General features: G+C 44.1%; 2 protein-coding genes across 4 annotated transcripts in view; both read right to left on the bottom strand.

Moving 5' to 3' along the window:
* LOC142662969 (bone morphogenetic protein 2-like) overlaps nt 1–6,168 on the bottom strand; it is a 9,224-nt gene extending 3,056 nt beyond the window's left edge. Inside the window, exons 1-3 of the mRNA XM_075841262.1 lie at nt 5,868–6,168; nt 1,200–1,336; nt 456–572 (exon numbers count right to left, since the gene is read on the bottom strand). Coding sequence (XP_075697377.1) covers nt 456–572; nt 1,200–1,336; nt 5,868–6,168 — 555 coding nt within the window. The remainder of the gene's footprint in view (nt 1–455; nt 573–1,199; nt 1,337–5,867) is intronic.
* A 28,533-nt stretch (nt 6,169–34,701) lies between these two features.
* ERCC6 (ERCC excision repair 6, chromatin remodeling factor) lies at nt 34,702–81,187 on the bottom strand. 3 transcript variants are annotated; one of them, XM_075841836.1, is made up of 21 exons: nt 81,083–81,187; nt 75,576–75,929; nt 73,694–73,814; nt 71,024–71,135; nt 70,213–70,912; nt 65,693–65,818; nt 58,331–58,489; nt 56,341–56,476; nt 55,352–55,522; nt 52,378–52,554; nt 50,808–50,924; nt 50,452–50,547; nt 49,837–50,055; nt 48,589–48,699; nt 48,337–48,456; nt 47,405–47,499; nt 45,155–45,300; nt 44,433–44,894; nt 42,719–42,908; nt 41,541–41,619; nt 34,702–36,731 (listed from the first exon to the last, which is right to left on the bottom strand). In XM_075841836.1, exons 1-21 carry the CDS (start codon nt 81,103–81,105, stop codon nt 36,315–36,317), a joined length of 4,131 nt encoding a protein of 1,376 aa, XP_075697951.1. In that variant the 5' UTR covers nt 81,106–81,187; the 3' UTR covers nt 34,702–36,314. The 3 variants fall into 3 exon arrangements, with proteins under 3 accessions (XP_075697951.1, XP_075697952.1, XP_075697953.1); XM_075841837.1 differs by having other exon boundaries at nt 42,719–42,857; XM_075841838.1 differs by lacking the exons at nt 73,694–73,814; nt 75,576–75,929; nt 81,083–81,187 and having other exon boundaries at nt 70,213–70,932; nt 71,024–71,106.
* Between the last annotated feature and the right edge of the window lie 62,992 nt (nt 81,188–144,179).

The raw sequence follows: 144,179 nt of genomic DNA, 5'->3' as shown, positions 1-144,179 counted from the left end.
CAAGCAAACGCTCCAATTGTTTATGCAGCACAAAATATTATTGCTGTCGGCAGCACATCTGTGTAAACCGGGAGTTTTGCTGACGACATGATGGAAATGCATGGGGACGAGCGATCGTAGTAATGACCGCTTGTCCCCATACATTACTGTTTATAGCTCCTTGTGAAAGGAGCAAACAAGCGCCGATCAATGAGCTGCCCTGTTGATCGGCGCTCGTTTTTACGGCCGGAGTAAACGGACCCTAAGTTATTAGATTTGTAAAAGACTGAGTCATGGCTTTAAATCACATTTGGGAGCTCCATAAAACACAACAATAATTATGAGGTATGCTGGCAGATTGATCAGCAGAACCCAGTGACCACAACAAAAAGAATTGACAATTGATATAATAGTTTTCATACAAAATGATCATGAATTACAGAAGATTTATGAGAAAGTTCTGTCATGATACTCACTGTTTGAGTGACATTAAACATCTCCCAGCCTTGCGAATACAATGGAAGAAGCCGAGAAGTAATTAAGTTTCCTCTCCATGGTCTTGATGCACTGTCTAAAAGCTCATACACGTCCACCTGCCAAAAGAGGGGCGAAGTAAACTATGAAACATAAAGAAACATTACAAAACTAAGACGTTATTAAAAAACTGAAACGTAAAAAGTTGATTCAAGACTGTGGAATAACACACAAAGGCCGGGTTCACACGTAGCATAAAATGTTTTTTCCGCAGCGGACATCCTGGCCGAAAAACTGTTAGTTTTTCGTCCGGAATTCCCTGCGGCCGCCAGTGGGGACACGCTGTGTACCCTTACACAGCGTATCCGCCCAGTGTGAACTTACCCAAAAAGTGTCTTTTTGCAGAAATATGATTCAGTTTGTCTAAATATTGTTGAATTTGATAATACCTAAAAATGTAATTCAGCATAGGCAAAATTTGAGAAGTACTAGCCCTTTTACTCAGGGTTGCCAACCATCTGTAAATTCATGGGCAGTGCGTAAAAATAAGGTTTTGGCCATTGCCGCTACTTTCTCTGCATTTTCCAGGTTGCACCAACTAGGATGATGCTGAGGAAAATGAATCATTAACATATTTTATCAATTGTAACCTGATGATGGTTCTGATGGGGTTGGATCTTAATGAGCACAATGCCCCAAAATTTATCATTAGTGCCAATTTAACATTTTTGCACCTGTAAACTTACCCTACAAAAATGATATCTGGCTGGCATACCAAGAGGCTTCCACTTGAACACTCGCAGCTCAGCTTTCAACATTCGCTCCTTACGTCCCACTGATGAAATATTGAAGAAGAAAAATGAACTTCCTGCTTCTGAGAACACTGTAAAAAACCAAGATCACAATTATTAAGGCGGTAGAACTGGGTAGTGAACAAACTGCTACAATGCAACTTCAGATGAAGTCATAACTTAAAGGGGTTGTCCATTCATAAGAAATAGATGGCCTATCCTTAGGATAGGCTATCTTCATCTAATCGGTGGGAGTCAGAATCCCGGAATCCCGCCGATCAGCTGTATTAAAGAGGCAAAGGCACTCGTACAAACACTACTTCCCCTTCATTCCTGTCACTGCTTATACTGTGAATTGCCAACACACTTGTAGTGGTGGTTCACAGTAGTGGCGTAACTACCAATGTAGCAGCCGTAACGGCTGCTATTAGGCCCGCGGCATGAGGGGGAACGTGCCGCCCGCTGACACGCCCCCCCATGCCCGGTGGCGCCGCTGGCAGCTGTTATGGCGCCACTACAGGGCCTCTAACATTTATGGGCTAGGGGGCATGAGCCCTCTCATGCCTGGTGGCGTCACTAGCATCGGATGGGGCCCGGTGCTAGTGATAGCCACCCCCTCTTGCAGTAATTGTACCTGCATCTACAGTATAGCACGCAGGTACAAATACATGCATTAGCGCTGAATTGTACCCGACCATTCAGCGCCTTACAATGACGCTGATTTGTGGGGCAAAACGACTTGCCCCGCCAATCAGCGCCTTTCAACTATGCTAGTGGCACGATGATGTCATTGCACCGCTTCCATTGTTGAAAGAAGCTAATTGACGGGGCAAGTCATTCTGTCCTGCCAATCAGCACCTTTCAGAGACGTTTTTTTAAAAACGTTTATTTTTGACGGCGTTATGACTATTTTTTATTTTATGCTAACTTGTTCTAAACTGGGGGTTCTTTTACTTTTGAGTAAGTGGGCATTGTAAAGAGAAGTGTATGACGCTGACCACACTTCTCTTCATTCATGTTCAACTGTACTCACAGCACAGCGTGATCTCTCTGTTGGGAGAAGCTGACAGCCAGGAGGCGATGTCTTTTCATTCTCCTGACACTCCAGTGAAGTTAATGTGGGCGTAAGTGACAGAACAACGTGATCTCGTGAGATCACGCTGTGCTGTGAGTACAGCTGAACATGAATGAGGAGAAGTGTGTGACGCTGATTGGTCAGCATCATACACTTTTCTTTACAACGGCCACTTGCTCAAAAGTTACAAAAAAATACCAGTTGAGCATTTAGAACAAATTAGCATAAAACGAAAAATAGTCATAACGCCATAAAAAATAAAAGTTTAAAAAAAATAAATAAGGCGTTATCTACATTACAGCGACTATCAGATTAGGTAGGAGATAGGGCACTTATAAACTGGTGACAGAGCCTTTTTAATGTAAATGTTTATTCTGCCTCTAATCAGTAATGTAGTCACTGTATGATCTGCAGCGAGTTGATAGGTGGTTTGATTTTGATATGATTTTTTTGCCACTATATACAAGTGGGGGAGCAGGTGGCACTATATACAAGGGGGGAGCAGGGTGGCACTATATACAAGGGGGAAGCGGGATGGCACTATATACGAGGGGGGCTGTGTGGCACTATACACAAGGGAGAGCTCTGTGGCACTATACAAAAGGGCAGTGTGGCACTATATACAAGGGGCTGTGTGGCACTACTAAGGGGACGCTGTGTGGCACTACTAAGGGGGCGCTGTGTGGCACTATCTACTAGGGGGGCTGTATGGCACTATTTACAAGGGGAGGGCTGTGGCGCTATCTATAGGGCGCTGTGTGGCACAATCTATAGGGTTCTGTGTGTGGCACTATCTACTTGGGGGGGGCTGTGTGGCACTATCTACTAAGGAGGGGCTTTGTGGCACTATATACAATGGAGGGGGCTGTGTGGTGCTATATACTAGGGGGGCTTTATGGCGATATCTACAGGGGGGGCTATATGGCACTATCTACAAGGGGGAGGTGGGGACGCTATCTACAAGTGGGGTGTGACACTGTCTACAGGGGGGCTGTATATCACTGTCTACAGCGGGGCCATATGGCAAAATCTACAGGGGGCACTATCTAGAAGGGGGGCTGCGTGTGGCACCTGGGGGGGCCCCAGTCAAAAGTTTGCTATGGGGCCCAGGCTTTCCTAGTTACGCCCCTGGTTCACAGTATTAGCGTGATTCTCGTCCGTGTGCTGTGCGTTGAAACAACGCACAGCATACAGTCCCATTGATTTCAATGGGCCATTCACACATGAGTGAATTTTCACACAGCGAGTGACCGTTGCGTGAAACTCACTGTATGTCCCATATTGGTGACTTTTCACGCACCTAGTCGCCCATTGTAGTCAATGGGTGCTTGAAAACCACGGACAGCACACGGACGCACATTTGTGTGCTATCCGTGTTTCATGCATCAATTACATTGAAAAAAAAAGAAGTGCTTGCAAGTGCGTGAAAAACCCATGCCTTAGGCTACATTTACACGAGCATGTAAATCTGTTAGTGTGTTTTGCGTATGGCATGTGCTATTCACGCACTTGCAAGCACTTCTTTTTTTTTTCAATGTAATTGATGCATGAAACACGGACAGCACACAAATGTGCGTCCGTGTGCTGTCCGTGGTTTTCAAGCACCCATTGTCGTCAATGGGCAACTAGGTGCATGAGAACGAACCAATATAGGACATGCAATGAGTTTCACATAACGGACACTCGCTGCGAGAAAAACAATGGGTTTGAAATCAATGGGTCTGTGTGATGTGCGTTGTTTCAACGCACAGCACACGGGCATGAATCGCGCTCATCTGAATGGGCTCTTACAGTCTTCTCCTATTCAAGTGAACAGGAGAAGGATCTAATACTGTGAACCGCTGCTACAAGAGTGTCTGCGCTTTACAGTACAAGCAGTGAAAGTAATGAAAGGGAAGTAGTGTTCGTACGAGTGCCGTGGCCTCTGTAAAACAGCTGATCGGCGGTGGTGCCAGGAGCTAGACCCCTACCGATCAGGTATTGATAGCCTGTCCTGAGGATAGGCCATCAATTTTTTATGACTGGACATTCCCTTGAAGTTATGACAGCAAGAATAGCACAGCATGAAAAGTGACGGAAACATCAATGGAACCCCAACGGACCCCATTACCAGTCCGTGAGGTCATTTGGGCACTGTTTGTATTAATTTCACAATGGATCTGGCACTGCCTCATGGCTTCCATTATGAATGAAACTTATGATGCAAATGTGAATATAGCATTACCGATACCTGTAATGTGAAGGTAAGATATGGAAGGGACTAACACACCTATTTTTTTCTAAATGACAATGAAAATCTTTTAATGTACTAGTGCAGCACATCATGGCTCATAGAGAATAGTCACCTTAAATGCAAATAAAACAAGTAAAATGTGATCTTTGAACGGAAATTTTGTTTTTAACTGTTTGACTAAAAGTTTGTTCAGTGCATTGTATTCTAACTACTTACATTGTGTCTAACTTAAGATCCTTGAGTGTGATTGAGGCCAAATCAGGAGAATCCTATCCAAATGCACATGCATACACTTGAGATACATATGGACAATGTAGGCAACTGGATGTGGTTGCTATGAATATTCAATTCGGACAGAAATGTGCAGCCGATATAATACTGAGATAATGGTAAGTATATTTGTGCCTAATAATATTATTAGTACCTAAATATTGTTGTATTAAAAGGGTTTTCTAGGCTTCTTATTTCATGGCCTATCCTTAGGTAGGATCGTTTAGCAGAACGGAGGAGCTTGGCGATAGCTAAGTCCAAACAAGTGTGGTTGTGCGTGGTAACCAGGAATGGACGAGCCCATCAGGAAACCAGAGGACCCTCCAGTGATCCCAGGCTCTGAGACAATAATGGGTTTTAAAGGTCCAGCAGAGGACACCCCATTTGGTGCCAATCACTTGCCACGAGGGCCTACTTCTTATGGATTGAGTCACAAATTACTTATTAGACCTTATAGATGATATATCCTATGTGTACAATGATAACAACAAGGACCATGATGAAATTAAAACATGTACATGTGCTATATAGATGGAGGGTGGGCCCTCAGAATCATTTCCTGGTGGTAAGGCAGATCCGGCTATTCAAATGAATTGGGCTCAGATGCAATAACAGGCACTGCCAAACTTGTATAGATGTCGCTGTGCAAAGGGATTGTGGTGCTCCAGCAAGTGCTATTGCCCCTTTCCTCTGCTGATCATTGGGGTCCCAATGGTCGAACCCCACCGATCATACCTTGATGGGCTAGCCAAAGCATAGGCTTTCAATTGATATCCTGGAAAATCCCTTTAATATTGAAGTTATTTTCTCAGGTGGATTTAGTACATTTAACTGTTGACCCAACCAATAGTCTATCACTTTAACTATCTCTAATAATGGTAAATTTGGTGTACTGTTATATACAGAATGCCATTTTATCGAAAGTAATACATTTTAAAAATAATAATAATTAAAAGTAATAATAATAATTAAAAAAATATATTAAAAAAATGTAAAAAAAATTATATATATATGTATAAAACATAAAACAAACTTCTACTCTTACCTTTGTTCTCAAAGCTTCGAACTACATTGCCTTCTAGTATTCCAGGTGCTCTGGTGCTTCCATCAGGTCCAGCAACTCGACTGTACAGTTCTAACATGAACTGAGGCGGCTTTTTGGCAGGGGGGATGTTGAGAGGAAGTTCTCCAAAGGCAAAAACTTCCTGTAATTTCTGGATGGCCTCAGATACCACCTCAGATGAAGAAGCACTCAGAGGAGGTTTTCTCTCCTTCAAACCCAAATGTAAAAGTGTGACAGGGTCAAAAAGGACTAGAATGAAGAATCTGACCAGAACAGCTTCCATCCTAAAACGTGTAGGAGGTCCTCTAAAGGTCTGAAATGGCTCTTTCAGTAGATGTAGTGTCTGGTAAACTGTCACTGTATTTATAAATTCCTGAAGCTGAAAATTAATTCCGAAGATGTCAAAAATTCTATTAAAAAAAAAAAGATTACAAAATCCAAATTTTCCAACTTTCCAATTAACCCTAATTGTATGTTATCCTAGATATGTGACCCTTAGCCCTGCCTGAAATTAGAGTCTTTGAGTAAAGGTTGCCCCCCTATATAAAGGTCTTAGATATCCGCCCCCAATCACATACACACAAACCCAACTATATGAATTGCAAATCTGCTTAATCCCTAGAGGGGGAGGGGATGACAAGAGGAAAAGCAGCAGTGAATCAATAAGTGTGAACAATCCTAGAGAGTGAATCTATTGTGATACACTAATGTGTAGGTTATGTTAATACAAGGGCAGAATGTCACCACAGATAAACACTTTTAACACCAGCTTAAGCCTACACAATAATATCCAAATGCATGACTTAGAATTAGAACTATTAAGTATTTCCCAATCTTTTTGGAATATTCAGTTTTTTTTAATAATGACCCGTTAAACATTAACAAGAGCTAATTTTTGATATTTTCTATCTGAAGACACTAAGAAAGTTTAATTCATTTATTTGATTTCAAGTCTGTTTGTAACTTTGTTAAGGTCCTCCTACATGGCCGGTCCTGGGCCACGTAAACGAGCGCCGATCAATGACACAGCTCGTTGAGCGGCGCTCGTTTGCTTCTTTCACAAGGAGCTATGGATGGGGACGAGCGATCGTTACTATGATCGCTCGTCCTCATACATTTGTATCACGTCGGCAGCGCGTCTCCCTGTTTACACAACGAGATGTGCCACCGCCAACGATAGTATTTTTTATTTTTAAAACAATACGATCAGCAGAGGATCGAGCGTTTGCTCGTTCATCTGCTGATCGCTGCCCTGTTTACACAGGGCAATTATCGGCAATGAGCGTTCTATGAACGAGCGTTTTCCCTATAATTGGGCCTTTACACTCACCATGAAGCAAACATTTCAATTATGAGGGTGTTCACACCCTAAATACGATTAGTAGCATGCTCATTGTTCTTAATGGGTTTCTGATATTATGTATCTGTCCGGACATGCCAATTTGGGGGAAGAGGGGTGGGCTGATGATATAATGTGTATGAGGCTACCCAAAGATCACTGGGTGAGTTAGATTTGAATGCCAGATCCCTTGTTCCCCTGGAAGATAAGTCACTATAGGGGTATGTTCACACAGTGCGGTTACGCTGCGTGATAGTGCACAGTGTATCTGCCCTGTTCCCCACAGAGAATTCCGGAAAAAAAATGGCAACACATTATGGTGCATTTTTTCGGCCAGATGTCCACTGTGGAAAATAGCAGGTAATAAGAAAAAATGGCGACGCATCCCCCTGACGTCCTGCGGCACACTTCTTGGGATGATGTTTCATCCCATGTGACCGCTACAGCCTGTGATTGGCTGCAGCCAGTGTCGGACACAGACAGCTGAGGGCCCCTGTGCAAGAACAGTATAGGGGCCCCTTGCTCTTCAATATCTCATCATAAATCACCCCCTTAGGTTTCTCTTACAATCTATGAGTAATTGTTAGCCATAAAATTCTTTAGTTCAGGCATTTACATGCAATCTAATAGACAGAAGAAGGCTGCTTTAAAGGTACCAGTGGCCCCCTTATCTAATGGGCCCCTGTACAGCTGCACAGGTTGCACCAATGGTATGTCCACCCCTGGCTGTAGCAGTCACATGGGATGAAACGTCATCCCTGGAGGCCAGACTGGACGCAGGAGCAGAGAGTTCTGGGTAAGTATAGACTTTTTTTTTCTCAGAGTTGTGACTTTTGCGGTGGAATCGAAGCTTTTCCCCTGCAAAAATCCCAGCATCTGCTATTTGTTGGGGGTTTTACCTCCCTATTGAATTCAATGGGGAAAATCCGCAACAGAAAACCTGCGATTCCGCAGCATAAATTCACATTTTGCGGATTAAAAAAACGCACCGCAGGTAAATTTATGAAATTTGAAATCCAATTAAATCCGTTGTGGAAAGTCCGCCGTGTTTACGCTATGTGTGGACTTGCTTAGTCCACTCTACCCATTAAAATAAACATGTGTACCCATCTGAGCCTAGATGTTAATAGAGGGGGGGGGGGGGGGTTCTTGAGAGACTGTTAACAGGCAGACATCTAACTAATATGTATGGCAGGCATTTGTACTGAAAATATCAGATGTATCTACCACTTTGAAAAAGTGTCCTTTTGTTCCCATAGGATTAATGCAATAATTCTGAGAATAACTAATGTAAAAAAAAGGTAAGATATAAATAAAAATAATTCTAGAAAAACACGAAGAGGCCATTTTTTTTACAGTTATCTTTATTAAGTATACAATGTTGAGATATACCAGAACGAAAGAACAAAAAAGTGAAAGTGATAGAAGTGACAGCTAGAATTACAAAACCTCAACCCAGGTGAAATGCTAAACAAATGGTAAAAATAGTTTCCTTTCTAACAATAAATCACATAAAATAAAAAAAACAATAACTATATTAGCCTAAATTATTCAAAAAGACAGTAAATCCAGTGTGATCTCAATAATTAATATAAAAAGCTGATCACAATAGATCCTGTAGAATAGCAGATAATGACAAAACTGATAAACTTTGGCATCGGTTGGAGTCTCATAGAAATGAACAGGATCCTTTGAAGATTCGATCATGATCATTCAATAAAAATATTGTGCAAAAAACATCTGTACTATTTTTCCAATTCAGAGGTCGGTGTAGCTACATGTGCCGCCTATGCAGAAAATATCAGTGCTGTCTCTTGTCTACTAGATGGCATAAGGAGGATTGTGCTAATGATGCCCTTGGCTCAAGTTGATTGAAAGAAATATGCTAGAACCATGAGAACCCCCCAGTAAAGTGTTAGAGAGCAAGGGGCCTACATATTAAGATCATATGCTATGGGGCCAGGCCTTCTGTTAAATGATGCCCTTTTCAGTACTTTCGGTTGGTGCTCCACCATATGCTATATAGTCATGCCGTGCCTAATTATAAGCAACATACATTATAGTGCCCAAATAATAGCGCCATACACTGACCAAAGAAGATTTTATATAGTGCTGCCACTACTACCATACACTGCCAAATATTATACTGTACAGTGTTTAAATAAATGCCACTCCTCTTGCTGTCTTAAAGGGAACCTGTCACCGGCATTTCACCTATTGAACTCTACTCATCGCTGCTGTCAAAATGTAATTGCCGTTATCCCCTCCCCTAAACTCCTCCTCTGTACATTTTGCGCCTTTTATGGTAATAATCCGTTAGTCTCGTTCGTTCCTCTTCTTATGCCCGGCCACCGCCAAAACTGGCCCGCCCTGAATGCCAAAATCTCGTCTGAGGTAGCGCGCCCGTCATGTATGGTCCGACACCCTTCCCTGCTTCGTCCGGGCCTCAAATCAAGTTACTGCGCATGCGCCGCTATTGTGTCCTGTTGTGCGCGCGCACCAGAACAGGACATCGATGCGCAAGAGTGGAATTTTGTATGTGCTGAGGGGAGGGAAGGAGCTGTCAATCAAAAGTAAGGAGGCGGGGTAAACTCGGAAAAAATGTCTGTCACACGTTCCTGATTCCTATGATAAATTCTGACTGCGATTAGTGATTAGAAAAGTGCAAATGTAAATGTTTCCGACATAGTAGAAAAGCTTCCGAATAGTCCATGAATGTCAAAGCTCTATTCGGCCCCTTAAAAATCGAAATAGCCGGCAGGGTATTTGGGTACTTTCAATGATAGCCACATGGGTTTGATTTTATTATTATCATGTTGCCGTGCGGATATGTATGTTAGTTTACATTTTATATGTAAACTAGGCATTGGGGAAGTAAAATGTAGCAAATACATAATATGTCATGCAAATAAAACGATCCATATGGAGGATAATTAGCAATTCAATATGTTGTGAATTTTCAACTAAACATAACTGGATTTTTTGCAATTCAGCTTTATAACGAATCTGAAAAGGAAACATTATTTGGGGTAGGTATAAAAGAACCGTCAGCTTCTTTATTGAAATGATTAACAAGATGTCTAGATAATTCAGATTATTGAGTTTTCACTCTGAAAACAAAATCACTTATTGGAATGTATGGTCAGCAAATATCCTGCTATCCATTAGCATGGAAAATATCATTATTAGAGAAAACGGTCGTTTTCCACTAAAACAACGTGCATGGGGCAAAGGTCTCCATTTCTGTCATGGAGGGAAATGGTTAAGTGCTTTCACTTACCAGAATTCTAGGTTTTATTTCTAAGTGCAACAGAGTTTCTCCATACATAGCATTGGCTTTTAATAGACCTATCAATTGTATATAAGGATTTCTGATGTGTAAGCTTTTTTGTCTGAAGTATGGAATTCAAATAAATGCCAAAGAGAAACGGCTTTCAAAGAATATGAAATACCAGAAAGCCGTGGTCAAGATAGACGGATACATCAATTTCTTAGAGACAAAGATAGAGGTGGAGAGCAAGAAATCTTCTCCACTTCATGCAGCCTGCTTAAAAAGCTACTACTTCTATAAACTTCGTATCATCTCAAATTTTCTCATCGGCTATTTTCGAAGACTGGGACTTACACACTCTGGTTTTTTTTTTAGGTAAAAAATTTAGTCTACAGCAATACTCTTGCCATCAAAAATACTGGAACCTTGAAGGACCTCATTAAAGTGAGTTTGTATCCATTGGAGAATATCCATTACAACGTCATGACACTACTGTGAACAGAGCCTTAACCCCTTAAGGACTGAGCCTGTTTTGGCCTTAAGGACACAGCCTATTTTTTCAAATCTGACATGTGTCACTTTATGTGGTAATAACTCCGGAATGCTTTTACCTATCCAAGCGATTCTGAGATTGTTTTCTCGTGACACATTGGACTTTATGTTACTGGCAAAATTTGCTCGATACATTGAGTATTTAATTGTGAAAAACACAAAAATTTAGCGAAAAATTGCAAAAATTTGCATTTTTCAAAATGTATATGTATCTGCTTGTAAGACAGGCAGTTATAACACACAAAATTGTTGCTAATTAACATCACCCATGTCTACTTTAGATTTGCATTGTTTTTTGAACATTCTTTTATTTTTCTAGGACGTTACACGGCTTAGAACTTTAGCAGCAATTTCTCACATTTTCAAGAAAATGTCAAAAGGCTATTTTTACTGGGGCCAGTTCAGTTGTGAAGTGGATTTTAGGGCCTTATATATTAGAAACCCTCGATAAGTCACCCCATTTTAAAAACTTCACCCCTCAAAGTATTCAAAACAGCATTTAGAAAGCTTATTAACCCTTTAGATGTTTCACAGGAATTAAGGCAAAGTAGATGTGAAATGTTCAAATTTCTTTTTTTTTTTTGCAGAAATTCATTTTTCATCTACTTTTTTTGTAACACAGAAAGTTTTACCAGAGAAATGCAACTCAATATCTATTGCCCAGATTCTGCAGGTTTTAGAAATACCCCACATGTGGCCCTAGTGCGATAATGGACTGAAGCACCGGCCTCAGAAACAAAGGAGCACCTAGAGGATTTTGGGGCCTCCTTTTTATTAGAAAATATTTTAGGCACCATGTCGGGTCTGAAAGGCTCTTGCTAAACAGTGGAAATCCCCCAAAAGTGACCCCATTTTGGAAACTATACCCCTTGAGGAAATTATCTAGGGGTATAGTTAGCATTTTGACCCCGCAGGTTTATTGCAGAAATTATTGGAAGTAGGCCGTGAAAATGAAAATCTACATTCTTTCAAAGAAAATGTAGGTTTAGCTAATTTTTTCTAATTTCCACAAGGACTAAAAGGAGAAAATGCACACTACTTTTGTAAAGCAATTTCTCCCGAGTAAAACAATACCCCGCATGTGGTCATAAACGGCTGTTTGGACACACGGCGGAGCTTAGAAGGGAAAGAGCGCCATTTGTCTTTTGGAGCTCAAATTTAGCAGGAATGGTTTGCGGAGACCACGTCACATTTGCAAAGCCCCTAAGGGACCAAAACAGTGAAAACACCAAAAAAGTGACTCCATTTAGGAAACTACACCCCTTAAAGAATCCATCTAGAGGTGTAGTGAGCATTTTGAACCCACAGGGGTTTCATAGATTTTATTAGAATTGGGCAGTGAAGATAAAAAAAATAATTTTTTTCCAATAAGACGTAGCTTTAGCTCAAAATTTTTCATTTTCTCAACAAATAAAGGAATAAAAGAACCCCAACATTTGTAAAGCAACTTCTCTGGAGTACGGCAATACCCAATTTGTGGTCATAAACGGCTGTTTGGGCATACGGCAAGGATCAGAAGAGAAGGAGCGCCATTTGGCTTTTGGAGCACAGATTTTGCTGGATTGGTTTCTTGACACCATGTCACTTTTGCAAAGCTCCTAAGGTGCCAGTACAGTGGAAACTCCCCAAAAGTGACTCGATTCACGAAACTACACCCCTTGAGGAATTCATCTAGGGGTGTAGTGAGCATTTTGACTCCACAGGTGTTTCATAGATTTTATTAGAATTGGGCAGTGAAAATAAAAAAAATCCTTTTTCTTCAATTAGACGTAGTTTTAGCTGAAAATGTTTCATATTCTCAACAAATAAATCTAAAAGTGCACCCCAACACTTGTAAAGCAACTTCTCCTGTGTACGGCAATACCACATATGTGGTCATAAACTGCTGTTTGGGCACAGAGTAGGGCTCAGAAGGGAAGGAGCGCCATTTGGCTTTTGGAGTACAGATTTTGCTGGATTGGTTTCTGGTCGCTATGTCGCATTTGCAAAGCCCCTGTGGGACCAAAACAGTGGAAACCCCCCAGAAGTGACCCCATTTTGGAAACTACACCCCTCAAGGTATTCACCTAGGGGTGTAGTGAGCATATTAACCCCACAGGTCATTGGCAGAAATTGGTGTGCACTCGATGTTGCAGAGTGAAAATGTTTTTTCAATAGATATGCCAATATGTGGCGCTCAGCTTGTGCCACTGGAGACACACACCCCAAAAATTGTTAAAAGGGTTTTCCCGGGTATGCCGATGCCATATATGTGGAAGTAAACTGCTGTTTGGGCACACTGTAGGGTTCAGAAGGGAGGTAGCGCCAGTTGGCTTTTGGAGCGTGGATTTTGCTTGTAGTAGTTTTGTTTTGAGTCTTACTGGTGTTTCCGTTTATAATGTGGGGGCACATGTAAGGCTGGCGGAGTATATAAGGGGCATAGTCAGGTGGTATAGTGGGGTAAAAAAAAACAATAAAATAATCCATAGATGTGTGTTATGCTGGGGAGCAATCCTTTCTGCACAGGTGTCGCACTAATAAATGGTCTTTACTTATGCCCCTTTTGGTCCACTCCGCACCTTTGCTGGGAAAGTGTTGTCCTGGTATAATACGGGCGCCCTCACTTCCAGCAGATATGTTTGGGCCCTCCCCTTCCTGGTTCCCTAATTTTAGGGGCCTTGATAATTCGCCACTTGAAACAGAAGAAACGTTCCCCTCGAGCCGGCACAACTGCATATTTTTATTTCCTGATTTATTGGTGCCTTGACTAATTTTATTTTTTCATAGACGTAGTGGTATGACGGCTGGTTTGTTGCGGGACGGGCGGTAGTTTTTATTGGTACCATTTTGGGGTACATGCGACTTTTTGATCACCTGTTATCCTTTTTTTTTTGGGAGGCAAGGTGACCAAAAAACAGCAATTCTCACATATTTTTTTATTTTTTTTTATACAGCGTTCACCACGCATTATAAATTACATGTTATCTTTATTCTGCGGGTCAGTCCGATTCCGGTGATACCAAATTTATAGCACTTTTTATGTTTTACAACTTTTTGCACAATAAAATAACTTTTGTAAAGAGAATGGATTTTTTCTGTCGCCAAGTTGTGAGAGCCATAATGGTTTTACATTTTTCGTCGACGGAGCTGTATGAGGGCTTGTTTTTAGCGAGACGAGTTATAGTTTTTATAGGCACCATTTTTAGGTACATGCGACTTTTTGATCACTTTTTATTAAAATTTTTGGAAGACAAAGTGACCAAAAAATAGCAATTATGTCAGTATTTTTTAGTTTTTTTTTTACCGCGTTCACTGTGTGGAATAAATAACATCATATTTTTATAGTTTAGGTCGTTACGGTCGCAGCGATACCAAATATGTATGGCTTTATTATTTTTTTCAATAATAAATGACTTGATAAGGGAAAAAAGGCGATCGTGTTTTGTGTTATTATTTGAAACTTTTATTGTATGTTTTACAAATTTTATTTTAACTTTTTTTACACTTTTTTTTACACTTTTCTTTAGTCCCACTAGGGGACTTGAAGGTCCAACTGTTTGTTTGATGTTCTAATACATTGCACTACCTATGTAGTGCAATGTATTAGAACTGTCAGTTGTTCACTGACAGCAAGCCGATCAGGCTCCGCCTCCGGGTGGGGCCTAATCGGCTAATGTAATGGCAGATAGGAAGCCATTGTTAGGCATCCTGTTGCCATAGTAGCAGTCGCCAGCCTTGCCATCGCATGGCAAGGCTGCCGATTGCATACAAACCACTTTGATGCAGCGATTGCATTGAATCGCTGCATTGAAGGGGTTAATGGCAGGAATCGGAGCTAGCTCCGGTTCCTGCCGATAGATCGGGGTGTCCGCTGTAACATACAGCGGACACCCACTGCTGATGACGCCGGCTCAGCTTCTGAGCCGGAAGCTGAGCCGGCGCCATCTTGCCGATGGTACCGGAAGCCTCCTGGGCCCCGCAGACGACGGGGCATAGGAGGATTCCGTTACAGGCTGATCGGGAGGTAAGCATTAGCCCTCCGATCGCCTTTGCAGCCACCGGCAACCCAGCGATCACGTTGCTGGGGCGCCGGTGGCTATAAACTCCTCACATGCTGCGATCTCTATTGAACGCAGCATGTGAGGGGTTAATCGGTCGGATCGGAGGCTTGCTCTGGTCCTGGCCGATACCTCAGGGTGCCAGCTGTAACATACAGCTGTCACCCGGCGGTGATGTCGCTGGCTCAGCTCCTGAGCCAGCTTCATCTCCTTCACGTACAGTTACGTGGAGATGCGCGAAAAGGCCATCTCCCATCACGTAACTGTACGTGAAATGGCACGAAGGGGTTAAAGGCCATGTACACTTTTTTTATATATATTTTTTTAAATAAAAATGTGTATTATTATTTTTTTAAAATTATTTTTACTTTTTGAGATACAGCTGCTTTGTATCTGTATACAGTATCTAACGCTGGAAGCTGTATCCGTGTCACGAAGGGTCTGTGGTCCCACTGGGCCGCACCGCCTTGGCGGTAAGGCAGCTGGCCAACAGGGAGCAGGTGAAAGTCTATAGTTCGTATAGGTACCTGTGGCAGCTGAGACAGCAGCAGGGCAGGCTCGGCGTGGACTAGGCAGCAGGTAGATGTCAGGCGAGGTGAAGCAGGTCAAACGTCTACCTGCTGCCTAGTCCAAGCCGAGCCTGCCCTGCTGCTGTCTGAGCTGCCACAGGTACCTATACAAACTATAGACTTTCACCTGCTCCCTGTTGGCCAGCTGCCTTACCACCAAGGCGGTACGGCCCAGTGGGTCCACAGACCCTTTGTGACAGTACGCTCAGACCTAGAACTAGGGGGCTGGAACCCTCTTATAGTCCAGGGTACTCACGGGTCAAAGTTCATCAACAAGGTCCGGTGCGCGCGCTGCCCCTTTAAGAGCGGGCACGAGCGTGTGCGTGTACCCTACGGGATCCGACTGAGGTGAGTGGACGCGAGCACTGGCGTCTCCTGAGGAGGAGGCTGGGGCCAGCGCTTGCCGACTTGTGGCTGCGGCTGTCAGGGAGGGAACGGAGCTGACAGCCCGCAGCCACGGACATTACAATCCGTCAGGTCAGCAGGACTGACGGGTTGAGCTATTACCGATCACATCTAAATTATGAACTTGAATGTGATCGATTACAGATGGATCCTACATGTCTGAGACACACAGGACCCGCAGTCACTGAACTCTTCAGTGCCGCTGACCTGCCGAATTTCTCAGCACTAGATACAGCTGCTCTGTATACAGTATACAAAGAAGCTGTGTCTCAAAAAGTTAAAATCATTTTTTATAAAAAACTAATTAGAAAGTTGTACCAAACACATTGATACACATTTTTCTTAAAAAAAATAAATAAAAAAAAAATCGCTTCCGAATGTGTACATAGCCTTTAATCTTCAATGTGAAGAATATTTAGTTTTCTGATTACTAACCATCAGTCTCTATGGTCTTTATCTCGCCAACAAGATAATTTTGTCACTGCAGGAATAATACGATATTTAAGAGACTACATCTAGAATAATCAAAAAAATCAATACTACAGCATGTATGGGAAATGTTTTTTTCAGAATAGCCATATGAAAATGTTTAGCATTATGCAACCCGGCTGCTGTTGGAACAATTTTTATCCCAGCCCTGGTATAACTTTATTTGGCCCTGCCGAATGCGTGGGTGTATTTTTTGACTGCACAATGTAAACATTTTCAGGGATGGGATGACGATTGAAATTTAGGATCTAGTGCCCGCATATTGGCGTATTTAGGGGGAGGGGGAAATCCATTAGAGGCGTTGGAGGCTCATACCTTTAGGCGGGTAGCAAGACATAGGCCGGCATTGCTACTGGTACATAAGGTGTGGCAACAGAGCAAGCAGTTGTTGGGGGTGGGGGAATGTACGAATTATACTCCTTTATGGAATAACCCAGTCCTTTGGGAAATATACAGTTTGGAGGGAATGGTAGGGTGGGAACTTCAAGGCATATCACGGCTTAGCCAATTATATGAGGACGAAAACGTAACCCCTTCCCGACATTTGACGTATTCATACATCATAGCCGGGTAGGGGAAGTATGGAACAGGCTCACGAAGTGAACCCACTCCATACGATGCGGGTGTCGGCTGTATGTTACAGCCGACACTTCACAGTAACGAGCGGGATCATGCTCGAGCGCGATCGCGCTAGTTTAACCTGTTAAACCTGAAGGGTGGCAATGGTTGCTATGGCAGCCTGGGGGCCTAATGAAGGCCCCCATGTCTGCTATCTTTGTGCTCCTATTAAGCCTTGCCTCTGGCCTGTCAGAAAGACGATATACTGCAATACATTAGTATTGCAGTATATCGTGTAAGCGATCCAACGATCGCTGGTTCAAGTACCCTAGGGGGACTAATAAAAAAAGTAAAAATGAGTAAAATAAAGTGTTTTTTTATGTCGAAAAAAAACTAAACATTTTAAAAGTTCATAAAAAATCCCTTTTCCCATTTTCTCCCTATATCATTGTAAAAAAAAACAAAAAAAAACATAATTGGTATCGCCGCATCCGTAAAAGTCTGAACTATTACAATATATCATTATCCACCTAATGTTTGAGGCACCCCGACGCGCGTTTCGCTTCCTCAGGAAGCTTCCACCCCCTGAGGAAGCGACACAAGCGAAACGCGCGTCGGGGTGCCTCAAACATTAGGTGGATCATTCTATTCCCATAAACTTCATGGGTAAGCTATTATCTACTCATTTCCCTGGTTCTTGCCAGGTGGACTATTTATACACCGGGTTTTTTCAGGTTATACCTTTCTCTTGTCTTCTACCCGGGACCAGGCAATAGGTGGGGTTAGACATAACTAATTGTGGCATTTATTTGTATGCTGCTAACTTGATACGCATTTGCTATTTCATTGGTGGAATGAGGAAGTGCTGTTTCAGGGTACCGGCACTGTCTGTATGGAACATCACTTTGTCTTTTTCCTCCATTAAAACCACAGTCAGTAGAACTCTCTGCCTGTAGTATTCATGGCATACCTGTGTAGAAGGTCTAGAATTTGATCTACCCATTTACCCTTCAATTTTAATACCTCGTTGTGTATTTGTGTTTTTATATTTGAATTTTTTGATGTAACAATAAAAGTATATTTATTTCTCTGTACACTTATGGTTTAAGACTCCTGTTTCTCATAGTTTTCAATGTTTACAATGGTCATTGAACTGGTCATTGAAGATGTCTGTCATTGTGAGCAGTCCATTCTCAGAATAAATGCCACCATGAAGAACGTCTGTATTCTGCTGATAGGGTCTAAAGGGCACCAGTGTGGGGTTTTAAATTCCCTGCAGCCCTGTAAGATTCTATTGGTATTGCTTCTGAATATTATGGAGTAATTACAATACAATTCCAGTAGGGAATGGTTTCTCCAAAGTTTGCTCAGCTGTTTCCGTAACTACCATAGTCTTGAATGGAGAGACCCGTGGACATGAGTGACCACCTCTCCATTAAATCTGCTCCTTACTTGGTCAGGTAACCTCCTTTGTTCCGATAGGTGGGAGTCCCAGTGGTGGAGACCCCCTCCTATCTGACACTGTTTGACTTCAATGTGCACTTTTCGAACTGCCCATAGGCATAATTGTTGGGTTATGGATTTTCCATGGGATTACAATGTCCACCATTAACGCTGGAACCCCCATCGTTCATAAGAATGGGCTTACCTTGTCATTCCTGGGAGCCCCATAGGAATGGAGTCGTAGTGTGCAGGCTCAGACACTGGTCCATTAATTTCTATTGGGCTACGGAAGATAGATCTGATAAGCTGATAATATTGACTGCCACACCACCGCTGATATTACCTGTAAAACCTCTTTCCAAAAGTTCCAAACTTTTAAAGGGTAACTAAACATTCAACAAACTTCTGACATGTCATAGTGACATGTCAGAAATTTTGATTGGTGGGGGTCCGAGCACTGGGACCCCCACCAATCGCTAAAACAAAGTGACAGAAGCGCTGAGCCGCTTCATTTCTGTTCTGCTTTTTCCGGTAAGCCAGTGTAGCGGTGTACAGGCTCATATGCTTTCTATCGAGTCCATACACCGCTACATCAATTTCCGGGAAAAGCTGAACAGAAACTAAGCGGCTCAGCGCTCACACGAACACTTCTGTTGCTTCGTTTTAGCGATTGGTGGGAGTCTCAGTGCTCAGATCCCCACCAATCAAAACTTCACACATGTCACTATAACAAATTTGTTGACCGTTTAGTTACCCTTTAAACAATGCCACGACACATGGCTTAATGAGCCTAGTTCGCCACACTGTTTCCAAAATACATTAGAGGGGCTTGGGTTCATATATGCTAATATATTAGGTAATGGATACCATCTTAATTTAGTCTTTTTTAACTGTTTAATATGACTGATACAATGAGTTGTACGTATCAACCATTGACAGACTTTCCTCCATTGCACTACCGAAATCTTCATCTGTAGGTCCCGTTTCCTTTTTATCATATAAGAAAGCTTCTCCATAGGCTCATGCCTATTCAATAAACAATAAATAATTGATAGACCTTTTTTTATGCTCTATTTTGCCTAAAAGAAACCACTGTATAGATGATGACTCTAAGGGTCCTATTACATGGGCCAAAATGGGTCCTATTACACGACCCAAAATGGACCCTATTACACGGCCCGATATGGGCCACGTAAACGAGCACCGATCAATGAGATAACTCATTGATTGGCGCTCATTGCTCCTTTTACAGGGAGCTCACCGATCCATGGCTGCGGCCGTCAGGAGGTAAGTAAACCTGGCGGCCCGCGGACATGGGCATTACATCTAGCTTTATTATTCTAGACATTTCAGTCTACAAATCTTTTTATTTAGGTTTATTAACATTATTCTCTACCAAAGAATGTGGGGGAAATGATAAAGTAATATCCAAATATGATAAATCACCCTCGGCCCGCACAAATTGGGATTGTCGTTTTAAATCTGCCTACATGCTGGACTGAATGAATGTAAAATTACTGTTTTTGTCAGAAGTTTATAATAAGATATTTTAGAGAAGCTAGATAGTATTTGCATAAGCTAGAATTCTTCATATTATGAGTAAGTAGTTATGTAATCCTATTGTTAACCCATTGATCTAAATGTTTACTAAATTTTAAGCTACTTTGGAATGATATTCAACAACTGATGGCTAATAAAAGAAGTAAGAGTCCTAACTGTTTAAAGGGTAACAAAACTTTCAAAAATCTTCTGATATGTCATAGTGACATGTCAGAAGTTTTGATAGGTGGGGGTCCGAGAACTAAGCCCCCCACCGATCGCTAGAACAAAGCGGCAAAAGCGCTCAGATGAGTGCTGAGCCGCTTGGTTTCTGATCGGCTTTTCTAGGAAAGCCGATGTAACCGTGTACGGACTCAGTAGAAAGTCTATGGGCCCGTACATAGTTACATCGGCTTTCCAAGAAAGAATCGGAAACTAAGTGGCTTAGTATTTACCGCTTCTGCCGCTTTATTCTAGCGATCGGTGGGGATCTCAGTGCACCGATCAAAACTTCTGACATGTCACTATGACATGTCAGAATTTTTGTGAAAGTTTAGTTACCCTTTAACATAACGGTCGTCAATTCAGCGGCCATGCCGTTTAATCAGTGTATACGTCCATAAAGATGAAGATTGCGTGCCAGTTATCTATACCATATTTGCTCTCAGCCTCTTTTATCCTTTCAAAGGAAGATGGAAGAAAACGTGTGCATTCAGAGATAATATATATGCAGAAAGAATATTTTTAATATTTTTAGGGTCACAGCCATTTGACAGATGATAAAAATGAATGTCATTACCAGTGCTAGGTCATATACAGTACATTGTAACTCAAAAATGTAAACACATATAGGTCCTGTTCACACTACTACCACAGACAGGGTTGCCAAGCAGACTTTTTTTTTTCCCCAGGGAAACTTATCCAATAATCACGAACAGTCAAAAATGTTTACAGACAAATTGGAAAGCCAAAATCAATCATTGAAGATTATAAGGAATATATATCTATAGGTCAGAATACTGATTTGACCACATCAGCAGCATGTACTGCGACCCCTAAAAATAACCTCGTTGCAATCACAATCTGTACAAACTCCTCCAACTCCAAAAAATCACAAAAACATCATTTTTTTATGGACACTCCTATTTTTACTTGCTACCAACACCAAGAAAAACATGTAAATCACGCTAAGGCCCTGCTCACATAACGTTATCTTTCTAAGTTTAGTGTGTATGCCGGGAAAGCTCCAAACGCATATACTAAGGCTACATTCACGGGTCCGAATTGCACCAGTGTGGACCTGTTATCACGGATCCCTCATAGACTTGAGTCTATTGAGGGATCCAATAAAACGGAAGAAAAGAGGACATGTCCTATTTTCCCACGGAACTTTTACATGTTCAGTTAAAACAACGGCCGTGTGAACGGCCCCATTGAAATACATGCGTCCGTGTCACGGTTGTTTTTGAGTAACTCAGGTCAATCCCCCCCCCCCCCCAATGAAGTCAATAGAGTAAAAAGATGCATGTGTTGGCTCATGCAGGCAGCAAGATCGCAATAGCAAATCCGAACATCCGTAGGACAGCATGCACGATCCCTGGCATATTTTTGGCATTTTATTCACAGCAAGTAACGGCTTTAACATGTATTAAGAATGCTTCAAAAGTGCTAAAAAAAAAAGCCAAGCCTTATTTCTTCCACATTACAAAGAACAATGAATATTATTATTTACATTTTTGAAAGAAAACAGCAACAAAGCAAGTGAAATCTTCTAGCAACGAACTTTGCAAGTGTAAAATTCCACAGCCGTCCAAATTCTCCCTTTTTACCTAACATCATTGTTCCTTATGGTCTAGATTTTCTGAGAGGTGTTACGTACACCTTGACACCAATTCTAATAGATAAGTGTTGAGGTGTGCCGACTCTTAGCACCTTTTACTGAATAAGGCTTAATGTGAAGCACAATGAGGCTATCACAATGGAAATCTGTGTGAATTACCCGGTGCGAATACTTTATAATTGCAAAAAAAAAAAAGGACAAGAAACTAAAAAGAGTACAAACCCTTCTAAAATATAAAATAACGCAATTATAGGATCACACACAAAACAAGTTGTGCAAATAATCGTAATCATTCTAAAGGCGGGTTCATAGAACGCTCGATGCAGATAATTGACCTGTGCAAACAGGGCAGCGATCAGCAGATGAACGATCAAACGCTCAATCATCTGCTGATCGTATTGTTTTAAAAAAGTAAAATATTATCGTTGTTGGCAGCACATCTTGGTGTGTAAACCGGGAGACGCGCTGCCGACATGATAATGATGTATGGGGACGAGCGATCGGAGTAACGACCATTCGTCCCCATCTATAGCTCCGTGTGACGGGAGCAAACGAGCGCCGATCAACGATGTCTCATTGATCGGAGCTTGCTGCACCGGCCGATTATCGGCCAGTGTAAAAGAGCCTTTAGGCTTCGTTTACATATGTGTCGGGGTTCCGTTCATTGGTTCCGTCAGACCTTTTGAAATCAGCGGTAATGCAAACGGTAAGCTATGGTTTCCATTTATGGGTTCCCCTGACTGAAAGGTCTGACGGAACCCATGAACGGAACCTAACACAGATGTGAACGAAGCCTTAATATAGAGGATATTTTAACTTTTACTTTTGGGCAATCTCTTGATTGAGGAGTTCCCAATCACTGCATGATTTCAGGGGCGGTCATGGTTATGGACCCCTTTCTCTCCAATAGCATAGAACACCCCCATTATATATCGGTTACAATCCACCATAAAATGTGAGCTATTAATTCATTAGCTGAGTCCCTTACATGCAATTCAATAGGCAGTAGGTGCTGCTAACTGCTTTTACGGTGGTAGTGGGCAAAATTATCTACCGAACCCCCATATGGTTTGTCCACCACCTCATGGTTTGAGGATATTGAGTATTCTTTCCCAACCAGGGTCCACGAAACCCTGCCCTGGGGTTCTGTGGGATTACAACAGGGGTTCTGCATCAATCAGGAAGTCTCTAGGACCCCGCAGAACTGGCCAATATCAGGACGTTGTATGTAGACTGAAAGTGAAGAGGACTCAAGAGCAGTAACGATATACACACACACACACACACACACACACACACACACACTAATATTATATATACACACATTTTTTTGACTTGGGGTTTGATTGAATTTAGGGTTCTGGTTTGTTGGGTGAATTAATTTTAGGGGTCTGGTCTGGGGTCTGAATTAGTTTAGGGGTTTGGTCGATTTGTTATTTTGGTTACAAATAAAACCATTTATTTAGTGGTACAGTGATTTATAAGTATTTGCCTGTTACTTGTTTTTTTACCCTTTTATTCCTCTTTTTAAAAATCATAAATTGATAGGAGTTACTTGAGATAAGAATTTTTTTCAGGGCTTCCCAATTAACAAACTAGGAATATTATTTTTAATCCAGACCCCTTTAAACTCTTTCAATCAATTCACCATGAAAACTTCCTCCGGCAGGACGTTCCATAATCTCACTTTTAGGGCATGTTCAGACGTGGCAGAACTTTTCCGCTGAAAATGTTGCTGCAAATTAACGGCAATTACGCAACGAATCTGCAGCAACACTTTCATATTTGACAAGTAACTCAGACGTTGCGGATATGACAGCGCACTTGCCACATATTTCAGTTTTTGCATTGCAAAGGCTGAAATCTGCAGTGAAAATCCGCTGCTTCTCCGAAACAGACTGAGCATGTTACGGTGTAAACATTCTGCACCGCAGATTAAATTCCGCACAGTTATTTTCCGCAACATCTGAACAAAGTTTCCTAAAAGGTATAGAAACCAATGGAAAAATGGCTGCTGCGGATTTCCACTGCGGACTTTCCGCAGCAGAATTCAACATCTATTCCGCCACGTCTGAACGTGGCCTTGCAGTAAAGAAATTCCTTATATTGGTGCAGAATACTTATTTTTCTTTAGACCAGGGGTGCACAACCCACAGGCCGCTAAACAGAACAGTGAGCTATAAACTGGGCCATCCTTAAAAATAAACTGAACACAATGACCCACATTTATAAGGCCGGGTTCCCACGGGTCGGATAAGCGGCGTAAAAAAACCACGCAGGATATCCGACCTGGAACCCGCAGTACATTCCGTCTGAAAAACCGCACAACACTGTGGTGCGGTTTATCGTGCGGAACTTCCGCTGCGGAAAGCAGCGCTGGAAAAAAACAAAAGTGGGCAAACTTACCCCCTCCCTCCCTTCTGCGCGTAGTCCGGCCTCCTAAGATGATGTTGCAGGCCATGTGACCGCTGCAGCCTGAGATATGGGTTGAAACGTCATCCCAGGAGGCCGGCCTGCAGCAAGAAGGAAAGAGTTCTGGGTAAGTATGTTTTTTTTCTTCTCCTGAGTTGCGATTTTTGCGGCGGAATCGCTGCAATTCCGCCTCAAAAGTTGCGACACTTGGCTTTCTGTTTTGCGGGTTTTGCATCCCCATTGAATTCAATGGGGAAAATCCGCAATGGAAAATTAACGAAAACTCAACGCAGCATAAATTGACATGCTGCGGATTTAAATTACGCACCGCAGGTCAAATTATTTACGTTTATGCCGTGTGGGCATGAGACTTTCTAAGTCTCATCCACTTTGCTACTAATGTAATTCCTGCGGAATTTCCGCAGAGAATTCCGTTGCGGAAATTGCGTTGTGTTTACCCTACGTGGGAACCAGGCCTAAGGCCGGATTCACACGAGCGTGTGCGTTTGGCGCACGCAAAAAACGCTGCGTTTTGCATGCGCAAAAGGCACTTAACAGCTCCGTGTGTCATCACCATATGATGCGCGGCTGCGTGATTTTCGCGCATCCGCCATCATTATGACACTCTGTTTGGATGTTTGTAAACAGAAAAGCACGTGGTGCTTTTCTGTTTACATTCATAGTTTTACTGCTGTTGTGAGAATCACGCGCGTCACACGGAAGTGCTTCTGTGATTTTCACGCACCCTTTGACTTCAATGGGTGCGTGATGAGCGAAATACGCACAAAGAACGGACATGTCGTGAGTTTTATGCAGCGGACTCACGCGTAAAAATCACGGATTGTCTGCATGGCCCATAGACTAATATAGGACCGTGCAAGGCGCGTGAAAATCACGCGCGTTACACGGACGTATATCACGTTCGTCTGAATAAGCCCTAAGGGTAATTTCACATAAGGCGGGTACGCTGCGTAAAAGGTACACAGCGTATCCGCCCTGTTGCCCGCAGGGAATTCTGACTGAAAAAAACGCACCAAATTGTTCATGCCGGGAATGTCCGCTGCGACACTTACCAACGCGTCCCTCCGGCGTCCTGACATTCTGCGGGCCTGGGATGACGTTTCATCCAATGTGACCGCTGCAGCCTGTGATTCACTGCAGATGTCACATGGGATGAAAGTCACCCCAGTTGGCCGGCCTGGATGAAGAAGCACAGAATTCTGGGTAAGTATAAGATTTGTTTTTCCTGAGTTGTGATTTTTGCGGCGGAATCACAGCATTTTGGCCTTAAATATGGAAACATCTGCTATTTGTTACAGGTTTTACCTCCCCATTGAATTCAATAGGGAAAACCCGCAATGAAAAAGCAGCAATTCCACAAATACAATTGACATGATGCGGATTAAAAAAAATTCTGAGCGTTTTTTTTTCCGCTTAACATTTACGCAGCGCATGGATGAGTTTTGTTCAAATCTCATTTACTTTGCTGTTACTGTAATATTCTGCGAATTTTCCAGAAAGAAATACATTTCTGAAAAACTGCAGTATTTACGCTATGTGTGAACTCGGCCTAAAAAGCGCCTTCCTCAGAGTGAAGGAAAGTGCACATTGATTAAAGGGGTTTTCCACCTTCTGACAACTGATGACCTATTCACCGGATAGGTCATCAGTATGTCATTGGTGCGCCTCCGACACCCGGACCTCGCACCGATAAGCCGCTCCAGTGGCCTGCGGGCACCGGATTTTGTGGCACATAATGCTATGTACAGAGCCCGGAAGCAGTTGGCTCCGTACATAGCATAGCGGCCGTGCTGCAGAACTGCACAAATTCACTTGAATAGGAGCAGAGCTGCAGTAATGCAGCTCGGCCGCTATTCCGTGGCCAGAGCCAACTGCTTCCGGCATTTACGGCCGGTATATGGAGGCACCAGACCAGCTGATCTGTGCGGGGCCCGGGTGTCAGACCCCCACAGATCATGTACTCCGATAGCATGCTCCGATTACGGCAGTTTAACCCATTATATGCCGCTGTCAATAGCGACAGCGTCATCTAATGTGTTTTACAGAGGGAGGGAGCTCCCTCTGTCACGCCATCAGTGCCCCGCAAAGAAATTGCAGGGCGCCATTGGGTTACCATGGCAGCTGGGGGCCTAACAAGGGCCCCCAGGTCTGCCTTCAGCAACTTCATGCCAGAGGCATGGCCTAACGCTTAATGCACACGACCGTGTGCGCCAGCCGAGTCCCGTGAGTGATCCGAGGAAAGAGAGAACATGTCCTATCTTTCCTCGGATCGGAGACTCGGATCATTTTTCACGGACCCGATTCACCCGCTAAAGTGAATAGGTCCATGAATACTATCAATGGCCACTCAGATGCCGTAAAAAACGGCCCGAGTGGCACAAAGGCCGTGTGCATGAGGCGTAATAGATTGCCTGTCAGTTTTACAATGACAGGCAATAATGCTTTGGTATAGTCAATATACCAAAGCATTATATAAGCGATCAGAAGATCGCAAAGTGAAGTCCCCTAACAGGACCAAATAAAAAAAAAACCAAGTAAAATAGTTAAATAAAGTTTATGAAATAAAAAAACTTTTTTTTCCCCAAAAAGTGGTTTTATTTAGTAAAAGTGTCAAAACAAATAACACATTCACATATATGGTATCCCCACGATCGTAACGACTCGAACAATAAAGTTAACACATTAATTAAACCGCTGGATGAACGGAGTCTAAAAAAAAATGCAAAAAACAACAGCAAAATAAAAAAATTTCTCCCATTCCCCCCATAAAAAATAAAAGTTAAACAATAAGTCCTATGTACCCCAAAATAGTACTAATGAAAATGACACCTTGCCCCGCAAAAATCAAAAAGTTCCAGCTGTTGGAATGCGGCGATGCAAAAACAAGTAATTTTTTTCTAAAAGGGTTTTTATTGTGCAAACGTAGGAAAACATATAAAACCTTTACATAATTGGTATCCCTATAATCGTGCCGACCCATAGAATAAAGTGAACATGTTATTTACGCTGCATAGAAAAATGGCGTAAATTTATAACGTGAAAATCAATGCTGGAATAGCTGCTTATTGTCAATTCTCTCCTAAAATAAAGTTAATCGATATATTATAAGCATCCAAAAGTGGTGCAATTACAAAATACAACTCGTCCCGCAATAAAAACAAGCCCTTATACGGCTATGTCGACGGAATAAAAAAAAAGTTACGACTCTTGGAATGCGACCGTGAAAAAACAAAACTAATCCTTGGTCATTAACGTACAAAATGGCCTGGTCATTAAGGGGTTAATCCTTTACCTTATAAACCACATTTTTTATGTCAACCCACAAGTTCTCTATGGATTGAGGTCGGGGGATTGTCTGGCCACTCCATTACCTCAATCCTGTTTTTCTGTAACCAAGATGTTGTTTGCTTACTGGTGTGTTTTGGGTCATTGTCGTGTTGAAACACCCATTTCAAGGGAATTTCTTCTTCGGCATAGGCCAACACGATCTCCTCAAGTATTTTGATATATTCAATCTGATCCATGATCCCTTGTATGCGATAAATAAGCCCAACACAGCAGTATGCGAAACATTCCCATATCATGATTTTTGCAGCACCTTGCTTTACTGTCCTCACAGTGTCCTGTGGCTTGAATTCAGTTCTCGGGGGTCGTCTGACATACTGTCTGCGGCCACTAGACCCAAAAAGAACAATTCTGCTTTCATCAGTCCACAAAATGTTGCGCCATTTCTCTTTGGGCCAGTCAATGTGTTCCTTGGCAAATTTTAACCTATTCAGGACCGTCTTTTTTTTCAACAACGGGATTTGCGGGGAGTTCTTGCTGGAAACTTGACTTCACTTAATCGTCTTCTGATTGTAGCAGAACTCACTGGTAAATTCAGAATTTCTTTGATCTTTCTGGAGGTGATCAGTAGCAGAGCCTTTGCCATTTTGGCTTTTTTTCGATCCATTCCAGCACTAGTTCCCGCTTCATTTCGCGTCTTTCAGGTTTTGGTTTCCACTTCAAGGCGTTTTAGATCATCTTAGCTTATAATTTGCTGCGCTTCTCTATGTTTTTCCAATCAACTTTTTAATCAAAGCACTTTTTTCATCAGAACGATGTCCATTTCCGCCAGTATTTCAGAAGGAAATGCCCTATAACCAACATGAGCCACATTGGCCACCCTCCTACCTTACATAAGGGCCAAAATTGACACCTGTTATTCCACAGAATGAATGACTTCACCAATTTAACTCCTTACTGCTATTATTTTGAACATTCCCCTTTCAATTAATGATTCAATTACTCAGAATGAGCGGCACGTCCTATTTGTTGGCTGTGTTGTTTTTTTCTAATACACTTACAAGTCAATTATGTAGAAATATCACTTCTACCAAAAACATTGATTCATCAGGTTAATGATGTTGGACTTTTTTCATGGCATTCTCTGGGCCACCCATCCATCTGGAAGGCTCTGAACCAATTTGTGTATGAATCCATCGTTGCAGATCACGACCCCCCCATACATGCTGATTGTCTTCCCTTGGGCAAATGGATTTTCCAACAAGGCAATGTGACAAGTCACACGACTAGAAATGTCCGACAGTTGGAAGAGCACAACCAAGACTTCCCTGGCCCCCTATTTCGCCAGACTTGGACCCAATTGAGCATCTCTGGGACTACCTCAATCGTCTTGTTCGCTCTATGGATCTTCCCTCACGCACCCTCCAGGAAATGTGGGATGCACTGCAGTCAGCATGGCTTCAGATACCTGAGACAACCTACCAGCACCTTATCCCTTGCATTTTTCATAACCGGCCCGATACAACACAGCAGCAGCAGGCTAGCATTACTACCGTGTTTGGCCTCTCCCAGCCTAATAATAGTAGCCTGCGGCCACCCCAGGACCGGACCATCACTACAGATTGTCAGGCACTGGATCGCACCCGGCTCTTCCCAGTACCCCTGGTGGCAGCAGGTACCAAGGTAATATAGGTTATTAGCCACTACACCTGCTAACACTAAGCCCCGCCTTAGTAATGGACGCTGTCAATAAGCAAACGCCCATTACTAAGGCAGTAGTAATAAAGATTCAAAAAAATACAAAGACATAAAAAATATTGTAATAAAAAACCCCCACACAACCCTCATTAACCATTTTATTGAAAATAAAAAAAAGCCGTCATCTAAGTAGTCCTCGAATCAGACGTAGTCCAACAACCAAACCTATAAAAAAAAGCATAAACACAAAAAAAACCCATGCGGTAGTCTTAGATACAGGGCCCATTAGACAGATCATACATGGGCCATGTATCTAAGCCTACCATAAGGTACAGAAAAAATGGGGAATATCCTCCAGCTCACCTTGTCACAAGTAGGGTATGGTAGTCAGCGCACGGATCCTCGTGTCGGCACACGCAAGGGAAACAGCAGAAAAAGAGGAGTTGAAACCAGCGCTGAGAGTGCAAAATCTGTTAAAAACGGGAATCTTCTTCCAAGTTTTAATGTAGCTTTGTTAAAAACAAAACAATGGAATACGAAAAAATAGTAGTGACGGGCAGGTAATGTCCAAGGTACAGAGAGTGATGAGGAGAGATACGCTCTAACTGGAGATGCCCCGTGCAGTTAGCACGTATATAGGCGTTTGCAGCGTGCATCGGGGTTTGAGTGCAGAAGCTGCTTCTGCGTGAGCAGCTCTGCACTAATCTGTGTGTCGGCTCTCTCTACAAGTGTCGACACCTCTATGACTTCATTTCTTGTGGTTTTTTTAATGAAACTAAACTTACAAGTGCAGTTCTGCTCACAATAAGGGTATGTTCACACGCTTAACAAAAAAGTACTGAAAATACGGAGCTGATTTCAGAGAAAACAGCCTCTGATTTTCAGGCGTTTTTGAAGCTGAAAATGAAATTTGGAGCTTCTTTTGAGGCTTCTTTTCAGGCGTTTTTTTAGGTGTTTTTGGAGCTGTTTTCAATGGAGTCAATGAAAAACGGCTCCAATTAAGTCCCAAGAAGTGTCCTGCACTTCTTTTGACGAGGCTGTATTTTTACGCGCCGTCTTTTGACAGCGACGCGTAAAATTACAGGTCGTCGGCACACTACATCGTAAAGCCCATTGAAAGTAATTGGCAGATGTTTGCCGACGTATTGGAGCCGTTATTTCAGACGTAATTCGAGGCGTAAAACGCCTCCATTACGTCTGAAAATAGGTAGTGTGAACCCAGCTCTCTGCCCATGTGCGTCGACACCTCCCCACTCTTTCTCCCTCTGTGGGCTCCTTATCTGGGCAGATAAGTTACTGATAGTTTGTTTTAACTATTTACGCCTCATGCACACGACCGAGTGTGCCGTCTGAGTCCCGTTAGTGATCCGAGTAGAGTTAGGACATGTTCCATCTTTCCTCGGATCGGAGACTCGGACCATTTGTCACGGACCTAATTCACCCACTAAAGTGAATGGGTCCGTGAAGACTATCGGGTGCCACTCGGATGCCGTCAAAAACGGCCCGAGTGGCACAACGGTCGTGTGCATGAGGCTTCTTCTCTCTCCTGGATCCCCTGTGAGGGGAGAGTGAGGAAGAGAGCGAGAGAGAGAGAGAGAGAGAGAGTGAGGAAGAGAGAGAGAGGAAGAGAGAGAGGAAGGCTGAGAGAGAGAGTGAGGAAGGCAGAGAGAGAGAGAGGAAGGCTGAGAGAGAGAGAGAGTGAGGAAGGCTGAGAGAGAGTGAGGAAGGCTGAGAGAGAGAGAGAGTGAGTGAGGAAGGCTGAGAGAGTGAGGAAGGCTGAGAGAGAGAGAGTGAGGAAGGCTGAGAGAGAGAGTGAGGAAGGCTGAGAGAGAGAGAGAGAGAGAGAGAGAGAGAGAGAGAGAGGGAGAGAGGAAGGCTGAGAGAGAGAGAGAGGAAGGCTGAGAGAGAGAGAGAGTGAGTGAGGAAGGCTGAGAGAGAGTGAGGAAGGCTGAGAGAGAGAGTGAGGAAGGCTGAGAGTGTGTGTGTGTGTGTGTGTGTGTGTGTGTGTGTGTGTGTGTGTGTGTGTGTGTGTGTGTGTGTGTGTGTGTGTGTTTAGCAAATGCCACAGCTTTTCTCCTAGCCGGTGGTGTCATTTGGCCCTGCACTAGTGGCACGTGCCCTGGGTTTTTTTTGTATATCCAATCACCCCTTTTAATGTTATGCGTATCTTCACACCACAGATACAACTGCATATCGGCTAACAGGGTAGCAACCACAACTGTTCAAGGTAACGGATGTAAAATCTTGTAAAAGCACGCCACCCCTGGACCCTGGAGAAATAGAAATGTGTTCTCTGGAGTGATGAATCCCATTTCACGATGTGGAAATCTGATAGACAAATCTAAGTTTGGCAGATGCCAGGATAACACTACATACTGGAATACATAGTGCCTATTGTAAAATTTGTTGGTGGAGGGGTAATGGTCTGGGGCTAGTTTTCAGGGTTTGGTCTAGGCCCCTTATTTCCAGTGTAGTGTTAATGCACACAAAGACCTTTCAGACAATGGAACAGTATAGGGAAGGCCCTTTCCTGTTCCAGCATGACTGTACCCCTGTGCACAAAGCAAGACATGGCTTGAGGGGTTAGCTGAGAAGAAACTCGAGTGGCCTGCACAGAGCCCTAACCTGAGCCCTATCCATCCAACACCTTTGAGATAAATTCGTAAACAAACCAGACCCTCTGGTACAATATCAGTGTCTGACCTCACAAATGCTCCTTTGGCTGAACGAGCATAAATTCACAGACACATTCCAAAATCTGATGAAAAGACTTCCCAGAAGAGTGGATTTTGTTAGTCAACTCCATATTAACGCCCATGGATTTGGAATGGGATGTGCAATAAGCGCATATAGGTTTCATGGTCAGGTGTCCATATATTTTTGACCCTCTAATGTATGACTAAAATTGAGAGGTATGCTATACTTATGATGGGGCAAATTATTTAGGGATGATGCTAAACTAAAAGACATGCCGTTGAGGAAAATATTCTTCACATCCCCCGGTGAGACAATAAATATCCCTTGGTCAATTAGTGCCTCAAGTAATTTCAGTCTAGCAACCCCCTGCTCCTAGTATTTCCTGCTTGATCAGTAACTGTAGAGTTTGCTGTGGTAGATTTTAAAGCCTTATCCTTACCCTCTTATCTATTGACAGCTCACAATTTATTGGTGTAATCACATATATCGGTCCTTGAAAACCATTGCCAAACAAAAATATCATGACAGACGAGACTATACGTGCCGACTGCTACATGGAAGGCCAGATTCACACGAATGAGTGCAAACGCGGATGTGAAAAGTTGCCGTTTTTCACGTCCGAGTTGCACCCACGCGGGTCCCGTTTTCACGGATCCCCATGGACGTGAGTCTATCGAGGGATCTGTGAAAGCGGAAGAAAATAGGACATGTTCTATTTTTCAACGGACCCTTCACACGGTCCATTGAAATGTCGTCCGTGTGAACGGCTCCATTGAAATACATGCGTCCGCGTGCCGGCCGTTGTATCAATGGCGGTCCCAGCATATACGTCAAACCTAGGCCAAAAAATGTGGTGTGAACAAAATGAATCCCAGTTCTCTCCCGTGTATAACCATACCAAATCTAACCTACATTATCACAGGTCCCCATGTTTTTCTAATGTGCCTCCTGCCTTTATAGTTGGTATGTGGGATCTGTAAACGGGCGCAAAGCACCTGTGTATAAATATTTTTATTGTAGGCATAAGAGCAGATGGAGGGGGGGGTGGGGGGGCTAAAGAGACAAAAACTAGTGACCGGTAATAATTAAACACAATCTGCGTTATGGTCCATGACATCCATGTAAAATGTACCCATGTCACAGAAAATGGTCCCTGGTGGTGCAGCTGGGGTCCTTTTATTTCAGTCTTCTTGTTTATTTTTTATCTTCCTGGGGTTGGAGGAAGCTTGGTGATCTGTGTCTTCCCAACATTTCTCTATAGGGAGATCACAGATAATAGTTATGTAATGTCCACTGGCCATTAGATAGCTATTATCAGTGATCTGCATACAGAGGAATGCTGGGAGGACACAGATCATGTTCTCCCAGCATGCCCCTCACCCCATGTGAAAAGATTTTTATATAATTCACATCCTATAGAAGAAATATAAATGCTCCTTCACACCGCGGTTTGCATTTTATAAAGTTTAATTAAATAAATTACTGAATCTGAAAAAGAAGAAATAAGATATGCAATGTGTCATTTCTTTTAGCAGCAACGAGGTAGATATAGATCACCAAAACCTTATAATAGTAGCATGAGATATCCCCCGTAACATTTTTACAAAATATAATATATGGCTTACACTATAAGGCTCTGTTCACATCTGCGTTGGTCATTTCTGTTGTTCCGCTTCGTCATAGGAGCGGAACAACAAACATTATGGCAGTGACGGATCCATCACGACAGACACCAATGGCGCACGACGCAACCCATTGACTTTAAGGCTGGGTTCACACGACCTATTTTCAGGCGTAAACGAGGCGTATTATGCCTCGTTTTATGCCTGAAAATAGGGCTCCAATACGTCGGCAAACATCTGCCCATTCATTTGAATGGGTTTGCCGACGTACTGTGCCGACGACCTGTAATTTACGCGTCGTCGTTTGACAGCTGTCAAACGACGACGCGTAAATTGACTGCCTCGGCAAAGAAGTGCAGGGCACTTCTTTGCAACGTAATTTGAGCCGTTCTTCATTGAAGTCAATGAAGTCGTATATTACGAGGAGCTGCTTTTACGGCTGAAACGAGGCAGCTGTTTTCTTCTGAAAACAGTCTGTCATTTCAGACGTAAATGACAGCTAGCATGTGAACATACCCTAATGGATTTCGTCGGGTGATTTGCCAGACAAAATGGCGCCGCATGCCGCGCTGTTTTATCTGGGATTGGTGGAGTCTACAACGGAGGTTCCTAGTGGAGCCTCTGACGCAAATGTGAATACAACCTAAGACAGTATTTTTTTTACCCATGAAAGGCTGAATTACTATAAACTTACAGGAATCATTAGCTCTACAGTGACTCTTTGTACAGCACCTTAGTCACAGAGCAAAGTCATAAGTAGATCACAGGTCATTGTTTCGGCACAATCTGCACTTACGTAGGTGTCACCTGCCCTAAACACGGCAGCTGACATCTTAGTTAGATTCCAGACGCCTCACAGATTCTGATGCTTTTTATTTTTTTCTTCTAGCCCCCACCGTTCCCGAGATATCGGGTCCGTTAGTTCTGGTGTCCGATATGCAAATGAGGCCTTTGACTGTCAAGTGGGCGGTTACCCCTTATCAAGTGACAGGTGTTACCCGCCCACTTGACAGTCAAAGGCCTCATTTGCATATCAGGCACCAGAACTAACAGCACCGATATCTCAGGAACGGTGGGGGCTAGAAGAAAAAAATAAAAAGCATCAGAATCTGTGAGGCGCCTCCAATCAGATGTCAGTTTTTTTTGGGCAGCTGATAGGTTCTCTTTAAGATCTGCATTATTTACATATTATCACAGAAAGATACATTCCATTCATAAAATTGTCTTTCCGACTAACACAAATAGCAAGAGATTATTACTCACGGTTGTTCATGTTATTGGTAACATATGTGAGTATACCATTAAAAAGGAGTTGTCTGGTTTAGAAAAACGATTTTCAAATACCCTATTAGGGCATTCTCCATTAATAGAGGGGGCTTCCTTAATTGGGACCATCAATTACTTGGTCCAGAGAGAGGCTACAAAGATCTGAAGGACCAGGCACGTTCATGGATTACATGGACAGTTAATTTCAATAGGCGACATGTAATGCCTAATCTTCCCTGTGGTGGTGCTGCTGATAGATTCACCGGCAGATAACAGCTGATCGTTGAGGACACCATATGATCAGATTTTATGAGGGGAACCCAACTAACAAAAAAAGGACTGTCAAAAGCAGACAATCGTTTTAACGGTCGCTAGCGTCAGTCCTGGATACTGACTGTTTGGGTTTCCTATTTTTGGTTTTACTGCACGGAAAACTATTTAAAGGAACACTAAATGCAGAAAATGCAAGAAAAAATGTACACAAATTCCAGCAATTAAAGTCCAAGCCAATTTTGGCTTTAAAGCCCGAGGGGATTTTTTTTCCTTTTTGCCTTCCTGCATTCTGTCAGCCATAACTGTTTTATTGTTAAGACTACGCAACTATTTGGCCTTTGCAGGGAAGAGTTATTGGTATTATTTTGGCATATATAAATTAACGTACAATTTTTATGAATTGCATATAAAAAAAACAAAAAACTGTTCCGACGTGTATTTTTTATGTAGTTTATAAAACCTAATAGATGTTATTCCTTGTTCTATGCCTTTTTATTCCCTTAGGGGGTTGCTATTTTTTTTTTCCTGTTAGGCAACTGGCTACAGAAGGAGCCTCCTACCACCGCAATAGAAGGCCAGGAACGTGAAGCCTTTCTCCTCCAGCCAATCTTCAATATTTCTACAAGAAGGTTTATTTCAGGAACATGTAGGAAATCTGTCAAGTTCTGTAAAGTTCTCTCCTGTTCACTTTTATCATTCATTTCTAGATTTAGTGTTCCCTTAAAGACGGTCGATGTACTACACTATTGGGCTATACGCATGGATGATACGGTTGGATGGCTAGCTTTTGTATCGGGCTGTTGTGTTGTACATAAAACTGCTCACATGACTGAATTGTATCGTTTGGAAATTTGTAGAACTAATTAATTTGGATAAAATACTGTTTAAAGGAATAATTTGACAAATTTAAAACAATACACAATGAACGGTTACATAAAAAAAAAAAAAAAAGTATGCTGCACAAACATCAAAGTTGTCCACCGTTTTAGGAGCGGAGAACATCTTCATTTTTGTGTATAATTATCAGCTCCCGGTTTGCGGTCAGTAGCGGACAAAGATAATTTCTTGACCTATTATACTTGATACTGCTGCTGTGTAAATGACAGGGAAGTATCAGCGGAAGTCAGGTCGTAGCCTCCAGACTCCGGCACCGTCGCTTTTTCTATGAAAGGTGCACAATTTGCGCAGCAGTTCTCGGAAGACACAGGACTGTGAGGGAGAAAGCTTATGCTCAAACTCCTGCAGCACTTCTCGAGTGTTTGCTTCTCCATCTTGCTGCGCTTGGAAAGCTATGAAGTTTCTCATATCTGCTAGTAACTCATCGTGCTCTGTAGGATCTGCCGTCGGAGTTCCTCCTCCGTCCTCGCCGTCTGCTCTGGGAGGAAGGATTAGGTGATTTCTTGCCTTCATACGAGCGAGCAAAGTAGATGAAGAGAGAGCAGAACTATTTGAGTCTGAGGCTTTGGTCTCTCCACTGAAGTGAGATGGGGTAACGGTCTTGCGTTCTTCTTGTTTTTTGATATTTAAATCCTGAAAGGAGAAATATAGAAATTGCAGAAAATCCTATATAAACAGCATAAGAGAATGTTCACCTTTCCACTACCCTGTAAGTCAATGTCTGACCCTGTATAGAGCCTTGAAATCCATCTGTGGGCAGCACTGTTTCGGAGTGGTTGCTCCTCATCAGCACAGAGTAGGGTTCTGGTTGGCTGAATGAGATTTCTTTGAAGCATCTCTTGGAAGGTCCTGATTCTCCTTGTGGCGATCCAGCTCGTAGGAAAGTCTTAAGAGCTATGCTTCTTGGTGAAAAAGTATACAATATAGCCGTCCACCAGAAGGAAGAAAATCGTCTTTCTAGCGCCACCTATAAGTGAACATTTTCTTCCTTCTGGAAAAAGAGTGATTTTGCATATTTTCCCAGGGAGCTTTGGTCTTAAGACTTCCTACCAGCTGGATCTCCATAAGGAAAATCAGTACCTTCCAAGAGTTGAGATATAAAGGAATGGCTAGGAGATTTCATCTCTAAAAGCTGCAGAACTATGAATGCAGCTCTGCACTGTTAACTGCAACTTCAAATCAGTACAAAATAAGTAACGTAAAAGCTCCACATGGCGACTAAAATAAAACCTAAACACATGGATTGGTTACTAAACTTTTAGTCCTAGGAGCCAAGGGCACCCAAATAATTATGTTTAACCTGGAGTCCTGAATGCAATGTATTTGAAAACGCGGAGTCATTTGAGATTTAAAGGTGAACATACACTTTAGTCTGAAAATTATCCAAATGTTTAATTAGTCTTTAAAAGTCCTTTAAGAAGACGACCAGGGAAATGCATTGGGTTGAGAAAAAAGAGCTCTCAACGTCAGAGACATTTACCTTTTAATAGGCTTGATTAGGGATTATTATATAACTCAGGATGCAAAAAGCTCTGTAATAAGGCTGCTCGTACCCGGTTGTGCTGCGGTGATTGCCGCGCGTCCGAGAACAGTGCGGCAAAAAACCCATGCAGGTTACCGCGGAAAGTACAGGGGAAACACATGGTTTCTATGTGCTTCACCTGTGTGCAGTTTTTTCCGTGCGGTTCTCAGCCAGCCGCACGGCACTTTCCACCGTACAACCGGTACGTGATCAAGCAGCCTTAACGTATTTAGCATAACAGACACTAAATGACCACTAAATATATTTCTCCTGGCAAGTCCCTTTTAAAATAACTTGAGTTAAATTGAACTAGCGCCACAAAGTATAAGGGCTGATTCAGACGAACGTGGCGTTTTTGCGCACGCAAAACACGGCGTTTTGCCTGCGCAAAAGCCACTTGACAGCTCTGTGTGGCAGCAGCATATGATGCGCGGCTGCGTGCTTTTCGCGCAGCCGCCATCATTATGACACACCATTTGGATGTTTGTAAACAGAAAAGCACGTGGTGCTTTTCTGTTTACATTCATCCTTTTGACAGCTGTTGCGCGAAACAGCCACTTCAATGGGTGCGTGATGCGCGAAAAACGCCGAGATATTGAACATGTCGCAGTTTTTACGCAGCGGACAAACGCTGCGCAAAAAGCATGGACTGTCTGTACTGCCCCATAGACTTCTATTGGTCCATGCGAGCTGCGTGAAAACCACGTGGCCTGCACGGACGCAATTCACGTTCGTGTGAATCCGCCCTAACTATAGAATGTCCTACAACAAGGGTTATCAAGAATTATAATAGAAGAGAATTTATGCCAGTATTATAGCATCAAAAAGTCACAAATTATATTAGACACCATATCAGTGCAATCATTTACGACTTTTTAGTGTTTTACGCCAACTTTTACACGTTGAAAAAGTGTGTGAGACTTAGTGTAAGGGGACGGGGCTACCCACGGCCTGCAAATTCATTATAATTAACGCCAGAAACGGCACCTCTTAATAAATCAGGCACATCTTACTCCAGTGCTCCTCAGATTAAGACCGGTGTATGAAACGCCAGTCTTAATAATTTCCCCCTTTAGCTGCTACAACCACTGCAAACAGATTTTCCTGTCTCAATAGTAACGTGTTTGTGCTCCTGTGATTGTAACGTGTTTGTGCTCCTGCGTTTGTAACGTGTCTGTGCTCCTGTGATTGTAACGTGTCTGTGCTCCTGTGATTGTAACGTGTCTGTGCTCCTGCGTTTGTAACGTGTCTGTGCTCCTGTGATTGTAACGTGTCTGTGCTCCTGCGATTGTAACGTGTCTGTGCTCCTGTGATTGTAACGTGTTTGTGCTCCTGCGTTTGTAACGCGTTTGTGCTCCTGTGTTTGTAACGTGTCTGTGCTCCTGTGATTGTAACGTGTCTGTGCTCCTGTGATTGTAACGTGTCTGTGCTCCTGTGATTGTAACGTGTCTGTGCTCCTGCGTTTGTAACGTGTCTGTGCTCCTGCGATTGTAACGGGTTTGTGCTCCTGCGTTTGTAACGTGTCTGTGCTCCTGTGATTGTAACGTGTCTGTGCTCCTGTGATTGTAACGTGTCTGTGCTCCTGTGTTTGTAACGTGTCTGTGCTCCTGCGTTTGTAACGTGTCTGTGCTCCTGTGATTGTAACGTGTCTGTGCTCCTGTGATTGTAACGTGTCTGTGCTCCTGTGTTTGTAACGTGTCTGTGCTCCTGCGTTTGTAACGTGTCTGTGCTCCTGTGATTGTAACGTGTTTGTGCTCCTGTGATTGTAACGTGTTTGTGCTCCTGTGTTTGTAACGTGTCTGTGCTCCTGCGTTTGTAACGTGTTTGTGCTCCTGCGATTGTAACGTGTTTGTGCTCCTGTGTTTGTAACGTGTTTGTGCTCCTGTGATTGTAACGTGTTTGTGCTCCTGCGTTTGTAACGTGTCTGTGCTCCTGCGTTTGTAACGTGTCTGTGCTCCTGCGTTTGTAACGTGTCTGTGCTCCTGTGATTGTAACGTGTTTGTGCTCCTGTGATTGTAAAGTGTTTGTGCTCCTGTGATTGTAACGTGTCTGTGCTCCTGTGATTGTAACGTGTCTGTGCTCCTGTGATTGTAACGTGTCTGTGCTCCTGTGATTGTAACGTGTCTGTGCTCCTGTGATTGTAACGTGTCTGTGCTCCTGTGATTGTAACGTGTCTGTGCTCCTGTGATTGTAACGTGTCTGTGCTCCTGTGATTGTAACGTGTCTGTGCTCCTGTGATTGTAACGTGTCTGTGCTCCTGTGATTGTAACGTGTCTGTGCTCCTGTGATTGTAACGTGTCTGTGCTCCTGTGATTGTAACGTGTCTGTGCTCCTGTGTCTGTGCTCCTGTGATTGTAACGTGTCTGTGCTCCTGTGATTGTAACGTGTCTGTGCTCCTGTGTTTGTGCTCCTGTGATTGTAACGTGTCTGTGCTCCTGTGATTGTAACGTGTCTGTGCTCCTGTGATTGTAACGTGTCTGTGCTCCTGTGATTGTAACGTGTCTGTGCTCCTGTGATTGTAACGTGTCTGTGCTCCTGTGATTGTAACGTGTCTGTGCTCCTGTGTTTGTGCTCCTGTGATTGTAACGTGTTTGTGCTCCTGTGATTGTAACGTGTTTGTGCTCCTGTGATTGTAACGTGTTTGTGCTCCTGTGATTGTAACGTGTTTGTGCTCCTGTGATTGTAACGTGTTTGTGCTCCTGTGTTGAACGCGGAATATGGATACAGAATTAGTTGGAATTTCCAGCCGACCGGCTTCAGACCTAGGGTATTTTAATGCATCTCGGAGATATTCTTTGCTTATATAACTCATGAGAAATTAATTTTCCATGTTCTATAAATTTTAGACAAAAAAATTAGCACTTTTCAAGTAAATTTACCAATCTGCGCCCTGTAAGGGTTGATCTATATTGGTAAGCTATTCCAATTACAGTACAGACATGCTGTCGGACAACTGATGAGATATACACCGGATAGGTCATCAGTACATGATTTGTGGGGGTCAGACACACCGGACCCCGAACAATTAAGCCGCTCTGGCTGCCTACAAGCACCGGACGTCCACGGCTACAGTCATGGAATAGCGGCCGAGCTGCAGTAGTGTATTCAAGTGAATAGGAGCAGAGCTGCAGTTCGGCCGCTATGCAACGTACGGAGGCAACTGCTTCCGGCTCCGTACATTGAATAATGGGCCATAACATCCGGTGCCCACAGGCAGCCGGAACAGCTGATCGTTGCGGGGTCTGGATGTCGGACCCGCACCGATGATATACTGATGACCTATCCGGTGGATATTGGACAACCCCTTTAATGTTCTCAAATACTGTATATGGTATAAAAATCAATGGCCACGTTTCTAGCAACAATCTATCCTGGTGTTTTTTGTTTCTCATAATAATTTCCAGTTACATGCTGGAGAATTCCAGGCAGCGTCCATTCATGTGAAAGGATGCAATCACTAGAGTACAATTATAAAACACACGTAGCGGCTTCATTGAGATCAATTAGATGCAAATCTGGGAAAAAAAATAAAAATAAAATAAAAAGATTCCTGGGAGATGGCAATTACTTCCCAGCACTGCGGTCTCTCTTGGGCCGGCTTCAAGCACAGAGATCACTGTCAGTTTGACTTTGAAGCAATTTGGGCTGTCACATTAGTGTTCTTGATCCTTGCCCAGCAGAGATCACAGCACCAGGAAGGAGTCCTCCTATAATGGTCTCTGAACACCTCCCCTCTAATCTCCTTATGTTTCAACAGTAAACACAACACGATCTCATCTATATTTCACGACGTGCAGCGAATAAACAAGAACTCCACATAATGCGCGGCCCATCAGCCCTGAAGAAGGTACAAAGGGTCAATTTCCAAGCCGCGAGATCCTGGTATGACATGAACCTTCCCATATCGAGGCCATTTTTACCTTGCACTTGTCCTGAGGGATCTTGCTTTCCGGCACATCTGCGCGATGTAACAGGGGATTCTTTTTCTGACCAAACCGTCTATAAGGAAAATAGATAAAACTGTATTTTCTTATATGCAAAAATTAAAAAAGTTAAAGTGAATACAAATAATACCAAATACATTTTCCTGAAAGAGTTACTTTGTATTCTCGGATAAAGACGTCTTTTTCTATTTTGTTGCACTTGGCAATTAAGTTACACACACAGCGCCATCTACAGGTCATAGCTGGAAATTGCACTGGGAAGAGCATGTTTGGTCTGTGCTGAACTACTGTGTGACAAATATGCAACAAATGGGACTACTTTATCATTGAATTCAGAACTATCAGCACTTTGTCTGATGCAATAAGTCACCTAGATAAAGCCAGGGGTCACCTCTTACCATTGTATATTTGATCGTATGGAGGAGATCCACAGCAGAGAAGGCGCCAAAAAGCACTGACCCTCAGGCCCCATGCACATGACCGTAGAATTCGTCCGTAATTACGGATCCATTCATTTCTGTTGCCCACGGACACCTTCACGTATATATTTACGGGAAGGTGTCCGGGCCGTAGAAAGCTTCCGCAAAAGATAGGACATGTCCTATTTTTTTATTTTGCGGACCGTGCTCCCATACTTTAGAATGGGAGCACGGCCCGCAAATGCGGGTGGCTGCCGGCTGTAATCACGGACCGTGATTACGGATTTACGTCCATGTGGAAATAACGGACAGCACGATGACTCCCGCAACTCAATGGGGCTATTCACACATCCGTGTTTTTTTTTCTGGAGAGTGTCCATTGCGAGAGACTCACTGCATGTCCTATTCTAGTCTGTCTATGCGGACTACGTCGTCTATTGAAGTCCATGAGTGAATGAAAATAATGGAGAGCACACGGACGACATCTGTGGACTGTCTGTTTTTTTACGGACTGTCGCTAAGCAAATATAAAAAAAATAATAATTAAACCGGAATGTGCACGAGAAACATGGACGACACATGGATGCCATACGTGCGTAAATCACGGACGCATGGAACGGACACGAACATGCACATAGAATTAAAATCCGTGATTTAGGGACGCAAATTGGACGCGCTCGTCTGAACGAGGTATAAGGCTGGAGGCCGCCTGGTTTTATATCCCTATGCACATACCTAGTTCCTGCACCGCTGTTTGCCCCAGTCCATGTTGGGATCCCAGAATAGGCAGCATGGCATCGTTGGCGAGAAACTTTCAAAACTCGCAAAGCCTCCTGGGCGACTCTGCTGGCTTCTTCTTCCACGAGCACATAATCTGGATTAGAGGAATCCATAATGACATCATGTTTCATCACACTGTGAACACCTAGGGAATGTACGTATTGGTTAGAACAGTGAAGATTATCCGTTACCATCTCTTTATAGTGTAAAACTTACTGACTGGGAACATCCACTAAATGTGCAAAACCTAAATCTATCGTCAGAAAATGAGAAATTAAAGTGGGCCTCCAAAGTTACTCTCCCGCCTGTTCTGACACCGGTCGTGGAGGGCCGTAACTGTACAATACCCATCCGTTAGTTTTCAGCACAGGTTTTATTTTAATGGGGGAAAACGACAGCCATTAAAAAAAATAAAAAAAATGCAAAAAGTGCAACCACGGTCTCTGCATGCAGCGGCACTGCAAACATCCTACTAAAGGGTAGCAAAATAAATGCTGTTAAAATCCGGTGTGCATTTCCACAAATTCTTTTTTCATTCGTTGTGGCAGCGGGTACAGCTGCCGAGGCGTGAATATACCTTTATAGTGTTTATATTTGTGTGCCGCACAACACACATTACTTTGGATACCAGACAACACTGTTTACATCTCCTGAAAGGTCCTTAGAAATTACAGGGGTTGTCCAGGCACAGGGCAGTTTTTCATACTGATGACCTATCCACAGGATGTTATCGGTATATTATCGTGGTGATCCGGTACCCGCACCGATCCGCTGTTTCGGCTGCCAACAGGCACCGGATGTTCGTGCCAGAAGCAGATGTCTCTGGTCACAAATTGGCGAACATGCTGTAGCTCTCCTCCTATACAAGTGAATAAGACTAGAGCTGCGGTACGGCCGCTATACCGTGTACGGAGACATCTGTTTCCGACACCGGCCACTGCATAACATCCGGTGCCCAAAGGCACTATAGTGTACGCATGCGCTGCTCCCACAGGAGCAAAAGGAAGGTCTTCGGCGGTGCGACATCCGGCGCCATTTTCATGTGGACCGGAAGCCGCAGCCGGACAGTAAGATGATTACTTCCGGTCGCGGCTTCCGTCCATATGTTCCGAAGCAAGGACTAGGAGTGGACGGAGCGGAGGCGGCAGGAGCGGGTAAAAGTCATGTTTGTGTATGTTCGTGTTATAACCACTGTATCTAATCCTCCTACACTGTACATTCGCTCAAAAAATGGCGGCACACAGTGTAGGAGGTTTGAACATTCAACACTCTCCTTTCTCCTAGCACTAGCCAGAATAAGGGAGGGGGGATTGTGTGAGGACACTAGAGCGAGTGTGTCTTCTCCAATTTTGCAGCATAAAGCAATGACGTTGCTTTACCACATGCCAATTCTGCAATTTTTGGAATTGCTCCCTCTAGTGCCCAGCACATGGAAATGTTATAAATTAGAATCTAATTTATAATATTTCCGGACTTGTGAAAAAATTAAAAAAATTAGAACAATGTGTAATTTATATACTAACAGTTTAACTGGAAAAAAATATATATATATGTTTTTCTAGCGACACAGTCCCTTTAAGAAGATGATTTTTAGGATTGAGGTATATTAAATCACTAGAACATGGGCAACAACTTTATAAAGAAATCTACACTTCAATGCATGACCTACCAGACTTTTTGAAGAGCTTCTCCAGGACGTACTCATCGCTCGTCTTCCTGCCCTCCTCCTGCTCTTCTTCCACCTCCTTCGTGAATGGCTTTAGCTTGACTAGGTGAGAGATCCGCTCCCCCTCATATCTCACACCTTTTTTTCTCCTTTTGCCCCTTTCCCTGTGCTTAGTTTTGGCTTTGTGTTTGTGATGAAGTTGTGCCGGAGCAGAAGACACTGACTCTTCGCTTTCTTTGATGGCTCCCAAGTTAGAATCAGGATTTCTACCTGCACTAGACATATCCGCCACTTCCACCAACTCTGCAGTCTTTGTGCCAGGAGACGGAGTAGCACCCCCTAATGGCCAGGATGTGCTAAGCTCACTTTTAATTGTATTCCATGAACCCTCTTTCGACATGCCATTGACTCCTGTTACCAGCTGTTTTTTAGGATGTTTTGACGGTCTAACGTCTGATCCAATTCCTATATAAGAAAAGAAAGGTGTAACAAGGATAAGACCATTCCAGAATTAAATGTATTCCATATCAGAGGTGAGACTGGTGATGTGTGTACAGAATACATGTAACATACTTTATATAATATAATTTTATAGCCGTATTACACAGAGCGATGCTCTGGAGCGTCTCCGATGTTACCAGCAATATCCGGTGTCATTTTCTCGGGGCGCAGCACATACATGTGACTATTGGGACGTACATAAGTCCTTGCTATTTAATTGGTACCTGCAAATATAGCACTTGTTTCTGTCCCTTGGTTTGCGTCTGGACTGCTCAGGGTGAATAGTTCATATAGATCATTCGATTTGAAGAAACGTCTCTGCTTTGGGTCTTTCAGAACTCGGTTGGTTAAGAATTGCTTAAAGATTTGCCTATGAACCCAGAAGAAAAGACGTCACATGCATGCTAGGTTATCATTGGAAAACTAAATATGTGCCTGTAAAAACAGAAGAAAGAAAATCCATACATTCAGAAAATAAAAATATAATAACTAAACATTAGTGAAATAGAAAAAAAATGGCCCTACTTGTTAAAATCCGCTGCAATCTCTCCCCCATGCAAAACCCACCCTGGACAAAGTGTTAGTGCCATTAGTTTAGAATTAGGGCGCCACATTTCTGGACCATAAAAAGAGTGGAACTTCTATTGTAAAACTACTAACATTTTGGAAACTTCCTAGTATGTTTGCAAAAATCTGGGTGGGTTATCTGTTTTTTTTTTTTTTAAATGGACGGCCTACCCTTGGGATAGGTTAGCAACGTAAGAAAGATCGGTGGAGATCTGACACTCTGCACCACCACCGATCAGCTGATTGAAGGAGCCGCGGCGCTTATACGAGCGCCGCAGCCTCTTCATTGTTTTCATGGTTCTTCTACTGGTTCGTACTTGAACGTGAAATGACATTTGTATTCTGGGACAGTGGTGCAATACCTTGCACAGCCACTACAAATGTAACGGCGCGTGCAATTATAAACAAGTGCTGCGGTCCCTTTAAACAGCTGATCGGTGGGGGTGCCAACAGTCGTACCCTCACTGATCTAATATTGATGGCAGCTACCATTATCAGTTCTAATGGGTCCAACATCTAGAGACATAATGAACGGGCCCCGCTCAAATACAATATTATCTTGAGGTGCAGCAAAAAATGTGAAAAACTACTTCATTTGTGCTAGCAAGAAAAGGAACACATCTAGAAGAATGCGCACACCCGATCTATAAAGAATAGTATATATGTTATTGTACAAATGCAGAATACCACAGACAAATACAAACATTTCAAAACCAACTTCATATCCGTAGCAAATCAAAATGGATCGCTGACGTACAAACCCATAATAGGGTACACAATAAATGAGGGTCAGGGGAAAACAAAAATACACTATATCTATAGCGTGTGATCTGCTACCAGTGACCAAATAATAATTTGTCCATCAAGGACATACCAGAAAAAAATCAGTGCGTTCACTTTATTAGCAGCCTGTTGATTTTTCTTGAAGTTAAAGGGGTTTTTCAGTCCCTACAAATTGATGACCTATCCTCAGGATAAGCCATCGATAGCTGATCAGCTGTCTTTTCTACTTGCTCGCTGTGAATAGTCGACACACAAATAGGGGTGATTCACATGTACTGCAGCTTTCTTCTCCCATTGATGAACACTACACCACCTTAAATACAGCTGATCAGTGGGGGTCCCCAGTCACACCATGACCGATCAGCTATTAAAGGGGTTTTCCACCTTCTGACAACTGATGACCTATCCACCGGATAGGTCATCAGTATGTCATCGGTGTGGGTGCGACACCCTGCGGGCAACGGATGTTATGGCACATAACGCTATGTACGGAGCCGTAAGCAGTTGGCTCCTTACATAGCATAGCGGCCGTGCTACAGCTCTGCTCCTATTCACTTGAATACAGTACTGCAGCTCGGCCTCTATTCCGTGGCCGGAGCCAACTGCTTCCGGCATGTACGTTGAGTACACGGAGGCACCGGACCAGATGATCGGTGCGGGGTCAGGGTGTCGGACCCCCACAGATCATGTACTGATGACCTATCCAGTGGATAGGTCATCAGTTGTCAGAAGGTGGAAAACCCCTTTAATGACCTATCCTGAGGATAGGCCATCAATTTTTAGGGACTGGAAAACCCCTTTAAGGATTACTGGTGATATCAGTGCGGGAGGAAGTAAAACTGTGAGTCTGCGTCAAAAAGGCATTCAAAATAAGTTACGAATTCGGGATTCTACACTTTAGTCCAAATTATTGTTCCATTCTAGTCCATTGAAGCCCAACAAGACACGTTTTTGGGTTTTCCTAAGTACAGCACAGGTAATTTAAGATTTTTTGTGAACGCAATTGCCACGGGTATGTGAGAGCTGGAAAATATGACCTTTCGGGGCAGAGAAACACTGATATCCAGCTACATAGCAATGATCATTGTACATTCTGCAGTGAATAGCTATGTTACAGTCAGTACCTGTGATAAATCTTTTCCTCTATAGTTCCTGCTGTGAGCAGCCTGTATACAGTAACTTGTTTTGTTTGACCAATTCTCCATGCCCTCTCTCGAGCCTGACAATGAAATAGTTTAATAGCTTTTTATTAACAATTTGAATGAAGACAGACCTGTATAATACAATAGGTGTGCGACACTTAAAGAGGATCTGTCATTAGTTTAGTAATGCCCTATCTCCTATCTAATCTAATAGGCGCTGTCACACTGATAATACTAGTGACAATTGTGTCCCAAAACATTTATTATTTGAAAAGTTATGAGCTTTATTCTAAATATGCAAATGAGGCTATATTAGACAAGTGGGAGGTAACACCAGCCATTCTCTGGAGGTGGAGCCTCCTCACAGCCTCTGACGCTGTCCAATCAGCATGAAGCTGCTTCACACAGTGTGAGAGACTGAGGCTGACGGGCAGGGGGATCACTTCAAATAGTCATATTTCGGGCTGTGGACCACCTAGAACAGTGGTATATGAAAGAGAAGATTCTAATCGTTCATATGCCACCAGAATCGCAGTTCTAGCTGTGAAACAACCGGAGATATCACCAGTTGAAACCACAGTCGGGAATGGAAGCTATATACTAGACGATCATGTTGTGTTGCTGGGCAGGGAAGGGGGAGAAGCTGTATGCTGATTGGACAGCATCATACAGAAAACATGACAACGCTCAGAGTGAAAAAAAAGAGTCACCTCCTATTTGGCTATTAGAGACACATTTTCATATTTCGAAAAATGCTACAAAGTTTGCAAATAATAAATGTTTTTGAAAAAACAAATCACACTGTAGTGATCAGCATCACAGCGCCTATTAGATTAGTTAGGAGATAGGGAATTAATAAACTAGTAACAGTGTCTCTTTAACACTATAAGAAATTCCCTAAAACTCCCTCTTACTTGTGTATCTGTGCTGGGATTCCAGTCGGGATCGTAGATGACAACTCTATTGGCTCCGGTGAGATTCACACCCAGTCCTCCAACTCTGGTGGTAAGAATGAACACAAAGATCGAGGAGTCCTGTAACACACACAATCAGGCTGACAACAACAAAGCAATAGCGAGCGGCGTGAATTGGTAATTACAATCTTCCAGTATCGGGGCGCACGCATTATTATACGTATACAAACACTCGAGTACAATTTTAACTACCTCGTTAAACTTTGTGATCAGAGGCTGTCGTGATGCGATAGTTGTAGAGCCGTCCATCTTCACGTACGTATAATCCTTTCTCAGTACGAATGCTTCCAAGATGTGTAACATCTAATAGGTAAACATTTATTTCCAATGAGACAAACGGTTAAAGCTGTTGAGGTTTATATAGAACGGGGAAAACGGCAAGCGCTGCATATGATGGAAACCCGCGACGCCTGATGGAACCCATTGACTTTAATGAGTTTCTGACGGCATGCAGCTACAATGACGGAATCTGCGACAGATACAGATGTGTACAGAGCCTTATATAACAAGAACTGGGACACAATATTTTTATACCAAGGCCCTGTTCACATCACGATTTGTGTTTATGTGTAGTGTGTTTGCTGGGAAAGCTCCCGAAGTACACTCTAAACGTGCCGCAGACGGAAGCCACCAAAATAGTGTCCTTCTGGCCTCTGCCTGGCTGGGAATAGTCAACATGGTGCAAATACAAATAAAAAAAAAAGTACGGAATGGTGATTTAGACTGCGTTACTCCACACCGTGGAGTCCAGTAAAAAAAAATGTAGGTATTCATAAATTTTTTTTAAAAAATATGGCAGCCTTTCCCGGCGTATACGTTACTTGGAGACAAAAAGTTATGTGATCATTTTCAAAAAGGATTAGACAATTATAGCTGACGGCATTGGGAGTCATAATTAATAAGATGACGGAGTTAAAGTGATGCGGTGAATTTAGCGGACAACCCTTGTGGGCTCAAGAAGGAATTATTGTTCCCCGTGTGACTATAATCACCCAGGGAGTGTGAATGAGTACAAAGTAATTGAAAAGATTATATCGACCATGTGGACAAAAAAATAAATAAATAGTGAATCCTGGAATTAGGATTGTCTTCTTCAGTTTTAACGATAGGCCAGGGACTCTATCAGAAAAGGGACCAAGTTTTTAGGTTTATATTTAAAATTTGTATTTTTTTTAAATATCTGTTTAATACCCTGCCACTCCAGCATGAACGGTCCCGTGGTCCCTGCCAGCCTCGCCGCAGCGATCAGGTGCCATATCGACATGTGACCACTGCAGCGGGTGCCATACATACTGGAGGTCAATAATTGTCTTTTAGAGGTCATGTGTTGTCATCGCTGCAGTGATATAAACAGAGGTCCATGGGGAGAGGCGAGAGGAGGGAAAAGGTGAATATGGGCATATTTGATATTTTAAGCCCCAAGCAGCTACATTTTCGAACCTGCCGTGACTGAGTAAAAAGGAGTACTCGGTGTCCTTGCCGATGCCAGATTTTCAGGAGCGACTCCACCACTAACATTTTTCCCGACCGCTTCCAGTAACCAAACTGTTCTCCTTCTTCTAGACCCTCGTCTTTGACTCCCTTAAGAATTTTATTCCCTCCTGTGAACAGATCCGGGTGATTGCAGATTTTTCTCAAAGCAATGAGACCAGGAAACACCTGTAAGAAAGGGGTGAACCGATTATGATCCAACATGATGGCCTATAGTTGAAAATACGATCCAACCAATGACAACCAGCAGAAATATACCGCCAAACTGGCCAATGCGTGAAGGTTAAAAATGTCCTGCTAAAATTTTAAAAGTTTCCAAAATGCATTATCAACTTTAAAGGGACCGCAAATTTAAAGGGGACCATTGAAAAGGTATTTATGGGCTTTTTCTTTACATAGAAATTCTAAATCATGTCATAGAAATAGACTTTACCAATGTAATTGCTTGACATGGAAACAATAAGTGACAAATTCTTAAACTATTTGAATTGTGCCCCAAAGGATCTTTGTTAATTAATTCAATTAATATAAAGGGGGTCGGTCCTATTTCTATGGAGGACTTACCTGCATGTCCCCATTTAGTATCCCATACACTTCCTTGGAGTCTATAAAGGTCTGGTAAACCTGTCTCTGCTCCTCTGTCAGCCGGCAAAAAAGAACCTAAAGGCACAAGGAGTAAAACTAATAAGACAAAGCTCTAGCCCGGGGCTAAATCTAGACTTCTTGTAGCGCTACGGATGGATTTAATTTTTTGAGTGACAGCTGCAGTCCACAAGATTGCATGCAGTTCATTGTACTCATGTGGACTGCAGCTGTAACTCAATAATTAAAATCGATCAGTAGCGCTACAAGAAGTCTAGGTGTGGCCCTGGCCTTCCTATTTGATGTACAAAGCGCAATACAGTGACAATGTCGGTCACCTGTTCGTTCTTATCGGGAAGCGACAGGCTCATCTTCACATCGGCCTTCAAACGTCTCAGGAGATAAGGGTTTATGGTGTCGCGCAGAACACAGGCACATTTGTATGCGGTTTTTACCTAAGATGTAAAAATAGAATTTTATTAATTTCTTTCAAAGTACTCAAAGTCGACGCTTTCTCAACGAGAGGTTATACTAAACTTGTATGGCTAAGAATAGAAAGCCTCAGGCGAACCTATTAACCAAAATGACTTGTGTAACCAACATCTAGAGGTGTATTCTGCGCATAGAATTAAAAACCCAAATCCTGCCGACAGCTGTCAGATTCAGTTTTTATTTCCATTACCGCTAAACGTATTCTTCTTTAACAAATAAATGTTTCATATGCCCTGCAGGTGAATTTGTTTATTAATGGTTTATGGATTAGACAGATTAGGATTGAGCACTCTGATGCTAATCCAGTTGCAACAGAGTGAAAGTGTGAGATGGTAAAGATCCTATCACACGGCTGTAAAAGCGAGCGCCGATCAACAAGACAGCTCAGCGATCGCTGGCCGTTTGCTACAATTTTCGGCCACATGTGTAACGATTCCAGTCGCAGCCCGGTGCCCCGTGCGTAGGACTTCCAATCGGTAATCACTTTAATGTGAGCCTTGCCCCAATGTGAACCGCCTGCTAACAGGGGACAATCTTTTATCAACTTTTCAATGCTCGCTTCCTGGCGTAGAAAAATCGCAAAACGACACAAAAGTCCAAATATGCCGAGAAATTGTGACTTTTGTTGTGCCGTTTCCGCTGGTTTTTTTTCTTCATGGGTGGGGCTTAGTGGGAGGAGGTGGGGCTTAGTGGGAGGAGACGGGGCCATCTGTAGCAGGACACATTTACTATAATTTATGCCAAAAACGGGTATAAATTATAGCGGAAATCTACGCTAGCTATATAAAGGTACATCTATATATAGCTGTATAAGGACTTGTTTTTTGCGAGATAAGTTGTATTTTTTAATGGTACCATTTAGGGGCTACATAGAATTTATGGATTAACTTTATTAACTTTTTTGGGGGTAATGGGAAAAAAGAGACTTGTCCTATTTACTTGAATGGGACAGTGGCGCAATACCTTGCACGGCCGCTTCAAATGTAATGGCGCGTGCAACTATGAACAGAAATAAGAACCCTGTAAATAATGAAGAGGTCGCGGCCCCTTCAAACAGCGGATCGGCGGGTGACCCCCACCTACCTAATATTGATGGCCTATCCACAAGATAGGCTATCAATTTCTATAAATTGATAAATTAGTTGTGTTTAATGTTGAATATATACGCATACAAACTTTGAGGTTGTAAGTGTATTATAGAAATCAGGACTGGTAACGGGTTAAATTAAAAAACAAGAAGAAAACGTACATCTTAGTCAGGTCTAGGTAGCAGCAACTACACATTGTAGGGTTAAGTTCCTACAACCTGTTTGAGAAGAGATTATTGCAGCAATAGGGGATACGTGCAAGAACTTATGTGTACAGAGCTCCCCAGTAGTCACAGCAGGATCTCACTCCCCAAGAAAAAGGCCGTACCTGAACAGGAGAAGCATTGGAGTAACCTCCCATGGTAATGGGTACAGAGAACTGCTCCATGAACACCGGGAGGGTCCCCAGTTTTCCGGGGAAGACAAAGTCGAATAGAGACCACAGCTCTCGTAAATTATTTTGCATTGGAGAACCAGACAGAATTAGACGATGAGGCGTGCGAAACTGGTAAGAAAAAGAATGTGAAACATCAGTACACAGAAAGATTATTTTTTATCATTCCGAACGCTCTAATAACCGCGGTATATGAGGCTGTTACTTATTTTGGTATATTCCAAATAAAATCCTGTGTTTTTTTCCTTTTTAAAAAGCACTCCCAGCAAAAATGTTTTGAGCCCCCGTTTGTAATCGACGTGCCATAACCGATACCGTGGTTAGAAAACTCACCTAGGGCTTCATCTTGAAGTTTCGGGCCCCCGCTCCGGGTTGCCGTTCAGTCACATGACCCCAGCTCTGACTAACTTTCTCACAGCGTCTGCTGTGTGGACTGAAGGTCAGTCTGTCTATTCGTTCCTAAGAGAGGCTGGACGCGAGTCGCATAGGAATGAATAGAAAGATTGACTTCCGGTCCACATAGCGGACTGAACATCAGTCCAACAGAAGCTGAAATTACAAGATAAAGCGATCAGTGAGATTTCTAAACCACAGCATCATTTATACCACCTCAATTACAAACGGGGGTACCCAAAACATTTTTGCTGGGAGTGCTTCTTTATGTTCGGTTCTGTTCATATTTGCATCATAGCTTCCTTATATAATAGAAGTCATGGCGCCGTAAGGGTCAGTTCACACGTTACGTAAATACTGTGGGTTTTCCGCAATGGAATTAGGTGCGGAAAAACCGCAGCAAATACAGTAGAGGCAAAGTAGATGAGATAAAACATATATCATCCCAAAAAAACGCTCAGAATTTGATTGCGCAGCAAGTCAATTATATTTGCGTAAACGCTGCTTACTTGTTGCGGGTTTCCCTATTGAAATCAACGGGAGGGGGGATAAAACTGGCAACAAATAAAAACGCAACTCAAAAAAAAATATATACATCTTATACTTAACCAGTAGTCCGTGTTACTTCCTCCAGGCCGGCCTCCTGGGATGATGCAGCGGCGGTCAAATGGGATAAAATGGCCTCCTGGGATGACAGTTCACCCCATGTGACCGCCGCTGCAGCCAATCCCAGGCTGCAGCGGTCTCCTGGGATGAAACGTCACAAGTCACAGTTTGGTGCGGTTTTTCACACGGAATTCCCTGCGGCGCACAGAGCGGATGTGGTGTGCGCTTTTACGCAGCGTATCCACCCCGTGTGAACTCAGCCTAATGGATCAGTTGTAAGACAGATCTGAACAAAGACGGCCCCCCACTGACTGTTACTTATAGTGGGGTCCGTCAAGGTTTCTGTAGTTTTGATGGCAAGAATAGTAATGCACGCTGCTCTCTTCTTGCGGTCAAAAGTGCCCTAGTGCAGGTGTGAACAGAGCTTCTTAGTTTTTGTGATCTAGTTTCATTGTGGTAGAATTGTTGCTTTATAAAAGAAAATAAAGCTTTTTTTTTTTCTTCTTCCGAGCTATTAGACCTAAAAATATTGTTTATTATTTCTAGGGTTCCAGCAGTGGGCCCACAGCAATCAGACATGCAGCGCAACGCTCTTATGATAGACCTAAAGGGGTATTATCAGAAATGATCATCTATTAACAGGATAGGGGATAATTCTCTGATCTCTGGGGTACCTACCGATCACAAGAAAGGGGGTCCCAAACCTCCTCACTGAACCTCCTGCAGCGAGTGGGAGCTTGAATGTAGTGGCTGTAGGGCATGTGCCTGCGGCTCTATTCAATGTCTATGAGAGTGACTGAAACAGGCGAGCACTGTACTCGGCTGTTTCCATCGTTCCCATAGACTTTGAATGGAGTCGCAGGTGAATGCTCGACCGCTGCTCCATTCAATGTCCTCCCCACTGCACCTGAGAAGTGAGTAGGAACAAGGGGTTCAAGACCCCCATTCTAACGATACGTAGGGGTCCCAGTAGTGGGGCCCCCAGCAGCGAATTATCACCTATCCTCTGGTACAACCACATTAAGCTTAAAGGAACAGTGTCATCACAAATTATTTTTTTATATGTTAAAGATGTTAGTGCTTTATTAAAAACGTTTATATTCATTTGTGTGTTTGTGTTTTACTTTTTCTTATTTTTACACTTTTTCTTCCCTATGGGGGCTGCCATTTTTTGTTCCATTTCTGTGTGTGTCGATTAACGACACATACAGACATGGAATACGGCAGCCACAGTCCCATAGGGACTGCGAACGGCTCCCGTCCCATTGACTGCAGTGTACGGCGTCTGTGTGGGAGCTGCGCATGCGCCGCTCCCACACAGTCCAATTCGAAATTGGCGCCGTCCGGCGCCATTTTCCTGTGGACCGGAAGTCGCGGCCGGACAGTAATATTACTACTTCCGGTCGCGGCTTCCGGATTTGTGCACTTGGACCAGCGGCAGCAAACGGAGCGGACGGGCCGGAGGGAGCCGCGGCGGCAGGAGCAGGTAAGAGATTTCAATGTATGTTCGTGTTTGTGTGTGTTTACTACTGTATGTAAACCTACTACACTGTGTGTTAGCTCCAAAAATGGCGACACACAGTGTAGGAGGTTACACCGTTCAAACCCCTCGTTTATCCCGGCACTAGCCAGGATAAAGGAGGGGGGGATGCTGAGAGCTCACTAGAGCGAGAGCTTTTTACCCAATTTTGCAAAGCTGCAATTTTGGGGACAGCTCCATCTAGTGACCAAAAATGGGTAGTATTATAAATTAGAATTAATTTATAATATTTCCTGACTCGTGAAAAAAATAAAAAAAATTTGAACAATGTTTAATCACCCACACACTAAATGTTTAATTTTTTAAAAAAAAACATGTTTTTCTGGCAACACATTCCCTTTAATAATAAGCCATGTTCTGTGCACTCACCTGTTTGCAGGCCAATGTTACACCTGCATTGGGATTACGGATCTTGTGTCCCTCATCCAAGATGATATAGTGCCAGTGATATTTTAGCAGTTCTTCTTGCATTAAGCGTACATTTGAGTAAGAGGTGACAAGAATACCACGAGCGGTGCCGATTTCCCCAATTAATTTAAGCTGAAAGACAGAGAAAGACATTTGCAGCCAGAACAAAAACTCTCTTTAATTTATAACTATTATTAGGGCTAAGGGCAATTATCACCTAAATCAAAATCACAATTAATTGAACATGTAACCTTCATTACGATTATTGAAAGATTATATAGACCACACCCCTTTTTGCATGCCACACCCCCTATTTGCATGTTACGCCATTGAATATTTATGCTGCATATTACTGTATATAATATACCCCCTGACACTGCCCCCACACAGTATAATGCCACTATAGTTGTCCCCACACAGCACAATGCCCCCATAGCTGCCCCCACACAGCATAATGCCCCCATAGCTGCCCCCCTAGAGTATAAAGTCCCACAAAGCTGGCACCATACAGTATAATCCCCCATAATTTCCCTCCACACAGTATAATCCCCCCCATAACTGCCCTCGACACAGGCGCGATGACGTCACTGCCTCATGTCCGGCTATACATAGTAAATGATAGAGGAGGGACTTTATGGTCCCCTGCTCTACCATTGGATTCCAGAGTATCTGTGTCCTCAAGATGCAGATACAGTTTAAACCGGGAGAAAATAATTAATAAAACCTAAATTTGCAAGATGACGTCAATTAATTGCACTAAATTTCGATTAATTGCCCAGCCCTAACTATTAGTATCAATTAACATGAGACAGACTGGGCGCACTGGAAAAGAAATGGCAAAATTTCTAATTTGTCCTGCCAAAATAACCGAATAGCAAAACAAATTGACAAAAGTCTCAATATAAGCTGCCCCCGTCTGAAATATCTCTGAAATAATGTGGACTGGTCACCTTTTTACCAACAAAGCTCCCGGTTTCGTGAAGTACAGCGACACGAGAATTAGGCCACCAAGTATGAAACTCCTTCACCCACTGGTGCATGACAGTGGCGGGACACACAATTATACTAGGACCCAGGCCTTCATATCTGAAAAAGACAAAATATAATAAGCCCTTAGAAAGCATATATTATTACACATCCGGGCCTCTTTTTTAACTCTTTTCATGAATTCTCCATAACAAGTTCCTCAGGCAAAGAGCTCCATAGTGTCACTGCTCTTACAGTAAAGAATCCCCTTCTATGTTGGTGTAGAAATCTTCTTTCCTCTAGACATAGAAGATGCCTTCTTGTTAAAGTCGCAGTCTTGAGTATAAATAATAATGAGATAGATCTCTGAATAGCTATGTAGAAATACATCAATCTTCAATACAGTCACCAATCAGCAGTCTTTTTTCTAAACTAAATACCTCTAATTTTTGGGTGCTGTAGTTCTTTGAACCCTGTCAAGCTCTACCATGTCTTTCTTGTTCACTGGTGCCCAAAATTGTAGGCACTACTCCATGTGGGGCCTGACTAGTGATTTATAAAGTGGTAGAACCATGTTCTCGTCTTATCCATCTTCGCCCCTTGTGATGCATCCCATGCATTGCGCTCGTTCTGGAGCGATCAAATGATTTTGAGTTTCTGCAAAGCTACAAGCCCTAAAGCAAGAGGTGATCATGCTGCAACGTCTTTCTATGGTATGCTGCTATACTACTGATGTGTTGGTGGAAAGTATGTCTAACTAACACAAGCTCTAGCAACACCAGCATTTTGGAGGGGGAAGACCCTGCTGGGAAGAATGATGGACACAATAACATGAAGAAGACTGAAAAAAAACACAAAAAAATAAATAAACCAAAACAAAACTAATCTTCCAATAAAAATTAAGTTCCCGGAGTTAAAGGGATTTCCCCATCATAAGGCTGTAAACTGATCTGTCAAAAACAAAAATGTTACTTTCCGTTGCATTCAATCTGGTATCAATCAGTCTGTCCGTTTTTTTTTTTTAAATTTCAACGGACCCACTAAAACGGATACCACAACGCAGATGTGATCGAAGCCTAAGTGGTGGTATATCACTAGGACACGCCTTCACTTACAGATCAGTGTAATCAATGTGAAGCAATGGGATCCCTAGTGATCGCTAGAACAGACCGGACACAGCCCTTCTTTTTGGATTAGTTTTTTTGCACAGCTATGCTCCTCATCCGGCCCCTCTGGAGGACGAACGGTTATTTTTTTTATTATCCATGATGGGACTTACAATTACTTTGTATTTTAGAGAAGCATTGCTATATAAACACAATGAAAAAACAACACACAATGTGACAAAGGAAATTGACAATAGTAAAAATATTACGGTATGCTTGTCGAGGGTATGCTGGATCTAACCACATTGTTACGACTAAGTCGCCACTTTTTTTTAAGGATAGAGTAGACCTAAAAAAAAACATCATCGATAGAGCGTCCCCTTTGTTAAAAAGTACATCAGTTTTCAAATGTTATTAAAAATTTTAACATGAAAAAAGACAGAACAAGGAAAAATAGGGGTTAAATTATTTTTTTTTCTCAGTGCACAAAAAAATACATATATTATTCATTGCATACTTTCTCCAATATATTAATATTCGCTTAGCTCCAGTGTATTCATGACATATCCACATCTCTGTTACCAAAGAAGGTACCAAGCAGTCAGTGGGAAGACAAATGCTGAATCGAAGACACAGATGCGCAAGCCAAGAATTCATTACTAGTGTGAGCTCTTTAATTTCCTGTGCCCTGCAATTCCCCTCCCTGTCATAAACTGACTTTAAAGCAACCCCCTCCTCAGTAAGCGAATTAAAGCAGCTATCTAATTGAAATGCGGTGAATAATTCAGCAGGTCCGCCCTCCCTGTAATAATGGTTATGAAATATTCATGGGCGCTTCAGACTGGCAGTCTACAGGGCAGCCACTTGCCTGTAATCAGAGCCTCGTGTCCTTATACGGCTGTAGCTCAAGCCTGCCAGGAAGACAATTATCTCGATGGTTTTGCCCAATCCCATTTCATCTCCCAAAATGCCTCCTGCCTGTTGGCAATGTAGTTCCCACAGCCACCGAACACCTGTCTGCTGGTACCTATAGGAAAGAATGGGATGAGTGAAAACATGGCACAGCAAAGAAAAAAAAAAAAATCACCATATATAAGGAAAAAACATAAAACTATACAAGTACCAGAACTTTGCATTTGTCCTAACAATGTGAACTCCCAATTTTGATGAAAAAGTGATTAAAAAGCGATTACTACGAAGCATGAATTCCAGTGTGTGAAAAACAATTTAGTATTCAAAGAGGATCTGTCACTAGTTTAGTATTGCCCTACCTCCTAACTTATCTAATAGGCGCTGTCACACTGATAATACTAGTGAAGATTGTGTCCCAAAAAGTTTATTATTTTAAAAGTTATGAGCTTATTTCTAAATATGTAAACGGGCCTTTATTAGACAAGTGGGCGTCAATACCAGCAATTCTCCTGAGGAGGAGCTACCGCACAGCCTCTGACGCTGTCCAATCAGCATGAAGCTGCTTCACACAGTGTGAGAGACTGAGGCTGGAGGGAAGGGTGATCACTTCAAATAACCATATCTCAGGCTGTGGACCACCTAGAACAGCGGTTCTGGTATCATATGAAAGAGGAGATTCTAATCTTTCATATGCCACCAGGATCTGTTCTGTGAAACAACCGGAGGTATCACCAGTTGAACACACTGTCAGGAATGGAGAATGCATACTATATGTATAACAGTTCCCATTCCCGACTGTGTCTTTGACTGGCGATACCTCCGGTTGTTTCACAGCTAGAACTGCGATCCTGCAGTCCACAGCCGGAGATATGGCTATTTGAAGTGATCCCCTTTCCCTCCAGCCTCAGTCTCTCACACTGTGTGAAGCAGCTTCATGCTGATAGGACAGTGTCAGAGGCTGGGAGGGGCTCCACCTCAGGAGAATCGCTGGGGTTGACACCCACTTGGCTAGTATAGCCTCATTTGCATATTTAGAAAGACGATCATAACTTTAAAATAATAAACATTTGGGGACACAATTTTCACTAGCATTATCAGTGTGACTTTCTGACAGCTAGCTGACCTTTCATAAGATGACCCATTCACTGCAGCAAAATGTGACTTGTTAATGCCCTCACTGAAGATCCGAGCATTTATGTAAACTTTTGTAGGGAATTTATTATTATTTTTTTAAATAAATCAATGTTTTATTTAATTTTTAACAACTTTTGAAATGGTTTTTATTAAAAATGTTTTAAAGAGGCTCTGTCACCAGATTCTGAAATCCCTATCTCCTATTGCATGTGATCGGCGCTGCAATGTAGGTAACAGTAACGTTTTGTTTTTTTAAAAACGTTCATTTTTGGCCAAGTTATGAGCTATTTTATATATATGCAAATGAGGTTTGAAATGGACAACTGGGCGTTATTTTTTCGTTATGTCCAACTGGGCGTGTATTGTGCTTTTAACTGGGCGTGTTTACGTGTATGACACTGACCAATCAGTGACCAGTCAGCATCATACACTCATCTCCATTGATTTACACAGCAGCGATGTGCAGCCACATAAACAGAGATTAACGTTACTGCAGTGTCCTGAATACACATGAAATCCAGCCTGGAAGTCGTGTATTCAGAATCCTGACACTTCTGAATCTTTTCTGTGAGATTTCTAGCAAGCCATGCGTAGTCTCGCGAGATTACGGAGGTAACGTTTCCCTTGCTGCAAATCTCACAGAAAAGAGTCAGAAGTGTCAGGATTCTGAATACACATGACGTCCAGGCTGGATGATCATGTGTATTCATTATCAGGACACTGTAGTAACGTTAATCTCTGTTTATGTGGCTGCAGATCGCTGCTGTGTAAATGAATGGAGATGAGTGTATGATGCTGACTGGTCACTGATTGGTCAGCGTCATACGTAAACACACCCAGTTAAAAACACAATACACGCCCAGTTGTCCATTTCAAACCTCATTTGCATATATATATATAAAATTGCTCATAACTTGGCCACAAATGAACGTTTTTAAAAAAAAACAAAAAAACGTTCCTGTTCTCTACATTGCAGCGCCGATCACATGCAATAGGAGATAGGGATTTCAGAATCTGGTGACAGAGCCTCTTTAAACTTTTTGAGATACAGCTTCTATGTAAGCTGTATACATAGAAGCTGTATCTTGCGGTGAAAGCCGAATCTTTTTAGGTAAGAGCAACTGACGGCTTCCGCGAACACTGGTCCTGCGCGTCTCTAACACACAAGATCCAGGTATTATCGATCACTTTGAAGTTCATTAGCTGGATTCTGCATGTCATGTATAACACAGGGATAAAATTCACAGAAAACAGACTTTAAAGTGGTTGTACCAGTATCGACAATATTTGTCCGATTACAGAGACCCCCACCGATCATGAGAACGGGAGTCCCTAATCGACGTCCTCCTCATTTAGGGGACGCTTTAACAGAGCGGTGGTCAATCATGCGCCCGCCACTCTATTCATTGTCTATGGGACTGATGGAAACAGTTGAGCTTTGTACTAAGCTGTGTCCGCCATTCTATTTGAAAGGAGCGGCAGCGCACATGCTTGACCACACCTCCATTCAAAGTCCTCGCAGTCGAGCAGTGAGGAGGAATGGGGGTTTGGGACAGCCGTTGTTGTGATCGGTGGGGGTCCCAGCTGTGGGTCCCTCAACGATCAGACAATTATCACCTTTCGTGTTGAAAAGTGATAATTGACAATTCTGCGACAACCATTTTAAGTAAGGAGAAGAACTGTCAAAACTGCTCATTTGTATGAAAGCAATCCAACAAGAGAGAAGGATCAGCCAAAAATTATTTAAACATGCCCAATCCTTTCCTTTGTTCCCCTGGGGGTGACTGTCAGCAGCATCTCCTGCGGACCCTTTTGAAATAATCACGTCCGACCAATCTATGCATGCATATTATAAGGGAGGGTGGGGGCAAAAAAGATGGGCTTACGTAACTGAAAGATGGTGACAAATGCTCTTTAACCTCTTCCCGCCCACACCCCGTAAATGAATGGGTTAAGGGATTGGTCCTTGTACCTGTTAATACACATGCTGAGTTTAATGGCACTGTTCGCTCCTGCACACTGACAGCCCAATCCTGTACTGTGACAGTGAACTGAAATAACAAGTTCCTGACGTAAAAAAATAAATAAAACAGTACTTATATTGGGCCCTGTGTTTGCTTCTGCATTCGGGAGGCTGCTAGGGTACCTCGTTAAGTTATTAGTGACATCACAGGGAAATTTTACTGAAGATTCCGCCGCAAAACTCAGTTTCCTATTCATTTCAATTAGAGTCGGACGCTTCTTATTCCCGCTCGCTGATTATTTCAGCTAGCGGGAAAAAGAAGCGTCCCTCTCGATCTTCAGGCGGATTCCTCCTGAACCTCCCATTGATATCAATGGGAGGAATAGTTCTGTGGTGGATTTTGTTGCGGGACTCGCCACGCAAAATCCGCCGAGTGAACTAGCCCTGATACAGTGAACAAAATTGAACCAATTTTCCACGTGACATGAATGCGTTTTTTATGGATGTCAAATGTTCAGGAATGAATACATTCTTGACAGGTAGAATGTACATTACGCCAATCACAAAATAACGATCCCCCATGTACCAATTTTAGTCTGTTCTACTGCAGCCCTATCTACTTTGGCGCCTTTACTAAAGAAATTCTGTGCTTAGGCAGCGCTATAGCGACATTTATATGTCACACAATGTACAGATATTTTCTCTAGAGCAGACTTACAAAATAAAATAATATCATGTCCTATTTTAAATAATAATATAGACCTATAAGTCCCGCAAAAAAAAAAAAAAAGATGCAAATATTTTTGGGAAAGACTGCGAAACATTAAAAAAAATTTTCACCTTTACAACGCAGCATTCCAAAATGCTCTTGTCATGAAGACCCAACGGTCATGAAAGAGTTAAGCAGCATTTTCTCCAGAGACTTCAAGTACATTTAGCCTGGTGAGACCATGACGCCAAAAAGGGACCTCTTTTGTAAGACATTTTAAAGGGAATCTGTCAGCGGGTGTATGCTGCCCTATCTGACGGCAGCGTAAAGTAGTGACAGAAACCCCGATTCCAGCACTGTGGCACGGACTTCGCAAAATTCACTTTATCTTCTGTGCCTGCCCAATGATTGACAGCTTTCAACCAATGCTCAGTATGGGGATATAGCGGTCAATCATCAGTGGGAGGGAAGCTGCAGGTCATCTATACACGCTGCAGGAGATAAAGTCCATTTTTTTTAACTACTAAAACACCGGAATCAGGGTCTCTATCTCTAATTTTTGCTGAGGGTCTCAATGACTATTTTATGCTACCCTTATATAGGGCAGCATCTACCTGGTGACAGACCCCCATTAATATACTGTACAGCGGCTTATAAGTCATCTTGGTCTCCTGCAACCATAGTAGACGTGACGACCACTAATGGCAGCCATCATAGTGCCCGCAACTTGCCTGAGACCCTAAAAACGTACCTAAATCTAGGGATGCACGATGCATCGAAACTGTTTCGATACTGTGCATCCCCAAACGGTTTGATACCGTTATTTCATGTATTTCGATACTAAGCATGAATGTATGATAGTATGAGAGTGTATTGCCGCGCTCCTGAGTCCTGACAAGTGCGCGCTGTCAGGATGATGCGATGCGGCCGGCACTGCACTAATGAGCGACAGTACTGAAGACAGAACATGGCGGGCGCACTACAAAACACCCCCAATTTCTGTCTTCAGGCCCTGAACCACGGCTTATTAGTGCAGCGCCGGCCACATCTCCTCATGCTGACCGCGCACGCACTTCCTGTCAGGAGCGGGGCAATGGCTGTATTACACAGTCGCAGCCCCGCTCTATAACGGCGGAGATCAGAGAAACCTCTCATCTCCACCGCTATTCCCCTGAATGCTGCCATCAAAGCAGACTGCAGCATTCAAGAGGAAGTGAGAAGGGGGATGCCCCTTGGATCGCGTCACAGGAATCCCTGTGACGCGATTGAGGGCCATACCATATATGGGCAGACAGCCCAGGGTCCATTGAAGGATGCCAGGGCTGTCCTACCATATTTCCTGTTGTTAGGGCATACTGAGGTATGTCCTAACAACTGCCTGTGTACTATCAGTATATAGATCTATGCCTGTGTACTATCAGTATATAGATATATGCCAGTACATTAAAGTTTAAAAATAAAGTAAAAACAAAGTAATATTCAATTTAAAAAAAATACACGTACGCCTTTTTTACAATAAACATTAAAATAAGTCTCAATACATAAAATATACACATATTCGGTATTGGCGCGGCCGTAATAACCTGACCAACAATTTTTTTGCATCATTTATGATGTGTGCGCTGTAAAAAAATAAAATAAATAAACACTGCTTTCTCTCACTTATTGTGAGGCACGAGGTGCGATGAATTTAACCTCCACGTGCCTCACATTAATAGTAATTAACCCCATCACGTACCTTACATATTAACCCATTATGACTGAGAAACATGATGGGGTTAATTACTATTAATGTGAGGCACATTCAAAATTCATCATCACACCTCGCGCGTCACATCAGAAAACGGAAGAACTTTATTTTTTTATTACTGTTGGCGAAGTATCGTTTTGGTATCGAAATCGCAATACTACACGAAGTATCGGTATCGAATTCCAAATTCTGGTATCGTGACATCCCTACCTAAATCTATGTGGAGTTTACACCTGCTGTTGTTTCATTTTCCCTACAGCTCTGTCTGGGTAAGTGCTAGAAATAATTTTGTTTCTGTCCTTCTTAAACCGGAACGATCTGGACAAAAAGCATCATCAGGTCCCCCAAGAGTTGTCACGACCGTGCTGTAGTGCATGAAGTTGTTAGAGGATGGATAAAGAAACAGGATGGTAAATGGTCAGATGAATAAAACATGTGATGACCATTAATAAACAATGCTGCATCCCGGGCTGCCATCTAGGAGGGCCTTCTGGAATAGCACTTTACCATTTATTGGGTTGGACTTGTTTATAGCTCATAAGCTATCCTCGTACTATTTATGGGCAGACGTGGACCACTGGCTCCGTATCACGTGTATTAAAAGTGTCTCGCAAGCGTGACAGTAGCTTCTCAACACAGCATATAATCATGGAGGGCAGTATGTAACTGCAGGAAGCCTTTATCATGTGATCCACATCAAAAGCTGTGATGGACTTGGTAGTCATATGGCGACTAGACTTAAAGGGGTTGTCCGAGATTTAATGACTTTGTGTTAATTGTAATTTATAAATGTAAATACATTGTAATAAACTTACATTTTCCAAAGTGGCGCCGTTTCCAGATCCTGCCGTGGGGAACTTGACGGGTGACGTCACTCTCTGCTGCTTTGTTGATCTTGAATTATTTTCCGGGTATACGACACGTCACTTGTGATGTGGTGTGTATCGGCTTGTTCTGCTTCACAGCCCGTAACGCGCATGCGCTGTCATTGCTGCTCTCGCGGTCCCTGCTGTTCTCGAGATAACAGCAGGGGCCGCGCATGTGCGTTACAACAGAACAAGCCGATACACACCACGTGACAAGTGATGTGTCGTATACCCGGAAAATAATTCAAGATCAACAAAGCGGCCAGAGCCAGTGCAGAGAGTGACGTCACCAATGAAGTTCCTGCCATGGGGCTCTGGAAACGGGGCCACTTTGGAAAACGTAAGTATATTACAAATGTATTTACATTTAGAATTTACAAGCATTAACACAAAGTCATAAAATCTCAGACCACGCCTTTAAGGATAAATATACCTGATCTGCTCTGTGTATTAATAAATTGGACAAAAAAGTAAATAAAAAAAAAAAAATCAGATAAAGTAAGGCCACGTTCACACATTGTGGATTCAGTCACAGTTTATGTCCGGAATCTGTGCCGAAATCCAGACAAAACCCACACTGTGATCGCCATGATTACGTTATGTGATTTTCATTTCTTGAACATGTTTTTCTTGTGAGTGGCTTATGTAAGAAGTATTTCTGCCGGCAATGCATGCGCATAGGGTATAATATGCCCAATTCAAACGCTTCTAAAAAAAAACTCGCTGAAAAGCCGCAGGTTAACTTCACTGAACCATGGAGTGAATTTGCTTGCGGATCCGCATGCTTTTCGGCAGCAGAAATCCAAGTTTCATCCGTGGATTATCTTCCAAAGTCCACAGTGGATTTTCCTAGTGTGCAAATGCCCTTAGACTTGAAAGGATAGAGTAGTACTCACTTGTACAGCTTTTTCCAGAGAGACCCTGGTATGCAGAAACCCTCATCAAATTCCACATCGCTCTCCTCAGACTCCTCTGCCGCAGCACGTTGCTCTGCCGCCTTAGCTTGCTGTTTCTGGTATTGCCTGAAAAAACAATACAGTTGAAACAGAGGATCTGTCACTAGTTTAGTAATGCCCTATCTAACGTAATAGGCTAATGTAATAGGCGCTGTCACACTGATAGAATACAAATAGAGATGACCTCCTTTTTTCAAAAAGAAAAAAAGAAACACAGACAAAGGTGAGGTTCATAACTAATTATCACTCTAGGTCGCCACAAATGAGGGAGATCTTCAAGAGATATTGGCCAATTTTACTTAGGCCTCATTCACACGGCAGGGTTTCCCGGCCGGGTGCCGGCCGTTCATAAATCGTCCGGCACCCGGCTGCATTAGAAATAATAGACCCCTAATGGGGCTATTCACACGACCGATTTTTTGACGGCCGGGAAAACCACCCGTCAAAAAATAGGACATGCTCTATTTTCGCCCGGGTACCCGGCCGCCCGGCTCCCATAGAAGTCTATGGGGCCGGGTAATACCCGGCCATCACCGGGATGTGTCCCGAGTGACGGCCGGGTTTCCCGGCGCTTGCGCTCTATCTCCTCCTCCTCACAGTGCAGAGTGCATGTGAGGAGGAGGAGTTGATGCCATTCTGACGAATGGCATCGCTGTACACGGTGTGGCAGGGCCGGGGTGTACAGCAGGTGGAGGGAGCGCTGCGCTGGCTCCCTTCTCCTGCTTGTTTTAAAAGAGCCCTGGCCCGGCGACACCTTCGATGGCGCCGCTAGCAGCTGCAGCAGCTGCTGCTACTACTGTAGCGACGCCACTATAGCAGAGCGGGGAGGTATCTCCCTGCTCTGCTATGTGCTAGCCGCACTTTAGCTCCTTGAAGGAGCGGAATCCCCGTGTGTTCGGGGATTCCGCTCCTGGACAGAGCGCTTGATGTCTCTGTCCATATCTGGGCAGTGACATCAGGGGAAACTCCTGAAGCGGAATCCCCGAACACATGGGGATTCCCCTTCAGGAGCTGCCGCTGATGTCACTGTCCGGATCTGCCCGGCCCGGCACGGATGCATAACTTTATGCAAACCGGCCGGGCAGAATGGCCAATTTTACCGGCCGGTACTTGGGCTCGGACGCGACCCGATCGTGTGAATCCCGCCTTACGGACCAAATTCTTGCAAACTATGTAACTAGGTATCCCAGTATCACTGCTAGACGTTCAAAAAATCTGAAAGATCATCTAGTGAGGAGCCACTATGACCCGATTACAAGAAAACATCCTTTCGGGACGAAGGGCGCGAAATGGGGGTGCTCCCCTTGCGGACGTTGTGTGGCATGTCCCAATATCGAGAGAACAACAACTTTCGCTAATGTGACAGGTACAAAAACATATACCATAACACATCCAATATCATGCACTACGAAGGCAGTAGTGTACTACGCAACTTGCCCATGCCCTAAAGTATATGTCGGTCTCACTTCAAGGGAACTAAAGGTGCGGGTAAGGGAGCATATGTCCGACATTAGACGAGCAGCCAACGAGGAAGCTGTGGAAACCTTAAAACCGATACCACGACATTTCAAGACACACCATTTCTGCGATCCAACCAAATTGAAGGTGAGAGGCATTGATCACATTGTTACCAATATGAGAGGGGGTGACATTAAACAAAGACTAGCACAATGTGAAGCACGCTGGATTTGGACCCTTGGGTCAATGCATCCACTGGGCCTGAATGAAGCCCTGAATTTCGCTCCATTTCTCTGAACCACTGACTCCTTGCGGGTCCAGGTTTTTTAACATGTTTTTAATTAAATTGTTATTTTATGTACATAATTGTTGTAATCTTGTTAACTACCCTCCATTTTGTCCTTTCAATTCTTTAAGGTACATAGACACGCAGCTATGTTTGGACTCATATACAGATGATATTAGAGGCCGTGGATACTGGAAAAGATCAAAATAGGATCCATGTTGTTCAATATGCATCTTTATGTATGCTCAATGGTCAGCTATCATGTATGACTTGTCCTTGTGTTTCACCTACACGGACATCCCCTGTTGGGAGATGAAAGTGGACTTCTATAGTTATTCATATTCACACACATATATTATTACTGTGATTTGCGTGCACACAATTTCTGTGTGAGCGTTCTCATGGACACATATTGCCATATAGAGCCTGGTTAGTGCATGTATATGTCCATATCTTTGATACATTGGTGGCGATTATCGTTACTATTAATGTATTTATAATCTCTGGTAATTATGCATGCAATATTCTTTATGCATCACTAACTTCCAATCTTATATTTAATTACCTTTTCGGATATGGACATATATCTTTGTACTATCCTTATTCGCTAATTGTCACAATTCATAATTATGGGTTTCTTTTCATTCACATGTTCTTTTAATGTGTGTTGTTCCTTTGTATATTTTTGTATGCCGTTTTTTTGTTACCATCGATCCCTTATGATACATATTGTATATTTATTTATTTATTTTTCTTGGATCGTCTGATTTATTTATTCATTCATTTACTTTATTTTTGTATGCACCGATTCACTTATAGTATTACCTATTGTCTCCATGAGACAGAGATTTTGTCCTGTAAACACTATTTTCTGCTGATATTGAGCATTGATATGATGCACCTTGCTAAATGTATGCATGTCCTTAGCGCCTCGATTTGTCCTATATGGATATACATACGTCTTTTCCTATGTTCTACACTTGCTGCCGTTTCTGTGTTCCCTTCATTGATCCAGGGGGAGGGGTGTGCGCTGGCTGTGGGTGGGGGAGTGGCTCACGCACCTTCGGCCGAGGCTCCAATCGCGGCGGGACGTGGGCGGCAGTGTCAGACACTGCCGGCTCACGTCCGCTGCGATGACTCGGATCCGGAAGTGGGGCAGTAGCCATCTTGCTACCCCCGGCCTGTCGCCATTAACCATCTCTCGCTGGCCTCACTGATTGGGATCACATTTGATTATACTAATATATAAGGGAGGGTCCCGCTGGGAAGACGCCACCCCAGGACGAAGGCATCTGCCGAAACGCGCGTCGGGTCTGGCGTCTCCTCCATGCGGTGATATGAATCCGGGTACGTACCATTACATTTGCTATCTGACTCTTTTGGCTGCTTATTGATTACATTTAGGCTATATCTTGGGCATATCAGCCCTCTGCATGTATTGCTATCTGACCTGTCTTTACTTGCTGTACTTTGACACACATGTATTGTGTCTTTCTCATAGGAAGCATATTGCCTCTGCACACCAGCACTAGCACCTTATATACACATTGTTCTCTATAAATCATGTGGATATTAGCCTACTACTTTTAACCTTAGCATCCATGTAATTGGGTCTCTCCATACATGTTCATATCCCACTAGTATTTTACATATCCTGCATGGGTTGACGCCTTTTTACATTGTATGACTCATTTTTTAATCGTTCATGTATTTGTTCATTAATAAAGATGTTTTTTCTATTACATATGATGTTTGAGTTGTACTTGACCATTTCCTCTATAGGTTGTTTAATACTAGTGAAGATTGCGTCCCAAAACTTTTATTAATTTAAGTTATGAGCTTTTTTTCCCCCTAAATATGCAAATTAGGCTATACTAGGTAAGTGGGTGTCGCCACCAGCGATTCTCCTGAGGTGGAGCTCCTCCCAGCCTCTGACTGTCCAATCAGTATGAAGCTGCTTCACACAGTGTGAGAGACTGAGGCTGGAGGAAAGGGGGATCACTTTAAGTCATATCTCGGGCTGTGGACCACCTAGGACAGTGGTTCTGGTGTCATATGAAAGTCGAGATTCTAATCTTTCATCAGGATTTCAGCTCTAGCGGTTAAACGACCGGAGGTATCACCGACTGAAAACACAGTCTGAAATGGAAGCTGTATACTATATTATCACTCTGTGTTGCTGGGGAGTGAAGGGGAGAAGCTGTATGCTGATTTTTCATACAGAAAACATTACACCGCCCAGAGTGAAAAGATTGAGTCACCTCCCATTTGGTAAGTACAGCCAAATTAGCATATTTAAAAAAAAAAATGCTCATAACCTTGCAAATAATAAACATTTTTTAAAACAAATCACACCGTAGTTACCAGCATCATAGCGCCTATTAGATTAGTTAGGAGATAGGGAATTAATAAAGTTGTGACAGATCATCTTTAAAGTGAATCTATCATTTTCAGTAGTACCGATTACAATTCAATCTACATGTTATAGCGCTAGCCATCTTTCCTACGCCATCTATTGGGCAATGGTGGTAGTAAAACTTTACAAATCAATCACTGAAAATACTGTGCCCGAGATCTATTTATCACATTAGGAAAAATGTGGTGAAGCGGATGCGTCTGAAAACATCCCAATATTGAGGCTAACCAGATATTATTTGTCAAGTTGTTATATGCATGTAATACAGCGCGTGCAGTACCGATCCATGAATCATCCTACCGTATGCGATGCCGGTACAGCCCGACGTCTCCATCATCTCTGCGCTGTCTACCCTTTGATGGACGAGGAGTCTCTTCATCTTCATCAGATTTTAGCAGGAACTCCGGATCTATGCCCTGACTGCGCGGCCTTTTTGTAACTCTTTTCCGCTGGAGAGGTTTTAGTTCATAGTCAGAGCAGGGGCTGTCATGCACGGCTTCATCCTCCTCCTCCTCCTCCATGCTCCGTTCTCTTTCATCGGGTGAATAAACCGACCCCTCACTATCATCTCCCTGACTGCCTTGTGCGGACAAGGGATCTGTTTTTTTCCGTGGGATTCCCGTCCTGCATCGAGTCTGCAAGGCTTTGTTCTGTAACTTTCTCATGTTTTTCTTCAACCTTTTCTCCGCAGATGGAATGGAGGTCATTTTTTTCACGGATTTCAAATCTCCGCCATCCTTCTTCGCTTCCGGCTTAATTCTCTCTTTTTTCAGCTTTTTAGGAGTAGAGGGACGTTTCCTCTGTGCTGCCATTTCTGCTTGATCGGCAAGATATTTCTCGAAATCCGAAGTGTCATTTAGCATCAGCTTTCTTGGTTTACGTTCCTCTTTTGGGGGTATCTTGGTGCCAAAGGGAGTCATCTGCCCTGTGCGGATGAGCTCTTCCCACTCATTATCTTGGGAGGGCATCAACATACTGCCCAAAGAAGTTGGCAAAGCATCTGATAAAACAAAGAAACATCTACGTGGATATGATTTACACTCTTCGCAGATTATACGGATACAGAGTTTGATAAACCAACGAGACACATGAACGGATGTTCAGGGCTCACCATCTTCAAGATCGTCTATCTGCTGCCGCTCAGGATCGCTGTCCTCCAGGTTGGCACCTAATGCTGCCCTAAGACGTCTCTGTTTAGCCTTGATTTTTTTCAGCTGCTGTTCCTGAGGGGGTAAAAAAACAGAGAAAGTCTTTTACAACGGCATGAGCAAATCTCTCATGATCAGATGCACAAGTTTACGCCACCATTTATGCCGACTCCACGTGCGTCAGACGGCCCTAGGGTCATTTCAAAGTATCGGGGGCAGCCTGTGCATATATAGGTTGCCTGGCAAACTCACCGCTAGTCATCCCTGTGATACTGACAGAGCCCCCCCCCCCTCACTTTACACCTAATGTATGCCACTGTGGACTATGGTGTACAAAAGGTCAAATGTTGGAGGTGAAAGGTTTCGCTGATATAGGTCGTTAGAGAAGAAGCTTCGGCTGCCGTTTTCTGTGTCTGGACGATCACTAAGACATAAACGTGCAGAGACGATCTCCTAGCCCAGACATATATGCCGCAGTTTAGGAAGATGGTTAAAAGACTTCTCCAGGATTGTGTCCATATTTAACGTAGATTAAAGGGGTTTTCCAAGCTTATGAAAAACAAAAGGACTATACGTGTCTGAATGCAATGCTCCCAACGTACAAGTATCACAAAGAGGGACAACGGTGCGTCCCGGCAAATTTTCTTATTTTGAGCCATGCCTCTAATCCCACCCGATCCCCGCCCATACACCCCCGCTTCAGCCCACGCAGTATCATGCTCAAATAGTGCCTCCTACACAGTATAATGCCCTAATAGCTGCCACCATTTAGTATACTGCCCCATAGATGCACCTATACAGTATAAAGCCAACAAATGCCCCCATACAGTATAATCCCCACATAGATGCCCCAATAGCTGCTCCATACAGTATATTGCCCCATAGCTTCCCCCATACAGCTTAATGCCCCCATACAGTAGAATGTCCCCCTAGCTGCCCTTATACAGTAGAATGTCCCCCTAGCTGCCCTTATACAGTAGAATGCCCCCCTAGTGCCAGTGCCCTTGTAGATAGTGCCTATGTAGACAGCAGTGCAGTTTTTCATGTCCGAGGTTGCTCACGCTCGTGTGAATGTAGCCTAACAGAGACATTTCAGCTACAGACAGTTCATTAGTGACTGATATTAGCTAGTATACAATTTTTAAAGACCGAAAAGCCATTTAACAATGACCTTCCGTTAGATGATGAACAGTCATTTAATAACGTCACTGTACTTCCAAGTGTGTTTGTATTTACTGTATCTCTTAGACACATTGATGAGACGTTATGGGCTGGACTGTGGTGACCGATGTTCGGGTGTCACTATTGTGCCACCATCTGCATAAAGGAGCTGCGGGAAGGAAGCAATGCCAAAGGGATGAGTATTTAGGCTCTCAGTATCTAACGTTAACAGCAGCCCTCTGAACAACGCTTACCATGGCCGAAACGTAGGCAGACACAATGCTAGCAAGTGGGCACATAGGGTATTATTACATATAGCGGCACGAATATTTTTAGTTCAGGGAGAACCTCATTAAAGGCTCCGTACACCATCAAAACCATTTTTCTAAATGAAGCAACATTGAAAATAATCTAGATTAAAAATGTCCTATCTTTATTTTGCCTACTAGGGCTGAGCAATTAATCGAAAAATAATTGAAATTCAGTGCAATTAAATCGACGAATTTCAGTTTCATCAATTATTTTCTCCTGTTTTAAACTGTATCTGGATCTTCAGGACACAGATACAGTTGAATCCAATGGTAGAAGAGGGAACCGTAATGACCCTGCTCTACTATTCACTACGTATCGCTGGACGCGGGGCAGTGACATCATCGCGTCTGTCTGCGCCGAGCTGCACAGACCAGAGGAGCAACAGGCATCTCCTCCACTCATCATTGGAACAGGGTTAGGTATGTATAATATATTTATTAGGCACTATTGGGGCTGTGTGTGGGCAGCCATGGGGGCATTATACTGTGTGGGGAGACCTATGGGGCAATATACGGTGTGGGGTGCAGCTATGGGGGCATTATACTGTGTGGGGCAGTGTCAGGGGGTATATTAGATACAGCAGGCTCAGGGGATAAATATTAATTCAATAGTGTAGCATGCAAAAGGGGTGTGGCCTAAAGAATTGTTCAATAATCGTAATCGATGTTATATGTTCAATTAATCGTGATTTTGATTTAGGTTATAATGGCCCAGCCCTAGCTCCTATACAGACTTATGCATCTCCCTGGTGACTGCAAACAAAACCTGTGAAAACGTATCCCGCTGCCAGGAAAAACAACCGATGCTGCTGCATGCTTCAGAGGCGGCCGCAGTGGATGTCAAAACTCCGCCCCCATCATTCACTGCTCTGGAGCTATTGGCTATAGCTCAAGGGATCCGACGTCCCCCTACTGACCGCCTTCAAGATACCGCGCCCCCGAAAGCGGGAGGAACTGAACTCCATCACATTATATAGAGCGGGTGGGCAGTGGTCATCTAGGTTTGCAGTCAGGTCTGATATGTATATTTGGCCACAGAGGGGTCATCTTTATAAAATATTTTTGAAGAAACTAGTTTTATATTAAGACAATGTTGTACTTTATGTTTACACAGAAGGATGATCACAATAAAATAAAAAATCCACACAAAACTTCACTAACTTTATTATGTTTCTGCCGCTTCACGGAGTCCAGTTTCCTGCTGATCTCTTTGCAGGTTGCAGCTTGCGGTAAAAGTTGATCAAGGATTTTGTTGATTTGCCTTAATGATGTGAGACAGGAGCTGTGAAGAAAAAAAATGAAAAAATAAAAACGCAATAGCAAATTTGGCCTGGTTGCGGCCTTCATTTTTAAAACTTCACCATAAACGATGATATTTGATGAATTTTAATCCATCTAAACTTAGCAGTACATATAGCGGCAAATCTTACACGTCTGAGGAAGCGCTTTTACAGATAACCGAAAAATGTCACGCTCGTACGTCTTTTTTTTATTATATATATTTTTTTATGACTCTGTGCTCACTACAATAGAACAATGCACAGGCTCCGTCTTACCGGTTGTATTCAGCGGCTTGTTATTTACATATAACAGATGGGTGACAACCAATCACAGGCCACCACTCGGCTTCCACAGATCTAATAAAAAAAAAAAAGTTCCCCGACTTCTGAAACCCACGTCTGCCTAGTAACGGCTCTTGCGCGTGTCCGTATCACAGTTCTGCGCACGAGCTGTATATTTCGTGCCAAGGACAGGATCGGATTCCCATCCTGGGAAATCAGGAAAGCCTTTCCCAAAGCCCCTTCTCTCAGGACGGGTTCATTTCAGTCATTGGCCCTAAATATATAGCGGTTGCACGGAGCTGTAATACGGACATGCGCACAAGCCGTTACAGTGATCGATCCCCTACTCTTATATCCGCTTAAAGAGGCTCTGTCAGCACATTATTAGTGGCCTGTCTCCTACATAAGGAGATGGGCGCTATAATGTAGGTGACAGCAGTGCTTTTTATTTAAAAAAACAATCTATTTTCACCACTTTATTACCGATTTTAGATTAATGCTAATGAGTTGCTTAATGCCCAAGTGGGCGTGTTTTACTTTAGACCAAGTGGGCGTTGTACAGGGGAGTGTATGACGCTGACCAATCAGTGACCAATCAGCATCATGCACTCCTCCCCATTTACTCAGCACATAGGGATCCCGCTAGATCCTTATGTGCTGTCTTATACGAACACATTAACAATACTGAAGTGTTTAGAGAGTGAATAGACCTTCCACGGGATGTCTATTCACAATCCCTGCACTTCGTTACGGTTTCTGTGGTAGTTACAGCAGAGGAAGCGTAATCTCGCGAGATTACGCTGTAGATGACAGGTTACAACGAGATCACGCTTCCTCTGCTGTAACTACCACAGAAACAGTAACGAAGTGCAGAGATTGTGAATAGACATCCCGTGGAATGTCTATTCACTGTTTAAACACTTCAGTATTGTTAATGTGTTAGTATAAGACAGCACATAAGGATCTAGCAGGATCCCTATGAGCCGAGTAAATGAATGGAGAGGAGTGCATGACGCTGATTGGTCACTGATTGGTCAGCGTCATACACTCCTCTGTACGACGCCCACTTGGTCTAAAGTAAAAACACGCCCACTTGGGCATTAAGCAACTCATTAGCATAAATCTAAAATTGCTAATAAAGTGGTGAAAATAGATCGTTTTATTAAATAAAAAGCATTACTGTCACCTACATTACAGCGCCGATCTCCTTATATAGGAGACAGGACACTTATAATGTGGTGACAGAGACTCTTTAACTAAGGAAATTTGCCAATAACGTTTTTTAGTTAAAATCTTTGTAGTCACTTGTCGAAATAAGACTATTCACATCTGCGTCATGATTCCCGTTCATAACAGATAGTAACAGCACCCGACCGATGCCATTCACATATGATGGGGTCCGGGAGGGTAATAACACCACTGCATGCGTCACTGTTCTTGCAATCAAATATGAAGGACCAAAAGTTCAAATCCCCACTTACCGTAACTCATCCTTAAGCTCTTGCTGTTCCTTCTCGGCTTCGGCGACTCGTGCAGCTCGACTGGCCTCGTTTATGGCATTGTCAACTTGCTGCAAGACTCCGCGCTCTAACACTTCTTGGTCGTACACCGCCAGGCCCAGACCCTGCAGTTCAAGGGCTTGCTCTTCTGTTTCCACAGCCTGGATCTGATGGCGATCAATCTGTAGGATGGACTGTAATGGTCTCGATGCCATTTCAGGAACATGTGGAAAATTAGAATGGCATGAACTGGTTGAGGGTCCATGGCCGACTTGTGGCTCTGCCAAGTCTGACGCCTCTGGTCGTTGCACCATGGGGGGAGTTTCCTCCGGCATTCTGTCCAGACAGAAAGAAAAGCAAATGCATGACTGTAGATTCCTGGTACAATGACAATGTATCAGCAATAACATCAGAAGCAGAGCGAGAATTCAGAGAGGCAGAAACAAAACCTTACACATTCCAATTTGCTGACTTTTTGTCCCTGGTTGTCTTGGGCTGGTGGTCAAGAGTAGTTAAGGGGTTAATAGTGGCAACCCCGGTGGTCTAGGGTAGTGTAGGGATCAACGCTAACACCCCTGATGGTCTAAAGCACTGAAGGGGTTAAGGACGTCAAACGTTTGATAAAAGGGGAATTTACTCTTTAACCCCTTTCCAACATTCGCCGTGTATATACGGCGGATGCCGGGCGGGAAAGAATGGAGCGGGCTGAGCCGGCTTCATAAGTTGCGAGCGTTGGCCGACAAATTACTGCAACAAGCGGGATGGTAGGTTACTATGATCCGAATTGTTTAACCCCTTACATGCCCAAGTCAATAAGTCGTTAGAAAGAAGGGGCAGCAGCCACCGACAGACCTTCGCCCCTCTTGTCGTAATCGTGGGGTGTCGATCCCCTAGGGGGACTAATTACAATGTATAATACAGTTAAAGAGGCTCTGTCACCAGATTTTGCAGCCCCTATCTGCTATTGCAGCAGATCGGCGCTGCAATGTAGATTACAGTAACGTTTTTATTTTTAAAAAACGAGCATTTTTGGCCAAGTTATGACCATTTTTGTAGTTATGCAAATGAGGCTTGCAAAAGTCCAAGTGGGCGTGTTTAAAAGTAAAAGTACAAGTGGGCGTGTATTATGTGCGTACATCGGGGCGTGTTTACTACTTTTACTAGTTGGGCGCTCTGACGAGAAGTATCATCCACTTCTCTTCAGAACGCCCAGCTTCTGGCAGTGCAGATCTGTGACGTCACTCACAGGTCCTGCATCGTGTCGGCCACATCGGCACCAGAGGCTACAGTTGATTCTGCAGCAGCATCAGCATTTGCAGGTAAGTAGCTACATCGATTTACCTGCAAACGCTGATGCTGCTGCAGAATCATCTGTAGCCTCTGGTGCCGATGTGTCCTCGCTCGTCTGACACGATGCAGGACCTGGGGAAGTGACGTCACAGCGTGATCTCTCGAGAACACGCTGTGTCTGCACTGCCAGAAGCTGGGCGTTCTGAAGAGAAGTGGATGATACTTCTCATCAGAAAGCCCAGCTACTAAAAGTATTAAAAACGCCCCGATGTACGCACATAATACACGCCCACTTTACTTTTAAACACGCCCAGTTGTACTTTTGCAAGCCTCATTTGCATAACTACAAAAATGGTCATAACTTGGCCAAAAATGCTAGTTTTTAAAAAATAAAAACGTTACTGTAATCTACATTGCAGCGCCTATCTGCTGCAATAGCAGATAGGGGTTGCAAAATCTGGTGACAGAGCCTCTTTAAATATAAATTTTATATATATACATATACAAAAAAAAATATTAAGAAGTAAAAAAAAAAAAAAAAAACCTTTCCCCATTTCTCACAAAAGCAATGTAAAAAAGTCAATACAAAAAACGCAACACAGAAAAAAAATAAAAATCTTATACTTACCCTGGAGTCTGTCTTTCATCCTCTTGGGATGTTTCATCCCATGTGACCGCTGCAGCCAATCACAGGCTGTAGCGGTGGTCACATAGGATGAAAAGTCATCCAAAGAGGCCGGACTGGATGACGTCAGAGGGCCGGCCTCCTCGGATGACTCCTCATCCCACATGACCGCCGCTGCAGCCAATCACAGGTCTCCCAGGATTAAAACGTCCAAAAATTCTTAAACAACGTTTAACATAAAAACTTGATTGAAATGGGTTATCCGGTATTGTGCAATGGATGGTCTGTTCTCAGGATAGGCCATCAATATCAGATTGGTGGACGTCCAACTCTCAGCAACCGACGCCGATGAGCTATTTAACCCCTTAGTGACCAGCCCATTTTAGGCCCTAATGACCAAGCTATTTTATTCGTTTTTCTATAGTCGCATTCAAAGAGCTATAACGTTTTTATTTTTTCGTCTACATAGCTGTATGAGGACTTGTTTTTTGCGGGATTAGTTGTACTTTTTAATAGCACCATTTTTGGGTACATATCATTTTTTTATTAACTTTTATTAACTTTTTTTGGGGGGGATTATAAAAAAAACCTGAAATTCCGCCATTGTTCTATGCGTTTTTAAACTGACGCCGTTCACCGTGTGACGTAAATAACGTTACCCTTATTCTATGGGTCGGTACGATTACGGCGATACCACATATGTAGAGGTTTTTTATGTTTTACGACTTTTGCACAATAAAAACACTTTTGAACTAAAATTATTTGTTTTTGCCTCGTCGCTTTCCAAGAGCCGTCATTTTTTTATTTTTCCATCAATGTAGTGATTTTTTGGACTTTTTTTCTGCGTGACAAGACGTAGTTTTGAATGGTACTGTTTTGGGGTGCATGGGACTTATTGATTCATTTTTATTATGACTTTTTTGGGGGGCAATAGAAAAAAATTGCAATTTCGCCATTGTTTTTTTTTACGGTTTTCACCTTGCGGTTTAAATTACATATTAACTTTATTAATGGAGTCATTACGGTCGCGGTAATACCATATATGTGTACTTTTATTTATTTTTTACACTTTTACTAAAAAAAAACATTTTATGGAAAAAAAAAATATTTATTTTTTTACTGTAATTTTTATTCATAATCTTTAATTCACATTTATTATTTATTTCATTAGTCCCACTAGGGGACTTTACTGTACGATCTTCAGATTGCTGCTATAATGCTTTGATATACTTCGTATACCAGAGCATTATTGCCTGTCAGTGTAAATCTGACAGGCAATCTGTTAGGACGTGCCTCCGGCGCGTCCTAACAGGCATATGTCCAGGGCAGACCTGGGGGCTTTTATCAAGCCCCCGGCTGCCATGACACCCCATCGGAGACCCGCGATTGCATTTGCGGGCCGCCGATGGGTGACAGAGGGAGCGCACTCCCTCTGTAAACAAGTTAAATTCCGCGGTCGCTATTGACGGCAGTATTTAATGGGTTAAACGGCCGTGATCGAAGTAAACTTCGATCGCGGGCGTTGGAGCAGGAGCTCAGCTGTCATCAGACAGCAGAGCCCCGGCTCCTGCCTGAACGGGAGACCCGTGCAGGACTTAGACTAGGCTCACGTGAAAAGGCATCAGGCTAGCCTAAGGCCCCTTAGTGACCAACGTAAAAAGGCGTATTGTTGGTCACTAAGGGGTTAAAGAAGTTGCGGCAGTCCGGCGAGTGACGCTTCCCCTTCATTGCTAACACTGTTCCGTCACATTCGTAGACTTTCAGCCCGTACTCCAGTTGCTCGACTTTCTGAGAAAATACAATCAGAAACCAAGCGGCTCAGCGCTCGCCCAAGCGCTTCTGCCGTTTCGTTTTAGCGATCGGTGGGGGTCCCAGTGCTCAGACCCGCAGCGATCAAAACTTCTGACATGTCACAAAGTTTTCGAAAGTTTCGTTACCCTTTAAAAAAAATTTACATTTATAGAAAAAAAAGTGTACAGTTGAAAAAAAAAGCGTTTAAAAGAAAAATACACGTGGTATCGCTGAAATTGTAACGACCCGTACAATAAAGGTAACATGGTATGTAAAACACACGGTAAACGATGAACCCAAATAACTCAAATCAATGCAAAAGCCAGGTGTGGTGTGAACAGAACATTTGTATGTTTGGATTGATGCCCAGCAGCAGAAAGCAGGTGACACCCACCAGGGCACTGCTGATGGTACAGCGACAAGTGGTCACCGTGACAAGATCATCGAGTCAAGTTCTAACCATAAACAGGAGATTTCTGTTGACGGATCCTATTGATTTCAGTAGAATTAACTAACAATCGCGTGTCTATTAAAATAGCCTGACATAGGGTGGAAAGTACACAGCGTATCCACCCTGCTCGCCGCAGGGAATTCCGGACGAAAAAAAAAACACCCCAAATCGCGGTGTAATTTTTCGGCCGGAAAGTCAGCTGCGGAAAATAGCAGGTTAAAAAAAAAAAGTTTCATACTTCCCCGTAACCATGGTGACGCATCCCTCTTGGAAAAACGCTTCATCCCACATGACTGCTGCGGTCTATGATCAGCCTTTGTTTTTTTTCTCAGTTTACGATTTTTGTGGCGGGGAAAGTCGCAACTTCTATTAGTTGCGGGTTTTACCTTCCCATTGAATTCAATGGGAAAAACCCGCAAGAGAAAAGCAGCGATCACTCAAATACAATTGACATGCTGCTTTTTTTTCCACGAGCGACGAAAAGCCGTCCGGGAAAAAAACAAACTTTTTTTTTACGCTGATTTTGACGCAATCTCCGTGTCAAAATCAGTGCCAAACGTTGTGTGAACTGAGCCCTTGGCTATGTTCACACAGGGCAGATACGCTGCGTAGAAGTACACAGCCTCTCCGTCCTGGCACTGGCAGGGATTTCCACCCAAAAAACAGCTCCAAATTCGGGTGCAGCTTTTCAGTCGGCACGTCCGCTGCGGAAATCCTATAGCACATGTGGCTGCTGCAGTAGTCACATGGGATGAAACGTCACCCCAGGAGGCAGGACTACGCTCCGAAAAGGGGGACCATGACGGTTTTTATTCATTCCAACTTTTAAAAAAAAAAAAATATTTAATTTGAGATTTTTGTGGCAGAATCGAAGCGTTTCTGCCACAGAAGTCGCAACACACGGCTCTTTGTTGCGGGTTTTATTTCCCCATTGAATTCAATGGGGCGGTAAAACCCGCAACAAATAGCAGAAGTTGCGGTTTTTTTTGCAGCGAGGGGGGTTTCGCAACGATTCCGCCGCAAAAAATGCAACTCTGCAAAAAAAAAAGTTGTACTGAGGCCCCATGCGCACGACCGTAAAGTCTCCGTAATTGCGGGTCGTGATACCAGTTGCGGAATATCCGCAGTATTTACGCAACGTGTGAACTGACCCTTCTTTTATTTAGATTTTTTTTTGTACCACCCACGTGACCCGAACAATGACGTTTAATTGACCGGCCTACATACAATGGCTGTGAGCTTATCCGGCTCTTTTGCTACACTACAACGTGCCAGCCACAACCCGCAGTACCGCTCCCACATGGAGAAAACATTCACTCGCTGCCCGGTCACCTAGTCGCTGCAGGGGCGGACATTTCTCCAGCGCACGGCCCGGCGCCGCTCTGCTTCCGTGTCTCTGTCCAGCAGCTTACGCAACTTCCGGCCGTGACGTCACGCGCATGCGCAGTTTCCTCGTGAGCGGCGGTTCTGAGTTGGGGGATGCCGCTCAGTGCTGGTGATTACGAGTGGCGCGTCTTGTCCGTGCACAGCGCAGAGTGAAACCGGCTACGTGTGTAATGTGAAGCTGAATATCAACAAAGGCATCGCTAGCAGGTCTAACGGGGAACACATATTTTCCAGTGCTAGGCTGGGTTCACACAATGCGCGAGTCGCGGCAAAAAAACAAAACGCATTTTGACCGCAACGTGAAAACTAGGCAATAAAAGTGTTGCAGCTGTGCCATATTTGCCCAGATGGTGTCCAAACGTTGCGGATCGGTGACTAGAGTGCCATAGGGCAGCTGCAGAGTACCTGGTACTGTGCCCACTCAGAAACAAACAGTGGCAACCAACAGTACTGTATAATAAAGGGGTTTCTCCTATAGGTATGGATTTTGCTAGTGCCCCACCCCAAATAATATGCCCCGTCATGAATAGGTATAGCATCCTGCTAAGTTGTATTCTTAGGGTAAGTTCACACAGTGCGTATACGTTGTGTAAGAATACACAGCGTATCTGCCGTGGACGCCGTAGGGAATTCTGGCCGATAAACCGCACCAAATTGTGGTGCAATTTTTCGGTCAGAACGTCCCCTGCGGAAAATAGCAGGTAAAAAAAAAAATCCAGGTAGTCGTTTTGAAAAGTGGACTGTAAAGCCCTATAGCAGGCGTCTGTAGCACGGCCCGAAGATCCACAATGACCGGCCATGTGACAATGAACTATAAAAGCTGTGGCAGCATGGTGATGACAACCTGTGACATCGCCATGGTAACCGGCGCAGGCAGATGACATCACCGTTCGGTGGCAGATTTAGGGAGACGTCATCCTCCAGACCATGCCTGAGCCTCCGGTTAGTTCGTTCATGTTCTATTCTGTGGATTTGACATCCTGAAGCCCCATGCACACGGCCGTGCCCATAATCACGGTCCGCGATTACGGGCACGGGTGGCCATGGACAGTACATACATACAAAGTATGGGAGCACGGTTCGTAATAAGCAAAAGATAGGACATGTCCTGTCTTTTGCGGAGGCTTTCTACGGCTTGGACACCTTCGTTCAAATATACGGGAAGGAGTCCGTGGTCAATAGAAGTGAATTGGTCCGTAATTGCGGACAGAATTTACGGTGGTGTGCATGGGGCCTAACCCTGGGGATGAACTTGCTCCACGATCACACGACGCTCCTGTCTTGCTCTTTCGGAGCTTTGCTTGCTGCCCGGCTGTGTATTGACGCCAGCTCCGTTTCCTGACTATGGCTCGCTCATCCGTAGTAGTTATGCCCAACTCGGACTTCCTCCCCGGTTCTATTTCTTGGCTATCCTGATCTCATCCACTCTACACTACTTTGGTTACGGATGTCCAATCAAATACTCCGGGGGCGACAAACTGCGGGATTAAACCTAGAAAGCTCTGATCTCCGTGAGGCAGTTGAAGGGTGAAGAACAGGAGGGTTCCTTAGACTATGTGCCCTGTTTTTGCCAAACTGGTTGCAGCATGGAGGTTCCACTGCCTCAGTGACCCACATAGGATTTATTTAGGGCCAACATATTCCACAGTACATTACAGAGTTGTTGGGGAAGTCATGGCTCAAAATATATTAGACTGAAATTTTAGACGAGTGTTCCAACAGACACTCCCTCCGGGAATTTATCCAGATCATATCGATATATATCGGAGAGAAGTAAGAGACACAGACACTGCTTGTAGGCTCAAAAATACTCCTCTGAGGTTTATTGCCAAAAACAATTACAATAATATCTTTCATAAAAGAGGAATAGGCTTGAGGTTAACCAATCATTTACATTGTAACAATAACTCTGATTCAGCCAATAGCATACAATGAGAATATTTCATATTGAGCCAATCACAGACATACAATACATTTCAAATGTAATATTATAATTTTTCATTAGATGCTTGCGTCAGACTTAACACCTGCAAATTCTCTACAATGAAGGATTGTAGGAGTTTATTTAAATAGAGACAAGTAATAAGGAATGAATATCTTCATGTCTGGGTGTTCAGCCAGACCGCTAACTGCTTACTTATCAAGGCTACAGAAAGAACATTGCGAGATTATATATTTGTGAAATGAGGGGGGGGGGGGGGGGGGGTCATTGCAGGTGGAATAGAAATTACATCTCTGCATGATCCGGCATCCCGCTCGATAATTCCTAATCCCATTTAACCCCTTAAGGACCGGGCCATTTTGCACGTTAATGACCAAGGATTATTTTTCACGGTCGCATTCCAAGAGTCATAATTTTTTTTTTATTCCGTCGACATAGCCGTATAAGGGCTTGTTTTTTGCGGGACGAGTTGTATTTTGTAATTGTACCATTTTTAGATGGTTATAATATATTGATTAACTTTTATTAACTTTATTTTAGGAGAGTATTGAAAATAAACAGCTATTCCAACATTGATTTTCACGTTATAAATTGACGCCGTTTACTATGCAGCGTAAATAACATGTTCACTTTATTCTATGGGTCGGCACGATTACGGGGATACCAAATATGTAAAGGTTTTATGTTTTCCTACGTTTGCACAATAAAAACCCTTTTAGAAAAAAATTACTTGTTTTTGCATCGCCGCATTCCAAGAGCCGTAACGTTTTTATTTTTCCGTCAATGTGGCCGTATGTGGGCTTGATTTTTGCGGGACAATGTGTAGTTTTCATTAGTACTATTTTGGGGTACATAGGACTTATAGATTAATTTTTATTTATTTTTTTATGGGGGGAATGGGAGAAAAGAACGAATTTTGGCGTTGTTTTTTGCGTTTTTTTTGGACGCCGTTCATCCGGCAGTTTAAATAATGTGTTCATTTTATTGGTCAAGTTGTTACGATCGCGGGGATACCATATATGTGTATGTGTTATTTGTTTTGACACTTTTACTAAATAAAACCACTTTTTGGGCAAAAAAAGTAGTTTTATTTGATTTTCACAGTAATTTATTTTTTTTTTTTTCCACAAACTTTATTTAACTGATTGACATATTTTTTTTTTAGTCCCACCAGGGGACTTCACTATGCGATGTGCTGATCGCATATATAATGCTTTGGTATACTTCGTATACCAAAGCATTATTGCCTGTCAGTGTAAAACTGACAGGCAATCTGTTAGGTCATGCCTCTGGCATCGCCTAACAGGCAGTTGCGGAAGACAGACCTGGGGGTCTTTGTTAGACCCCCGGCTGTCATGGAAACCCGACGGCGACCCGCGATTTGTTTGCAGGGGCGCCGATCGGGTGACAGAGGGAGCTCCCTCCCTCTGTCAAACACATTAGATGCCGCTGTCACTATTGACAGCGGCATTTAATGGGTTAAACTGCCGGAATCGGAGCGCGCTTCTATTCCGGCAGTTGCAGCAGGAGCCAGGCTGAGTATAACAGCCGTGCTCCTGCTGCTGATTGCGTGGGTACAGTGATAGTACCCGCGCCATCACAGGACGGATATATCCGTCCTCCTGCGCGAACTAGCAGCTGCAGAGGACGGATATATCCGTCCTTCGGCGTTAAGAGGTTAATACAGGGAATATAAGCAATTGGACCATCCATCGCAGAGTCTGATAATCCGGCCATATAGTGGATGTTTCTGACAATCAGAAGTCTAGAAGAGATTTACAATATGTCGTGGGACATCCGACCGTGTGTGGCCAGCTTTACAATCCAAGGATGCAATGACATAAAAAAGGACAATATAAAACAAAGGAGCATCTGCTAGCAATAAGGAGAGGACCCTGCTGGCTAGAATCACCAATCTGAAGAAAATATGGAGGGAGACAGCAGCTGGTCACCTGACTAGTATCTGTGCACATTGATAATGTAACGGCCGCGGACCCTCGTCCTGACTTACCCTCTGACGGCCATGGACGTGTGAGTTCTCGGAGGCATCTCCCTCCTGAGAGACTCCGGCACTCACTTTCTGGTCCGGACACTGTCTCCCGCAGGGCGCGCGCACGGCCTTAAAGGGCCAGCGCGCACACAGTTGCAGAAAATCTGCAATTAGCGCAGAATGCTGCTGGACTATAAAAGGGGCTCTGCCCTCTTGACCATTGCCTGAGCGTTGTTGTGTTAGCTAAAGTTTGTCATTGCAAATGGTCTCCTAGTGTTTTCCAGTTCCCAGTGTTACCCGTTCCTTCTGCCTGTACCCTGTATCCCGTGCTACCGTGTCTCTGTGCATTCAAGAGTGGAAGTCGCGTTGTGTCTTCTGCTGCATCTATTGTGTCACACCCCGCCAGGTGTCTGTCTACTTTCAGAGCCTCATCTTAGCCTGAATCCACCGCTACTGTCTACATTGCCTCAGGTACCCTTTCTGGACTACATACATTGTATTGTACCTGGCCAGCTGCTATCCCGCTACGCGTTACGGCCCAGTGGGTTCACGTCCCACGCAGTGACAGATAAGCTGATAACTTTGGGGCAAGTCAACTCACAGGATCGCCATCTTCTTGGTAAGATGGTTCGCATACAAAGGAAGTTCACTCCCACACAGAGTATTTAGTACAACTAGCGTCCGCCAGCTTTATTATCTTCTCAAGCAGAAAAAGACCCATAAAAGGCTCTAAGCCCAATGCCCCGCACCTCAAAACACACGTTTGTTTGTTACCAGAACTTCCTGACTCCCACAGGCTGGCAATATCTGTCTTCCCCCTGGCTGGGAACCCTGTGGGGAGAGCGTACAGCTTATTCATTGAGCTCTCCCAGCTGACACCTAATAAAGCATGGACCGCCTGGATACAGCGACAGCCCACCCATCTTTCACCCAATCCAGCAAACCAGGTTTTAGACTCGACCCGCATCTCAAGAAAATGCGTCCCTCTACCCTACCCATCCTCATTGCCGTAAATACGCCAATTTAGTGGCACAAATATGCCACCCCAGCAGCTGCACCGCCAAGGTATAGTTGGCAGTAACATCCCAGCTAGTGTCTAATTGTATGTTACAAGTTGCAAGCCTCATCCAAACTTCAGCTAAGGGCATCTTACTATTTTGGCAGGATAAGAGGTACATACTTCAATAGGACAGGCACAGCGAGCACTTACAATTCATAGGCCCGTTACGACATTATACATTGAACAGCCGGAGATTTGTAGACTTCATACTTGTGCATATTGGATGACACTTGAATGTTGCTTTGTAATATCTGTGTATTAAGTGTCGGTATTACACTTGGACATACGACATACAAGAATTAGTGCAGCTGCAAGTTGGATGTTGGCAGCCCACTAATGTATCCTGTACTAGGAATCGACATAAAAGCTCATGAAAGATGGTGCCCTAGCCACAAATCGGTAATTAAAAGCTAGGAGCCTCGGTCTTACTCTGAGATTTAGAGGGGATCAGAACAGGCACTGCCTGGGCTACGAAAAGCGGAAAATCCTTGCCAGTAAAAGAAGCGCCCCTTGGGTGCTGAAAAATCACAAGCAGATGTGGAGCATCCTAATTATAAAAAGATAACAATCGAGGATAGAGAAGAAGCTCAAGAGAACTAGAACTAGAATAAAAGCTACATGTAAAAAAGACTACTACGGGTAAGTGTAATCCAATTGTCCTGATGCCATATGCAGGGACTTCTGTTGTGGTCCAATGGGATCGGAAATCCTGGTCTAGAACACACGTGTAAAACGTATAGCCTCGGACCTGAGGACCTCACGGTGCCACTTTGTTTGGTCTGAGGCAGGAGTGGCAGTCGCAATGCACAGAATGCGATATTCACTTATTAACTTATTTAGCCATTAATCATAGGCATTACCATTAATAAACTCCTTGAATCGGCTGCTTTGGCCATGCCAAATGTGTATGTTTTACATTAGGTGACCTATACCTAATAAACTTTATTTGATTAAAGAAGTTATCCCATTAATAATTTCTATACCAAAAGTCCAGACGTGCTGTTAATACCTGTTTTTAAGTATTTTTTTTATTTTTTTTGCTTCCCTCTATCCCCCCTGGTGCTCCTGCTGATCTGTGCTATTGATAGAGGGGCTTTGAACAGAATCAGTCTCCCTCCCTTTTTAGCTGCTGACCATATAGTCCCTTCTTACTCTCCCTGCAGATATGTAACATGAGATCCACAATAGTAATGGTAGAAACCATCACTTAGAAACCAATGAAATAAATTATATACAACAATAAAGAGTAGGCATGTGCTGTATTCATATCTGCTGTCAGGATACAGAGCTTTATAATCCTAAAAAGCTGAGAAGTGTCTACAGCTATACTGCCATGATACTGCAAAGCTCCTTCCCTGACAAGCTGGTCAGAAAGCTATTTCTCCGTGAACAGAGAACTGGCTGTGGGGAGAGTGACCGAGCATGCGTGTCCACTAGCAGTCAGCTCATTAAAGAGGCTCTGTCACCAGATTTTGCAACCCCTATCTGCTATTGCAGCAGATAGGCGCTGCAATGTAGATTACAGTAACGTTTTTATTTTAAAAAAACGAGCATTTTTGGCCAAGTTATGACCATTTTTGTAGTTATGCAAATGAGGCTTGCAAAAGTCCAAGTGGGTGTGTTTAAAAGTAAAAGTCCAAGTGGGCGTGTATTATGTGCGTACATCGGGGCGTTTTTAATACTTTCACTAGCTGGGCGCTCTGATGAGAAGTAACATCCTCTTCTCTTCAGAACGCCCAGCTTGTGACAGTGCAGATCTGTGACGTCACTCACAGGTCCTGCATCGTGACGGCACCAGAGGCTACAGTTGATTCTGCAGCAGCATCAGCGTTTGCAGGTAAGTCGATCTTACCTGCAAACGCTGATGCTGCTGCAGAATCAACTGTAGCCTCTGCTGCCGATGTGGCCGTCACGATGCAGGACCTGTGAGTGACGTCACAGATCTGCACTGTCACAAGCTGGGCGTTCTGAAGAGAAGAGGATGTTACTTCTCTTCACAGCGCACAGCTAGTAAAAGTATTAAAAACGCCCCGATGTACGCACCTAATACACACCCACTTGGACTTTTACTTTTAAACACACCCACTTGGACTTTTGCAAGCCTCATTTGCATAATTACAAAAATGGTCATAACTTGGCCAAAAATGCTCGTTTTTTAAAAATAAAAACGTTACTCTTATCTACATTGCAGCGCCTATCTGCTGCAATAGCAGATAGGGGTTGCAAAATCTGGTGACAGAGCCTCTTTAAGTGTACGTACACATTGCTATATACTTTGAACACCAGGTGGCACCATACTATATAAGTATATATTATATAAATGTCATAACTCTTCACTGGATAGGTTTTTTTTTAACAGCATGTACACCATTTACATTATGTTTTTGTCCTACGTTCAATACATACGTTGGAAAAATCTTTTGGCATGTACGTTAAACGTAAGCTGTGGCAGATGCCTGATAGTGGCATATGTTTCCCATAGATTATAATAGCATCCGTTTAACATATACGCCATGAACGTTCATGACCTTTTCATGACGTTTACATTAACCCCTTCAGGACTGAGCCACTTTTGGACCAAATGACAGAGCCTCATTTTTTAAATCTGACGTGTGTTACTTTATGTGGTAATAACTCGGGAATGCTTTTACCTATCCAAGCGATTCTGAGATTGTTTTCTCGTGACATATTGTACTTTAAGTTAATGAAAAAATTTGGTCGATATATTCAATATTTTTGTGTGAAAAACACCAAAATTTTGAGAAAATGTGCAAAAAATTAGCATTTTCTAAATTCAAATGTATCTGCTTGTAAGACAGATCGTTATACCAAACAAAATAGTTACTAGCTAACATCCCCCATATGTCTACTTTATGTTTGCATCGTTTTTTGAACATCCTTTTATTTTTCTAGGACGTTACAAGGCTTAGAACTTTAGCAGCAATTTCTCACATTTTCAAGAAAATTTCAAAAGCCCATTTTTTTAGGGAACAGTTCAGTTGTTAAGTGGCTTTGAGGGCCTTATATATTAGAAACCCCCACAAATCACCCCATTTTAAAAATTTCACCCCTCAAAGTATTCAAAACAGCATTCAGAAAGTTTTTTAACCCTTTAGGCGTTTCACAGGAATTAAAGCAATGTAGCGGGGAAATCTACAAATTTCATTTTTTTGGCAGAAATTCCATTTTAATCCATTTTTCCTGTAATACTGAAGGTTTTTACCGGAGAAGCACAACTGAATATTTATTGCCCTGATTCTGAAGTTTTTAGAAATATCCCACATGTGGCCCTAGTGCGCTACTGGACTGAAATACCGGCCTCAGAAGCAAAGGAGCAACTAGAGCCTTTTAGGGCCTTCCTTTTCTTAGATTATATTTCAGGCACCATGTCAGGTTAGAAGAGGTCTTGTGGTGCCGAAACAAAGGAAACACCCCAAAAAATACCCCATTTTGGAAACTAAACTCCTTGAGGAATTCATCTTGGGGTGTAGTGAGCATTTTGACCTCACAGGTGTTTCATAGATTTCATTAGAATTGGGCAGTGAAAATGAAAAATGACATTATTTTCCAATGCCATGTATTTTTACCTCAAAATTTTTAATTTTTTCAACAAATAAATGAGGAAAAGCACATGCCATAAATTGTTAAGCGGGTTCTCAAGAATACCCCGTATGTGGTCATAAATTGCCGTTTGGGTACACTGCCAGGCTCAGTTGGACCACCATTTGGCTTTTGAAGCGCAGATTTTGCTTGGTGTATTAGTGGTATTTCAGCTTATAATGTGGGGGCATATGTGAGCTGGGCGGAGTACATCAGGGTATATGTAATATGTGTGGAGTACATCAGGGTATATGTAATATGTGAGGAGTACATCAGGGTATATGTAAGCTGGGCGGAGTACATCAGGGCATATGTAAGCTGGGCGGAGTGCATCAGGGTATATGTAAGCTGGGCAGAGTACATCAGGGTATATGTAATATGTGAGGAGTACATCAGGGTATATGTAAGCTGTGAGGAGTACATCAGGGTATATGTAATATGTGAGGAGTACATCAGGGTATATGTAATATGTGAGGAGTACATCAGGGTATATGTAATATGTGAGGAGTACATCAGGGTATATGTAATATGTGAGGAGTACATCAGGGTATATGTAATATGTGAGGAGTACATCAGGGTATATGTAAGCTGGGCGGAGCACATCAGGGTATATGTAATATGTCAGGAGTACATCAGGGTATATGTAAGCTGGGCGGAGTACATCAGGGTATATGTAAACTGGGCGGAGTACATCGGTATATGTAAGCTGGGCGGAGTACATCAGGATATATGTAATATGTGCGGAGTACATCAGGGTATATGTAATATGTGAGGAGTACATCAGGGTATATGTAATATGTCAGGAGTACATCAGGGTATATGTAAGCTGGGCGGAGTACATCAGGGTATATGTAAACTGGGCGGAGTACATCAGGGTATATGTTAGCTGGGCGGAGTGCATCAGGGTATATGTAAGCTGGGCAGAGTACATCAGGGTATATGTATACTGGGCGGAGTACATCAGGATATATGTAAACTGTGCGGAGTACATCAGGGTATATGTAAGCTGGGCGGAGTACATCAGGGTATATGTAAGCTGGGCAGAGTACATCAGGGTATATGTAAGCTGTGAGGAGTACATCAGGGTATATGTAAACTGTGCGGAGTACATCAGGGTATATGTAAGCTGTGAGGAGTACATCAGGGTATATGTAAGCTGGGCGGAGTACATCAGGGTATATGTAATATGTGAGGAGTACATCAGGGTATATGTAAGCTGGGCGGAGTACATCAGGGTATATGTAAACTGGGCGGAGTACATCAGGGTATATGTAAGCTGGGCGGAGTACATCAGGATATATGTAATATGTGCGGAGTACATCAGGGTATATGTAATATGTGAGGAGTACATCAGGGTATATGTAATATGTGAGGAGTACATCAGGGTATATGTAAGCTGGGCGGAGTACATCAGGGTATATGTAAACTGTGCGGAGTACATCAGGGTATATGTAAGCTGGGCGGAGTACATCAGGGTATATGTAAGCTGGGCAGAGTACATCAGGGTATATGTAAGCTGTGAGGAGTACATCAGGGTATATGTAAACTGTGCGGAGTACATCAGGGTATATGTAAGCTGTGAGGAGTACATCAGGGTATATGTAAGCTGGGCGGAGTACATCAGGGTATATGTAATATGTGAGGAGTACATCGGGGTATATGTAAGCTGGGCGGAGTACATCAGGGTATATGTAAACTGGGCGGAGTACATCAGGGTATATGTAAGCTGGGCGGAGTACATCAGGATATATGTAATATGTGCGGAGTACATCAGGGTATATGTAATATGTGAGGAGTACATCAGGGTATATGTAAACTGGGCGGAGTACATCAGGGTATATGTTAGCTGGGCGGAGTGCATCAGGGTATATGTAAGCTGGGCAGAGTACATCAGGGTATATGTATACTGGGCGGAGTACATCAGGATATATGTAAACTGTGCGGAGTACATCAGGGTATATGTAAGCTGGGCGGAGTACATCAGGGTATATGTAAGCTGGGCGGAGTACATCAGGGTATATGTAAGCTGGGCGGAGTACATCAGGGTATATGTAATATGTGAGGAGTACATCAGGGTATATGTAATATGTGAGGAGTACATCAGGGTATATGTAATATGTGAGGAGTACATCAGGGTATATGTAATATGTGAGGAGTACATCAGGGTATATGTAATATGTGAGGAGTACATCAGGGTATATGTAATCTGTGAGGAGTACATCAGGGTATATGTAATATGTGAGGAGTATATCAGGGTATATGTAATATGTGAGGAGTACATCAGGGTATATGTACACTGTGCGGAGTACATCAGGGTATATGTAAGCTGGGCGGAGTACATCAGGGCATATAATAGGATGATGTAATAATGGGGTGAATGAAGAATCCATGGATTGGTGTGGTCGCTTGGAACCAATCCTTTATACACAGGCCGGGTTTATTGGGTATTATACAAAATATCTGCGCTCCAGTATTGCCTTATATTTGACTTCTTCACTAGCCCTATAAGTCGCACAAGGCCCTAAAGTTTCCTCATCTCCGCTGCGTCTACGGGGTCCACCTGTGGGGTCCAGCAAATGACGATGTGGGGTATTTAGCGAAACTGTACTGGACCTAAAAATTAGTCTGGGCCGTCATTTAGCATCATTTTGCACCATTGCGTTTTGAGAGTTATAACGTGTTATTTTTCCGGTGACGGAGCTGTGTGAGGGCGCGTTTTTTGTGGAACGAGCTGTAATTTTTATTGGTTCCATTTTGGGGTACATGCAATTTTTTTATCACTATTTATTCCATTTTTTGGGAGATGAGGAAACCAAAAAACAGCCATTCCAGCACGTTTCTTTTTTGTTTTTTTTACAGTGTTCACCGTGCAGTATAAACAACATGTTCACTTTATTCTGCGGGGCGATACGATTACAGCGACACCAAATTTATATTGTTTTTTTACGTTTCACTGCGTTCCCAAAGTAAAAATACTCTTCTAAAAAAATCATGTTTTAGTGTCGCCATTTTCTGAGAGCCGTAACTTTTTTATTTTTTCGTTGATATCGCTGCGGGAGGGCTTGTTTTATGCGTGACGAACTGTAGTTTCTATTGGTACCATTTTGCGTTACTTGCAACTTTTTGATCACTTTTTATTACATTTTTTTTGAGACAAGATGACCCAAAAATAAAATGCGGTCATTGTTTTTTATTAAAAAAATTTACGGTGTTCACCGTGCGGTAAAAATAATGTGATATTTTTATAGATCAGGCCGTTCCGAACGCGGCGATACCTATTATGTATAGTTTTTTTTTCATATTTTCATGTTTTTTTAATAATAAAGGAGTTGATCAGGGAAACAGGGCAAGTGTTGTTTTTATTATTTATTTATTATTTATTCACTTTTATTTATTTATTTTTCTCTCACATTTTTTTTTACATTTTTTACTTTTTCTTTTACACTGACCTGGGGACTTGAAGATCTGGTCTTCTGATCTCCGCTACGATGCACTGCACTACTTATGTAGTGCAGTGCATCGTAACTGTCACTTTTCATTTGACAGTTAGCGTATTAGGTCCTGCCTCGGGCAGGACCTAATAGGCTACCGTACCTGGGCAACCAGGAAGCCTAGTAACGGCTTCCTGGTTGCCATAGCAACAATCGCCACCCGCGATCCACCGTGGAGGGGCCCGGGGGTTACAGAGGGAGCTCCCTCCCTCTGTAAACCACTTCAATGCGGCGGACGTCATTGACAGCCGCATTGAAGGGGTTAAATGGCTGCGATCGGCGGTAACAGCCATTGCAGCGGCATGTCAGCTGTGTATAACAGCTGACAGCCGCTGAAGATAAAGCGCGCACAGCTCCTGTGCTCGCTTTATCTGCAGGGCGTAACTGTACGCCCGTCTGCGGGAAATCACTTTGATTTCGGACGTACAGTTACGCCCAATCGCGGGAAGAGGTTAAACAGAATCCATCCGTCGCCCGTAGGCTATTATGGCATCCGTTTAACGTATAAGTAATAAAAACCTATTAACCCCTTAACGCCGAAGGACGGATATATCAGCTGCTAGTTCGCGCAGGAGGACGGATATATCAGCTACTAGTTCGCGCAGGAGGACGGATATTTCAGCTGCTAGTTCACGCAGGAGGACGGATATATCAGCTACTAGTTCGCGCAGGAGGACGATATATCAGCTACTAGTTCGCGCAGGAGGACGGATATATCAGCTGCTAGTTCGCGCAGGAGGACGGATATATCAGCTACTAGTTCGCGCAGGAGGACGATATATCAGCTGCTAGTTCGCGCAGGAGGACGGATATATCAGCTGCTAGTTCGCGCAGGAGGACGGATATATCAGCTGCTAGTTCGCGCAGGAGGACGGATATATCAGCTGCTAGTTCGTGCAGGAGGACGGATATATCCGTCCTGTGATGGCGCGGGTACTATCACTGTACCCACGCAATCAGCAGCAGGAGCACGGCTGTTATACTCAGCCTGGCTCCTGCTGCAACTGCCGGAATCGAAGTGCGCTCCGATTCCGGCAGTTTAACCCATTAAATGCTGCTGTCAATAGTGACAGCGACATCTAATGTGTTTGACAGAGGGAGGGAGCTCCCTCTGTCACCCCATCGGCGCCCTCGCAAAGAAATTGCGAGTCGCCGTCGGGTTTCCATGGCAGCCGGGGGTCTAACAAAGACCCCCAGGTCTGTCTTCCGCAACTGCCTGTTAGGCGATGCCGGAGGCATGACCTAACAGATTGCCTGTCAGTTTTACACTGACAGGCAATAATGCTTTGGTATACTAAGTATACCAAAGCATTATATATGCGATCGGCACATCGCATAGTGAGGTCCCCTGGTGGGACTTAAAAAAAAAAATATCAGTCAGTTAAATAAAGTTTGTAAAAAAAAAAAAAATATTACTGTGAAATTCAAATAAAACTGCTTTTTTTTGCCCAAAAAGTGGTTTTATTTAGTAAAAGTGTCAAAACAAATCACACATACACATATATGGTATCCCCGCGATCGTAACAACTTGACCAATAAAATGAACACATTAATTAAACCGCCGGATGAACGGTGTCCAAAAAAAACGCAAAAAACAACAGCAAAATTCTCTATTTTCTCCCATTCCCCCCATAAAAAATTAAAAATTAATCTATAAGTCCTATGTATCCCAAAATAGTACTAATGAAAACTACACATTGGCCCGCACAAATCAAGCCCACATACGGGCACATTGACGGAAAAATTAAAAAATGACGTCTGTTGTAACGCGGCGATGCAAAAACAAGTAATTTTTTTCTAAAAGGGTTTTTATTGTGCAAACGTAGGAAAACATAAAACCTTTACATATTTGGTATCCCCGTAATCGTGCCGACCCATAGAATAAAGTTAACATGTTATTTACGCTGCATAGTAAACGGCGTAAACTTATAACGTGAAAATCAATGCTGGAATAGCTCCTTATTTTCAATTCTCTCTTAAAATAAAGTTAATAAAAGTTAATCAATATATTATAACCATCTAAAAATTGTACAATTACAAAATACAACTCGTCCCGCAAAAAACAAGCCCTTATACGGCTATGTCCACGGAATAAAAAAAAAGTTATGACTCTTGGAATGCGACAGTGAAAAAACAAAAAATAATCCTTGGTCATTAACATGCAAAATGGCCTGGTCATTAAGGGGTTAAAAAGCTCATGACGTATATGTTTGATGAATGCCTGTGACGTATGCTATGTTATAAAACATACCATGCTGTATGCTTTTTGCATGATCCCATTGTATGGAATAGCATAGTTTACTATGCTATTCCATTCCTAAAAAAAAGTATACCAACGTATACAGCACAACAGAGGCCAAAAGGGCACTCTTTTGTCCTCTGTCGGGCTGATGGAGCCCTATAGGCACTGTGATGGATCGTCCACTTGCTTATATTCTCTGTATTAAAGAGGCTCTGTCACCAGATTTTGCAGCCCCTATCTGCTATTGCAGCAGATCGGCGCTGCAATGTAGATTACAGTAACGTTTTTATTTTTAAAAAACGAGCATTTTTGGCCAAGTTATGACCATTTTTGTATTTATGCAAATGAGGCTGGCAAAAGTCCAAGTGGGCGTGTTTAAAAGTAAAAGTCCAACTGGGCGTGTATTATGTGCGTACATCGGGGCGTTTTTACTACTTTTACTAGCTGGGCGTTCTGACGAGAAGTATCATCCACTTCTCTTCAGAATGCCCAGGTTCTGGCAGTTCAGACACACAGCGTGTTCTCGAGAGATCACGCTGTGACGTCACTCACTTCCTGCCCCAGGTCCTGCATCGTGTCGGCCACATCGGCACCAGAGGCTACAGTTGATTCTGCAGCAGCATCAGCGTTTGCAGGTAAGTAGCTACATCGACTTACCTGCAAACGCTGATGCTGCTGCAGAATCAACTGTAGCCTCTGGTGCCGATGTGTCCTCGCTCGTCCGACACGATGCAGAACCTGTGAGTGACGACACAGCGTGATCTCTCGAGAACACGCTGTGTGTCTGCACTGCCAGAAGCTGGGCGTTCTGAAGAGAAGTGGATGATACTTCTCGTCAGAACGCCCAGCTAGTAAAAGTAGTAAAAACGCCCCGATGTACGCACATAATACACGCCCAACGCATACAACGCATGCTGTATTGCGGAGATATTATCCCCTAGAAATATTGAATATGGTAGCACACACATAATTTGGCGCCATAGGGGTTCCGTTTACATGGTATCTTAGAAGCTTATGTCATAGAGAGGTGTACATAGGGGGAGATTTATCAAAGTGTACTAAAGAAGTGGCTCAGATTTCCTATACTGCTCTGGAAAAATGAAAGCTGCATTTTGATTGGTCGCTATGGGCAAAAAAGACAGTTTTTCTGTTTTAAAAAATAAGGCCCAGGGGCGTAACAATAGTAGGTTGCAGGTGGTGCAACCGCAACCGGGACCAGAGGGGAAGGGGGCCTGCCAACATCAGCCCCCGTGTGAGCGCTGCTTACTATGGTGGAGCAGAGAACCATTTGGCTCTCTGCCCCGCCACTTCCTTTGGTAAGCCACAGGCTATTTTAGGCCTGTGGCCTACTAGGGATTACTGAGAATATCTGCCTGAAGTTCCAGCACAGATGGCAATATCACGTCACTGCATTGCGCCGTCTGAGTTGGGCAGCAGGCAGAAGACTCAGCAGCTCGTCATGGGAACAGGGTTAGGTGAGTTTAATTTTTTTTATTTTCAGTGGTGCAAAGAGAGTACTATTAATAGAGTAGGGGTCCTAACTACTGTATGGGTGCACCAATTTGGTATATGGGGGCTAACTACTATATGGGGGCACCTGTCTACAATACTATTCGGGGCACCTGCTGTATGGTGCATAAAAGAGGACTATTACTGTGGGGGGGTCACAAAGGGGGGCATTACTAGTGTGTGGTGGCACTATTACTGTCTGGGGGGCCCTAGTACTGTGTGGCGCGCTAAAAGAAGCACTAATATAGTGCGGGGTTCAAAGGGGGCTCTATTACTGTTTGGGAATAGGTGGGGAGGATGCTGGGAAATCAAGGAGCTAAAGATGTAAATTCTCCAGAGACAAGTCGTGGCTGGTAGAAATCATCATGGTGATCTGGCTCGGATGAAGGAGAAAAGCGAACAACTCTAAAAAGCCGTCACCTGGGAATCACTGGATGTAACTGTACTGTATTCACTTATGCGGTCTACAGAGTTCCTGTGTAGGACTGGTATCTGCCACTATATGGTCATAGTATGGTGGTAATATTGATCTTTGTAAAGTGGATTTTTTTTAGTAACAGTATAATGGTATTATTCAGTCACTATGTGGTGGTAATATGTGATTATGGTGGGAAGGTTTTATTACTCTGTCATATCCATGCTCACTCACCTCCTGACGGCCGTAGCCATGGGTCTGCGAGCGCTGGCCCCAGTCTCCTCCTCAGGAGACGCCAGCGCTCACTTCCGCTTACCTCGGCCGGATCCCGTAAGGTGCGCTCGCACGCTCGTACCCGCTCTTACAGGGCCAGCGCGCATACCTGAAGTTAGTGTTAAAATTAGCCCATGAGTACCCTGGTCTATAAGAAGGGCTCAGCCCCTTCCTCCCTTGCCTGAGCATTGTTGTCGTACCCTAAGTTTGTCTAGCAAATGGTCTCCTAGTGTTTTCCAGTTCCCAGTGTTCCCCGTTCCTGTACCTGTATCCCGTGCTACCTGGTCTAGTGCTGTGCTGAGCTGTAGCCGTGCTGTGCTGTATTCCACGCCTGCCCTGTTACACCACGCCTGACATCTGCCTGCTCCCTAAGTCTCAGCCGAGCCTGTCATTGCTTCTGTCTGAGCTGCCATAGGTACACTATACGAACTTTAGACTGTGACCTGCGTCCTGTTGGCCAGCTGCCATACCGCCAACGCGGTACGGCCCAGTGTGTCCACGCACCCAACGTGACAGTATGCTCAGGCCATGGACCCCGCTGGTCAATCCAAGATGACGTCACAAGAGATGCGGATGGATATGCAGGACCTCCGGTCTCGACAGAACCAACTCCTCCAGGCCTTGAACATTCTCGCACGTCGGCAGGAGGCGCAAGCTGCCGTTCCTCCTACTACACCTCCTGGCAGTGTTGATCCTCAGACTACACCTCCTGGCAAGTGTGTATCATCGATTTTCTTTGCTACTTTCTGACCACTACGATGGAGACGCAAGGACCTGTCGTGTATTTTTGAACCAGTGCCAGATCCACTTCAGCCTGTATGCAAAGGCATTTTCGTCTCATGGCGCAATGGTCCCTTTCATCTAGGGATGTCACGATATGAGAATTTGGACTTTGATACCAATACTTCGTGTAGTATTGCGATTTCGATACCAAAACGATACATTTGCCAACAATAATAATTTAAAAAAGAGGCACGTGGTGTGATGAATTTTGAACCTCCACGTGCCTCACATTAAGGCTATGTTCACACGGGTTATTTTGCAGGAGGAATATCTGCCTCAAAATTCCATTTGGAAGTTTGAGGCATATATTCCTCTCCCTGCACGCCGATTTTAGCGGAGTTTTTCGCGCCGTTTTTCGCCCACGGCCATTGAGCGCCGCGGGCATAAAATAGCGCGAAATACGCTTTCTCTGCCTCCCATTGAAGTCAATGGGAGGTCAGAGGCGTAAACGCCCGAAGATAGGGCATGTCGCTTCTTTTTCCCTGGAGGCAGTTTTACTGCTCACGGGAAAAAGACGCCGACGCCTCCCATTGAAATCAATGGGAGGCGTTTTAGGGCCGTTTTTGCCGAGTTTTGCGACGCGGTTTCCGCGTCAAAAAACTCGGCAAAATACTCAGTGTGAACATAGCCTAATAGTAATTAACCCCATCATGTTCCTCAGTTATAATGGACAACATTGGGTTAATGTGTGAGGTACATGATGGGGTTAATTACTATTAATGTGAGGCATATGGAGGTTCAAAATTCATAATACCTCGTGCCTCACGTTAATAAGTGAAAGAAATCCGTTTTTATTTAATTTTATAACAGCGTAAACATGAATGACGCTATAAATGTGTTATTACGGACGCGACAATACCGAATATCTGTATATTTTATGTATCGAGACTTATTTTAATCTTTATTGTAATGTGTGTTTTTTTTATTTATTTAACATTGCTTTATTTATTTTTTTTACTTTATTATTTTTAAACTTTAATGTACGGGCATATATCTATATAATGATAGTACACAGGCAGTTGTTAGGGCATACTAACAACAGGAAATATGGTCAGACAGCCCTGGGGTCCTTCAATGGACCCTGGACTGTCTGCCCATATATGGTGCTGCGCTCGATCGTGTCACAGGAATTTCGTGTGACGCGATCCAAAGGGCATCCTCCCCTTCTCATTTTCCTCTGTACTGCAGTCAGCTTTGATCGCAGCATTCAGGGGAATAGCGGCAGAGATGAGGAGTTTCTCTCATCTCCGCCGTTACAGCGGGACTGTGACTGCAGCCCTGCTCCTGACAATAAGTGCGCGCACGGTCAGAATGAGGGGATGCGGACGGCGCTGCACTAATGAGCGGCGGGGCAGCACCGAAGACAGAACGTGGGGGGTGTTTTGCAGTGCAATCATTAGTGCAGCGCTGGTCGCATCACGATGACCACGCACACTTGTTGTCAGGACTCAGGAGCGGGGCAATGGCTGTATCACACATGTATTACACAGCCGCTGCCCCGCTCATACATTCATGTGTTACTTGTAAAGGATCTGCCAGACACAGCTTCTGTGTCAACGCCCATAGGTAATCAGTCTGCACCTGCTTCTATGTCTGTGATACTGACTCCATCTCCCACCACCCAGGATGGCAGGCTTAGGAGTGGGAGAGCCTATCACAGCCTGGCCGGACGGAGCTAGCTCCCGCCCTCTGTCTATTTATACCTGCCTTTCCTGTTCCTCCTTTGCTTGTGATTATTCTCTGCTGGTTTCCTGGCCCTGCTGCAGCTTCTTGAACTACTGACCCTCTGCTTGTTTTTGACCTTGGCTTTACTGACCACTCTTCTGCTCTGCGTTTTTGTACCTCGCTCATCTCCTGGTTTGACTCGGCTCGTTCACCTCGCTTGTTGCTCACGGTTTTCCCGTGGGCAACTTCCCCATTTCCCTGGCTTCTTTGTACCCTTGTCTGTTAGTCTGTCATGCACCTATTGAGTGTAGGGACCGTCACCCAGTTGTACCCCGTCGCCTAGGGCGGGTCGATGCAAGTAGGCAGGGACTGAGTGGCGGGTAGAATAGGGCTCACCTGTCTGTCTCCCTACCCCATCATTACATAATCACAAGCCCATATACCTAGTATACCCTGCTCCCTGACACTACTATGGACCCCCTTGAGACCCTGGCTCAGCAAATGCAGGGCCTCTCCCTACAGGTCCAGGCCCTGGCTCAGAGGGACAACCAGCCTGATGCTACCCTGGTAGTGCCCCTCACCTCACCTCTTGAACCCCACCTCAAGGCTCTCCCACTCCTAAGCCTGCCACCCTGAGTGGTGGAAGATGGAGTCAGTCTCACAGACATAGAAGCAGGTGCAGACTGATTATCTATGGGCGTTAACCCCGAAGCTGTGCCTGGCAGATACTTTACAACCTCATTGCCAGAAACTACTGGTGGCCTGGGTTGCTTAAAGACGTTAAGGCCTACGTCGCCGCTTGTGAAGTTTGTGCTAGGTCCAAGACTCCCAGGTCCCGACCAGCGGGCTTTCTATGTTCTTTGCCCGTTCCCCAGAGACCTTGGACCCATATCTCCATGGATTTCAACACCTATTTGCCTCCATCTCAAGGCAAGTCGGTGGTGTGGGTTGTAGTAGACCGCTTCAGTAAGATGTGCCACTTTGTGCCCCTCAAGAAACTACCCTATGCTAAGACGTTAGCTACCTTGTTTGTCAAACACATCCTGCGTCTCCATGGGGTTCCTGTCAATATTGTTTCTGACAGAGGGGTACAATTTGTTTCATTGTTTTGGAGAGCCTTCTGTAAAAAGTTGGAGATTGATCTGTCCTTCTCCTCGGCTTTCCATCCTGAAACTAATGGCCAAACTGAGAGGACTAATCAGTCTCTAGAACAATATTTAAGGTGTTTTATCTCTGACTGTCAACATGATTGGGTCTCATTCATTCCCCTCGCCGAATTTTCCCTTAATAACCGGGTCAGTTACTCGTCAGGGGTCTCCCCCTTTTTCTGTAATTTTGGGTTTAATCCACGGTTCTCCTCCGTTTCACCTGGTAGTTCCAACAATCCCGAGGTAGATGTCGTTCATCGGGAACTGTGCACAGTCTGGGCCCAGGTTCAGAAGAACCTAGTGGCGTCCCAGAACATACAAAAGACTCAGGCAGATAGAAGACGTTCTGCTAACCCCTTGTTTGTGGTCGGGGATCTGGTGTGGCTATCGTCAAAAAATTTGCGCCTTAAAGTCCCATCCAAGAGGTTTGCTCCCCAGTTTATAGGGCCATACAAGGTCATTGAAGTCCTTAACCCTGTCTCCTTCCGACTGGAGTTGCCCCCGTCTTTTCGAGTACACAACGTGTTTCATGCCTCCTTCCTTAAACGCTGCTCCCCATCCTTGGCCCCCTCGAGGAAACCTCCGGTCCCTGTTCTCACCCCTGAGGGGGTAGAATTCAAGGTGGCCAAGATTGTGGATAGCAGGATGGTCCAAGGCTCTCTCCAGTACCTGGTCCATTGAAGGGGATACGGGCCTGAGGAGAGGACTTGGGTACCCGCTCGGGATGTTCACGCTGGGGTATTGCTCAGGAGGTTCCACCTTCGTTTCCCCAATAAACCAGGTCCACCTAGAAAGGGTCTGGTGGCCCCTCATAGAAGGGGTACTGTAAAGGATCTGCCAGACACAGCTTCTGTGTCAATGCCAATAGGTAATCAGTCTGCACCTGCTTCTATGTCTGTGAGACTGACTCCATCTTCCACCACCCAGGATGGCAGGCTTAGGAGTGGGAGAGCCTATCACAGCCTGGCCAGACGGAGCTAGCTCCCGCCCTCTGTCTATTTATACCTGCCTTTCCTGTTCCTCCTTTGCTTGTGATTCTTCTCTGCTGGTTTCCTGGCCCTGCTGCAGCTTCTTGAACTACTGACCCTCTGCTTGTTTTTGACCTTGGCTTTACTGACCACTCCTGCTCTGCGTTTTTGTACCTCGCTCATCTCCTGGTTTGACTCGGCTCGTTCACCTCGCTTGTTGCTCACGGTGTTCCCGTGGGCAACTTCCCCATTTCCCTGGCTTCTTTGTACCCTTGTCTGTTTGTCTGTCGTGCACCTATTGAGTGTAGGGACCGTCGCCCAGTTTTACCCCGTCGCCTAGGGCGGGTCGTTGCAAGTAGGCAGGGACTGAGTGGCGGGTAGATTAGGGCTCACCTGTCTGTCTCCCTACCCCATCATTACATTACTAAACTAAGAAGTGCGGCCGCACAGCTAGTATCGAAATACATGAAATAACGGTATTGAACCATTTGAGGGTGCACGGTATCGAAACAGTATCGATGTTTCGATGCATCGTGCATCCCTACTTTCATCATCTCTTTCCTCACTGGCAGGGCCCTTGCATGGGCGAATCCTATCTGGGTGAGACAAGGACCAGAGACCTGTGACTTCCTGGGGTTCCTCCGGACATTTCACATAGTGTTTGAGGAGCCTGGACAAGTCTCGTCTGCAGCAGCCTCCTTGCTGAACCTACACCAAGGAGACAACTTAGTGGGCGAGTACGCCATCCACTCCTGGCGGGAGAACTGTTGTGGAACAATGAGGCCCTGGTGGCTACATTCTGGCAGGGACTGTCTCCTAAAATTAAGGACGAGCTTGCCGCTCAAGGTCTACCGTCTACCCTGGATGAACTCATCCTTCGGGCCGCCCGGATTGATATAAGGATCCGAGAACGGCTCTAAGAAGCTCGTCGGGAGGGAGGCCTTCCTAGTCCAGTCTCTACTTTGCAGCAACCCCTGCTGTCCTTTGATGCCGATCCTCCTAAGGAGTCTGTGAGGATTTACCAGTTTAAGCTATCTACCCAGGAGAGACAACGCAGACGCACTTCGGGACTCTGTCTATATTGCGGCCTCGGAGGCCATCATGTGCGTCTGTGTCCCCAAAAGTCCCAAAGCCTAGAGTTGGTAGGAGAGATAACCTTGGGTAAAGAAGGACTTCCGTCTAAATTGTCCATACCTGTGACCATAGTGTCCGGCGAGAAAACGCATCGGGTCTCTGCGTATCTGGACTCTGGATCCGCTGCTAATTTCAGTCGTAGAGACCTGGTGGATCTTCTCCAATTGCCCACAACTCTTCTGGAGAGGCCGTTGATGGTTGCATCAGTTAATGGACTACCCCTGCCAGACCCAGTTATAGCTGTGACCAAGCCGCTGAGGCTCCAATTGGGAGCTCTCCACTCCAAGCTTCTATCGTTCTTTGTCTTATCCAAGGCAGATAACCCCGTGCTACTGGGCCTGCCTTGGCTCAGAAAACATGCCACAGTCCTGGACTGGAACACTGGTTCTCCAGTGGGGTCCCGAGTGTCACAACCGTTGCCTGGTACAGATTCGTTCGGCTCAGCCTCCTCTGCCTCGGTCATTGGCAGGATTGCCTGGTCATTATGCTGCATTTTCAGACGTCGTCAGCAAGAGGGAGGCGGAGACGCTGCCCCTACACCGGGCGTATGACTGTCCTATCGAGCGGATTCCTGGTGCATCCCTTCCCTGTGGTAGGGTATATCCTCTCTCCCTGACTGAGAGTCTGTCCATGTCCGCCTATGTTAAGGAGAACTTGGAGAGGGGCTTCATACGGAAGTCTTCCACCCCGGCAGGAGCCGGGTTCTTCTTCGTCAAGAAAAAGGATGGTTACCTGCGTCCTTGTACCGGGGTCTCAACCAGATCACGGTGAAAAATAAGTATCCGTTGCCACTGATCTCTGAACTGTTTGATCGTATACGAACTATAGACTGTGACCTGCGTCCTGTTGGCCAGCTCCCATACCGTCAAGGCGGTACGACCCAGTGGGTCCACACACCCAACATGACATACTCATTAACAGTATGTTGCTAATATTCAGTCACTGTGTAGTGGTAATTTGTGGTCACGATGTGGAGCTATTATTCAGTAACAGTATGGGGTATTATTCAGTCACTACGTGGTTATGGTGTTGCGGTATTATTCAGTAACAGTATGGGGGGTATTATTCAGTCACTACGTGGTTATGGTGTGGCAATAATATTCAGTAACAGTGTATGTGTTATGGTGTGGCGGTATTATTTAGTAACATTATGGAGGAATTCTGTCACTATGTGGTTATGCTGTGGCGGTATTATTCAATATCAGCATGGTGGTATTATTCAGTAACAGTATGAGGGGATTATTACGTCACTATGTGGTTATGATGTAGCAGTATTATTTAGTAACATTATAGCAGTATTATTCAGTCACTATGTGGTTATGGTGTGGCAGTATTATTAAGTAACATTATGGAGGTATTATTCAGTCACTATGTGGTTATGGTGTGGCAGTTTCATTCAGTAACAGTATGGTGGTATTATTCAGTAACAGTGTCGTGTATTATTCAGTCACTATGTGGTTATGGTGTGGCAGTATTATTCAGTATCTGTATGGGGGGTATTATTCAGTCACTATGTCGTTATGGTATGGCAATATTATTCAGTAACTGTATGGGGGTATTATTCAGTCACTATGTGGTTATGGTGTGGCGATATTATTTAGTAATGTTATGGAGGTATTATTCAGTCACTATTTGGTTATGGTGTGGCGGTATTATTCAGTAACATTATGGGGTATTATTCAGTCACTATGTGGTTATGGTGTGGCAGTATTATTCAGTAACAGTATGAGGGTATTATTCAGTCACTATGTGGTGGTAATATGTGGTCATGGTGTGTCAGTATTCAGTAACAGTATGGTGGTATTATTCAGTCACTATGTGGTGGTAATATGTGGTCATGGTGTGGGGGTATTAGTCAGTAAAGTAAAAGCACTTTGGTATTATCTAGTCACTATGTGGTAGTATTATTTGGTGATGGTGGGTAAGTATTATTTAGTAAGAGTATGGTGGTATTATTCAGTCACTGCAGTAGTAATGTTGTCATGTTGTGGCAGTATTGTTTGTACCTTATATAGTGGTATCATTGGTAATATTGACCTTGGTAAACTGGGGTTTGCTCAGTAACAGTACGGTGTTATTTGTTCTTTTTATAGTGGTATTATGTGGTAACTTTATGACTATAATTTAGAGGTATATTATCATACAGAGACATTTGTTTTACAGCTATGTTGTCTTTGGAAATCGTAACAATACTGGGGCCGGCACATCCGAGCAAAAAGTGGGAGTATGCTGTACAGAGTTGATATTGACAAGTCCTGGATGTGATACATTTCCAACGTAACCCTTGTGATTTTTGCGAATTTTTTTTCTCTTTTTTATTTAAAAAAAACAACAAAAAAAGTTAAAATACAAACATGTATCATGGACTAGTATTCATTTATTGAACTAATTACATTATAACCAACTTGTGGAAATAAAGAAATTACTAGAAGCGTTTAGATGGCCCAAAAACTGACTGCAGAACACAAGCTACACATTTTGAGGAAAATTTATTGAGACTGCTCTTTTGTATACCAGTTGGTTATGTGGACCCACTGGGCCGTACAGCCTTGATGGTATGGCAGCTGGCCAACAGGACACAGGTCACAGTCTATAGTTCGTATAGTGTGCCTGTGGTAGCTCAGACAGTAGCAAGACAGGCTCAGCTGGGACTAGGCAGCAGGAAGGTGCCAGGCGTGGCGCAGCAGGACAGGCGTGGTACACAGCACAGCACGACTTCAGCTCAACACGGCACTTGACCAGGATAGCACGGGATACAGGTTACAGGTATCAGGAACAGGAAACACTGGGAACTGGAAAATACTAGGAGACCATTTGCATAGACATACTAGGATACGACAACAAGGCTCAGGTATGGCAGGAAGGGACTGAACCCTTCTTATAGTCCAGGGTGCTCTGGGAGCAATCAGCTCAATCTCCCACCTGTGTGCGACCTGTCTCCTTGTCTGAGCTCGCGAGCGCACCTTGGTCACTGTGGAACAGGACGGCTGCATGTGCAGACATCTCTGGAGAGAAGGGCGTCGACTGGATGGAAGGAGTTCGTGGTCAGCGACCACAGACGTTACAGCCAGTCTTAAACTAAAAAGTGCTGTAGTAAGATTTACGCAACGTCTTAATAAATACGGCGCATCTTTGTCTGTGCGTCAGCAGCAATGAGCTGGAGTAAATTTTTGCTCCAATTTTTGCCAATTTCTGTAAAGGATCTGCCAGGCACAGCTTCTGTGTATACGCCCATAGGTAATCAGTCTGCACCTGCTTCTATGTCTGTGAGACTGACTCCATCTTCCACCACTAAGGATGGCAGGCTTAGGAGTGGGAGAGCCTATCACAGCCTGGCCAGACGGAGCTAGCTCCCGCTCTCTGTCTATTTATACCTGCCTTTCCTGTTCCTCCTTGCTTGTGATTCTTCTCGTGTGGTTTCCTGGCCCTGCTGCAGCTTCTGAACTATTTGACCCTGCTTCATACTGACCCTGGCTTACTGACTACTCTCCTGCTCTGCGTTTGGTACCTCGTACACTCCTGGTTTGACTCGGCTTGTTCACTACTCTCCTGCTCAGCGTTTGGTACCTCGTACACTCCTGGTATTGACTCGGCTCATTCACCACTCTTGTTGCTCACGGTGTTGCCGTGGGCAACTGCCCCATATCCCTTAGCCTTGTGTACCCTTGTCTGTTTGTCTGTCGTGCACTTAATGAGCGTAAGGACCGTCGCCCAGTTGTACCCCGTCGCCTAGGGCGGGTCGTTGCAAGTAGGCAGGGACTGAGTGGCAGGTAGATTAGGGCTCACTTGTCTGTTTCCCTACCCCATCATTACATAATCACAAGCCCATATACCTAGGCTACCCTGGTCCCTCACACTACTATGGATCCCCTTGAGACCCTGGCTCAGCAAATGCAGGGTCTCTCCCTACAGGTCCAGGCCCTGGCTCAGAGGGTCAACCAGCCTGACGCTACCATGGTAGTGCCCCTCACCTCTTGAACCCCACCTCAAGTTGCCTGACCGGTTCTCAGGGGACCGGAGGACTTTTCTCTCCTTTCAGGAGAGTTGTAGGCTCTACTTTCGCTTAAAGCCTCACTCAGGTTCTGAGAGCCAGCGGATGGGTATAATTATGTCCCGGCTCCAGGAAGGGCCCCAAGAATGGGCCTTCTCCTTGGCTCCTGACGCCCCTGAACTCTCCTCCGTTGATCTTTTCTTTTCTGCTCTCGGACTCATTCATGACGAGACTGACAGGACTGCCTTTGCCGAGAGTCAGCTGTTGACCTTACGTCAGGGTAAGAGACCTGTTGAGGAGTATTGTTCTGACTTTAGGAAGTGGTGCGTAGCTTCTCGGTGGAATGACCCTGCCTTAAGGTGCCAGTTTAGGTTGGGTCTGTCGAACGCCCTGAAAGACCTGCTAGTTAGCTATCCCTCTTCTGACTCCCTAGACCAGGTTATGGCTTTAGCGGTACGACTTGACCGACGTCTCAGGGAACGACATCGTGAATGTTTTTGTGTTTTCCCCTCTGACTCCCCCATGATGCCTCCCGAGGTCCCGTTTTTCGCTCTTCCACAGAAGACTCGGAGGTACCTATGCAACTCGGGGCCTCTGTGTCCCCCCGACAACGTAGAGAGTTCCGCAGGAAGAATGGTCTCTGCTTCTATTGTGGGGATGACAAGCATCAAGTGAACACCTGTCCTAGGCGTAAGAATAAGCAGCCGGAAAACTTCCGCGCCTAAGTGATCATCGGGGAGGTCACTTGGGTGCACAGGTATTTCCCGTAAATATGAAATGTAATAAAATCTTGCTTCCCTTTCAGGTCTCTTTTGGTGGTAGGTCTGCTACCGGCAGTGCCTTCGTGGATTCAGGGTCTTCTGCTAATATCATGTCTGTGGAATTTGCTATGTCTCTAGCTATGCCTTTGATTGATTTGCCTAAACCTGTCCCGATAGTGGGTATCGACTCCACTCCTCTTGCTAATGGTTATTTTACACAGCATACCCCTGTTTTTGAACTCCTTGTTGGCTCCATGCATTTGGAGCAGTGCTCTGTACTGTTGATGCAGGGATTATCGTTCAATTTGGTTTTAGGCCTTCCCTGGTTGCAGTTGCATAATCCCACGTTTGACTGGAATACTGGGGAGCTTACCAAATGGGGTAATGAATGCTTGACGTCATGTTTTTCTGTTAATTCTATTTCTCCACCTGAGGAGGTGAACACGCTACCTGAGTTTGTTCAGGACTTCGCTGATGTTTTCTCTAAGGAGGCCTCCGAAGTGTTACCTCCTCATAGAGAATACGATTGCGCTATCGATTTGGTACCAGGAGCTAAGCTCCCTAAGGGTAGGATATTTAATCTCTCTTGTCCCGAACGTGAAGCCATGAGAGAGTATATCCAGGAATGCCTGGCCAAGGGTTACATTCGCCCCTCTACTTCTCCGGTAGGTGCTGGCTTCTTCGTAGGGAAGAAGGATGGTGGTCTTAGGCCATGCATTGACTACCGTAACTTGAATAAGGTCACTGTAAGGAACCAGTATCCCCTTCCTTTGATTCCTGATCTCTTTAATCAGGTTCAGGGGGCCCAATGGTTCTCTAAGTTTGATCTACGGGGGGCGTATAACCTTATCCGCATCAAAGAGGGGGATGAGTGGAAGACTGCGTTTAACACGCCCGAAGGTCATTTCGAATACCTCGTCATGCCCTTTGGGTTGTGTAATGCTCCCGCGGTCTTCCAGAATTTCATAAATGAGATTTTAAGAGATTACCTGGGGGTATTTCTTGTAGTGTACCTTGATGACATACTTGTGTTTTCCAAGGACTGGTCCTCCCACATTGAGCATGTCAGGAAGATGCTCCAGGTCCTTCAGGAAAACAAACTGTTTGCGAAGACCGAAAAATGTGTGTTTGGGGTGCCTCACTCCTCATGAATTCCGCATGGACCACGCCAAGGTCCAGGCTGTGGCGGAATGGGTCCAACCTGCCTCCCTGAAGGCGTTACAGTGTTTCTTGGGGTTCGCTAATTATTACAGGAGATTTATTGCTAACTTCTCGGTCATTGCTAAGCCTCTTACGGACCTCACTCGCAAAGGTGCTGATCTCCTCCACTGGCCTCCTGAGGCTGTCCAGGCTTTTGAGGTCCTTAAGAAGTGCTTTATCTCGGCCCCGGTGCTGGTTCAGCCCAACCAAATGGAGCCATTATTCAGCCCAACCAAATGGAGGTTGACGCATCCGAGGTGGGAGTGGGGGCTGTCTTGTCCCAGGGTACCAGGTCCCTCACCCATCTCCGCCCCTGTGCCTACTTCTCCTGGAAGTTTTTGCCCACTGAGAGTAACTATGATATTGGCAACCGCAAACTCTTAGCCATTAAATGGGCATTTGAAGAGTGGCGCCACTTCCTGGAGGGGGCTAGGCACCAGGTAACGGTCCTTACCGACCACAAGAATCTGGTTTTCCTAGAATCTGCCCGGAGGCTAAACCCGAGACAAGCTCGATGGGCGCTATTTTTTACCAGATTCAACTTTTTGGTTACCTATAGGGCTGGGTCTAAAAATATTAAGGCTGATGCACTGTCGCGTAGCTTCATGGCCAGCCCTCCTTCGGAGGAAGTTCCTGCTTGTATTTTGCCTCCAGGTATAATCATTTCTTCTATTGATTCTGATTTAGTCTCTGAGATTGCGGCTGATCAAGGTTCAGCTCCCGGGAGCCTTCCTGAGAATAAGCTGTTTGTTCCCCTGCAATTCCGGCTAAGGGTACTTAGGGAAAATCATGACTCCGCACTATCTGGTCATCCAGGCATCCTGGGTACCAAACACCTCATTGCCAGAAACTATTGGTGGCGTGGGTTGCCTAAAGACGTTAAGGCCTACGTCGCCGCTTGTGAGGTTTGTGCTAGGTCCAAGACTCCCAGGTCCCGACCAGCGGGCTTACTACTTTCTTTGCCCATTCCCCAGAGACCTTGGACCCATATCTCCATGGATTTTATCACCGATTTGCCTCCATCTCAAGGCAAGTCGGTGGTGTGGGTTGTAGTAGACCGCTTCAGTAAGATGTGCCACTTTGTGCCCCTCAAGAAACTACCCAATGCTAAGACGTTAGCTACCTTGTTTGTCAAACACATCCTGCGTCTCCATGGGGTCCCTGTCAATATTGTTTCGGACAGAGGGGTACAATTTGTTTCATTGTTTTGGAGAGCCTTCTGTAAAAAGTTGGAGATTGATCTGTCCTTCTCCTCTGCCTTCCATCCTGAAACTAATGGCCAAACCGAGAGGACTAATCAGTCTCTAGAACAATATTTAAGGTGTTTTATCTCTGACTGTCAATATGATTGGGTCTCATTCATTCCCCTCGCCGAATTTTCCCTTAATAACCGGGTCAGTAGCTCGTCAGGGGTCTCCCCCTTTTTCTGTAATTTTGGGTTTAATCCACGGTTCTCCTCCGTTTCACCTGGTAGTTCCAACAATCCCGAGGTAGAGGTTGTTCATCGGGAACTGTGCACAGTCTGGGCCCAGGTTCAGAAGAACCTAGAGGCATCCCAGAGCATACAAAAAACTCAGGCAGATAGAAGACGTTCTGCTAACCCCTTGTTTATGGTCGGGGATCTGGTGTGGTTATCGTCTAAGAACTTGCGCCTTAAGGTCCCGTCCAAGAAGTTTGCTCCCCGGTTTATAGGGCCGTATAAGGTCATTGAAGTCCTCAATCCTGTCTCCTTCCGACTGGAGTTGCCCCCATCTTTTCGAATACACTACATGTTTCATGCCTCCCTCCATAAACGCTGCTCCCCGTCCTTGGCTCCCTCGAGGAAACCTCCTGTCCCCGTTCTCACCCCTGAGGGGGTGGAATTCGAGGTGGCCAAGATTGTGGACAGCAAGATGGTCCAAGGCTCCCTCCAGTACCTGATCCATTGGAGAGGATACGGGCCTGAGGAGAGGACTTGGGTACCCGCCTGGGATGTTCACGCTGGGGTATTGGTCAGGAAGTTCCACCCTCGTTTCCCCAATATACCAGGTCCACCTAGAAAGGGTCCGGTGGCCCCTCATAAAAGGGGGGGTACTGTAAAGGATCTGCCAGACACAGCTTCTGTGTATACACCCATAGGTAATCAGTCTGCACCTGCTTCTATGTCTGTGAGACTGACTCCATCTTCCACCACTGAGGATGGCAGGCTTAGGAGTGGGAGAGCCTATCACAGCCTGGCCAGACGGAGCTAGCTCCCGCCCTCTGTCTATTTATACCTGCCTTTCCTGTTTCTCCTTGCTTGTGATTCTTCTCGTGTGGTTTCCTGGCCCTGCTGCAGCTTCTGAACTATTTGACCCTGCTTCATACTGACCCTGGCTTACTGACTACTCTCCTGCTCTGCGTTTGGTACCTCGTACACTCCTGTTTTGACTCGGCTTGTTCGCTACTCTCCTGCTCAGCGTTTGGTACCTCGTACACTCCTGGTATTGACTCGGCTCGTTCACCACTCTTGTTGCTCACGGTGTTGCCGTGGGCAACTGCCCCATATCCCTTAGCCTTGTGTACCCTTGTCTGTTTGTTGTGCACTTACTGAGTGTAGGGACCGTCGCCCAGTTGTACCCCGTCGCCTAGGGCGGGTCGTTGCAAGTAGGCAGGGACTGAGTGGCGGGTAGATTAGGGCTCACTTGTCTGTTTCCCTACCCCATCATTACAATTTCTGAATTTGTCGGCTGCAAAAGCCTCCGCTGCTTCCGCTTAACCCGACTACTTTTTAGTACACTGGTACAAGCGGCGCAAATACGTCAATAGTCTATTTTTTTTAATTTACGCCAGAAAACTGACGTAGAATGAGTAATAAATTCCCCCCCAATAAATTTTAACACTAATATTTGATACAGTATGAGCTGTGTTAATCTTGGATTAAAGCGAATTTGTCAAGTTATGGTGATTGACAGGCTGATGTGTATATGTACATACACAGTAGCCTGTCACTTACCGCAGAAAGGGGTGTGTGCTCTCATAACCATGAGTCTGCTTTTTTTTTCAGCGATCCTATTAGCCAAACGACAAAAAAATTTTATGCCGTTTTGGCTACTAGAAGTACGGACCTGTAACTATAATATGCTGTCGTTACATAGACATACCTCCCAACTTTCAAGTATCACAAAGAGGGACAACCGATGTTGCGTGCGCAGCGTGTTGCCGCACATTTTTTATTTTAAGCCACGCCTCTAATCCCACCCAATCCCTGCCCCTACAAACCCTGTTCAGCCCACAAAGTATCATGCTCCCATAGTGCCTCCCACTCAGTGGAGAGAGAGAAATTGAATATCAGCGGCACGGCCAGCAGTCAAACCATCCGGACCACATAAAAATCCCAACTTCAGGGGGATGCTCGCAGGGGATAACCCCAGTCCAGGGGAAATGGCAGATCCAAATAAAGAAAAGGAAACCGCAGCACTCCAGTAGAAAAGTTTGTCCACCGTACAGTATAATTCCCCCATAGCTGCCACCATACAGTATAATGCCCCATAGATGCACCGATACAGTATAAAACCAACACAGATGCCCCAATACAGTATAATGCCCACACAGATGCCCCCATGCAGTATAATGTCCACACAGATTCTCCCATGCAGTAAAATGCCCGTACAGATGCCTCCGTACAGTATAATGCCCAATCAAATTCCCCCATGCAGCATAATGCCCCCATGCAGCATAATGACCCCATAGCTGCCCCATACAGTATAATGCCCCCAGAGATGCCCCATACAGTATAATGCCCACAGATGCCCCCATAAAGTATAATGCCCACACAGATGCCCCAATATGGTATAATGCCCCATAGCTGCCCCATACAGCATAATGCCCCCATAGCTGCCCCATACAGTATAATGCCCCCATAGCAGCCCTTATACAGTATAATGCACCCTTAGCTGCCCCTAGTGCCAGTGCCCTTGTAGATAGTGACACTGCCCATGTAGATAGCACCACAGTGTCCCCTGTAGATAGTGCCCCTATATAGTGCCACAGTGTTTTTGTAGATAGTGCTATACCCCCCTTAAATGTAGCGCCACCCCCCCCCTTTAGATAGCACTATTGAGACTCTCTCTAGGAGTGGAATCCCCATCCAGATCTTCGGCAACGGGGATTCCACTCAAGGAGTTCCCACCAACGTCACTGTCCATATATGGACAGTGGCGTCAAGGGCTTCCCCAAGCACAGCACATAAAGTAGCGCTGTGCCCGGGGAGTCCTCGACGAGCAGAGGAGATCCCTCTTCTCCTCCAATCTGAACTAATTCTGAAGCAGGGAGCTTATGGTTTCTTGCTTCAGAATTGGGTTCAACTATATCTGCGTCCCATGGACGCAGATAAAGTTGACAGCGGGACATCGACCAGGACAGCGGGACATCGCCCGGAATCCAGGACTGTCCCGCTTAATGAGGTATGCATAGGGCAGTATATTAAGCTGACAGATCCACTTTAAGTGTGACTTATAAATAATATTACATTTATATTATGTTTATATTATTATATCACATTATATTTAAGTGCCATAGTGTTTAACTGATTGGCAATATCGCATAATTCCTCAAAGTGAGGATGTATAATTTATACATATATTAGCTATGGTAAAATTGCTACGACGGTTATGAAGTATCAGTGACCAGTAAATTATTAACTTATTAGCGACCGTTTTGGCAGATGGCTTTGATTTTTTAGTTAGTAATAATATGAATTCTTCTCCTTCGAGAAAGCAGTTGAATGATGCAAGCGAGAAATAATGTCGTAATTGACTTCTAAGAGATTATTACATTCTCAAGACTTTTACTGGTATCTGTTTCTGGTATAACTATAGACCTGGATCTGCAATTATCACAAAAACTTGCCTAACCTCATGAGGGTTTGGAAAAACTGAAACCGTATATGAGAACCCTCATCCTTATGCCTCAATTGAAATTGAAGTAACATATGCATGAGCGCTATCTCTGACAGTGTGTATCATTACATGGGGATGTCAGCTGCTCTGGCAGAGGGGCAAAAAACTGCATCTCGCCCCTTCGACAGCCCACGTTACGACACACAGTCTGTCCTGCAGGTCTCCTGGTACATTTTATATCTCTTTTGTCAGCGTTGGCAAACTGTTAATCAGTCAGTGACAGCATAAATAAAATTAAAGGGTTTAATTAAAAACTAATGAACGAGCGAGGCGAGAGTCCCAGGTTCTTTTTGAGCCAGCACACAGGCCCCAAGTAATTAAACTGTCAGAGAAATGAGATGTGGAAGCCAAGTCAGAAAGCTACAAATGCTCAGGAGCTTCATCCTGCTCTGCACATCAGCACCGTACTTGTGCGGAGAAATTCTGCAGCTGCAGGAACAGGCCACGGACATTTTTCCTAGTTATTGTCTTTGTACTGCAGTCACAACAGACATGGCAAGTAAATCCACTGAATGTCTACAATCTGCTGTGAAAATTATCCATAGCATCTGAGAAACCCCATTAACTTGCTTTGTCGTGTACTTTGCTACAGATTTCTCTGTGCAGATTCTTTACTGAAAAGCCACAACAAATATGCAGCACACGACTTTACACTAAGGCTGAGTTCACACGGAGCGGATACGCTGAGTAAAAGCACGCATCGTATCCACCCTGTGGGCCGCAGTGAATTCCGGGCGAAAAACCGCACCGAACTGTAGTGCAGTTTTTTGCCCGAAATGTCCGCTGCAGAAAACTGCGGCACTTAAAGCCGGCCTGCTGGGAAGACGTTTCATCCCAGCCTGTGATTGGCTACAGCGGCGGTCACATGGAATGAAGCGTCATCCCAGGAGGCCAGCCCTCTGATGTCATCTAGGCCGGCCTCTTGGAACACGTTTTATCCCATGTGACCGCCGCTACAGCCTGTGATTTGCTGCAGTGGTCACATGGGATGAAACGTCATCCCAGGAGGCCGGCCTGGAGGTAGAAACACAGACTCTTGGGTAAGTATAAGATTATTTTTTTTCTGAGTTTCGTTTTTTGGGGCGGAATCGCTGCGAACCTGCCGCAAAAAACGCAACAACTGCTAGTTCTTGTGTGTTTTACTTCCCCATTGAATTCAATGGGAAAAACCCGCAACAAATAAGCAGCGTTTACGCAAGTAAAATTGACATGCTGTGGAATAAAATTCTGCACCGCTGGTCAATTATTGAGCGTTTTTTTTCACTCAGTATTCACTCAGAGATTTGTTTTATCTCATCCACTTTGCTGCTACGGTATTTTCTATGGATTTTCCGCAACTAATTCCATTGCGGAAAATCTGCAGTATTTACGCAACGTGTGTACTGATCCTAATAGTACGTTGGATGCTTAAAGTGTACCTATCATTTAAATGTTTATTTTTTCCATAAGTCAATATCATCTTTGCGTATGCAAATATAATAACAATCTTCTCCACATCTTCTCCACTTGTCAGACATCTATATATGACTAGTGCTCTGTAATTGTTCAGAAACTCTGCACTCACTGAAAAACAACAACTATGAGTCATCACAGTTGTGTGTGTGTGTGTGTGTGTGTGTGTGTGTGTGTTTGTGAGTTTTATTGGGGGGGATCTGCCTACATACACACGTCTCTTTGGAAGGAGAGATATTTTGCCTGCAGCACATATCTACTTATAGTGACGTACTGTATCGGGCTATCTTACAGCAGTGCTTAATTGAGAGCAGCATTGCTCAGTCTTTTCAGTGTAAAAGGCAGCCAGTTATCATGTCTCATGAAGGTACAGGTGATTGAACACATATTTCACATTGGGAGCTTAACCAGGACACTGATCAGGACCACCATTGGTTCATCGGAAGCAAACACAGAAATTTTGGCTGGGGGACAGGGTGCAGTGCTCCTGAGTATGGAAGAACATAACAGGTAGTATTTATCCTTTCTGGATCTGAGTTCAGGAAAAACTGACAGATAGAGATGGAGCCAGCACACTGCTGAAAGATACAAGATACAGATAAAACTGTGGGCAAAAATTGAAACTCGATTGCTTATTCTGATTATTTATATAATCATATTTCCAAAAATGTGAATTCAACTATTAAAAGTATGTTTCAGGTTGTACTATCAGACTACTGTTATCCACATACATGCCTCCCAACTGACCCGGATCCAACGGGACAGCCCTGGATTTTGGGCTATGTTCCAGGAGGCTGGCAGCATGTCCTGGGTTTCAACTGTATCTACGTCCTGAGGAGCATCCACCTCATGTTTTTTTTTTTCTGCCTTCTTCTGGATCAACACAGTAGGATTAGAGGATGGACTTATCAACTATGTCACTGTGTAACAATGGTGGAGAAGGGAGCCGTGAACTCCCTGCTCCACCATTCACCCTGTGATGCCTGCAGTGAGTGGCTTGGCGCAGGCGGACACGATCAAAAATTTATCACATAGTCTGTGGATAGGTGATGTTTTTTGTGTGACAACGCCTTTAAACTCTTAACGACGAGCGATGGATTTATCCGTCACGTGCGGGTACTAGTTCCCTCATCGCGATATATATATCAGTGATTTGGATCTTTTGGTTACTGTCACTGTACGAGATCAGCGGCAGGAGCGCAGCTGTTATAGGCAGCCATTGTCCAACCGCAACTACCGGGATTGGAGATAACTCAAATCCTTCAGTTTAACCCCTTAGATGCCACGATTAATAGCGAATGCACTGATAAGTTACCATGATAGCCGGGAACATAACAAAGGCCCCAGGGTCTGCTATCAGTATCTGACAGGCAATAATGCTTTGAAATACTCAGTATTCCAAAGCATTATACAAGCGACTAAGGAATCGCTACTTCAAGTCCCCTAGTGGGAGTTATGTCATAGCCGGTTAGGGGGAGTATAGAACTGGCTCGTGGGCTGAACCTGCTCCAAACTATACGGGTGTTGACACTCGACACTTCACTGTAATGAGCGAGATCCCGCTAGTTTAACCCCTTAGATGCCGTGGTCAAAAGCGACCACAGGATCTAAGTTAGTAAGAGGGGGTTGCCCCCTCTGACAGCTAAACGATCGCGGGGTGCCGATGGTTGTCATGGTAGCCTGGGGGCCTAATGAAGATCCCAGGTCTGCCATCTTTATACTCCTACTAAGCCCTGCTGACTGTCAGAATCAGAATATACATTAGTATTGCAGTATATCATGGGAAAAATCCAACGATCAGTGGTTTAAAGCCCCTAGGGGGAGTAATAAAAAAAAGTAAAAAAGAGTAAAATAAAGCTTATTTTTATGTACAAAAAATATATTAAAAGTTAAAAAGAAAAACTTTCCCATGTTCCATCTATAGCATTGTAAAAAATAAATAAATTATTAAACATAATTAGTATTGCCACATTGAACTATTACAATTTAACATTATTTAACCTGCACTGTGAACGAAGTAAAAAAAAAAAAGTGTAATCGCTAGAATCGCTGTTTTTTTAGTCACCTCATCTCCCAATAAGAAATTAAATAAAAAGTGATCAAAAACTCGCATGTACCCCAAAATGGTACCATTAAAGCTTGCAGCTCGTCCCGCAAAAAAATAAGCCCTCATACCACTCAATCGACGGAAAAGCCAAAAAGTTATGGCTCTAACACCCCAAGAAAACAATGGAGAAATTGCAGTTTTTTTCCCCATTTCACCCCACAAAGATTATTTTTACGATAAATGGTACCATGAAAAACTACAACTCATCTTGCAAAAATCAAACCCATATACGGCTTTATCGATGGAAAACTAAAAAAGTTATGACTTTTGGAAGGTTGGGAGGGAAAAATTAAAATAAAAATCCAAAAAATTACTGCGGTGGGAAGGGGTTAATAAAGTTTAATCAAAATTAAAAGTACCCCCCAAAAAAAAGTAAATGAAACCTTTATCTATTAAAAAAAATAACAACAGCTAATCGATAAATTATACGTACCCAAAAAGTGTAAGGGTATGTTTACACGAGGGCGTCCGTAACGGCTGAAATTACGGGGATGTTTCAGCCTGAAAACATCCCCGTAATTTCAGCCGTAACGGCATGTGCAGGCGCTTGAACGCCGCGTCCATTACGGACGTAATTGGCACTGCTATTCATTGGAGTCAATGAATAACGGCTCCAATTACGCCCAAAGAAGTGACAGGTCACTTCTTTGACGCGGGCGTCTATTTATGCGCCGTCATTTGACAGCGGCGCGTATATTACGCCTCGTGTGAACAGACAAACGTCTGCCCATTGCTTTCAATGGGCAGATGTTTGTCAGCGCTATTGAGGCGCTATTTTCGGACGTAATTCGGGGCAAAAACGCCCGAATTACGTCCGTAATTAGTGCGTGTGAACATACCCTAACAATAAAAAACAAAGAAGTTATGGGTCTCAGAATGTGGCGACACAAAAATGTGTCTTTTCCATAAAAGACTATACATATTCTCTATCGCCGGATTCCTACCGACTTGTGGAATAACATGTTATGTTTACCACATGATAAATGGCGAAAAAAACCTGGAAAAACAATGGGAAAATTGCTGTTTTTTTTTTCATTTCCTTACAAAAGAAAATAAATTAAGCTAGTCAATAAATGATATATACCCCAAAATGTTGCTATTGAAAAATACAACTCCTTCAACAAAAAACAAGCACTACAGCTACAGCAACAAAAATATAAAACATTGAAACTTTTGTAATGTGAGGATGAAAAAATGTATAGAAAAAATGGTTTGGTCATTAAAGGGGTTTTCCCATAATCTTTTTTTATCACCCATCCACAGGGTAGGTGATAAATATCTGATCGGTGGGGGTCCAACCGCTGGGACCCCCACCGATCACAAGAATGGGCTACGTTGCCGTTCCTGGGTGCACCATAGGAAGGGAGTGGTAGTGCCCATGCTTGGCCACCGCTCCATTCATTTCTATGGGGCTGCCAAACGCTATCTTACAGGCCTGGTCGTTAAGGGGTTAAAGCAAATTATTGCAAAAATACTAAACATTGTATAAAGTTGATATCTAAATTAAAATATTTTCCCAACCCTCATTTGCAAATCCGCAGTATGCCCTAAAATACTTATTTTTTTCCCCAACCTGTGAATGTTTTTTTCCATTTTAGAAATACCATTCACTTGCATTGTCGTGTACATTGTTTCAGATTTTCTGTGCAAAATTCAGCACCAAAAGTTTGCAACAATTACGCCATGTGTACACTTAGCCTTTGCTTGCCATCCTGTTTACATTCAGAAGCTAATAATTGATCTTGATCTATCCTACTCACAGATGATCGGCTTGTTTAGTCTAGGTAATTTTTTGTGGCATGAACATAGTATAAGCTCAAATTGATTTGACGTCTGGTCGTCACACCTCGCCGGCTTAAAGAGGCTCTGTCACCAGATTTTGCAACCCCTATCTGCTATTGCAGCAGATAGGCGCTGCAATGTAGATTACAGTAACGTTTTTATTTTTTAAAAACGAGCATTTTTGGCCAAGTTATGACCATTTTTGTAGTTATGCAAATGAGGCTTGCACAAGTCCAAGTGGGTGTGTTTAAAAGTAAAAGTCCAAGTGGGCGTGTATTATGTGCGTACATCGGGGCGTTTTTAATACTTTTACTAGCTGGGCGCTCTGATGAGAAGTAACATCCTCTTCTCTTCAGAACGCCCAGCTTGTGACAGTGCAGATCTGTGACGTCACTCACAGGTCCTGCATCGTGACGGCCACATCGGCACCAGAGGCTACAGTTGATTCTGCAGCAGCATCAGCGTTTGCAGGTAAGTCGATCTTACCTGCAAACGCTGATGCTGCTGCAGAATCAACTGTAGCCTCTGGTGCCGATGTGGCCATCACGATGCAGGACCTGTGAGTGACGTCACAGATCTGCACTGTCAGATGCTGGGCGTTCTGAAGAGAAGAGGATGTTACTTCTCTTCAAAGCGCCCAGCTAGTAAAAGTATTAAAAACGCCCCGATGTACGCACATAATACACGCCCACTTGGACTTTTACTTTTAAACACACCCACTTGGACTTTTGCAAGCCTCATTTGCATAACTACAAAAATGGTCATAACTTGGCCAAAAATGCTCGTTTTTTTAAAATAAAAACGTTACTGTAATCTACATTGCAGCGCCTATCTGCTGCAATAGCAGATAGGGGTTGCAAAATCTGGTGACAGAGCCTCTTTAAATATGTCAGGGATACTGTTAATTCACCCTAGATTCCCTAGGACCACCAGCCTAGTGGGAACTATCCATCCTCTTATTACCATTAACAATCTCCCACCATACCTGGGGAGCACAATGATGGTCCCCTATGGGACTACATTATAACTGCATTCGAAGACCATGACCCAGCCAAACAGAACGTGTGACACTTTACACATGTGAGTCCCGCCAAACTTTAAATGCTGTCTCAGTACTCTACTGAATTCCCAACCACCAGATGTCAGTCCCCACAGCATTAAAATGCACACCATCAGGCTGTAGCAATGCCATCTCTGGAAACTCCAAGTCCACATGATGGACCCCTATCGCACCATTACAAGTAACTCATTTTGAAATCACTTTGTTAACTTTAGCTGTGCTATGGAACGGGCAGGCTGCCAATTGGAGGCAGACTATTATCTCTGACCAGACAAGAATGATGCCGGGGAACAAAAACCAGACGCAAAGGACATCAAACTTGATGTCTCACAGGTTGTTGCCCCTCCACATGAAAGGACAAAGATGTCCAGGGATCGATCCATTCTGGTGTAATAATGGAGCTCTGGCAGATTGGCACTCCACAACATTCCCCTGAATCTCAGACACCGAATGCTAACCTCACTCCGTGGAAACCCTCTCGTTTGGCCGAACATCTGCTCTGAGAGACCCCTAATAAACGTAAGAATGACCCATGATCTAAATATGACAGGGTCCAGGAGCTTACAAGAATGAAAACAGAGGGGTAAACAAGAGACAAAGCAGTGAGCAGAAAAGAGAGTAAACGCTCACAGAAACAATGTAATCCGCACAAAAAACAAATATCTGCATGACTCCCACCTGCCAATCTTTTTTGAAGATATAATCATGGAACCCCCATCTAGCTGCCTCTGCATCCGCTCCAATGCTGAATAAAAGTAAAGCGAAATAATGCGATCGAAGACCCAGATGGTCCAGTTCTTCCTGAAATACCAAAATACATTTAACCCCTTAAGGACGCAGCCTTAAGAGGCTCAGAGCCCATTTTTGAAATCTGACATATTTCACATTATGTGGTAATAACGTCGGAATGCTTAAACCTATCCAAGCGATTCTGAGATTGTTTTCTCATGACACTTTGGGCTTCATGTTCGTGGTAAAATTTGGTCGATATATTCAGTCTTTATTTGTGAAAAATTGCAAAATGTAGAGAAAATGTAGAAAAAATAGCATTTTTCAAAATTTAAATGCATCTGCTTGAAAAACAGACAGTTATACCACCCAAAATAGTTACTAGTTCACATTTCCCATATGTCTACTTTAGATTGGCATCGTTTTTTGAACATTCTTTTATTTTTCTTGGACGTTACAAAGCTTAGAACATAAACAGCAATTTCTCATATTTTTAAGAAAATTTCAAATGCCTTTTTTTTAAGGTACCTCTTGAGTTCTGAAGTGGCTTTGTGGGGCCTATGTATTATAAACCCTGATAAAACACCCCATTTTAAAAACTAGACCCCTCAAAGTATTCAAAACAGCATTTAGAAAGTTTTTTAACCCTTCAGGCATTTCACAGGAATTAAAGCAAAGTGGAGGTGAAATTTGCAAATTTAATTTTTCTTGCTGAATTTCAATTTTAGTCATTTTTTTTTCTGTAACACAGAAGGTTTTACCAGAGAAACACAACTAAATATGTATTGTCCAGATTCTGCAGTTTTTAGAAATGTCCCACATGTGGCTCTACTGCGCTCGTGGACTAAAACACAAGCCCTAGAAGCAAAGAAGCACCTAGTGCATTTTGAGGCCTCTTTTTTATTAGAATATATTTTAGGCAGCATGCCAGGTTTGAAGAGGTGTTGAGGTGCCAAAACAGTAGGAATGCCCCAATAGTGACCCCATTTTGGAAACTACACCCCTCAAGGAATTAATTTATGGTTGTTGTTACCATTTTGACCGCACAGTTTTTTCACAGCACGTATTTGAATAGGGCTGTGAAATGAAAAAAATTTCATTTTTTCCAATAAAATGTCATTTGTGATCAAAATTTCTTATTTTCACAGGGAACAAAATACCCCATTTTGTTGCCCAATTTCTCCTGAGTGCAGCAATACCCCATTTGTGGTGATAAACTGCCGTTTGGGCCCATGGGAAGGCTCAGAAGGGAAGGAGCGCTGTGTGTTCTTTGGAGTGCAGATTTTGCTGGTTTGGTTTTCGGGTGCCATGTCGCATTTGCAGAGCCCCAGAGGTATCAAAGCAATGGAAACCAACCAGATGTGACCCCATTTTGGAAACTACACCCCTCAAGGAATTCATTTATGGGTAATGTGACCATTTAGACCCCATAGTTTCTTCAAAGAACTTATTTGAATTGGGCTGGGAATTAAAAAAAAATATATTTTTTCCAATAATATGTCATTTTAACTCAAAAATTCTTATTTTCACAAGAAATAGAATACTCCATTTTGTTGCCCAATTTGTCCTGAGTGCGGCAATACCCCATTTGTGGTGATAAACTGCTGTTTGGGCCCATGGGAGGGCTCAGAAGGAAAGGAGCGCTGTGTGTTCTTTGGAGTCCAGATTTTGCTGGATTGGTTTTCGGGTGCCATGTCGCATTTGGAGAGCCCCAGAGGTATCAAAGCAATAGAAACCAACCAAAAATGACCCTATTTTGGAAACTACACCCCTCAAGGAATTCATTTATGGGTGTTGTGACCATTTGGACCCCATAGTTTTTTCACAGAACTTATTTGAATTGGGCTGGGAATGAAAACAAAATTATTTTTTTCAAATAATATGTAGTTTTGGCTGAAAATTTCATATTTTCACAAGAAAGAAAATACCCTATTCTGTTGCGCAATATGTTCTGAGTGCCGCAACACCCCATTTGTTGTGCTAAACTGCCGTTTGGGCCCATGGGAGGGCTCAGAAGGAAAGGACCACCATTTGGCCTACTAGGGATTTTCTAGTGCGAAGTCATGTATGCAGAAGCACCTGAGGTACCAGTACAGTTGAAACCTGCAAGAAGTGACCCCGTTTTAAAAACGACACCCTTAAGGCATTCATCTAGAGGTGTAGTGAGCATTTTGACCGGAGACCTACACCCCATAAACTGTAATGTGAGTTCTCCCGGGTATGGCAATACCCTACATGTGGCTGTTATCAGCTGCCTGGGCACACAGCAGGGCTTAGAGTGGAAAGACGAGGGGGGATAAGCTGTGCGGAGTGCATCAGGCAGTGGCGTAACTACCGCGGTAGCAGCAGTAGCGGCTGCTACGGGGCCCGGGGCTTGAGGGGGCCCGTGCCGCCAGCCGACACGCCCACCCAAATGCCCGGTGGCGCCGCTAGCAGCCGTTGTGGCTGCTACAGCGGTAGCGCCGCTACTGTGGGGCCCGCGCCGCCGAGCCTTACACAGGCCCTCTCATCATGCCTGTAGGTGTCGCTAGCACCGGAGGGGGCCCCGGTGCTAGCGGCAGCCAAATACATGTGTTAGCACTGAATGGCCGGGCATGTTCCGTGCCTGACCATCCAGTGCCTTACAATGACACTGATTGGCTAGCGTCGCGATGACATCATCGCGCCGCTTCCATGCTTGGAAGGTGCTGATTGGCGGGGCAAGTCATTCTGCCCCGCCAATCAGCGTCATTGGAGGACGCTCGTTCAGCTCCTGCAGACATGCTCAGAAGAGAGCATGTCTGCATCGCCAGTGAACAGCGTGGGAACGGGATCATGTGAGTATGGCAATTTATCTATTTTTTTCTTCAAAAATGTGAATGGCATTATCTATAATGGGGGGGGGGGTTCCTCTTTATGTGGGCTATTATATATAGGGGGGTCTATATGTGGGGCAGTAGCTACAGGGGGGTCTATATGTGGGGGTGTGGGCCACTATATACAGGGGGCTCTATATGTGGGCCATTATATACAGGGGGGGTCTATATGTGGGCCACTATATACAGGGGGGGTCTATATGTGGGGCACTAGCTACAGGGGAGGTCTGTATGTGGGGATGTGGGCCACTATCTACAAGGGGGTCTATATGTGGGGCAGTATATGTGAGACACTATACAAGGGTGGGCTATATGTAGAGCACTATCTATAGGGGAGCTATTTTTTAGGGTACTTTCTATAGGGGTGGGCTATGTGTGGGACACTATATACAGGGGTGGGATACCTGTGGGGCACTAGCAACAGGGTGGCTATATGTAGTGCACAGTCTACATGGGTGGGCTATATGTGGGACACTATATACAGGGGGAGCTATATGTGAGACACTATCTACAGAGGTGGGCTATACGTGGAGCACTAACTATAGGGGAAGCTATATGTAGGGCAGCACGGTGACTCAGTGGTTAGCGCTATTGCCTTGCAGCTCTGGAGTCCATATGTGGGCACTATCTACACGGGGCACGGTGTGTGTGTGTGTGTGTGTGTGTGTGTGTGTGTGTGAGAGTTATATTTAGATGTGTTGAGAATTTTAACTTTGTTTATAGGTGCAGAAATGTTTTAAAACTGAGAAGCTGAAGACATCTGAGCGGAAAACTGCAGAAATGGGTCATGGCCGGGAGAAATCCATCATAAATGTCTGAACCGGAGGGAGAAGAAAAGAACTAGAATCTGAGATGTCACCGGTGAGTCACTTAATGTAAATCTTTATTCTGCTCTAATCAGTATTGTAGTTGCTGTATGATCTGCAGCGAGATGATGGTGGTATGATTTTTTTTTTGTGAAACCGCATCTCCCAGCATATCCTTACCATTGTTCCGGCCATGCTGGGAGCTGTAGTTTTACGCCGTACAAACCTATACGCAGTGGCGTAACTACCGCTATAGCAGCCGTAGCGACTTCTACGGGGCCTGCAGCATGAGGGGGCCCGTGGCACCCGCCGGCACGGCCCCCTCCCATGGCCGCAGGCTCCGCTAGCAGCCGCTATGGCTGCTACAGCGCGACGCCACTGAAGGGGTTGTTCCTACAAAAGACATGCATCCCCTATCCACAGGATAGGGGATACATGTGGGATCGCTGGGACGCCCAGCGATGAGGAGAACGGGGGACTGAAAGTCCCCCCTAAGTTCTCCATGACAAACCTCGGACTTCCGGGGTCTGTGTCGGCAGCTCCGTAGAAATGAATGGAGCGCCGGTCGCGCTTGTGCGCATGCGTGACCAGCGCTCCTTTCATTTTTATTGAACTGCGCAGACGCCAGAAGTCCGAGGTTAGTCATGGAGAACTTCGGGGGACTTTCGGTCCCCCGTTCTCCTTATCAATGCCATCGATCGCACATGTATCCCCTATCCTGTGGAGATCCTGTGGAGAGGGGATACATGTCTTTTGTGGGACACACTATAGGCCGTTTTTTTTGGGGGGGGGGGGCTTATATGGTGTTATCTACAGAGGGGGCTGTATGGTGTTATCTACAGGGGGTCTGTATGGCGTTATCTACAGGGGGCTGTGTATGGTGCTATCTATAGGGGGGCGCTATGTGGTGGAATCTATAGGGAGGCACTATCTACAAGGGGGGGGGGGGTTGTGTGATACCCAGCAGAGGGGGGGCCCCAGTCAAAAGTTTGCTATGGGGCCCAGTCTTTCCTAGTTACGCCCCTGGCATCAGGGTAAGTAAAATTGGGGTAAATTATAAACCAACGGATGTATGATAAATTTTAAAACACTCTTTCATACAGAGCTCTGGTTATTCGGGACACATGTCACATTGATATATTGTGTCTTCCCTTATCGCCCTCTTATAGCAGACTTTGCACCTCTTTTGACTTTTTCCCTTCTTGCCAGTTTGGGGAACTTCTCCTGGAAAGTGTTGCCGCCCTGGTATGATGCGTGTGGCCTCGCTTCCAGAAGTACTGTGTGCCCCCCCCTTCCTGGTCCCTAAAGATTAGGTTCTTGATAATCACCTCTTGAAATTCAAGGAAAGTTCCCCTCTGGCCTGCACATCGATGTAACACGTACACATTGTACAAAGCCATCTGTATGATGTGCACGGCCAGCTTCTTATACCACACCACATGGCGCTGTAGGGCTTCAGGATTTGATCTTACAAGTCCATCCCTCCCATGTACCTATTGTAGTCCAGGATGCAGTCTGGTTTGGGGGTGGCCTTTCCTTCATATATCCTAAACCTGTAGGTATACCCTGATGCACTCTCGCACAGCTTATACATCTTCACGCCATACCTTGCCCTCTTACCCGGCAGGTACTCGCGGAATTGAACCCTCCCTTTAAAATGTACCAAGGACTCATCAATAGAAATACACCGGGCACTGAAACGGTCTAATAGGGGTCTCCGTTTATACAAACGGTCAAAACTGGGGTCATCTCGGGGTGGGCACGGCTCATTATCAGTATAATGTAAGAAGCGAAGTATTGCCTAATTTATTTATTTTTTTAGGTTCCAGTTCAGTTCTGAAGTTGCTTTGAGGGGCCCATATATTAGAAACCCCTATCAAATACCCCATTTTAGAAACTAGACCCCTCAAAGTATTCACAACAGCATTTAGAAAGTTTATGAACCCTTTAGGTGTTTCACAGAAATTAGGAGCAAAGTAGAGGTGAAATTTACATGTTTTTTTTTTGTCAGAAAATCCTCTTTATACCATTTTTTTAATAACACAAAAGGATTTATTAGAGAAACGCAACTTAATACTTATTGCCCAGATTCTGCAGTTTAGAGAAATATCCCACATGTGGCCCTAGTGCGGTAATGGACTGAAGCACCGGCCTCCGAAGCAAAGGAGAGCCTAGTGGATTTTGAGGCCTCTTTTTTTATTAGGCACCATGTCCGGTTTGAAGAGGTCTTGTGGTGCCAAAACATTGGGAACCCCCCAAAAGTGACCCCAATTTGGGAACTAGACCCCTTTAGGAATTCATTGTAGTTTTCTTGGGGTGCATGCGGCTTTTTGATCAGTTTTTATTCTATTTTTAGGTGGCGTGGTGACTAAAAAACAGCAATTCTACTATTGTTTTTCTATTCTTTTTTTTTTAGCAGCGTTCACCGTGCGCTATAAATGACATATTCACTTTATTCTGCGGGGCGATACGATTACGGCGATACCAGATGTTTATAGTTTTTTTTTATGTCTTATGGCGTTTGCACAATAAAATACGTTTTGTAAACAATCATTCACTTTTTGCGTTCCCTTATTCTAAGAGCCAGAACGTTTTTATTTTTCCATCAATAAAGTCGTGCGAGGACTTATTTTTTGCGTAACGAACTGTAGTTTCGATCAGTACCATTTTTCGGTACAAGCGACTTTTTGATCTCTTTTTATTCCATTTTTTGGGAGGTGAAGTGACCAAACAATTGTGATTGTGGTACGGTTTATTATTATTTTCTTTTACGGCGTTCATCGTGCGGGATAAATAATGAAATAATTTTGTAGTTCAGGCCGTTACGGACGCGGCGATACCAATTATGTATAGTTTATTTGTTTGTTTATATATTTTTATTAATAATAAATGACTGATAAGGGAAAAGGGGGATTTTTACTTTTAATACTTTTAAAACTTTTATTTTCTTATTTTTACACATCTTTTTTTTACTTTTTTTTAACTTTATTACTTTGTCCCACTAGGGGACTTGAGGGCAGGAGGCCCTGATCGCTATTCTAATACACTGCACTACATGCGTAGTGCAGTGTATTAGAACTGTCAGCTACTCACTGACAGCAAGCATAGTGGGTCCTGACGTTGTCAGGACCCACTAGGCTTCCGTCTATGGCATAGCCGGACGCCATTGTTTGGTGTCCGGTTGCCATAGTCACCATCGCCGGCCGCTATCGCGTAGCAGGCCGGCGATATCAGCTTAACCCCTAAAAAGCCGCGATCTCTATAGAACGCGGCTTTTAAGGGGTTAATCAGCGGGGAAACAGCGATCGGTCCCCGCTGTAGGAGCTGTGACAGCTGCTGAACAAGACAGCAGCTGTCACAGCTCCTGTATGTGGCGGGAGGACGGCCGAAACGGCCGTTACTCCCGAGACGTACTATTAGGTCATGGAGCGCGAACGATACAGCTGCCATGACCTAATAGTACGTCCAGGAGCGGGAAGGGGTTAAATATAAAAAGAGCTTTACCGTTCAAGTGCACTAATAAAGCACCAAGAATCTGTGGACGCATGGTCGAGAATGGACTAACCCACTGCTGTGGATGAGAGTCGTCCGTCACGGCTGGAAGCGATGTAGGGACAGTCTTCTTGGAGTACCGCTGAGTCACTGTGGTGAAGGACCTGCGGCCGGAAGTGACCACACAGCGTGATCTCGCGATTGAAGCTGAGATCACGCTGGGCTGTGAAGAGGAGACCTGTATGACGCTGAGTGGACAGCGTCATAGAGTTGTCTTTACACCGACCAGAGTGAAAATAAAATGTAACCTCCTGTTCGGCTATTTGCCACATAATTTTACATGGAGTGTTTTCCAACATCGATCCTAGCTGAAATGAATTTATTTAATATTTTTTATTATTTAAATTGCACTAAACTTAATTATATTACAGCAGTGCTTTTACGTCCTTGCAGCGTCAGTATATATTGTAGCAGTGCAGCTACTAAGAGGCAGGATTTGGGCCCATAATTATATATTTAAAAGGAATTTTTCAAGAGAAAATGTCCTTTCTCCTTATTTGTTAGGTAGGAAATCTGGAGGAAGGTCTGGGTTGCTGAAGTGGAAGAGAATAGTTAAAGTTCCACTCCGTCTACAGGACAGTCCAGGATTTGGGCTGCCTTAGGAGTCTCATTAGCTGCCAGCTGTTAAGGCTCCTTTAAGAAAGGTGTGATTTATTCACACAATGCTCCCAGTCTTGGGAAGACCGGTATTGCCAGCCTGTGAGAGTCAGAAATTCTGGTAAGAACATATGTTTGTTGTGAGGTGCTGGGCAGAAGGCCTTTCACCCTGATAGTTGGGGAAGCTGTATGTTCAGTGGCGTAGCTATAGGGGTCGCAATTGTGACTGGGCCCCGAAGCCAGGTGGGCCCGCGGCCCCCCGCACCACATGAATAAAAATTTACTATAGTAACTGGGGCCGCGGGCCCCTGTTACTATAGTAACTACAGTACTTACCTTCCTGCTTCCGGAGCGCAGCGGAGGTCCTGACGTCACATCGCGGTGCGCAGCGCATGAGGTCACAATGCTATGCGCCGCGCACAGAATCCTGATCCCGGATAGAGTCAGGACGGCTGAAGAGGAGGGTAAGATTAATATCCCTGTCTGCTGAAGTTGAATGGCGGGGTCCGTCTCCTGGGACCCGCCACTCAGTTGTTTTGAAGGGGCCGCAGCACTCGTACGAGAGCTGCTTCCCCTTCATTCCGGTCACTTGCTCACACTGTGAATCCATGTCGGCGACTCACAGTGTGAGCAAGAAAGGGAAATGAAGGGGAAGCAGCTATCGTTCGAGCGCTGCGGCCCCTTCAAAACAGCTGATTGGCGTGTCCCGGGAGTCGGACCCTGACCCATCAGCTATTGATGGCCTATCCTGAGGATAGGCCATCAATGTTTAGGGACTGGACAACCTCTTTAAGCCTACAATGTAGCAGGCTTAGAGGGGCCCATGAGACAGGATCACAGATTGTGTGATGCTGTCTGCTGGGCCCTGTATCTAAGCCAATCACATGGTAGGCTTAGATACATGTGATCCTGTCTGATGGGCCCTGTATATAAGCCTACCACACGGTAGGCTTATATACAGGGCCCTAGCAGACCGTCATCTTATACTATATAACCTTACTGTCTGCTAGGGCCCTGTATCTAAGCATCTTACATAACCACATGGTAAGCTTAGATACAGGGCCCATGTGTGAAACTGTCTGCTGGACCCTGTATCTAAGCCTACCTTGACAGACAGTATGACACATGGGCCCTGTATCTAAGCCTACCACATGTGTTACTAATCGTTTTTGTTGTGTTTGTGTTTTTTTTACAGGTTCGGTCATTGGACTACGTTGGATTCGAGGACTACTTCGATGACGGCTTTTTTTATTATCAATAAAATAGTTAATGAGGGTTTGTGTGTTTTTTTTTATTTCAATAAAATATTTTTTCTATGTCTTTGTGTTTATTTTTAAAACTATATTACTACCACCTAGCATTACCTGGGTAGGGAGGGCTGCTGTTTTTGGCCTTTCCCAGCCTTATAATACCAGCCTGCGGCTGCCCCGGTGCCGACCATCACTACAGATGGTCGGGTACTGGATCGTACCCGGCTCTTCCCAGCACCCCTGGTGGCGGTGGGAACCGGGGTAATAATGGGGGTTAGTGTTAGCCTCTGCACCAGCATAACATTAAGCCCCGCCTTAGTAATGGAGGTTGTCAATCAGCCAGCGGCTATTACTAAGGCAGTAATAATAAAATTTAAAAAATATATTTTATTGAAATAAAAAAACACACAAACCTCATTAACCATTTTATTGACAATAAAAAAAAACACTGTCATTGAAGTAGTCCTCGAATCCGTCGTAGTCCAACGATCGAACCTGTAAAAAAACACAAGAAAATAATTAGTAACACATAAAAAAGCAAAACAATTCCTGGGTCCAGCGCTGGAGCCTCAATGTCAGTGAGCTTCGCCCTATATCTAATCCTATCATGTGTGATACTGTCTGCAGAGCTGTGTATCTAATCCAATCATGATGTGTGATACTGTCTGCTGAGCCAATGTATCTAATCCTATCCATAGTTTATAGGGTCGTAGTGCTATAGATATGCTGTCTCCTATACACACATACACACACACACACATATACACACACACATTTCTTTGGGGGTATGTGTATTGGGGCTATTTCCCCTGACATTTTTAGTCCTTAGTGACGCCCCTGACTGCTAGTGCTTCATTGTTGGGTCACTTAGGAGACCCAGCGATGCAGCTGAAAGCTGTGGACCATCGGCCATGAGATGTTTGCAAGGGTGGGGCCCAATAAGAACTTTTGCATCGGGGCTCATAAGCCTTTAACTACGCCCCTGTGTATGTTTATTTAGAGGCTGGACGGCCTAGGGTTAATTTTTGAACTGTTTTGTAAAATTGGTTTTCCTGTATGAAGACAATAAAGCTGGTTGCGGCCAGTTTCATACCAAATCCACTGTGTGGGAGTGAAAATTCTTAAGTGTGCCAACCATCTTACGCTGAAGATGGCGATCCTGTGAGCTAACTTACCCCAAGTTGTCACAATATCCATCTACAAACTGTGCTCCCCGTGGTTGGCATCAGCCATAGAGTGCAATGCAGCTATCGCCGTTGTCTACCTTTCTCTGTGGCGTGTTTTGCGCGCCGAATGGAAGGTAGCTGCACACAGCTTCTTTTCATATCTAAGAGCAGGGGTCTCAAGCATGCGGCCCGCAGGCCGCACGCGGTCCCTGGTGCTGTCATCTGCGGCCCGCGGGACACAGAGCCGCTAGTATTGGCTCTGCTCCGAGACTCTGGAATTCCCTGACATCGCTGTCCACATATGAACAGCGATGTCCGGGGCTTCCCCAGAGCCAGAGTCCCGTGCAGAGGAACTCTGTGGAATTCCCTGACATCGCTGTTCATATATGGACAGTGTGTCAGGGTCTTCCCCAGAGCGGAGTCCCGGGCAGAACGCTAGTATCGGCTCTGCTCCGGGACTGTGTGGAATTCCCTGACATCGCTGTCCATATATGGACAGTGTGTCAGGGTCTTCCCCAGAGCGGAGTCCCGGGCAGAGCGCTAGTATCGGCTCTGCTCCGGGACTCTGTGGAATTCCCTGACATCGGATGTCTGGGGCTTCCCCAGAGCCGGAGTCCCGTACAGAGCGCTTGTACAGGCTCTGCTCCGAGACTGTGTGGAATTCCCTGACATCACTGTCCATATATGGACAGTGTGTCAGGGTCTTCCCCAGAGCGGAGTCCCAAGCAGAGCGATAGTATCAGCTCTGCTCCGGGACTGTGTGGAATTCCCTGACATCGCTGTCCATATATGGACAGTGTGTCAGGGTCTTCCCCAGAGCGGAGTCCCGGGCAGAGCGCTAGTATCGGCTCTGCTCCGGGACTCTGTGGAATTCCCTGACATCGCTGTCCGTATATGGACAGTGTGTCAGGGTCTTCCCCAGAGCAGAGTCCCGGGCAGAGCGCTAATATCGGCTCTGCTCCGGGACTCTGTTGAATTCCCTGACATCGCTGTCCATATATGGACAGTGTGTCAGGGTCTTCCCCCGAGACCGGGCAGAGCGCTAGTATCGGCTCTGCTCCGGGACTCTGTGGAATTCACTCACATCGGTGTCCATGTTTGGACACACGATGTCTGGGGCTTCCCCAGAGCCAGAGTCCTGGGCAGAGCGCTAGTATAGGCTCTGCTCTGGGACTCTGGGGAAGCCTCTGACATCGCTGTCCAATGATGTCAGGGGCTTCCCCAGAGCAGGAGTCCCAGTGATGTCAGGAGCAGAGCTGGTGTACCAGGAAGAGCCTACTAGCGCTCTGCCTGGGACTCCAGCTCTGGGGTTGCCCCTGACATCTCTGTCCATATATGACCAGTGATGTCAGAAGCAGAGCTGTAATCCCAGGCAGGGTGCTAGAAGCGGCTCTGCTCCGGGACTCCCACTCTGGGCAAGCCACTGACATCACAGCCCCTGTAGATAACGCCAGATACAGCCCCCCCTGTAGATAGATCCACACACAGCCCCCCTGTAGATAGCTCCAGACACAGCCCCCCTGTAGATAGCGCAACGCACAGCCCCCTGTAGATAGTGCCACACACAGCCCCTCTGTAGATAGCGCCTAACACAGCCCCCTGTAGATAGCGCCACACACAGCCCCCCCAGTACATAGCGCCAGATACAGCCCCCTTGTACATAGCTCCACACACAGCCCCCCTGTACATAGCGCCAGATAAAGCCCCCTGTAGATTGCTCCACACACAGCCCCCCTGTAGATAGCTCCAGACACAGCCCCCCTGTAGATAGCGCCACACACAGCCCCCTGTAGATAGCGCCACACACAGCCCCCCTGTAGATAGCTCCAGACACAGCCCCTCTGTAGATAGCTCCAGACACAGCCCCCCTGTAGATAGCTCCAGCCACAGCCCCCCTGTAGATAGCTCCACACACAGCCCCCTGTAGATAGTGCCACACACAGCCCCCCTGTAGATAGAGCCACACACAGCCCCCTGTAGATAGCTCCACACACTGCCCCCCTGTACATAGCTCCAGACACAGCCCCCCGGTAGATAGCTCCACACACAGCCCCCCGGTAGATAGCTCCACACACAGCCCCCCTGTAGGTAGCGCAACACAACCCCCTTATACTTTGTGCCACAATGCCGCCAGAGTGGAGAGTGGTAGAGGTAGCCGGCCTTACTGCTGCCACTCTCCGCTCTGCTTTGACGTCACTCACGGTCAGAAGAAGGCAAGAATCTTGCAGCGGCGTTCCAACTGGTGTCGATGCCGGCCCGGGAGTGGACCAGTCAGGTGACAGGTCAGGTGAATGGACTGGTCCACTCCCGAGTCGGCATCGATCCCAGTGAGAACACCGCCGCAAGACTCCTGCCTTCTTCTGATTGCTGCTGCAGTCAGCAGCGATCAGCTGTTTTGATACAATGCCCAGCAGGACATTTTGCAGACCACCCAGGACGGCGGGACAGCGATGAGAAACCGGGACTGTCCTGCCGGATCCGGGACGGTTGGGAGGTATCCCTACAGTTATGCCTGTGAGGCTAGAATTTGTGTGTGGCTAGACTAACTTTAATAGTGACTTGAATCACTAACTGGCTAGTGATCATCCTGACGCGTGTTGAACCCGAGTATATCTCGGCTTCTTCTAGGGGCTATAGGGGAAAAAGCCGAAATATACTTGGTGAAATGTCCCTTGGGTTAAAATTGAATAATTACCCATAACTCTGCCAGTGTTTTCATTTATGTGCCATTGAATATTTTATAGCATAATAACAAAGGTACATTTTTATATCTTTACATGGAATACCTAGTAGCCACTCAACTCTTTCTATAACCTTTCAAAGCCTGCAAAACCAAATATTCTTTGGTAACGTTACGTAATGAGTGCCACGTAAACCAAAATGCTAAATCCGACACCTTCCGGGTTACAACAGAAGGGGAGACCCCTGCAAGAAATACCTAACCAATAAAGAATAATAACCTAGTCCACACATCAGCTGTCTGCAACCAAATGCCTCAGGAGGGACATATCCATCTCTGTCACTTCCAACTTTAACCAATTGGCGACGTGTGACGTCACTGCTGAGCCAGCTCCATACTCAGCAGGTGTCGGCTGTATGTTGCTGGATAACGCTGATCCACTTAGACCTTGGCATCTAAACTGTTAGAAAGAGGGAGACGGCCCCCTACGTCAGCCTATTGGCCCCACTGCCACACGCATTTGGGATACAGATGTAGCCATCTTTATCTTGACTCTTAGCGCATTAAATACAGTGGCAAGAAACTTTAACTTGGCTTTTTTAATGGTTTCTCAATGGCTTTTGTTGTGTGATATGCTACAGCAATTTATCGGTCAAGATAAACTTGGCTACATCTGTATCTGTAAATTTAATGTGAGTGGATCCTCTCAAAACATTTCCTGAAAAGAGAAATAACACTATAAGAGACTTCCATCTGCTTTTCTGGAGCTTCAGCTTGCATTGTTGGTAGCTGTTTGCTCAGTACTGATTTGCTGAAGCAAGATTAGTCTCAATAGAAAGTCCCAGTAGAAGTATCATAAAAAAAAACCTGTGCCTCATTCAGCTGTGCTGTCAGAGCATGTCTGTACCATAGCAGCTCATTGGTCCCTTGGTGGGATTTTACCAGGGATTGAAAGGTCGGAGCTCCAGCATCAGCAGGATTCAGCACTCCTGGGGAGGATCAGAAGCTTGCAGAAATCAGAAGTCTGCCAGCAGATCCGCTGAGAGTGTGCGGCCTGCGAACACAAGGAAGATTAATCACCAGCCCACCTTTTCAGGCTAATGACTTCACTTATGTTCTACATGTTGGTGTGGAAAATTTAACCCGTTTTATAGCCAGGGCATCCTCTCCAGAGTAATCGATGGAAAAAAAAAATATTGTTGTTTTTTTTTTAAATTTATATATAAAATTAATTTCAATAATTGTATTAGCAAACGAATACAATGATACATCAGCACTCTGCGAGCGCTAAGATTTATGCAAACATGTATTATTTTTATTATTTTAAATTGCAAAACTGCTGTATTCACTATATGAAAAGGCAACCTTATTCAGATGGGTCCCTATACTAACATTACATAATACCTGCATAACAGAAGACTTACCACTAGGCACAATGAGTGGGCACATGTACAATGTCATCAGAAAGTGTTATATGTATTGTATCACTTTCCGCACATCTGTACATACTGTATATTATTCTGTGGCAGCATTCATTTTTTGTTTGGGTATGTCCATCCATAATAATCATAAAAATATTGCCGTTTTTACAGGTGCTGACATCTAGTGTCTGAATAGGCTACACTGCGTTAGATAAATATACATTTACAAAGTATATAGAAAGTATATACTTTGTATTCCCTGTGCCCCTTAGTGTTAGAATAGGCAGGCAGGAATACTGTAGAAGGTAAGGTTATGTTCACACCGGCGTTGTGTCATGCCGTTGTTCTGCTTCGTCAGAGGAGCAGAACAAGGGAATAATGGAACCAACGGACACCACCGGTTGTCGACATAACCCATTGACTTTAATAGGTTTCGTCGGCTTTTTGTCGGGGTGTCTGATTTTACCGGACACAATACCGCATGCTGCGCTATTTTCTCCGGTAAACCCTGCCGGATCTGCGAAGGAGGCCCCGAACTGAGCCTCCGGAGCAGTTGTGAACAGAGCCTCAGTTAGCTAAAACAACCTCTAAAAAAAATGGTTAAGTTACCCAACATAGTTCAACAGTTATAACTGTGTAAAACAATGTATGCCAAAACTTTAGGAGCCTCACACACGTGCGTGTTCGGTCTGTAATATACGGTCCGTATGTGGGCCACATTTCCCGGACAGAACACACTGCAGGGAGCCGGGCTCCTAGCATCATAGTTATCTATGATGCTGGGAGTCCCTGCCTCGCTGCAGGAAAACTGTCCCATACTGTAATCATGTTTTCAGCACTGGACAATAGTTCCGAGGAGAGGCAGGGACTCCTAGCATCATAGATAACTATCATGCTAGGAGCCCGGCTCCCTGCAGTGTGTTCAGTCCGGGAAATGCGGCCGACATACGGACCGTATATCACCGAACACGCTCGTGTGAATACGGCCTTAAGTTTAGACCTGGTCATTGAGGCGTCGATGACAATTGATCCTGAAAGGGTTCATTTGGGCCTATTACTATGACATTCCACTAGGCACAATTAGTGGGCATTGTATGTAATAAGAAGAAGTAGTAATATATATATATTTTGGATTAATTTTTTTAATTACGAGTCTAATGTTTATAAGTATACATAAAAAGAATACTTTCTGGTGCTGTTAACACCGCCATTACCCCATACCATCTGGATAGTAAAACTTGGTTCCCAATTGGTTATTATCCATGATCCTTGGGTTAATTCTGCACACACTTGTTTATTAACATTGTAGTGCCAGTGGAAAGGAGATCTCAGTAGAGGTTCTCACCATCCTTTAAAATGCCAACCTGGGCTGATCCCTTCTTTCCATGGGAATGCACGTCAATCCAGAGGCAAATGTAACCAGATGATTCTCTCTTTTAAAGTACCCGCTGGGTGATGCTATGAGTTAGGACGGTCGTCATGGAGACCAGATGGCTGTGAGCAGAGAGCTGTGGGCTACAAGCGGGAGACTAGTGCTTGATCAGGGTGAGGTAAGAAACACATAGTAAAGGTCCTATTATACAGCCCGATATGGGCCGTAACAACGAGCGCCGATCAACGAGACAATTTGCGCTCATTTGCTCAATCACTCGTCCCCATGCATTACCATCATGTTGGTAGCACATCTCCCTGTTTACACAGAGATGTGCTGCCGACAACGATAACATTTTCTGCTGCATAAACTATACCATCAGCGATGAAGGGAGATTTGAAAACAGGGCAATGATCGGGAACGAGCGTTCCTATAAACACTCATTTTCCCGATCATTGGCCCATGTGATAGCTCCTTAAAGAGGCTCTGTCACCACATTATAAGTGGCCTGTCTGGTACATGATGTGATCGGCGCTGTAATGTAGATTACAGCAGTGGTTTTTATTTAGAAAAACGATCATTTTTGACGGAGTTATGACCGATTTTACCTTTATGCTAATGAGTTTCTTAATGACCAACTGGGCGTGTTTTACTTTTTGACCAAGTGGGCGTTGTGGAGAGAAGTGTATGACCCTGACCAATCAGCGTCATACACTTCTCCCCATTAATTTACGCTGCAATAGTGTTCTTACTAGAACACTATATGCAGCCACATGCACAAAAACTAACGCTACTCAAGTGTCCTGACAGTGAATATACTGTACATTACCTCCAGCCAGGACGGGATGTGTATTCAGAATCCTGATACTTCTGTATTTGCATTCTTCCCTGATTGTGCATTGATAAGCACATTGAAGTCTTCAAAGACACAGATGACTACTGGATAGACACTTTTTTTGACACTTGATACAAAAGCAAACTGGGGACTTTTACTTGCCGCTCTATCTACTTACTGAGAGCAACAAATTTGCTGCTCATGATCTTAGTCAAGAGGCACAGACATGCTCTAAGTATTGGAATTGTCAGATAGTCAAAGTAATTGTTTCTTCTGACCATCTTAAGATAGATAACCAATTTGTACACAAGCAGCAATAGTACGAACTCCAATTCAATGAAGACAATGTAAATATCTTTTTTGTGTATCAATAGCAGTCAAGTGACATAGGTAACCACAACTATATAGAAATGGAAGATCATCCACATAACCCCAATATAACCTGGTACTCTGACCATAAATATACTGAAAAACCTATAGAGGAAGAGGTCAAGTACACTCACATAATGTGTAGTAGAAAAAAACTTCTTTATTGACAAATAGAGACACAAACAATTAAAAATGAGTCATACAATGTAAAAAAGGCGTCAGCCCATACAGGATACATGAAATGGTATTGGGACATAAGCATATGTAATAGAGACCCAGGGTTAGATGCTGATGTCAGTGATAAGCTGAATATATATAACATGTAAGGAACAGTATATTTGTAAAGTGCTAGTGTGTAAGGATAATGTGCTTCCGGTATGGAAGACACCATTTACTGGTATCAGAAAATATGACCAGTAAAGGTAAATTACAAAGCAAGACAGTACAAAAAAGACTGATGTATGCAAAGTACAGCCTAAATCTAATGACCAAGCAGCCACAAGAGTCTAATACAGAGATGATGGTACGTACCCAGATTCATGTTACCGCATGGGGGAGACGCCAGACCCGACACGCGTTTCCTCGGCCGGGTCCCGGACTTTGATGTTTAATCAGCCCATGAGTGCCCTGGACTATAAGAGGGGCCCAACCCCTTGCTTCAATGCCTGAGCGTTGTTTGTCGTATCCTAGTTTGTCTAAGCAAATGGTCTCCTAGTGTCTTCCAGTTCCCAGTGTATCCTGTATCCCGCGCTATCTTGGTCAAGTGCCGTGCTGTGCTGTAGTCGTGCTGTGCTGTATTGCACGCCTGTCCTGCTACTCCACGCCTGACGTCTACCCGCTGCCTAGTCACAGCCAAGCCTGCCTTGCTACTGTACGAGCTGCCACAGGTACCCTATACGAACTATAGACTGTGATCTGCGCCCTGCTGGCCAGCTGCCATACCGCCAAGGCGGTATGGCCTAGTGAGTCCATGAACCCTACGTGACAAGCAGCCTGCGTGGCCTAAATGTTCTGCCATGGCCTGCAGTGCCTACAGATTTGCCTCCGATCGAGCACATCTGGGAGGTCATTGGTCGGCAATTGGGAGCTGCCAGCAGCCAAACTTGATGATTTGCGTGCTCAAGTGTATTCAGCGTGGCATAACATTCCTCAGACAACCATTAATAACCTTATTGATAGCATGCCAATGCGTGTAAGTGCGTGTATTTCTGAGTGTGGCATTACTACTCGATACTGAATAAATCAAGATGTTTGGAATATTTGGTTTCAATTTTTTATCATTTGCATATCATTAACATGTCCATCCATCCTGTGAGTCCCACAATTCCAAAACTTTTCCTTCTTTGTGTTGCAATTCCAATGTAGAGAGGAGTGTATATAGATATCGGGAGCATCACATCATTACAACGTGAACTCAAATTTAATGGTGCAGCCATATCTATTTTTTGGTCTTTTCTGATGCCTTGCAGATGACCCGGGCTACCTTCATCCATATTGAAAAACTCCTTTGGGAGCTGACCGTTCTGTACTCCATGGCATACCCTGTACACCTACGACTGGACCACCACAACAAGTCCATCTTCTTCTCTGCACCTAAAGAAGCAGAGTACTGGCTCAATTTACTGCAAGGATCACAGAGATGACAAATTTGGACATATGGAAACTGTATATGATTAGGTTGTTCAGGTACAAATGCTGATTTATGTAATGTATCACTTTCCTGCTTTTCGGTAATTGTAGTGTACAGTTTTGTTAGCCTATTGTGGCTTTAACCTGCACTGCTTGGTAAGAAATCAACATCCTACATGGATCTCTTGAGTGGATCGGTCCACTATTGTGTCATATTACATGGTGGTTCCTATGCCCCAATATGGTTGGCTTTACTACTGATAGTTTGCAGTGGCAATGTATGCTAAGTTATGCGGGCTCATATTGCCTTATCTTCCGCAGCCTTAATAATTTGTGCCCCTTTATTTCAATATAAATGAGGTGCACATACTACCCATATTCTCTCCATTTCCACGGTAAAACACACTATTACCAAAGTGTTACTGTTTTTTGGTGATTTTTGTTCCCATTAGTGTACATTTACCAATCATTGTAGTGAATGGGGCTGAGTGGCAATACCACACAAAACCCAAGGACAGGTGTACTATTTTTGACAGAAAGCAGCCTTGTTTTTCTAATCCTGGACAACCCTTTAATTAATCAATTAGAGACCACTAGACCCCCTATAACCACCTCGCACCCAAAATATATTGTTTTTTTTTTTGTTCTGTCCTCGTAGGCAAAAGGATCATTGTTGTTATTTTGGGGCTTAGTTGATATGAACCCTATTTCTTTCCTATCGCCTATGCCAGCTATCAAGAGTGTCTAGTATCAGGAGTGTCCTTCTTTGCCCACTGGAGGACTCTGCCAGACTTTCTGGACAGAATGCTTGGTCTCCAGCCTCTTGGTGCTGCTGGCATTCCACTAAAGGAAGAGAAAGTTGGTAGCAAATTTTTTTTCCACTTCAATCTCAGCTCTCGGCGTCAGACTGCTGTGGGCACATGCACATTTTCTACATCTTATGGGTCACATGCATAGGGCTTTCTGATCAGTGTATGCGCAATCAGCCATACTGAATACCCTGCTTTTTTTCTGCACGTGCGCCAGGGGCGGCTGGTCGCCGGAACATCTGCGTACCATTTAGAAGTACTGTGGCACACGCAGGTTTAGTGCACTTTGCCAGACAAGTGACCTTGCTTAGGGACATTGTGAGTATTTATATTTATTATTTTTAGTTGACATGGTTTGGTCCCATGTTGAGGAGCTCTCGTATATATTTTTTGACAAGCTGTTCTTGTTCTGATCTGTGTGGCCAGAGGGTTTTTTGGAATGAAATATGGTCATCCTCTGCCTGAGCTCTGATCTAAAGCTAGTTATCACCTGGTCCTGGTGTATATGTACAGTCTTCTACCTTAGGTACTCTGTTCTCATACTGTCACATGTGGTGCTCTGGTTCTGGCCCTGCCATGGTATGTGTACGATCTTCTGCCCGGTTTGCTCTGATTCAAGGCTATTTATTGCCAGAGGTTCTCTGGTATTCTGGCCCAGCAATAGTATATATTTTTTTAAATCTACTGCAAGAGCTGCTCTGGTCTATTTCCAGAGATGCTCTGGTATTTTGGCCTCACCACTAATGTATTTTTATGGTCCTTTGCCAGAGGCGCTCAGGTCTAAGACTATTTATTGCAAGAGGTACTCTGGTATTTTGGCTTGTTCCTAGTGAATTTGTACGACTTCTTGCCAGCGCTGCTCTTTGGGGTGGGGGTGCAAAAAAAGGTGCTAGTTGCATCATCGTCTATGAAATTCATGTAAGCAACCCCTTTTTGACAATTCTCTTGCTGATCTTTGCCTCGACAGTGCTTCTCCAGAGTAGCAGGCAGGATAGTCTGGCATTGGAAGCAAGGAACTTCTTCAGCTGGTTCACATCACAACTAGTTGAAACCAAAGATGAGGTCAAATATTCAAAAAAGAGGAAGAGGTCCCATAAACATCATAAGAGGAAGCATAGTTCCATATCCTTGTCATCTAGCATTTCAGAAGCAGAGTCTTTGTCTAAGGATGAAGTGCTGGCCAGTTTGTCTGAGGCTGACATTCCAGAAGATTATTTCCTTTTCCACTGGGACTGTGCGGCAAAGCTGATAATGTCAGAAAAATGTATTGTTGAAATGGAAGGTCAAAGGGAAAATTCAATAAACAAGGACAGTCTCTTACATTTTCCCAAGAAGGGGGCTAAAGTAGTGCCCAGTCACCCTGAGTCATCATGGAGCCTGAATGGTCAAGCCTTGGGAAAAAGCTGTCCTAGAGGATAGAATTTGAATATGTCTACCTGTTTGACTCCAAGGAGTCTGATTCCTGGGACTTTTTACTTAAAGGGTTATTCCCAAGTTGAGTCCAATTTTTATTTTTTTTAGACATTCTAAGCTGGAATTAAATAATAAAACATTTGCTGTGAAAAATTTGTAAAAATTCATTCCCTAACTACCTTTTTTTAAAACTTGATAACTCAGCTAGTGCTGGTTATCTTTTCTAAAAAGGGGCGTGAGCGGCTCGATGTCAATCAAACCATTCTGCAGTGAATTTCAACAACACACAACCCTTCTATGCAACACTCTATGCACCCCGTTTCGGCAAGCCACTACTCCCCCTCCAGCTAAACTGCACCACACCCATGTAATATCTTTAGTCGCCGCACCGGTCCTGCATCAGCACCCGGCGAACCACAGAAAATATTTTTTTTTAAAACTCACCTAATACGTTCCTATGGAGATCTGAACGGTCCCGCCACTTTTCTTCTTACTGCTACTTGGCGCCGCTAGCATTCACAGTAACAATTGGTTTGTTATTGTGAATGGGAGCAGTAAGAAGAAAAGTGACGGGACCGTTCAGATCTTCGTGGGAACGTCTTATGTGAGTTTTTTTTTCTTTTCATTGGAGCGAAGTCGCCAAACCTGGGAGCATGGACAACGGACTAACTACTATATGGGGTCATGTATGTATGTATGTATGTATGTATGTATGTATGTATGTATGTATGTATATATATATATGTGTGTGTGTGTGTGTGTATGTATGTTTGCATGTATGTATGCATGTATGTATGTTTGCATGTATGTATGTATGTATGTATGTATGTGTGTGTATATGTATGTATGTATGTGTGTGTGTGTATGTATGTATGTATGTATGTATGTATGTGTATATGTATGTATGTTTGTATGTATGTTTGAATGTATGTATGATTTCATGTATGTATGTTTCATGTATGTATGTATATATGTATGTTTGCATGTACAGTGAAGAAAATAAGTATTTGATCCTTTGCTGATTTTGTAAGTATGCCCACTGTCAAAGTCATGAACAGTCTAGAATTTTTAGGCTAGGTTAATTTTACCAGTGAGAGATAGATTATATTAAAAAAAAACAGAAAATCACATAGTCAAAATTATATATATTTATTTGCATTGTGCACAGAGAAATAAGTATTTGATCCCCTACCAACCATTAAGAGTTCAGCCTCCTCCAGACCAGTTACACGCTCCAAATCAACTTGGTGCCTGCATTAAAGACAGCTGTCTTAAATGGTCACCTGTATAAAAGACTCCTGTCCACAGACTCAATTAATCAGTCTGACTCTAACCTCTACAACATGGGAAAGACCAAAGAGCTTTCTAAGGATGTCAGGGACAAGATCATAGACCTGCACAAGGCTGGAATGGGCTACAAAACCATAAGTAAGACGCTGGGTGAGAAGGAGACAACTGTTGGTGCAATAGTAAGAAAATGGAAGACATTCAAAATGACTGTCAATCGACATCGATCTGGGGCTCCATGCAAAATCTCACCTCGTGGGGTATCCTTGATCCTGAGGAAGGTGAGAGCTCAGCCGAAAACTACAAGGCAGCTGGGACCACAGTCACCAAGAAAACCATTGGTAACACATTACGCCGTAATGGATTAAAATCCTGCAGTGCCCGCAAGGTCCCCCTGCTCAAGAAGGCACATGTACAGTCCCGTCTGAAGTTTGCAAATTAACATCTGGATGATTCTGAGAGGGATTGGGAGAAGGTGCTGTGGTCAGATGAGACTAAAATTGAGCTCTTTGGCATTAACTCAACTCGCCGTGTTTGGAGGAAGAGAAATGCTGCCTATGACCCAAAGAACACCGTCCCCACTGTCAAGCATGGAGGTGGAAACATTATGTTTTGGGGGTGTTTCTCTGCTAAGGGCACAGGACTACTTCACCGCTTCAATGGGAGAAGGGATGGAGCCATGTACCGTCAAATCCTGAGTGACAACCTCCTTCCCTCCACCAGGACATTAAAAATGGCTCGTGGCTGGGTCTTCCAGCACGACAATGACCCGAAACATACA

Source organism: Rhinoderma darwinii, chromosome 11 (assembly GCF_050947455.1).
Source record: "Rhinoderma darwinii isolate aRhiDar2 chromosome 11, aRhiDar2.hap1, whole genome shotgun sequence".
NCBI classification, from domain to species: domain Eukaryota; kingdom Metazoa; phylum Chordata; class Amphibia; order Anura; family Rhinodermatidae; genus Rhinoderma; species Rhinoderma darwinii.
The sequence above is the reverse complement of the archived record's forward strand: the minus strand, read 5'-3'. Positions and strand labels throughout refer to the sequence as shown.

What these genes read in the sequence shown, in the direction of transcription:
- ERCC6 (XM_075841836.1), bottom strand. Translation starts at nt 81,105, where the DNA reads ATGTCCGCCCCTGCAGCGACTAG. An exon ending in GAGCTTAAGGATGAGTTACG is followed by an intron (nt 73,815 to 75,575) that starts GTAAGTGGGGAT and finishes TTTTCTTCACAG; the next exon opens with CTCCTGTCTCACATCATTAA. An exon ending in TGATCACAAAGTTTAACGAG is followed by an intron (nt 48,457 to 48,588) that starts GTAGTTAAAATT and finishes TGTGTGTTACAG; the next exon opens with GACTCCTCGATCTTTGTGTT.